General features: G+C 43.8%; 1 protein-coding gene across 2 annotated transcripts; it reads right to left on the reverse strand.

The window, feature by feature from the left end:
• Positions 1-25,040: 25,040 nt before the first annotated feature.
• Positions 25,041-80,618, reverse strand: DOK5 (docking protein 5). 2 transcript variants are annotated; one of them, XM_081011543.1, is made up of 8 exons: positions 80,227-80,618; positions 45,225-45,332; positions 37,670-37,784; positions 37,427-37,546; positions 34,948-35,098; positions 33,186-33,321; positions 27,606-27,726; positions 25,041-25,606 (listed from the first exon to the last, which is right to left on the reverse strand). In XM_081011543.1, the coding sequence occupies exons 1-8, from the start codon at positions 80,290-80,292 to the stop codon at positions 25,548-25,550; spliced, it is 876 nt and encodes a 291-aa protein (XP_080867669.1). In that variant the 5' UTR covers positions 80,293-80,618; the 3' UTR covers positions 25,041-25,547. The 2 variants fall into 2 exon arrangements, with proteins under 2 accessions (XP_080867669.1, XP_080867668.1); XM_081011542.1 differs by having other exon boundaries at positions 34,948-35,137; positions 80,227-80,617.
• Positions 80,619-144,179: the final 63,561 nt, after the last annotated feature.

The following is a 144,179-nucleotide window of genomic DNA, read 5'->3' on the forward strand; positions in this document are numbered from 1 at the left end:
AATTCAGGGCGTTACTATTGGTATATGAAGCCACTAGCAGCTTGGAACCAGTTTATTTGAAAAACATATATGTGTCCTTGCAGCCAGTGCAGATCTCCAAGCAGAGGTGCGATAAGCTGACAGTCTCACTCATTTCAGCAATCCTGACTATTTGATTGATTGATTTCTATACCACTTAATATATTTAAAGTATCTCTAAGCAGTGCACAAAAAACCGAAACAACAGTTAAATTAAAATATTACAAAAAAACACAGTTACATATAAAAATGTTGCATTAATGCAAAATTACTAATATAGTTCAATCAATATCCATTCGTTTTCTCCCTCTATCTCCAGGTTGTCACCCAGGGTCCAAACAAACTCTCACATCACCCACAAAAGTCTCACAACGGAAAGAGTTACTGGAAACAGCTAACGTCAGCATAGCCTAGACCCGGGTGGAATCTACACACGCATAAAAAATGCTGTGAAAATGTTTTATTTTAAAACGTTTTGAAAAATACATTAAATTTTGCATAGCTCACTGTCACCATCTAGTGTCGCATTTGTATACTGCACTGTACAACACATTTAAAACGTTTTATTTGCAGCTGTGTAGCTGAGTCCTTTCTGTGGTATGTCCCACAGAGAAACTTACGGTCTTCAAATAAAAACATCTTGAAGGTCCCAGGCCACAGAGAGGTTAGGCTGGCCTCAACTAGAGCCAGGGCTTTTTCCGCTGTGGCTCCGATCTGGTGGAACACTCTGTCACAAGAGACTAGGGCCCTGCGGGACTTGACATCTTTCCGCAGGGCCTGCAAGACAGAGCTGTTCCACCAGGCCTTTGGCCAGGGCACAGCCTGACTCCCTCCTTCGGCAATCTTCGCGGAGCTCTGAATTAATTTTATAATGAATGATTTTAGAGTGTTGTGTTGTGTTGTGTTGTACTGTTGTACTGTTTTTATTGTTGTTAGCCGCCCTGAGCCTGGCTTCGGCTGGGGAGGGCGGGATATAAATAAATTGTATTATTATTATTATTATTCTTATTATTATTATTATTTTATGGGTAGGCTCAAGGTGGATGGTGCTTCTTCAGGCTGCCCACAGCTATGTCCCATTCAGCTGCACTTTGCACATCCAGTTCCAGATACAGCAGGTTTGTTGAGTTTCCCCAGGGGCTTCAAAGAATGAGAAAAGGGTCCCTCTCCACTCACAGCTCTTTCTTCACCCTCTATCCTCTCCTCTCCTCCTCCTCCTACAATATTCTGCACGTAATAGTTTCCACACTGAGTATGAAGGAAGCATCACAAAGGCTTGCAGTAATCTGGTTTGAAGAACCAATGCCTAGACTACTACAGTCAGTGCCAGATTTATGTATAAGCTAAACAAGCTATAGCTTAGGGCCCCACTCTCTTGGAGGCCCCCAAAAAAGTTAAAGGAAAAAAAGCTGGATGTAGATTTCCAAAATACAGGATAAAAAACAAATAAAATAAAACCTACTTACAGCAACAGTGTTTTGTGTTGTGTAGGCTCCTATGATGTAAGTAATGGGCCCCGCCTGCTAGCCTGCTCCCTAAAATATCACTGGTTTGCTCATTTCTGTATATAGGGCGCCTACATTCTGCATGGACTGGTTGCAGGGCAACATGTGCAGATGGCTTTAGATACCTATTAGGTCCATAAATTACCATATAGCATATATTCAACACAAAAAACAGCAACAATTTGTTGTTGACAAAGGACAGCTGGGCATATAAAGGGCCCCATTGCCTTCAGTAGCTTAGGGCCTCGTCAAACCTAAATCCGGCCCTGACTGCAGTCAAGGAATCTTGGTCCAGGAAGCATCCCCAGACTCCTTCAAGGGGGCTGCAACTATTAAAGTACTCTCAGTTAGCAAAGCATCAACACCAGTAATGTTTTGCTGACTGCGGCACAGTATGCCTTCTGTTTGAAGCTCAGAACTCAATGCTGTGGTGGTGTGGTGTGTTTTTTTAATCTAGTGACTGCCTGTCTTACTTAATCGTTGCCATTCCGTAGGCTTTCATCAGGCAGAGGCGGTGAGAGTGGCTTTCTGTTTCCCCACATGTCTTGCTTTATTCCACATTTGGTGGCAAACCACCAGATAGGTCGTGTACATATTACAGTGGGAGAGACAAGTCAAATTTTAATTAACACATAGGAGGCTTTGCGTTCACGATGCCTGAGATCTCCTTCGAGCTATGCTGAAATATGTCTAATTAATTTCTTCTGCTGCCCTGACTTTAAAGCAGGTGATTTTCATATTATCATTTAGATAATCTGAAATCAGACTTATAGATGCATTTATCAAAGAATTGCAGAGCTGGAAGGATTCTCTAGTCCAACTCCCTGCAATGCAGGAATCTTTCATCCAACATGGGGCTTGAACCCTTGACCCTAAGATTAAGAGTCTCATGCTTTACTAACTGAGTGATCCCAGGTCTTATATGAGAGAGAGGGAGAGAGAGAGATGATCAAACATGCAGCTTTGATATCAGTAAAGGGAAGGACAACTCTGTGCTTGCTCCCAGTAATGTATGTATGTATGTATGTGATTTCTCTTCTTCTTCTTTGGCGATCACTCGTAGCCGAGTAAGATTGTCTTCCATAAACACGGTTTTAAAAGTGAGTCCGTAAGTGACTGTGGAGACCAGTTTTGGATCCACACATCCTTCCACAGTGGGGACATAGGTTTCCAGGCGGGAGTAGATCATGGTGAAGGTTTCCCAAGCGTGTCTTCCTCTTCGTGCGTTTCTCCCTTTTGTGGGGATGTTTAGGGAGGCAGGAGAGGATATATTGTTTAATAATATCCTTCCTAACTTGTGTGAGCAAGTTCTCACATCCCACACCTTTCATCCTGAGTTCAAGCGTCTTCAAAAATCCATGACACCTTTGGTAAAGGCTGTTCTCTAACTGGAGCACTCGCAGGCCAGTGTTTCCCAATTGTCAGTGTTTGTACTGTGTGTGTGTGTGTGTGTGTGTTTAGAGTTACCTTGAGAGTGTCTGGATCTCTTTTGTTTACCACCAGCGTTATGCTTACCATTTTTAAGTTCAGAATAGAGTAGTTGCTTTGGAAGATGATAATCAGGTATCCGCACAACATGACCAGTCCAACGAAGTTGATGTTGAAGATCTCAGAGTGGTCCACAGCATAAATAAGCAGACAGTTGTCTTCACAGAGGGTCACTGGGTATGCATGTGGTGCACATTTTGGTCACAGCAGCAACCCTTCCATGTGCCCCACCACACCTAACTTTCATACATTGCTCAGAATATCTTCAGAGCAGCCTCCATGCACTAGCCTTTATGCCAATATGCATAAATTGCATGGTTCAGACACCAGGGAAATGTGAGTGAAGGGTCAAGAAGGTGCTCTATGTGATGTCAAGCAAGGTTTGATATCCTTTTTCACCCCAATGGTGTGCACCCTCCCTGCAAGGGAAGATGGGGTGAGTGAAGATCGACATCAGGAACAAAGTGGCGAGAAAGATTGACATTGGGATCTAGTGATCACCATGTCAAGCTTTCCTCAGCCATTAATCTGGGTGTTGTATTTTGGACCAGTTTCCAAGTTGTGTGCAAGGGCAGCCCCGCATAGAACACATTCTAAAAATCCATTCTGGAATTAACCAGAGCATGGAGTACCAAGGTCAAGTCATCATCACCCGGGAAAGCTTCTTCTTTGCAATATGGTGCCTTGACTAGTTATTCATGATGGGATGGGAAAGCCCCAGCTGAGTCAGAGTCACTGAGCAAATCAGCTGAGCTGATGCTAAGTGCAAAACGATTGCCTTGCATTGGCTGTCCACATGATGCCTCCATGCATGAAGGAGGGGGATAAAGCTGTCAGCCTTTCAGAAGATGATATCCTGAGTCATTAAAGAAATCCAAAGATACATGCATTGCTGCAGGCTTGAGAGAGGAGCCTGAAAGACGACGAAGAAAAAAACTAGGTTGGAAATCTTTGAGCGCTGTGTAGAAATTGTCACAAGACGACTTTGAGTATTGCTCACTCAGTCTTCTATAGAATAATCTTTCCTTCACATGTGGCAGCCCGATCCAATGGATCAGCTTTAGCAGCTTGCTCTTCAGAAGCTAAATCGGCATAGAATTGCTTTGCCTTATCCTGATGATGTCTGTAGCATGCCGTAATTCTGCACGAGAGCAGTAAAATAAATACAGAATGCTGCAGGGTCAGCATCGGGACCCGAGAATATCCGTGATAGGGCTGGGTGGGGCAGGAGTTGGTTCAGTTTGCCTCTTCAACCATATTCACAGTTCTTGAAACAATGTGTGAACCGAAACGTGCTTTGAAATTTACACTTCTCCGAAGTTTGCCATGCAGTTCTCTAACCAATAATGTGCACGTTCGGGGAAAGAATGCCCAAAATGTGTATATCATTTAAAATAGCCTAAATATGCATTATATTAGGGAAAATGGCTTGCAAAAAATACATGTGCAGGTTAAGGAAAATTCACACCAAAATGCTTACAAATTTGAGTGATGGCTTTCTAACAACAATAATAGTTCCCAGTGTAAACATGTGGCAAACTGAATTTATGTTTGGAATAATGGGGGTGGGGGGACAGAGAGAAATGGTGGGTGCTTGCTGGCACCCAGAGGAACAAGGCAGGAAGCTCTGGCTACTTCTTCCAGTACTTTTACCTCTGGCAAGTCAGAGTAAGAGAGTAAGTAAAGGTAAAGGGACCCCTGACCATTAGGTCCAGTCATGGCCGACTCTGGGGTTGCGGCACTCATCTCGCTTTATTGGCCGAGGGAGCCGGCGTACAGTTTCCGGGTCATGTGGCCAGCATGACTAAGCCGCTTCTGGTGAACCAGAGCAGTGCACAGAAACGCCATTTAGCTTCTCGCCGGAGCGGTACCTATTTATCTACTTGCACTTTGATGTGCTTTCGAACTGCTAGGTTGGCAGGAGCAGGGACCGAGCAACGGGCGCTCACCCCGTTGTGGGGATTCGAACCGCCAACCTTCTGATCAGCAAGTCCTAGGATCTGTGGTTTAACCCACAGCACCACCCGCGTAAGAGAGTAGGTGCAAGCAAAAAGGAAGAGGAAGGGGCAATTGTATCTATATGTATAGAGTTTTAGGGGAGGAGTAGTACCTCTGTATTGAAAAACAAGCAGCTGTAAGGGGCAACAGACATTATGAAGGTTAAAATCTTATCCTAGAATGAAAACTTTTGAAACCAGAGAGGTGGAAATGCAAGGAGCAGCAAATCTGAAGTGATTTGTAGAGCATCAGCTGCTTTTGCCAAAGATTCTGTAAGTAAGCAACTCTGGGACCTTCTACACAGCAGAGGGAAGAATATCTCCAAAGATGGAGCAGGGAAATCAGCAAATTGCATCTCTCTTCACTCCCTTCACCAGAGTGGAACTGAAGTGAAGGACAGATCCATCAACCTTCTGACAGTTGTCTACACCTGCAGGATGAAGCCCTGCAGAGAAGCTACACGGCCTGTGTTTGCTTTGGTAGTGCAATGAAGCAGGAGGATACGAAATAGAAATGAAGACTTTGTGGCTAGACTTTTAAAAGTTTGGCGATTTCCTGTAGAGAAACACAGAACGCCACACTGTTGTGGAAACAACAAGACGGTTTGGAGCTGAGCACTCTCGCCTCCTATGTGAAGCATCTCATCAAAGGAACGGAATGGAGAGAACCTACTCACAGTGGAGGAGCATATGCCCGCGCTGCCCAGGGGGTGAGGCATGCTCCCGAGGGGAGCGTGGCGCGGAGAGTGCCCTCCCAGGTGCAGGATAGCTGCTCGGGTGCCCAGAGCAAAACAACAAACAAACCTATGGTCATGTAAAGCATACTCAATAAACACACAAGACTGTGTTCTTAGATAAACAAGGTATACTATTCATAGTATCAAATTATAAATTTCAATGGAAGTAACTCATGAAGTTCAACAAACAAACAAAGCAGAAGACCCAGTGGATCAGATCATTCTTTAGTCAGTTCATGCGTAAGGTCCATCCGTGTAATGGTGTCTATTAAATCTGTCTGTTCGTAAAGTCCAAAAAAGCCACATGAAAGGTGGTTACAGTTCCACAAAATCCTTACACAGAGTCTAGACAAGGATTCCCGGAATATTGGCCTTGTTTCACCGTCCTGCAGCCGGGGGCAGAATAAGCTGCCCCCGGGGGGGGGGGCGCGGAGTGAGCCACCCATGGTGGACATTCGGCGTGCCGCCCACCCACAACTCCCAAGCCTCCCCCAAGCTGTCAAAATGAAGGGGGAAAGGGAGGAAGCTGCCGGGAAAGCGGTGCAGCTCCCCCCCCCATTACACTGACAACTCGGGGTAGGCTTGGGAGTCGTGGGTGGGTGGCACACCAAATGTCACCCCCCTCAGTGAGGGCACCCGGGGCGGACGGCCCCCACCGCTCCCCTTCCTATGCCCCTGCTTACTCAGCCCTATCAAACAATGTTGCTTGCTACTCACTGCAAATAATAATAATAATAATAATAATAATTTATTATTTGTACCCTGCCCATCTTGCTGGGTTTCCCCAGCCACTCTGGGCGGTTTCCAACAATGATTAAAAATACATTAAAATGTCACACATTAAAAACTTCACTGAACAGGGCTGCCTTCAGATGTCTTCTAAATGTCAGGCAGTTGTTTATCTCTTTGATATCTGGTGGGAGGGCGTTCCACAGGGCGGGCGCCACTACCGAGAAGGCCCTCTGCCTGGTTCCCTGTAGCTTTGCTTCTCGCAGTGAGGGAACTGCCAGAAGGCCCTCAGAGCTGGACCTCAGTGTCCGGGCAGAATGATGGAAGAACCTAAGAACCTAAGAAGAGCCTGCTGAATCAGGCCAATGGCCCATCTAGTCCAGCATCCTCTTTTCACAGTGGCCAACCAGATGCCTGTGGGAAATCAAGAAGCAGGGTCTGAACAGGGAGCAGAGAGTCCCTCTCCTCCTGTGTTTTCCTCCTGTGTTTTCCTGGTATGCAGAAGCCTCCAGCTGTGGAGGCAAAAAATAGCCATCATTGCTAGTACCCATCAATAGCCTTCTTCTCCATGATAATCCTCTTCTAATGCCATCCAAGTTGGGGGCTATCACTGCCTCCCGTAGGATTGAGTTGTATAGTTTATGCAGTACATAGAGGTGGGGCTTGTGCAGTTTGGCCCAAGACATTTTGCTGCCTGAAGTGGAGAATCAAATGCAGAAATCCCAACTCAGTTTGCATTGAAAGGCAAATGAACCTAAGTCCTACTTTCCAAAGCAGTGCATGAGCCAAAACATGGCATCCATAAACATCCGCACATTTCTGATTTTACAATGCACGTCTCCAACCAAGAAATGTGAAACATGCAAGAATACATTATATCAGAGAAAACTGTTTTGAAAAAGCAATGTGTGGATTCAGCAAAATCACACCGAAACACATGCATATTAGGAGAAATTCACACTAAAGTGCTGATGCATTTCCATGAGGACTTTTTCTCAAAATGAAAAGAAAAGAAAATCACAAACTGATATGGAGCTGTGGAAAACAGAGCTTAAGATTTTAAGAACTGAAGAACTGAAACTGACATACCCATCCCTAGTAGAACCCAAAGCTGGTTAGGTTTGAGTATGTGGAATAGAGTGATCTACTCTCGTGGAGATCAGGGGAGCTGTTTGGAGCCCCAAACATCATCCAATCTCTCTCCCCTACTCTTGGGATTGGGGGTTTGGTTTGCAGCCTACACAACAATTTGCTGTCCTTTCAGGACACTGAAACCAGATACCAGAGGTGTTCATTTCACTCTGTCTAATGGAAGCGTTAATCAACCTTGGGCTATCCACCTATTTTTTTAATGCACAAAGAAAAATCTTTCTGGGTGTTTTAATTACCCTTTGTATGCTTTTTAAACACTGGTAGTTGCTATTTAGAAGTGTGTTAGTGCTTTTTGTATTTGCGCTTGTCATTTATCGTTTCTCATTTGTATTGTGAGCTAGCCTGGGACATATATGAAGAAGCGCTATATACCAATGTCATTCATAAATGAATAAATATTGGCAAGGCAGTTGTGTGTTTGTGTCATCATCATGTGCGCTCCCTAGCGGGCTTTCCTTTGCTACAACTATCAGAAGATGCAAGTGCATTATGCTCTTAGCTTACCCAATGGCATTATGACCACATTAGCAGGTGGCAGGATCCCTCAGGATCCTCCCCTTGGAGGAGCTGGCTTCAGGCAACAAGCCCATTGGCAAACCATCTCCGTGTTACAAAGACAGATGGTTGCCAACAACAACTCAGTGCTAAATTTGAGCTGCATGATAGCTAGGTGCAGCCTTCAAGGCTTAACCAATGAAGCAAGTGAAGCAATCTAAAAGAGAGTGTTTCTGAGCATGCATAAGGAACTTTTCCTTTCAGCCCTGCTTAAGCCCAACTACTAGCCCACACACAAACCATGCATCTATTTAGAAGCCCAGCTTCCAGATCAGATTGAATGATCTGGTCATGATCACACACGCCTTATATCTAATCCAATTATTGTAATATGCAGCCATCCTATTTCAGTTCCATAGGTGCCAATTCCCTGGAACTCTGGGTGCCCAAGCACCCACAAAATCTCCCATGAAGGGACCAGGCACCCATAAATTTCAGTACCAGGGCCAAGCACGCCGCATGGCACCTATGATTCAGGGTACCCACGTTTGTGGGGCCATGCTAGCACTCAGGTTCTATTCTGTGTTATTTCCATTGATTGTGGGTCCCTTGGCTCTATTGGGATGTGGCATAGTTAGGTAGCCCCAGACAGACCAGGAGAAGGGGGAACACTAAGAAGGAGCAGATGGGGGAGGGGATGACTGGTATCCAGGGATGGAGAAGAGGGGTCCTCTCCTTGTGACTCTAGGTGCCAGAGAAGGAGAAGGAAAGCTGTCAGATCCTCCCCACATCCCCCAGCAGAGCATGGGGGCTCATTAGGGTGGGGAGAGGACTTCAGCACACACTTTTGTATGCATTTCTGCCCCCCCTCCTGAAGGAAAACTGAATCACAAAGCTTGGAGGTGTGCACAAGTCAATTGTTAGCTGTGTTTCAATCTATGTATAAATCCAAGAGCTGCTAACTGGGCTGGTTACTAGCAGCCCAATCCATGGGGAGGAGAGAAGGGGAGAAGAAAGCAGATGACCCCCACCCATATGGGATTTGACCCCACCCACTTCTGCCAAACAGCCCCAAATAGACTAGCTCCAAGGAAATGCAGCCCTTGATAGAAGGAAGGATTCACACCCCTGTTTTATCTGGTTCCATTACTTATTTCAGCACATCAAAATCCTTGAAGGAAAAAATAGAAATAGGCTTTACTTAAGACATTACCATTCATAACCTTCTTCTTCAAACTAAAGCAATGAAATGCTGCTTTTAGCTTAGAATCTGGGCAGGACTGAGCCAAGGTGTGTGGAGCTGAAGCTAATATCAGACTAAATAGCTACCACTGAGGGTGAGAATAATGAATTAATCAGTACATTTCTACATGTAACGTGGTGAGAAAATGCTAAGGTTTGTATCCCTCCCCTGATGATAAGTGGGAGACTGTTACTAGAACCTCAATTTGTAGATTCCCAAATCACTTTTATTTCATTTTTCCAGCAGTGCACATTTGATTTCTGTGAGCCAAGCAGGGGAGGAAATCAGAAGATCGGGCCAGGGTTTTCTCTCTTGCTGATTGCGCTCCTAAAGAAGTGTCTTATGTTCAACCTACAAAGGGATGTTACGGTGAACCTAGAGATGGGCCAAACTCATTGGAGCAATTCCACAGAACAATGCGCCCAGATTTTGGCACATTACTGATTTGCCATTCCTGGGGTACAAATCCACTCATAGATACATAGATAAACTTTATTCGCATTAGCCAACAGCCATAGCAACATAAAACAAGCAATATATACAATTAAAAAGACAACAATGGGTAAAAAGGACAATCAAATGACCAAGATTCTCATTCAGATAGTGGCCCTTAATCTCATTGAATCCCACTCATAGTGGCCCCACACGTGCTGGCATTCTGCATGAAGGTCAAAAGTGTATCTGGATCACATGGGGCAGGGCTCCTGTGAATGCCCAGACCATAGCTGTCAACTTTTCCCTTTTCTTGAGAGGAATCCTATTTGGAATAAGGGAATTTCCCTTTAAAAAAGGGAAACGTTGACAGCTATGGCCCAGACCCCTTTCCCACTCCAAGCCACAAGTGTTTGCCCCTAACACCTGAGTATTAGTGACTGTCGGGAGCCAGTGATGCAGTTGGCCACTCATTGCTCCATGGCTGGAAGGTGAGTCAGATAGGCTGGAAGTCAGGAGCACGGCAATGATATGGAAGACACCTCAGGAAGTGCACAGACAGAAGAGAAAGCAGTGGCTGTCCCTGAACAGGGTAGGGAGGAAGCAGCAGTCAAAAGTATCAGAAAGGCCAGGCAAGAAGGCAAGAGGCAGAGGCTTGGAAACAGAGGAAGAGAAGAGAGAATCAATATGGTGGGAAGGAACAGTTGGTGGGTTGCCTTATCTCAGCCACAAGGGCAATAGGAGAAAGCAGAAATTACAGAATGTAGGGGTATCAGTAGGGATCATACACTACAAGGAACAGGTGAAAGGGCCCAGGAACTTACGCTGAGCAGAGCGCCCAAATTCAGAGAGTGAGGGGCTCACCAGGCAGTCTCTGAATACAGAAGACCCTCTGGAGTTCTGAAGATCCTTGGGATCTTCGGGGGGGGTCTCCCTGAGAGTCATAAACAGCTGCGTCCAAAGTAACACTGATTAACACATTCTGCTAGCAGAATTGTTGTTGTTTAGTCGTTTAGTCGTGTCTGACTCTTTGTGACCCCATGGACCAGAGCACTCCAGGCACTCCTGTCTTCCACTGCCTCCCACAGTTTGGTCAAACTCATGCTGGTAGCTTCAAGAACACTGCCCAACCATCTCGTCCTCTGTCGGCCCCTTCTCCTTCTGCCCTCCATCTTTCCCAACATCAGGGTCTTTTCCAGGGAGTCTTCTCTTCTCATGAGGTGGCCAAAGTATTGGAGCCTCAGCTTCAGGATCTGTCCTTCCAGTGAGCACTCAGGGCTGATTTTCTTAAGAATGGAGGGGTTTGATCTTCTTGCACTCCATGGGACTCTCAAGAGTCTCCTCCAGCACGATAATTCAAAAGCATCAATTCTTCGGCGATCAGGCTTCAGCTAGCAGAATAACTTCCCCTTTCTCCCCATGCACACACTGAATCTGTGCAAGGAATGCCCCCAACCCTCTGGAACAGAATTGGGGAAGGTGCTGGATGTTCAGGGGAGAGGGGGGAGGGAATCCCATTGCACAAGACACTGATATGGTGTGTTACTTGTCTGCCACCCACTGAGTCAATAACTCATGAGCCTTACCTGGTATAATTGGGCATAAATCAGGTCTATGCCGTTTGCATATGAACACGTGGGGCTTGCAAAACTTAATGTCCATTGTCTGGATCCATTCCGTATAATGTTCTGATTGTATCTGAACCCAGCTATATTCTGCAGGACTTCTGTTTATTTACCTTTAAAGCTTGCAGTGATGCTACAAACAGCCCCATCCTTTCCCACCCCGCTTTCTCTGACTGCCTCATCCATCATAGTTACACACGCAGCAGCCTGCATAACCCAAATTCAACTGATATGAAACTGCACAGTCCCAACAAGTGACAATTATTTTGCTGTAAGTGAGTATATATTTTTTGAGCAGACGGAGCTGAATAAATAAAATAAAGGACAGCCAAAGGGACCTCGAACAAACAGAGAGCTTAACACACGAGTATGGAGATGAAACTCTAATTAAATGCCTTGTTCTTGCTCAGAGCAAGCGGATCGCACCATTTTAAGCAATTCGCTGTGAGGACTCTGCCATCACATGCTGAAAAGCAAAAGCAACTTTGGATTGATTTGGTTTCAAGCTGTAAACAAGTAAATTGAATAATCTATTGGCAGAATAAATGTTATAAAAACACACGGAGAGACACAGGCCCTGAAAGAGACCTCGGCAAAATGTATTTTCTCTATTTCTGCTCAAGGTAAGCTCCATTTTCTATCGATCCTTATCGTCATCCTGCAAAAGGTCATCAAAGGTCCACCGCAAGACTTCTTTGTTCCCACAAATATTTGTTGCTTTCTCTTATCTGGAATGAAGCTGTATGATTGTATGAGGCATTGAGGTTCCCCCCCCCCTTCCCTCTGTCCGTTATATTCCTTTTTTAATGTTTTGAGGAAAGATAAAGCTGCCACTAGTCAAATTAAACTTTCTATTCTTTTTTTCTTTTTTCTTTTGCAAAGGTTTGAAAGTCCTTTTCTGAGTAAACTTGGGGTGGGGGTGGGGGTGGAATCAGACTAAGACCACATTCACATCGTAAAGCTCTGCAATGCCACTTTAAACAGTCATGGCTTCCCTCAAATAATTGTGGGGAGCTGAAATTTGTTTAGGGTGCCGAGAGTTGCTAGGAGACCCCTCATCCTCTCTCAGCACAACAATTCCCAGAGTAATTCAACAAACAATCATTCTTCACAGGAAACTTTGGGAATTATAGCTCTGTGAGGGGAATAGGGAGTATCCTGTCACCTCTCAGCACCCTCCAATGAAAATAGGGACACCCTATTCCATCATCATCATAATCTTCATCATCATTTTGCTCTTTATACCCCACCCATCTGACTGGTTGCCCCAGTCACTCTGGGTGGCTTCCAACATATATAAAAACATAATAAAACATTAAACATAAAAAACTTCCCTATACAGGACTGCCTTCAAATGACTTGGGGGGGGGGGTCAGATAACTCCATATCTCCCAACATTTCTCTGATGGACATAAAGACGTCCTAAGGAAAAGCAGGATCAAATCAGAAACCAGGGCAGCTTCTGTAAACATGGGACTGTCCCTGGAAAATAGGGACACTTGTGGGGTATGGCCACAGAGGTGCTATGAAGCATGGGTGGGGGTATAAGTTCTGAAGCCCCATTGGTCCCATGCTAGCCTCAGTCAGGCCAATAGGCAACAACAGGTACTGTCAGCAGCCTGCAATTCTGAACAGTGAGGATCAGAATTGGTAGAACTGTATTCCCAGTCTGCAAAGCAAGAACTGCATAGACAAACCCTAACGGGAGGCATTCGTGATATAAAAATAGAAACATATGGCTGTAAATATAACATCTGTTTCTCAGGGCTTAAAGCACTACAGAATATTATTGTCATTTAAGTATATTTTTAAAAGCATGCTAAATGTAGGTGCCCTTCTCTCCCTTGACTAAATTATGCTAAAAATAGAGATCATCCATCATTTAACACCGTGCACGTTTCATCTGGGTCATTACGTGTTTGTGAAGGAATCAGTGTTGATGCAAATATTAACTCCAGTTTCAGAGGCAAGATGTTTTGCAAAGGATGCTTTGCCTTTATTGCAGAAAGGGAGCAGTTAATCACTGCGGCCTGCGTACCTTTAATATCTTTATATAAAATGAAACATCAGCAGACATCCATTGAACATGGAGGGGAAGGGGCATAGGAGCCAACTCCTAGGGCCTGTGGGAACTTCAGCCCTGGGCAGTCCCATTCAAAAGGTGTGTGTGCAGTGCATCATGTGATTGATTATGGAGGGCGGGGCTTACCTGGGCCCCTACAATATTTTGCGGGGTTGCGGGGAGCCATTCCTGGCTAGCTTCCTGGCAGGTCAGCTACTATTTTTTACCAGGAGGGGGAAAAAACAAGGTGGTGGGAAATTTGCCATAGGGCAAATGTTGTAGCACCGGATGGACTACACCAAGGCATTTGCACCGTGCTGACCTCTCTGCCACCTCACCCCTCTCCCTCCTAGATTGGGGTTCCACCCACTATCCACCCAGTGATATTTTTCTAGAAAAAAGAGATGCCAGAACTCAACTCCCTTGTTCTCTTATAATGCCAATGGTGTCCACCTGAGAGGTGCCGGAACTGAGTTCCAGAAAGTTCCAGCTGAAAAAAAGCCCTGGTTCCACCCCACCAGCAAGCCTCTTCTGTTTTAGTGTGGTGTATTTTTTCCCCTTTTATGATTGTTGTATATCAAGCTTGTTGTATGTGCTTTTTTCTGGGGGTACCCAGGGGTATGCAGTACCACCCCCCCAAGTGTTAAAAGTTTGGCACTTACTGTAACATCTTCAGTGTGAATACCGGCACCCTTTTTCTATTTTTTTTAAAAATGCACTGTATAATCACCCTGAGCTCCTATGGAAGAAAGGTGATTCATAAATAACTAAAAGAAATGCTATCATAGATATAATTACGTCAGTGCTTTATTTTAGGCCATTACAGTGGACGGTCGGGTTGCGAACGTGATCCGTGCGGGAGGCACGTTCACAACCTGCAGTGTTCGCAACCGGCAGCGCCGCATCTGCACATGCAGGGATCGTGATTTGGCGCTTCTGCACATGTGCAAAGCACGAATTAGTGCTTCTGCGCATGCACGAGCACCGAAACCTGGAAGTAACCCATTCCGGTACTTCCGGGTTCAGTGCGGTGCGCAACCCGAAAACGCACAGCCTGAAGTATCTGTAACCTGAGGTATGACTGTACTTTGTTAATGTGAGGTTACATTGTAGGTTTCTGGGAATGGAGGGGTCAAAATGAACAGAAGGTATGAAAAGCTTCATGAAAATTTCAGAAATTTCAGAAATTATCCTACGTAGTTTGGTGTACCAGGATTCAGGAGGGGTGAGATGCAGAGCAGAACAAATCCAGAGACTTCACATGATCCCATTCACATGTTGAATGAAAATGGGGGGGGGGGCTGAGGGGCCTTGTCATATCCTTGCCACGCAGTGACAATATTCACATTTCAGTGGACATCTGAGGAGTTCTACACACTTCTGAGGAGTTCCACACACACACACGCAGGAGGATAGAGAACCTCCATGAGAGGAAAGGCCTCTATTGGGGATGAACAATCCTCATGCGGAGGAGCTCGACCTGAATATATCTGTCTGAGCACAGAACTTTTATTGACTCATGCACGTAAAGAATGGCACAGGTGACCATGAGTAAAGGGTAAGAAAGAACAAGAATGCAGCTTCCTCCATGCACTCCATGCAAGGAGGGGGTTTGTTTCCAAGCACAATTCAAAGTGTTGGTGCTGACCTTTAAAGCCCTAAATGGCCTCGGTCCTGTATACCTGAAGGAGCGTCTCCACCCCCATCGTTCAGCCCGGACACTGAGATCCAGCACCAAGGGCCTTCTGGCGGTTCCCTCATTGCAAGAAGTGAGGTTACAGGGGACCAGACAGAGGGCCTTCTCGGTAGTGGCGCCCACCCTGTGGAATGCCCTCCCATCAGATGTCAAGGAAATAAGCAGCTATCCTATTTTTAAAAGACATCTGAAGGCAGCCCTGTTTAGGGAAGTTTTAATATTTAATGCTATATTGTTTTTAACAGTCGATTCGGAGCCACTCAGAGTGGCTGGGGAAACTCAGCCAGACGGGTGGGGTATAAATAAATTGTTGTTGTTGTTATATTATTTGTGGACACCCAGAAGCAGCTCATCTGTTGAGGCACAGCAGCAGCAGCAGCAGCAGCAAAGCACCGCTACCACTGTTTGCCAGGAGAAATAGCAGGAAGGACCAGGCAGTGCCAGTGGTGGATTAGGGGTTGTGCCAGATTGGCTCCCTCAGTGCCCTCAGGCAGCCCTGACCTTCTTGCTGGTAAGCACCAGAGTTGCAGCAGGCAGGAGGCTATTGCTGTGGCTCTGTCCCACCGGGCAAGCTCCCCCTATGCGAACCATCTCATCAAAGGAACAGAATGAAGGGGACCTGCTCAGCCCCATCAAACCGTGCTGCTTCCGAGTCGCTCGCTTTTAAGACCCTAAGAAAAGCCTGCTGCATCAGGCCGATGGCCCACCTGGTCCAGCATCTTGCTCTCACAGCGGCCAACCAGATGCTTGTGGGAAACCAGCAAGCAGGATCTGGACCCAAGAGTCCTGTGGCTTCTAGCAGCTGGTATTCAGAAGCATTGCTGTGAAGAAAGAGCACTGCCATTGAAAGCTCTCTCCTCCATGAATTTGCCTAATCCTCCTTTAAAGCCATCTAGAAGACTGGAGGCCATCACTGCCTCCCGAGGGGCCGTGTTTCATAGCTGAACTATACACTGTCTGAAGAAATACTTTCTCTCCCATATTCTCAGACTTCCGAGGTCTTTCAAAGATAAATGTTGGGGACTCTCTCTGCAAGACAGAGGCGTTCCCTCAAGCAATGTGGGCTGCTGTTTAATCCTCAGAGCAAACCCACATCTCCCTGGACCAAAGAAGAGGCGGAACCTTGAAAGAGAGGATTCTCTACTTAAACCCCGCAAGTCCCTATTCATTCCGCATGTGGAGCAGCAGCTCAGGAAAGGTTTGCCAGAGCCCATATATTTGCCGAGGAGACGATTACAGCTCATCCCCCTTTCCCATTTACACTTTTATTGTTTTGTCTATAAGGTTTCGCCGGCAAGATCCCATTTAGAATAGCCCAGGTGCCTCACGCTGGCTCTATTGCTCCACGAGCAACAGGGGAGATAAAGGATGGAGGCTTGATACAGCAGAAACTGGGGACGGTTCCACAAGTGAGATAAAAGAAGAAAAAGTGTAAGATGTTTTGACTTTATTAGCTATAAACCCCAGTTTAGCCAGGGATCAAAGCACAGAGTAGGCACTGATAAGTAAATAAAGCAGTTGGCGGTTTCCTCTCTTGTCCTCTGAGATGGAAAAAGAGTGACGCCTAGTGGTCAGAGGAGCAATAACGTTCCCAAAATGAAAGTTAAGAAGTAGGTCTAAGACCAACAACAACAACAAACAAACAAAAACCCTCCTAAATTCTACAATGTAAAACTCATTTTTCATGTTTTGTAATCATTGTCCCATTGGGCTGGGTGTGCTTATCTTCCTTTGCAAATAGATATTTATTTCATCAGCTGAATTCGTGGTGCAATTTTTCAGTGATATCTTGATGTCATCTGTTGTGATAAAATTCATTCTTTTTGATGAAGTCTCAGGGCCTAACTAGGTAATGGGCTGTATTCAGCTAAGGCTTACAGTCAAACCTCGGTTGTCGAACAGCTCCGTTTTTGAACGTTTCGGTTCCTGAACCAGAAGTAAATGCTCTAGTTTTTGAACATTTTTCAGAACCTGAATGTCCAACGCAGCTTCTACTTGAGTGCAAGAAGCTCTTGCAACCAACTGGAAGCCGCTCCTCAGTTGTCAAACATTTCGGAAGTCGAACGGTCTTCCAGAATGGATTACATTCGACAACCGAGGTTTGACTGTACTCAGAGTACACACATTAAAATGAATGGACTTAACTTAGTCATGTTCACTAATTTCAGTGTGTCTGCTGTTTAGTAAAGCTTAGCTGCATGTTACATTTTGTCACATTTACATACTTTTAAAAATGAGATATGAGAGGGGGCAATCTGGATTCAGGAACGTGGCGTGGGGAAGGATATACCCCCTCTGTGATATTTCCCCAACAATATCTCTTCCCCTATGCAGCTGCTATTTGTCCCGAGAAGGAAATGGATATGGGTGCAAAAGGGAAAATAATTCCTGAAAAATGGGGTGGAAGAAATAGAAAGAAACTTTGGGAGTTATAACTGTGGGGTGGCAGCACTGATCCTCTCCCCTTGTGTACTAGCTACCTTGTATTTTCATTGGGACCTCACCATACAGTTATGCCATTGAGTTCAATAAGACTTATTCCCAAATGGGTTTGCACAAAAATGCATCTTAAATCTTAGGTCTGACATGATTTTAAAAGTGGCAAACACTATTCATACAGTTGTGTATGAGCCATATTGAGTGCCTTTCCACATTTGCAATGTATAGTGCTAGGGGTGTTCTGGTTTTTTGGCATGTTGCCACACAACATCAGCAGTATTCAGCTAGTATTTTGGAATAACATACTCAAAAACCTGTTTTTTTCCCCTCCTGCAAAAAACAAAATAAAAAACCTGACTCTTGTGAAAGACATCCCTACTCAAATGTAAGGCAAGCATGCCAAAAGCACCCCACCTGTGAGAATTTCAGTGAAACGGTCTCTTCCCTTTGATTATTTCTTTTCTCATTAACCGATCGGTGAAAAATAGGAGACATTTTCAGCACAGCACCAACATCAATGGCTTACTCACGCATAGGAGGGGAACCATGAATGAACAAGGTGTCTGCTTCATAACGACCACATCTGAGCCATGTCTGTCTTCAGAATCCATTTAAAAATAGTAGACTGAAGACCTTGAAATATTTATTAAAACGTAGACATACCATTCAGGCAAATATATCTTCTCCTTTGAAAGCACACATTTTGACAGCGGGGGGCACGGGGAGAAACCAGTTAGAGAGAATTTTCTCGTTTTAAAGGAGTGCTCATCAGGTCTATTTTTCCTAAGCAATCCAACAGATCTACCTCCTCATCCAAGTTCCTTTCTTGAAATGGTTCCCAGTCACCAAACCTGCCAACACTTCTCTGGTGAAAATAGGAACATCCTAAATTATCATCATCATCATCATCATCATTTTATTATTTGTACCCTGCCCATCTAACTGGGTTGTTGCAGCCACTCTGGGTGCCTTCCTACATATATAAAAACATAATAAAGCATTTAACATTTTTTTTAAAAACCCACCTTCCCTATACAGGGCTGCCCTCAGATGCCTTCCAAAGGTTATATAGTTACTTATCTCCATACCCTCCAACATTTCTCGGGTGAAAATAGGGATGTCCTAAGGAAAAGTGGGACATTCTGGGATCAAATCAGAAACTGGGATGGCTTCTGAAAATCCATGGCTGTCCCTGGAAAATAGGGGCACTCAGAGAGTCTGGATCACTTGTTCCCTATTATGCTGACAGGCTACTGGTTGTTAGCAAGAACTGACAGCAAACTCAGCTAGGTCATCTTTGGTCTACTGAAGAGCATAGGAAGAGCCTGATGGTGAGGCCAGTGGTCCATCTATGCCAGCATCCTGTTGTCATAGTGGCCAACCAGATGCCTGTGAGAAACCCACAAGCAGGACCCGAGCACAAGAGCTCTCTCCCTCCTGTGGTTTCCAGCAACTGATATTCAGAAGCAGAGGACCAGTACTATTTATTTTAGGATTTGTTGCATTTCTATCCCACCTTTTTCTTGAAGGAGCTCAAGGCTGTGCACATGATTCCTCCCCTCCTCAATTAATCCCCACAACAGCCCTGTGAGGTAGATTAGGCTGAGTGACAGTGACCCATTGAGTTCCATAGCTGAGCGGAGATTTGAACCCTGGTTTCCCAGGCTCCAGTCTGACACTCTAACCCAGGCTTCCTCAACCTCGGCCTGCCAGATGTTTTTGGCCTACAACTCCCATGATCCCTAGCTAGCAGTACCAGTGGTCAGGGATGATGGGAGTTGTAGTCTCAACCGCTCTAACCGCTACAGCACACCGGTCACAATATCATTGTCCCAGGTGCAGCAAGACTGAATATTGCTAAATTAAGAATGATAAATAATTATGCTATAATAAAAATTATCTGCATGTTTCACTAATGAATGGGGATAATCTCCTGCTTATGCATGTCTTATGCATGTCTCCTCGGATGTAAGCCCCATTGAGTTCAAACAGGGCTAGGGTTGCAAGCTTTGACTCCCATCTAGAGCAGGAGACGTCTAGAAGTGGCTGAAACAAATAATTATAATAAATTTATTTTTTGTACCCTGCCCATCTGATTGGGTTGTTCCAGCCAGTCTGGACAGCTTTCAACATATATAAAAACATAATAATGCATAAAACATTAAAAACTTTCCTTTATAGGGGCGCATGTCATTCTTGCTTGGAACCAAGGTAGTTCACTCTGTCCTTGTTAAAATGAACAGCAATGCAAAGACAGAAAGTATGTCAGATTCACTATGCGGAGCCACAGGGTAGCAATGCTCAACCCTTATTTCCTCTGCATGCTGTTTATGTGCAAGGTCATTTAATTAATAGTAAGCTGAAATCGCAGTCCTGGGGTGTTTAAAGGCCTTGTTGGTTGCATTCCAGCACAGCTTTCTAAGCTCTTAAGTCTCATTGATTTCAGGGGGATTTTGGTGCACAGGAAGCCATGTGCTTGATCATGCACACTCTTGCTTTTATACCTCTATATATGTCCACAGCACTTATGAAAATGAAATGTTGAATATTAATGGATGGTTAACTTGAATAAACAGTTAAGCCATGCAAAGATTTATTACAATCACATACATATATATTCCATTGCAAACCGCTTCTATTGAGCAACTGGTATTTACATTTTAAAATAAAACAAATAAAACCAAACTTAAAAACGTTAAATCAACGTTTCCCAAATCTTATGGGGAGGGGGTTGTTATTATTTTTCTTTAGTACTATGTTATTTTATTTTTTGTGTTTTGTGTTTTTATATTGTAAACCACCCTGTGATCCTCAGAAGATTTGATTGATTGATTGATTGATTGATTGATTGATTAAATTTAATATTTCAGAATCTTTTGGTATTCCAGTGAACAAGGCATGCAGTGTCAAAATTCAGTCACTCGTGCACCATCTCATCATTACATACAAGCCCTAAAGTATAAAGGAACCTATTAGAATTCATCTCCAAGCAGCTTTTTGGAAACCTTTTACCCAAAGCCAGAGGCGATCTGATCTCGCAATCCCTCTCCTTCTGCTTAGCTAATGACCTCTCTAGCTAATTCAGCTCACAATGGTGGAGCAACAACCCATCTGACAAATTGATTCTGATCATCAGTATCCACAGGTACACATTTGTCTAACAGTTTGCGACAGCTTTTGACACGAAATGTCATAAATGATATTCCAAATCATAAGAGGAATGCAAAACATTCGAAAGTAGCATGACCTCTCTGGGTCCCACTCCCTCTCTGCCACAACTCCGGTGGAATGTAGGCAGATATCAGATGCAGCTGACTAACAGGCTTATCGTTTCAAGGCCAGGTTTATGGAATTTCCCATCTTCCTTATAACTGGACTTCTCCATTGTATATATAGTTGCACTGTATCAATTACTAGTGGAAGACAGGGGTGCCTGGCGTCCATGGGGTCACGAAGAGTCGGACACGACTAAACGACTAAACAACAGCAATCAATTACTGGGTGGATTTAGTCTTGATGGAGGCTTCTACAGAACTGCCACCTCCATGATAAACAGAAACACAAATGGATGCTGTCGTCAGCCCAAGGGAAAGTGCGAGCAGGACAAAATTTCCAAGATAGCAACCAATTCAGTCCCAAATTGCCATTTAAACCACTTATTTATGTGAGAAGCCCAGCCCAGAAATAAATAACGTTTTAATCTGTGTTCCTTATAAATTAAGCTCTCCGGAATTAAGCAGAGCTGTGCAGAAGGTCTTAAACAACAGTGTTGTATTGATTTCCTCGCTAAGCAACACAATGCCATCTAACAGTCCTTTATTTCACATGGATCCTTTGGCCACAGCAAAGCAGGTGAGCTGCACCTTTCTTTGTCTGCACCTACTTTGTCTCCTTATTTACTAGGACACCTCACTTTTCTACAGCCTTTCAATTTGGAAGGACTCCTAAGGATGATAAAGCTGATAAAATTGCAAATCCAAAGACTATTCTTACCCACTGCCCAGTCATCAGACTAGCAGAATTATAGCGCATCAGGTGGCTTATGGGACATTTGTTCCCACAATTTTTTGTGCTGGCATTTCAGAGCTACATTTAATGAAGGATTAGTTAGAATCCTTAGCTGCTTTCAGGTTTTCAGGAATCTCTTCTGCATAGCTGGGTACCATTTCATTCATTTCCATGCTCACTACAGAAAAATGCATTGGTGCTCTCTTTGGTCTCCCATTTCATTTATGATTGCTTTCTGATGCTCTGAACTGTTTAACTTTGCACAACTCAACAGCTGTGGATGACCTAGTCTCCTGTTGCATGCAACCTCTCCACATCCTTCTCTGCAAATGCTGTTAAGTGACATTTATCTTTCTATCGCTTTCTTCGTTGCACAAGCTTCCTGGCTGTTGAGTTACTGTTGCTTACCAGGTGGGACAAGAAAGCTGGCATGGTGCGAACACACTGGAAGAAGCACTGGATTGGCTCTGCCAGGGCATTTGTACTGTGCTGACCTCCCTGCCACCTCGCCTTCCTAGTAAGCAACGGCAATCTACCTGCTGGGGAGTACCACCCTACCCAGCAAGTCACTTCTGGCACATTTCCTTGTGGTGGCACCCCTTGGGTCTGACAATATGCCACTTTGAGTGGTCGCCTGGCCTTTGCTGGAATGCCAGGTGTTGCAGTGAGAAGTGAGTGGCAAGTAGCCTCCATTCTCATATGGAAAACCAGGTACAGACTTGGGCATCCTTCCTGATCAGAATGGTTTGTCCTCAAGTCATATGTAGGCAAATAGCGTGGCGATACAACGCGTAGCAATGAGGCCATGCAAATAACTCTGAACACACTCTGAATTACATACTAAAACATTGCATCCAGGAACCGACCTGTGTGCCTGACTCAGCTGTCAGGGGAAAGTGCTATGCATAGTACAACCAGTCTCATCAATTGTGGGAAACTGTGTACATGCAGCTACCCACACAGAGTCAATTAAGGTTTGGCAGACAGCCAGAAGGCAATCTGAAGGAGTAAGTCTGCCTGGTGATAACAGAGGCATGGAGAAAGCTCCCTGATTGGTCAAGCTCTCTCAAAGGAGTGATAATTAATGGCCTACTAACTGGAATGTGTTAAATGTGTATCTGAAGAAGTGTGCTTGCACACGAAAGCTCATACCAAGAACTATCTTAGTTGGTCTTAAAGGTGCTACTGGAAGGATTTTTTTATTTTGATTATGGCAGACCAACACGGCTACCTATCTGCAACTGGAATGTGTTAGTTCAGTAGTTCAGTGTTCAGAGGTTCAGAGTTCTGTGTGTCAGTGTAGGAGTTGTGAGTCGTGTATGAGAGAGCTAGCTAAAGATCCGTGTTCTGTTCTGTAAATAGTCCACTGTATATAATAAACACCTAACTACAAGTTCCTGGTTCCTGCTTCATCTATCCTGTCTGCAGCCAAGTCGCCAATAGCTTCCGTGGATTCTGCGTGTACTCTGCTAGGTCTGGCTAAGGTCCTGCAACTAGTCAGAAAGTTGCAAAACACCAAATAGTCCCTGCCATGACTGAAAGGGGTCCAAGTTATAAATATACATTGTTAACTGAGATCATACCTTGTAAACATGATGACAAGCAATGAATTGCCATTGCTGAATTCTAGAATTTTAGTTTGTTGCATTGCTTCCACTCTTCATTTCTCCTACTCCCTGTGCAGTTTCTCCCAAAATCTCAAAGCTGCACTGTTTTCTATCCCATACATCCTTCCATAATTCATTTGAATTTTGAGAGGCTCACCAAGATATTTCTGTCAATCTCCATTTCTCTGACCAGGCAGTTCTCTGCACCACTCAGCCAGTCTCAGTCCAAAAGTACTGCTATGGTCAAGAGGTTCCACCCATCTGCCTACAGGCCAAAAAAACCAATATGATAGTAAATATGTGTGCTAAAGGAGTTACTGGTTCTTAGTCTCAGTTGTGCAGTTCCCTCCTCCCTCCTGTTGTCATGATGGCAATCCAGTCATATTAGCAGCTCGACTTTTCTGATAGATCCAGGAGCCTATACATCTGTTCTGAGCATGCTCAGAGCTGTTTCCTGGAAGGCCAAACCTATACAGTAGCAAAGCTAAGGCCCAGACTCCCTGACCAGCTTTGTTATTTGATACTTTATTACTTCTTTCAATATTTGTGTGAATTAACTCCACTGTACACACTCCTGTTTGTAAAATAAATGGGTTGGCTTTTGTTTTGTTTCTTCTATTTATACCATATTTTAAACGAATGGGGATGACTTAGATTATTACAGTGGTACCTTGGGTTAAGTACTTAATTCGTTCTGGAGGTCCCTTCTTAAGAGGAAACTGTTCTTAATCTGAAGCACCACTTTAGCTAATGGAGCCTCCCGCTGCCGCCGCTCCGCCGGAGCACGATTTCTGTTCTCATCCTGAAGCAAAGTTCTTAACCCGAGGTACTATTTCTGGGTTAGTGGAGTCTGTAACCTGAAGCGTCTGTAACCCGAGGTACCACTGTATTTGTAAAGGAGTTTCCCGCATATCCTGTAGCAGTTCACCCTCATTTAACACTGGGCCAAGGATCCTAGGTATGCTAACATAGAGATACTGCCCTACATAGGTTAGAACCCTACTTGAGTCAAGCCATGACTATCAGGACAAGCTCAATGGTGGAACAGCTGCTTTGAATGCAGATGGTCCCTGGTTCAATCCCTGGCATCTCCAGGCAAAAATGTGACTGTCCTTGACTGGAATTCTGGAGCACCTCTGCCACTCACTGTAGACAATACTGAGCTAGATGTACAAATGGTCTGATTCTGAATAAGGCACTTTTCTATGTTTTGTAAATTCATGTTCTGTTGCATCCAACAGTTGTCTCAGTCTGGGCTAACAGGATATTCAGCATCCATATTTCTCTTCACTAGTTTCCCCCCCCCCCCCTTAATATCTTCCACTTCACTTTCACCACCTTCATATTAAGGCTTGAGCATACTATTTCACTTCATGTTTTGGTTCTCACTTTATTGTTTAGCTGCATGTGTACAAGCTACTATTATATAAGTTCAGCTTTATTAAAAATGCCTATTGCAATATTGTTTATTTTTCTCAGCTCCATAACTTGAACGTTTACAAGAAATGAAATCCCTCGATTTGAGTTCAGCAAAGGATGTACGTATGTGCTTACCTCTTCAGATGCCATTGGGATGCAATGCACTTCCCAATAAGACGTTGAGAATGTCAAGTCAGACTCTTATTACTTGTTGGCAGCACCTTAGATATGGTGCTTCTGTTGATGTTCTCAACCTGTGTCTCTCAGAAAACCTGCATGCAATATTTCAAGCGATGTGGCAAAGAGCATTTTACTTCTAAACTTCTAAAAGGCATTTTAAAACACAGGAGGAGTATGAAATGAAACATAAAAAGACAAGAGAAATGTCTGCTGATAACTTAGATTAGTCTTAATCAGACTTTAATAGACAGGGACAACAGATTCCAGTTCCAAAAAACTGGTCACCATTCTGAAAATTGCTATGCTCAGTGATGAATCAGGACACTGAAGTTAAAGAAAAATATACAAATATTTCATGTAGTTTATACATGTAAACTACATTATCTAAGATACCATCAAAATGAATCTTGACCAACTGATAGCATAGGACAAATCATCAACAGATATCAATTATATTCCAAAGATAATAATAATCACACACCAAAGGAGAGCTTCTTTTCTTCTGGATGTAACTATGAAATATAGCAACTTTCCAATATTATCTCTAAGATGTATATCTTTTGGTTGAAGGTTAAAAAATAACATTGCAGTCTTAATCCAGTCTTTGTTTCTTCTGTCAGCATCATTATTGTTGGCCAATTGTCAATGAAAGCCTCTTTGCTGGAGCAGTCTATCTCAAGGAGCACACATTTCAAATGTCCTCGGCTTTCTTTTATCAATGCTCTGACCGATAGGTGGGGAAAGTCTCTGTCCGATGGATCTTCAGTGGACTATCTTCTCCAAATCAGATCAGGGGGTGGAGGGGAAAAAATCATATCAGTCCAACTATCATACATGTAATGTCTAATACATGGGTGGGGAATATGTGGCGTTCCAGTTGTTGTTGGACTCCAACTCCCATCAGCCCCAGACAGCAAGGCCAGTGATGAGGGATGATGGGAGCTGGAGGCCCACAGATAGCAGGACAGTTTTATAAGCAGTAAAAATAACCAACAGAAGGTAAACCCCAGCCTAACTTTTTCTCAGTCAATTGGGACTCAGGAAGAGCCCTGTGGTGTAGTGGTTAAGAACGGTGGACTCGTAATCTGGTGAACTGGGTTCGCTTCCCCGCTCCTCCATAGGCAGCTGCTGGGTGACCTTGGGCTAGTCACACTTCTCTGAAGTCTCTCAGCCCCACTCACCTCACAGAGTGTTTGTTGTGGGGGAGGAAGGGAAAGGAGAATGTTAGCCGCTTTGAGACTCCTTAGAGTAGTGATAAAGCGGGATATCAAATCCAAACTCTTCCTCTTCTTCTTCCCTGTCCTTTTTGCACAATGGATTTTTGATGCTTTTCAGCATCAATTAATCCTAGTGTGTCCTTATTCCTGTTGACCAGGCCAGCTTCTCCTTCCTGCACCTGCTGCCATCTTACATAATTCCATTTCACACCTTGCCTTCCACTTCAGATAAGGCTTGGCTTTGCCCAGTTTTTAACCCTAGAAATCTACCTAGCCCTGTTCATGCTTAGCTGAATGTGGCTCAAATAACTTCTGGTCTGAATACTCTCAAACTAGGTTTGGGATTCCTATTAGATTAAGTCCAATTTCCATTGATCTGTTAATTTTCTCCCACATTTTTGTATGTTCTTTTGCTGTTCCAAATACGTTGCCAAGAACGGCCCCCACAGCTGATCCTCACACAGATCAAAACTTTATTATTTTGCCCACTGCACATTCCAGATAAAAGACTCTTCTTCAAACATAAAAGGAGGAGGAGAAATCCCTATAGTTTAATTATCACATATTGGGAATATTTTGATTCATTTTATGTGCTTAAACACTGGGATCAACCTTCAGGTATACATGGCTGAGCAAAGATGGGCATTTTCAAGACTCCTTCCTCCCTAGATTCTCAGGATTTGAATTTAGAAACATGAAGCAGCCACAGGAACTTCAGCTGAAGGTATGAGCAGCCACCTTTCCAGATCCAGGCAATGAAATGTTATATTGAACATTAGTGAATGTACTTATCCTGGCCACTAGATGTCCCTCAGAGATCATAAGAAAACACATTTAACATGCTGTCCAATGATTAGATGCATATATATGCCCCCTCCACACACACATATCTGCCATGTTTAGCAGGGGAGGATAATTAAAAACTTTATTATAAAATTTCCTGTGATCATATGTGAGGAGATATGAGGTATAGTTCGCAGCACTTTTGCAAAATGTCCAGAATAACTATAGAAGAGGAGGGAAGTGGCTGTTCTTCTAACAACGATCCTGGCAAATATTTGGCCAATAGCCCAGAAAATATTGATGTGAAGGCTAGACAGTATGAGGGAAATATCACCCAAGGACTGATGGCATCCATCTGTCTTTTCAGTGGGGAAATGTCTTCTGATAAACTGATCACTGTTGGCTCACACATGGCCATGACACTACACTAGCAAACCTTGGGCTCATCTGCTCCCTCTTTTTCTTCATTTCTTCCTTTTGCCCTTTCCACTTGTCTCCTGAACCTCCTGGTTGACAGCGAACGAGAGTTTGTTACTACAACCAAATTGGCAAACTGTAGTTTGTGCTTGTCCTTCAACCCCAAGCTGGAAACCCTGGTTTGGAGAGTGAGCACAAACCATAGTTTGAGAGACAGGAAGAGAATCAGAGCATGTGAGGGAAGGAGGAAGCATGCAAGCCCATTCCTGGCAAACCAAACCATCGTTTGGTGATACACGTGATATAGTACTTATTAATGAAAGAAGGCCTCAACTGTTATTCCATCAGCTTCCTACCTTGTAAGCCAAAAAGCTGCCCAGTGCTGTGTTGCCGTGTGATGTGCTGCCAATAGGCACTGCGGGGCAAGGGGACCATGGTGCTGAGGGAAACAGCCCGGTCACTCATTTTCATCTGTAGCTGAAAGAAAAGGCAACGGACCTTGAGATAAACATATGGCGATATAAAGTAAAGTATTGCACTTGGGCAAAAAAAATGAGAGGCACAAATACAAGATGGGTGACACCTGGCTTGAGAGCAGTACATGTGAAAAGGATCTAGGAGTCTTGGTTGACCACAAACTTGACATGAGCCAACAGTGTGACGCGGCAGCTAAAAAAGCCAACGCAATTCTGGGCTGATCAATAGGAGTATAGCATCTAGATCAAGGGAAGTAATAGTGCCACTGTATTCTGCTCTGGTCAGACCTCACCTGGAGTACTGTGTCCAGTTCTGGGCACCACAGTTCAAGAAGGACACTGACAAACTGGAACGTGTCCAGAGGAGGGCAACCAAAATGATCAAAGGCCTGGAAACGATGCCTTATGAGGAACGGCTAAGGGAGCTGGGCATGTTTAGCCTGGAGAAGAGGAGGTTAAGGAGTGATATGATAGCCATGTTCAAATATATAAAAGGATGTCACATAGAGGAGGGGGAAAGGTTGTTTTCTGCTGCTCCAGAGAAGCGGACACGGAGCAATGGATCCAAACTACAAGAAAGAAGATTCCACCTAAACATTAGGAAGAACTTCCTGACAGTAAGAGCTGTTCGACAGTGGAATTTGCTGCCAAGGAGTGTGGTGGAGTCTCCTTCTTTGGAGGTCTTTAAGCAGATGCTTGACAATCATATGTCAGGAGTGCTCTGATGGTGTTTCCTGCTTGGCAGGGGGTTGGACTCGATGGCCCTTGTGGTCTCTTCCAACTCTGTGATTCTATGATTCTATGAATTCAATCATGAAAATGTTGCGTTAAAACCTAGCTTGAGCTTATAGAAACTTTAGCTCGGGAATGTGTTACTGCAAAAGGAGCATTTTGCAAAATATGACTTGCCACTATTTTGTGACACTTCCGTTATTCCCAAGTAAAGACGCTGCCCAAATATGGATTTCAAGACTCATTTTTTTTATCTCTCTTATGCACAAACACGGCTACCATTGCTTTTTATGTGACTTAGTTATATAAAAAGCTTGGATAGCTCAGCTGATAGACCATGAGACTCCTAACCTAACGGTCATGGGTTCAAGCTCCATGCTGGGCAAAAGATTCCTGCATTGCAGGGGGTAGGACTAAATGAGTCCCTGGTGTCTTCCAACTCTACAATTCTTCTTCTATGATAGAGATAGAGAAAGTAACAAATATGTCTGATTACAGTCATACCTTGGAAGTCAAGCGGAATCCATTCCAGAAGTCCATTCGACTTCCAAAACATCTGGAAACAAAAAGCTGATTGGCTGCAGGAAGTTCCTGCAGCCAATCGGAAGCCATGGAAGCCCTGTCGGGTGTTTGGCTTCCAAAAATAGTTCACAAACCGGAACACTCGCTTCTGGGTTTGCAATATTCGGAAGCCAAAAGGTTCAAGAACTAAGCTGTCCGAAAACCAATGTATGACTGTATTGTGATTCTGATGATTAAGACTGTAACCCCTATTCTGGGGGAAATGGGCCTTGGATGAATATGATCACAAGGGAAATAGCACGCTAGATTTCTTTCATTCAGAAAGGAGACCAACAGAAGCTGGTGTTGCATGGTGAGAAATACTAGGCAGAATAGAGAGAAACAACAGAAGGAGTTGAAGATCAACACACAGTGAAGAAGGAATCTGACACCCAGGAAAACACACACAAAAGGCAGTCTGTAACCCGCTAAAAAAAGAAACGTATTGTATTTATTAGAGTTGTGCTCCTGAGGAACATAAAATGCAATGCGTTGTCCAATAAATGCATGCATTTATATATGGGGGGGGATGCTGGTATCTCCTCCTTTTGCCTTCTTGACCTTTCTTAAGGGTCAAGTCTAGACTAAAATTTCAGAATAGTTTAGAAACCCTGTGATTGTCACTAAGGACCCCAGGGAACTGCAGTTCTATGAAAAAAAGGCTATCTAGCAAAGAGGTATTGCAAAGCTAACATTTTTAGGGCTTTTGGGGCCGGAGAGAGAGAGAGAGAGAGAGAGAGAGAGAGAGAGAGAGAGAGAGAGGATACTGAAGATTGTTTAGTTATGTGTATCCCATTTCTCTTCCATAATGGAACCCAAGTGTTCCAAGATGGCCTCCCATCCAATGAATGAAAAATATATTGAAGTTACTTAGGTGTTCTGTATTGACACCGTATTTAACATATGGCATATCACAAGGGGTAGGGTGGTGGGCTTCAGCCAAAGGGAAACAAAAGAAGGCAATTATAAAATACCTGCCCTAAGCGCTTAATGCAGGCTTCCTCAACCTCAGCCCTCGAGATGTTTTTGGCCTACAACTCCCATGATCCCTAGCTAGCAGGACCAGTCGTCAGGGATGATGGGAATTGTAGTCTCAAAAACATCTGGAGGGCCAAGGTTGAGTAAGCCTGGCTTAATGCGTTCCATACCATGCATTTAAAGTGCATTCAATGTGCATTTAAACCACATATCTTCCCCCAAAGAATCTGGGGATCTGTAGCTTCCCCATCACAACTCTGCAATTCCTAGCACCCTTAACAAACTACAGTTCACAGGATTCTTTTGGGGAGGGGCAACTAGTTTAAATGTGCACTGAATGTGCTTTAAATGTATAGTGTAGATCTGCCCTTAGATAAAAGTGTATCTGGAGAAAAGCATTTTCTTTACAAGTACGGTGGTACCTCGGGTTACAAACGCTTCAGGTTACAGACAGTTCAGGTTACAGACTCCGCTAACCCAGAAATAGTGCTTCAAGTTAAGAACTTTGCTTCAGGATGAAAACAGAAATTGTGCTCCAGCGGCGCAGTGGCAGCAGGAGGCCCCATTAGCTAAAGTAGTGCTTCAGGATAAGAACAGTTTCAGGTTAAGAACGAACCTCCGGAACGAATTAAGTACTTAACCCAAGATACCACTGCACAGTTCATGTTCCCGTTAAAAAGATGGGATCCACGCAGCACTTTGTCATTTTTAGTAATTTAGTACCACTGGGAGGGGAACGGAAGCTATAATAAAGGACAGTTTTGAATCTTTACATTTCCCTTTTGCGATTTAACTCTTGGTCAGTTATTATATCCAGATATATTGATTTAAGTCTCATATTTAACTTCTAATTCCTTCAAAGTTCAGACAAAGACTAAAAGTGTGGGGTGGAATTAATATGAAATCAGCTAGTTATCTTTAAACACCCACACCAATCTAACGAACACTGAACATACAATAGAGGCTTCCGCCCACAGCGTGTTAAATAAATATGGTCCCTCAAGTAATGCTTCAACAGAACTTGCAATGTTATCCTACATTCCAGTGCCATGGAAACAACTCGGAATCTATTTTTGGAATTGCAGAACTCTGTCAAACATTGCACACAAAACACACACACACACACACACACACACACACACACAACCCACCCCATTTCTCAAAGCAGAACCCTCATGATTTTGATTTCACTGTTAACTCCTATTCAGTGAAAATGGGAATGATCATTTTTATTTGCAGAGAACGTAAAACTTGCTAGAAGAGAACAGCTAGACAAAAACAATTAGAAGGGGGGAGCTCAAAAGAAAAGATTTTCATATATGCAACGTAATTTGTATACTGCTTATTTTATGTAAACCTCCAAGTGGTTTATATAAAATATGCATTAAAATAATCAATGAAGTCAGAAATTAAAAATACGTAGGTCTAAACCATTTCAAAATATAAATAGAATTGGCAGTTGCAAATATACATGATATGTTAAAAATACATATTAAAATGCATGCTGACTTGATGTATCTGGGTAGGTTTGCCAAAGCAAAAATGCTTTTAGCAGGAATGTCAAGGGGCAGAGAGTTCCTAGGTGAGACTCTCCTTCCTTGGAGCTTTTCAAGCGTGGGTTGGAAGGCCATGTCTCACAGATGCTTGAGCCAAGATTCCTGCATTGCAGGGGGCTGGACTAGATAGATCATGGGGTCCCTTCCAACTCCATAATTCTATAAAAGGTCTCCCAGTTTTATTTATTTATTTATGTATTTATTTATTTATTTATTTATTTATTTAAATATTTATATACCACTGTCATTTAAAAAAAAATCAAAGTGGTTTACAGCAATAAAACATAAAACCATGCAATTAAAAAAAATGAAAAATGTTAAAAGCGGACATCAGTTAACCATTATAGAAGTAAATATTCTTAACTGCCTGCACAGACCTGGTAGAATAGAAAGGTTTTCAGCAGGTGTTTAAAAGTTAGTACAGATGACACCTGCTGAACAGATTATTCCACAAGACTGCACTGGTGACACTAAAGTCTCAGTGTCTTGTTTTCAAATGCTTTGCAGGGGGTCAGACTAGATGACCCTGGGGGTGTCCCTTCCAACATGAGTCTTGCTGACATGGGAAGGACCAAAGATGCTCCTGCAGGTGATCTCAATGATCAAGCTGAGATATAAGGGTTCAGACTATCCCTTAGAAACAAGTTGTTTAGGGCTTTGCGAATCAAAATTGGGTAGCAGCTTTCTCTAGAAATATAATTTTAATATTAACATTTGTGAGTGACAGGCACCATCTTAGAAAAGGCTTTCCTTTTCCTCTGTCATGCATGAGGGAATGCTTGATCTATTGTGACATTTGCCTGATGCTTGCGTGCATCAACTTTCTTCAGAAGAATAGGCTTGTTCCTATGCAAATTATGCCAGTTTAAGCAATATTGCTGAAATAAAACTCATACGATTTATCATAAGATTTATTTAAGATGGTCAGAGCCCTGAAGCTGATAGGTAATAGAAATAAGAACATAAACGTACTGAGTCATACCAAAGTACTATTTAGTCTAGCATCTGATACTAAATATGGATGATGATGCTGTTGTTGTTGTTGCCCCAGCCACTCTAGGCAGCTAAAGTATTGAAAAGGGTCAGAGATTCATATAGATCACATGGAACATGGGCTGCACATGTGAAGATACAGAAGATGTCATTCTCATATACCCTTTTTAACTTGCATTTCAAGAATGCATCAGGGACTTAGAAGTAGTAGCAAGAAGTATGAGGAGCAGGTACTTTATATTTCATGCAAAAGCTGAAGCCCACCACCCTACCCCATTTTGATACATTACTCGTGCTAGTCTACAAGACTTAGATCAGTTGTAGCAACTTAGACAACATGCTCACTTCTTAGAAAGAAACAAAATCCATAAACCAATCTGCAAATCTGGTGCAGAGCCATTTCTTATCAGGCTAGTTAATTGAAAAGCAGCCATAGTTACAGACTTGTCCGATAACCCCATGCATGAAGAAATGAAGAAATTGAATGAGTTAACAAGGAGGAGAGGAAGACAACCCCACACTCAAATCTGTTTGCAATCTGAAAATCACAATCTGAACTCATGCTTAGGAAGGTGGCCTATGGATTTTATGTCATTACCGCTGACTGCTAGAGGATGACAGGCAGGGCCAGTAAGCATACCATTGAGTTTTTCACACTCTGTAATAAGTGGTCGTGTTGTTCTGCTATGGTCAGAGCTGCCGAGTGAACCTTCTGATAGATTGCCTCCCCATCTCTCGTCTGAAAGATGAATAGCCCTTCCCCTGTGTCACACATCCTGCCAGAAAGAGAACAGAGTAGGGTCACATGTGAGCGGACTGACTTATTAGCATGCATCTGTAGTACTGCCTGCACAGAAATGTAACAGCATGAGGAGATAACAGCAGCTGATTGACATGGAGGGCCAGGCATTACTGTTTGGCAGAAGGAGGAGGTTGCCTTAGGTGTCAGATGCGGGGCATGGCAGCAAGCCAACAGAACTAGGGATGCTACGTGGCCTGCCCTGAATCCAGAACAGCCTTACTGGATGGAGTGGAGCTGCTACATTAGTTTGCTGGCTGGTGGATCGCTGTTACTTACTGGGAAGCAGAGTGTTAGAGGCAAGATGGTGGTGCAAACACACTGGCAGGGGTGCCAGATTGACTGTGCCAGTGCGTTTACCTCACACCAACCTCCCCACCACCTTCCTCTCTCCCTCCCAGTAAGAAACAACAACCAGGAAGCTAGTTCAACCCCACCCAGTAAGCCACTTCTTCCTGCACTCCTAAGCTAGCCTGCTACCCTCAAGCGTGGTGCAGGATACTGCTCTGTCATGAGGGCTGAAGGAAGAGTCAAGTGTCAGCCCATTTGGTTTCTGAACATCCAGTTGAAGTGGGGCATCTTGTCCTTTGCCTCAGGCAACAAAATGTCTTGGGGTGGCCCTGTTAATATGTGTTAAGTCAGAAAGTAAATATACGCATCATAAGTATGTGTGCATATTCATAAGCATGCAACTAATATAGAAGTTTAGATACCAAACCACAGCAGCTTCAATGGCTTGGCAGGCAGAATTTATTTTCTTTCTTTCTTTCTTTCTTAGATTTATATAAGAATAAAAGCTTTACAAAAACATTCAGTGGAAAGGAGGACACAAAAGCAGAACAGCTCCCTTTCTTTCACTTTTAATTTTTATTTGGAAGATGATCATCACACGTTCTGAAATTTCATCTATACTTGTGGCAGAAGTTATCAAATGCAATTGGTTCCACATTGAGCCAAAGTATCAGTCTTCTCGTTGTGGATAAAACAACAATCTACTCATTCAAGTTAAAATATATACGAAGGATCTAAGGCATGCGAGTTGCATACAAGGGAATGATGTTGCTGCTCAGTTTTCCGTGTGGAGGTTTTCTGTTGTTACCCCCATGCCCCAATTAAACCATTGTTTAGTATGCTGCTGGCATTCAGCTCTAGTCAATATATGTATCTATGGTGGTTGCTCTAGATCAGTGTTTCCCAACCTTGGGCCTCCAGCTGTTTTCGAACTACAATTCCCATCATCCCTGACCACTGGTCTTGCTAGCTGAGGATTATGGGAGTTGTAGTCCAAAAACAGCTGGAGGCCCAAGGTTGGGAAATGCTGCTCTAGATATGCCCAAGGCCTGAACCCCAAGTCAAATTTGGGTGTATTCAGAGGCATGCGGATCTTGGTTGAGTGGGTTTCAAACAACCCCAGATTGCTAAAGGTCAAGTTGAGCTCTGGGGCCATTTAAATAAGGATGGGGTAGTTCCCATAATTCTTTGGGGAAAGTCATGGCTGTTTAAAGTGCCAGCATAGTGCTTTAAATAAATGTATGGTGTGGAGGTGCCCAGAATTCCCGAGTCTGGAGAACTTGTGAAGCCTTGTTACAAATCATTCACTCACCTCCCAGCTTCGAATGTAAACCATGTTGAGTCCCGCCCGTATCGTCGGAGGGCACTTAAAGGCCAAGAGACGAGCTTTACTCTGGGATTCTGGATGTCCCAAAGACAGATATTTTCAAACGTTATCTGCAAGGTACATTCCCCATGCACATCTAAATTAGGGGATGGCATCAAATACACATTGAATCTCTCTGGGAGAAAAACAAAAGATTTAGACTAAAATCCTTGCAGAATCAAAAACAACAGACATTGTACAATCATATCATAACAGCATTTCTCAATGTCCAAAGAAATCTGCAGTTCTTCTTCTCATAACAGTCCTACAAAACAAGAGAGCAATTGGGAAATTCCACAAATGGGGGGAGGGGGAGTTCAGAAATAAATCCACCGCCTTTGCCATCAGAATTGAAGGATGATAGTCTGAATCAGTACACATGTAAGCTCATCACACAATGTAGGACCCTAGAAAATTGGGATTCAACAGTGTTCAAGGAGGATACACTAAAAGAAGGTCATGGGAGGCATAGCAAAGGTCCTTGTCCATGAGAGCTTCTCCCCCTATGTGGAATTTCCCCAATTCTTATAATGCTGGAATAAAACTACATTCTGCACATCAGAACGTTCAGTGTAGCCTTCTACCCAGGGTGGAAGACCACTCACAAAAAGTGACACCCACAGCTATCTTAGTAAAGTCTAGAATTCTACCAACTCATACCGCCAGTACTTCATTCTGCATGATGTGTAGAAAATATCTCATCTATAGCATTTGCCTGCCTCAATGTTGAGACAATGCGTAACAAGGAACAGTATTCAGTCTTTAAAAATTTCAATTTTCAGGGACCTAGGAACTAGACAGCCACTGACTTCAGCCTTGGTTTCACATCCTTATGAAAGGACTATGGGAAGATGAATTTGCTATGGGACTAAGAGCAAACTCAACTCTTTGAGAATCAGTTGTTATCTGTCCAAAATGGCACCACCATATTACCTGGGAGATTATTATTTTTGAGGGGGGGATGACTCCAATCAAAGCCCAGTGAGGCCTGAGCTCAGTGGGCACAGAATGGGGGATAAATATTAGATAATGAGAATATGGGGGGGGGGGGCAGGATGCAATGGAATGGCATTTCCAGGAACAGGGAATGTATTGTTCATTGGAAGCTTCAACGCAAGCATTCCGCACTATTATCCTTAGTTTGATCTTTGCTCTGTCACTTTGACAATCTACAGGAAAGGGAAGTGATTGACTGTGTGAAAGCCTGCTACCAGTTTTAAAGGAGTTGACTGTGAAGCTGTTTGAGATAGACAGGCACGTAGCAAAATCTGTGCGGTTTTAGGTTGCTGCCAAGCTTGACGACGGCAAAGGACATCACACGTGGGCATGCTGGAGGCAGATCTTGCTTGTGTGCCTCTCTCCTCCCCATCTATACTTTGAACACTGATATCTTTAAACCAACCAATAAATACAAGTGTGCCAAGGGTGAAAAAAGCTCAGGTCCAGGGACTGAATGCATCCTCTAGGCCTTTCGACATGGCCTTCAAGACTCTTCATATGCCATGGCTCTTCCTCAGACTCCTTAGCCCAAGCCCTATTCCATGGGTAGGCAAACTAAGGCCCAGGGGCCAGATCCGCCCCAATCGCCTTCTAAATCCGGCCTGTGGACGGCCTGGGAATCTGCCTGTTTTTACATGAGTAGAATGTGTCCTTTTATTTAAAATGCATCTCTGGGTTATTTATGGGGCATATGAATTCGTTATTTTTTTCAAAATATAGTCTGGCCCCCCACAAGGTCTGAGGGACAGTGGACTGGCCCCCTGCTGAAAAAGGTTGCTGACCCCTGCTCTATTCTCTTCTCCAATATCTTGAACTGGGGTGGTGCTTCTTATATGTTGCCCTGCAAGGACCCTTGAATTTTCTCTGGCTGGCACCTAACCTACTATACAAAAGTAGGAGTCACAGCCTTTGCACCTCCCATTTTTCTTCCTCTGGCACCACTTCTGACTGGCATGCACCCACCTATCCCAACATTTTCCCACGCAGCCCTCAGCCTGAAAAGTTTCCCCTGCTTCTGAGGCAGGCTTTTGACCCTAGAAGGATTCGGTCAAACACAGAACAACATATGAAATGACATATGAAATTCAAGGCAGGCTTAGCACTGTGCAGCAAAACGTTTCGGTTTCCTCTTTGTATCACAGCTGAGGTTCAATTTTTAAAATTGTTTTTAAATCCCAACTGTGTTACTGAGTTGGCGGAAGCTGAAACGCTTTAACTTTGGTCATTGCAATATATCCGCATCTATAAATAGGGTAGCATTGGGAGCAGCAGCAACCGTGGAGCACAAAACACGATCGCATGGAAGAATGTCACACTCTGTTGCACTGGTCCACAGTATTTATGGATTTCATGAGCACATTGCAGAGGCAGCCTAAACCTTTCTATTTGTAGTTGTGTAAAAAAAAAAAAAAAAGTATTTACATACCACTTTGTTCCCTCTCTACACCGGAAGCCAATAGGTCAGGTTCTCCAAGGCTAATATCATTAATCTGAGTCCCCAGACACTCCACCTGCAAGACTTTACACCATTCATCCGCTTCAAGCTCTGCATATAAACGACCAAAAATCTGCATGTTGGTGTGGTATGTAACATTTATAACGTTTACAGCTAGCTGCGACAGTTGCAGCTACTACAGCTAATGACAACCGCCCATGCCACTAAACCCACCTGATTCACAAGCAAACGTCCTGGATGTGTCATCATTAAAATATATCCCTACAGCGTGCTTCCTTGTGCCCTTTGGCAAGCGCAATATATTCTTCACATGATTAAGTTCGGTAACCTGGAGTAAAAAGAAGAAGAAGAAGAATGGGGGGGGGGGGATAAAATAAGACAGCAACTTGCAGCTCTCATTAAGATCTCTGTACAAAGAGGTTTGTATGGAGGAGGCTTGTGTAACTTGTGACTCAGTGCACTGAACACAACTCACCAGGCATGTATGACAGGGACTTATAAGTTTCCGTATTTGTTTCCTGCTCAAGATGGCAAAAGCAAGATGGCTTGTTAAGGACCTGGGAGGCTACTTTATGTGGCCGGGTTGACTACATTTGGCTTCCTGGGTGAGGCGTTCTTCAGGTCGGGTGAAGGCAAGGAGAAATGGGAATACAATGTGTTAATCTGTGCATTCACAATGAATAAAAAGGATGCATCTGACCAGGGCCGTCTTACCCATAGGTGCTAGGGGTGCGGGGCACCCGGGCGCCAGGCTCTCAGGGGTGCTAGGCCAAAAGTCCAGGGCCTGAGAGTTGAGTCTGGGGAAGAGCCCGTCTGTCAGTTGGAGCACCACGGCGGGCTCTGCTGCTGCGGGCGGCTCTGCGCCGTGAGTTGGGGGTGAGCAAGCCAGCGAGGCTTTGAGGCGGCCGGCCGGCTCTGCCCTCCTGCACGCCTGGGACTGGGCAACCTGGGGGGGGCACCAGGCGGATCTTTGCACCCCGGCGCCGCATATGCTTAAGACAGCCCTGTATCTGACAAGATGGATTCAGTGCCAGCACAATAGGCAGGGATCTGCATTACCAAGGTATGGGATTGTGAGTGCTCAAAGCTCAAGAGCAGAGTGCTACAGCAGCAGTTTTGCTGGTGTGCGTGCACAGGAAAGAACATCATGTCCATCTGGCAATAGCTTGGCTCAGATGTGTGTCCTCCCAGATTTTTTCCACTTGGGCAGAGAACTGGATAATGATGATGATGATTCCACCCTAAGGTCCCAGGGCAGCTCACAACAATTTAAAGTACATTAAAAATAGTTTAACACAAAATAGCTGGGAATCTCATGATTCTACCACGTTGCATAAGAATTTAAGATGGGTCTGCTGGTTCAGGCCAAGGATTCATCTGGAACAGCATCTTGTTGCTGACCAGATGTCTGTGGGAAGCCTACAATTTAGGCATGAGTGCAACAGCATTCTGCCCACCTGCAGTTCCCAGCAACTCTTTTTCAGATACATACTGCCTTGGATAGAGGAGATAGAACATAGTCATTATGGCTAGTAGCTCCCGATAGCCTTGTTCTCAATGTTTTTTAAAACAATAACTTTTATTAGTTTTCAATTACAATAATCCAATGGTAGTCTCATGATAGCAATGCCAAATTACAATACAATACAATTACTGATCCCAATCATTTGGATGCCCAATTACGGTATATAATTTAGGTGGCCTCCCTCATGCTAGAATTGATGGTTTGATGATTTACTTTGTTTCTGCATTCCAAGCTCTTATTCATCTGCTACATTCCATTCAAAATAACCATCCCTTATACAACAACTGCAATATTAACGACATCCATTCGTCTTGACACATTAAATCATTTATAAACCCTATAGGTGAATCATTCAAACTATATCCTTATTCCTCCTGTATGTGACATTTATTCTATCTGTGGTCTTCCCAGCCATTGCTGCTCTCCATCATGCCTTGGGCAGAGTTAATATCCCATTGTTGTTCCAGAAGTTCTCCAGCGCTCCGCCACATGGTTCATTGGTTTACAACTTCAACAGCAGCTGCAAAAATCACACTGTTCCAGTATATATCCTGTTTTCTCCATTCCCCCCCCCCCCCTCAGCCTGGGAAGGAGAGTGATCTGAGGCACTTCAAATAGCTCAGTAATGAACCTTCCTTGGCAAGCACACAGATTTCTTTCATCCCCCCGTTCAGCCGAAGATAGGCAAATATATTATTCTCAATGTTGACATTCATCTGTCTCAAGAGACAATGGAAGAGTATGCCATTGAGTCAAACCGTTGGTGAGTTACAGCGCCGGCTCTGGCTGCTGAGACTGATACAGGAAAGACATGTTTTGTTGCAGCTGGGGCAGATGAAGGTTTTGCCAGTGCAGTATGGCATTTCTTCTCTCTGCGCTCCTGCCAGTGGTCATTTATCCTGTGGTCACTGCTGTGGATACATGACCTGTCTGTCTGTCTCCAGGCACTGCGGTCATCTGCAAGGGATTCCCACATGGTGGGTTGCCGGCCTTCATGTCATGTTTGCAGATATCTTTATGACACAGATTTGGTCTGCCAACAGGTCTGGTGCCTGAAGCCAGCTCCCCACAGAGCATGTCCTTGGGGATCTTGCCATCTTCCATTTTATGTCTAATCCTCTCAAAAAGCCATCAGGTACCCTGCCATTCCATCAGGCAGACATACCGATAATTATCTGCGCTTCACCTCTATTCCTATATATATTTCTCCTTCCTGCTTCTAGCCTTTCAGTTGATTCACACATTCAACTCCCAGTGGGGTCATGAGGCTCATGGGGCAGTCATGACATCTCATCTTAACCTATCTCTCATTACTACATACTGCAGACAAAATAACAGCAGACATTGTTGCCTTCATGCTTTGCTGGAAGGGTTCCAAGAAGCTTCTGGCTCAGCAGTGTTTGAAGGAGACTGGTGGACAAGATGCCCTGTGGTCCAATCCAGCAGAGTAGTTATTAGAGTGGAATGCAAAGATTAAGGCTGATCTGAGGCAGGGAAGGGAAGACCTCCCAGGGTGAGAGATCAGGTGGGTCCACCTCTTTCTGTGTGAAACAAGGATTCTGTATTTTCTTTCCTCTTTCTCTCTCTGTTTTCGCTTTAATTTACATTAGTTTTTTATCCTATTGTATTATGAGAAAGCTTTATTAATAAAAACAAAACAAATATTAAGTCTGATCTGAATGCCTAAATTTCTACCATATGTAATTAATACTACCTTAAAGGTAAAGGTACCCCCTGACCATTAGGTCCAGTCATGGCCAACTCTGGGGTTGCGGTGTTCATATCGCTCTATAGGCTGAGGGAGCCGGCGTTTGTCCGCAGACAGCTTCGGGGTCATGTGGCCAGCATGACTAAGCCACTTCTGGCAAACCAGAGCAGCGCACGGAAACGCCGTTTACCTTCCCGCTGGAGCGGTACCTATTTATCTACTTGCACTTTGATGTGCTTTCGAACTGCTAGGTTGGCAGGAGCAGGGACTGAGCAACAGGAGCTCACCCCATCACGGGGATTCAAACCTCTGACCTTCTGATCGGCAAGCCCTAGGCTCTGTGGTTTAACCCACACCGCCACCTTACCACCTGATAATTTCTCTCATTCTCTCACTCACACACATGCACACACATTAATGTTCTCTCTCACACACACACCATGCAAAGGGGAAGGAAAGACTTTGCCCAACCCAAACAAGGTGATTTTATTCTTGCCTTGTTGAAATCTAGCTTTCTTCCATATATTTTTCTCAATTAAATGAAAATATGCCATCATTTATTTGGTTACAAAGGCTTAATATTTTCAAGATAGCTTTAATCTGAATTATGGGCGATATCCAGCATTAATCACACTCAGAGTACTTAATCATGCTTAAGTAATTAAGTTCATTAATATGATTGGGTCTCCTCTGAGTAGAAGGAAATGAGATATCACACTCTATTTTGAAACGCTTTCTCATAGCAAGCTCTTTATGAAGGTAACTGTATATGGATGAGGCATGGACTATTGGCTGCCTGTGATGGCTTTATGCTGTTTAGGAGGGAAGGAAGTAATAAAAGTGAAGCATTACTCGATTTATTCACGTTATCAATTCATCCTTAAAGGTCAGACACCGAAAGAGCAACAGCTATGCAGAAATCCAAAAGGCAGAGCAATATATTTCAACGTACATCTTGCAAGCCTCAGTTCACATTTGAGGCTTCAAAGTTCATTCACCTGAAGAGTAAAATTTGTTTTCTTTTTGCTACTTGTCCTTCCCACTGTTTGCACTTCATTTTGGCATCAGTTCATAAAGCAGGCAAGGAAGATTGTTCATCTCCCATGATTGTTATCTTCATAGCGCCAAAGGTCCTGATTTGATATTGCAGAGACCAAGAAGCATTCATCTACGTGAACACAATAAATTCTGTTCTACTCAATAATAGCCAGACGATGCATACATTAGGGTGATATATAGCCAAAGCCACAACTGGGAATGAGAAGCTGCCTGAGATCTGCTTTGAAGAGTTTGGGCAGAATGGATTCATTCTACTCTGCCAAAACTGCAGCGTACATTATAATATCTGGAATGGATTCTACGAACTGCTGTGGACATTTCCGGAGAGGCCTAACACTCTCCATTGACATATCCAGTAGGGATTTTCCAAATTCTCCAAATATTGTTAGATGTTATATAGAAATTTTCCTTAATGTACACATTTTTGCAAAGCTATTTTCTGTAATACAATGCATTTATGTATGTTATTTTCACTCACATATGCATTTTTGTACATGTTACTTGGCTGGAGAGCTTAACTGCAAAAGACGGAGAGGTGCCAATTTACAAAGATGTTTCAGTTTGCATATTGTTCCAGAAAATTCAGTAAGTTCTCCCCGATCTTGAATCCTCATGCTGTTCTAGGCCTCCCTGCAGAGATGCTGTGCAACACTGTGCTGGCATGCCTCAGATAGAATAAGGGAGCTGAAAAAGATACCCTCATACCTTCTCCTTTCAAACATTTCTCCTATCACCTGGTTAGGCAAACCCTTCTGGATATAATTTCCCTTGACCACGACTTGGATCCAGAGTTCTTTACCATGAAAGAAAGGGCTGCCAATCCAGGCAACTTTCACTAACTCCTACAGCGCCTCCTCCAAATGGACTTCAAGGGGAACATTTAAAGCTACCTTCCACCAGCAGGCACTGGGAGCATCTCATGCATGTAACTATGCTCCCAGGATGCTGCCACTGGCAGAAGAAAACTCTGGATCTATGCCCATGTATCTATAAAGCCAGATCATCAGAGTTATATGTCAGCATCATACATCACCACGGCAAGGGAACATAAGTCAGATGAGCTAGTGCAATAAATCACTAGGAAAAAAACAGCTAGATTATATCAGTTCCAGGCACTGTGGAATTAAACTGATCCTAAATCATTGCCTGTGATGCTTATTAGAACACATTATTGACTCCAACGAGGCCAATAAAGGTTTAGTATGTTTTAGAATTTCTGGCTCTATACATAAAAAAGAGAGTGCTGTTGTTCATTGTGACATGACAAGAAGGCTTCTTCAGTGCTATTACTCCTTCCATGAGAAGTCTGGGCATCTTCTTCTGTATTTGTGTTCTGCTGACAACTGAACAAAAATCCTTTTTCACATAAGCTTTTTGATGCTGCTGTTGTTTGTTGATCAGTGGTACCATAGTGTGTGTGTGTCTTGACTTTTGCTGCGGTCTTTAGTTTGGTAATCTAGGGTTTGATTAGTTGGATTACTGTTTACTTTTGATTAATAAACCACAATAAACAAATAAACATGTCAAAGGGTTGGCTTTATTTGTAATTATGGTTGCAAATGTAGAAGTTCTAGGAAGTCTATAGATATCACCATACCCAGAATTACCCTGTTTTTACCAGTACATCCCAAATTACCAGCATTCCCAGCTTTCATCTGGATCTGGAAATGTCCCACTTCCCACCTCTAGAACTACTGTCGCTGAGCTAGGGGGAAAGGATGAAACAGCCAATTCTCTCCATGGCTGCCACCCCAGGAGATGCCACACGGACCAGTGCAGCCTGGTGGGTGAATGTCACATCGAGAGGAGGCCTTGCTGGTGTTGCTATGGTAACCCAGGGCACCTGGCACCCTTATCTCAGAACATCCAGACATGGGGATGTGTTCCTCAAGACATGAGACCAAGCACTGTGTAATTTAACCCACTGTTCACATTACACCAACATAAACAGGGTTTAACGGGTAGCTACATACCTTGAGTGGCAGAGAATCTAGTCTCTGGATTATGCAAGGGGAGGAAATAAAGACCCATTTTAAAGAAGCAAATGTTTAAGAGACCATGATCTTCCATTTTAGCCCTAATTCCCACATCATTCAGAGGTGGATGTACCACTTATACTTCACATTACCATGTGAAGAAGGGGAGAGAGTAAAAGAGACATAAGATTTGCATCAATAATTTGTCGGCTCAGTATCATTACAGATGACACACCTTCTGTGCTGAGCCGAAATTAAAGTGCTCTAAATATACATTCTGCACAATCCCAATAGGAGTTGAGATGAAGCAGAAGAAGGGATTTTGAGTCTCTTCTCGTGACTTTTGAAAATGGCCTCAGATAAATTTCCCCTGAACTTCTATTTCTAGACACACGTAGGGCCAATTGTCCCCCAGGCCAGTCCTGTATAAATTATGCATCCGAGAGATGTAGATCGGAGCAAATAGTTTAAGAAGATTCAAATGTGGTATTCTCATGAGATTTATTCCTTAAACACCTCTCAAGCCAAATAAGAATGGATCAGCCACCAAAAGCTTATCTTTTCGCTCCCAGGCGCCGAGACTGTTTGCACACCTAAATCCCAATTTTCTAATATATTAAGCTGTTGCTGTCAAAGATTAAAAATTAAAGGGTCTATTATTGTTATGGTGCTGAGGGGAATTACACATGTACCTTCTCAGGCAGAGCGATCCCCAACTGATTTTTTTTTTAACAAGGAGTCTCAGAAACTTTTCTATCTAGCAACAACGATTATGCAAATGATGAACGAATTATATTGTTTCCATTGATACATCTCCTGATAGGTATTCTCTGAAAGGGACGTATTAATTTTTAAAGTTACAATTTAAATATACTATTTATATCTTCTCTAAGGCTGATTATAAACTGATAGGAAGAATAGACCTTAAGAAGAGCCTTTGCTGGATCAGGCAAAAATCCCATCTAGTCCAGCATTCTGCGGTCAGCCAGATGTTCTTGGGTGGATGTGCAGAATGGGTCCAGAGAGGGAGGACTAGTGAAGTGTCAGTGGTGCATTGGGGACATCTGGGAGACATGTGGATGGGTGGGCAGCAAGGGCAGGTGGGTGGAACTGCCACCTGAGGCGACCACCTCACCCGGCCTCATGGGTGGGCTAGCCCTGGGAACGGGGCCTAAATCACAACGAATCATTAACAGGATTGCCGCTAAAGTCTAGATTAACCGTGGGAGTTACTTACATGGGAAACATTAGGAAGAACTTCCTGACAGTAAGAGCTGTTCGACAGTGGAATTTGCTGCCAAGGAGTGTGGTGGAGTCTCCTTCTATGGAGGTCTTTAAGCAGAGGCTTGACAACCATATGTCAGGAGTGCTCTGATGGTGTTTCCTGCTTGGCAGGGGGTTGGACTCGATGGCCCTTGTGGTCTCTTCCAACTCTATGATTCTATGATGGGAAAACCTTCTTGTGAAGGAGACACAGAGGAAGCATGCACGTTCTCTTACCTTATGATAGCATCTGAAATAAGCAGCACGCTCATCTGAAAACTTCTCTATTCTTTTGGGTCCTTTGCTTGATGCTTTCTTGAAGACTAGCCAGCATCTCTGATAAATCTAGAAACATTGAAACACATTATTATTATTATTATTATTATTATTATTATTATTTAAAAGCAAACCTTGTGACAAATAATTATTTTCAAATATTCCATTTGGAGGAATGAATAGTCCCATAAAAACGCAAGGGGTGGGTACTCAGCTCAGCAAAATCCCTTGAGTTGGTTTTGATTCCTCTTTCTCAGACTCTTCCTCCTCCTGCTTTTCCAGATGATGTCCATTTCCTGTACCAACTTACATTCTCACTCACAAGCATGCATTTGCTGTTGCTTTTGGCTGCCAAAACCCTTATTTACTTATGGACTTCAATGCTTACTTATTTACAGTGCGCTATTTTTGGTAACATATGAGGTGTCAGTACTCATATCGTGATAAAAGTGTCATGGGCGCCAGAACAAAATGGCCACCATGGGCAGCAAAGAAAAGTGGTATCCATGACTACAAAATCACACAAAAAGCACTGCTTACTTATCTTATTTATATTCTGCTTTATAATCCCAAAATATCTCCAAGTTGCTTATTTGCACAATGCAATCACCTTCAAGGAGATCTGCCTATACAGAGTGACACCCACCATTATCCAAGTGGACATCCTCTTCCTCCCCTCATAAGCTCTCCCGTCCTGGGTCAGCTGCTGGAAAGACACGGCCAATGACCTCCACAGCTGTTGTGCTGTCCGCAATGCAGTTCCCCAGATTCAGCCCCTAACCTCCTTTACACTCTTCCCCAGGAATGGACTCCAGTGGGCTTGGGTGTTGTAGAGATCTCCATCAACTAGGCCGGACATGTGTCTTACTTTACAGGCTTATGGCAGGCTTCTGTTTGAAGGCTGGTCAGGGGACAGTCCTCTGAAGGGAGAGCAGGAAGGGCTTTGAATTTGCCTGTCTACTCTTCACACCTGGGCGGAAGACTGAGAAGGCCCACAGATCACTTCGTCGCAGTCTTCTCTACTATCTTAAAATATATAGTGTTCCTATTTCTGTTAGGAACATAGGAAGCTGCCTTATGAGTCACACTATTTGTCTATCTAGCTCAACAATGTCCATACTGACTGGTAGCAACTCTCCAGGGTGTTCGCTTTCATCCTTTTTTCATTGGTGGTGGTGGTGCATAAGTAGCAATCCAATCCCCAATCCCACGATAGCATATTTGCTGGCAGTGAGCACAGAGGAATGGCAAGATAATTTTTAAAGAGTATCCCTGTATTACGCTGGTAATTGCATAATTCAAGAGAGATTCAAATTGCCTTTGATGCAGAATAACAACTTCATATACACCCATTACAGTAGTGGTGGTAAATGGCTGAAAGATGTAAAATCCATTGGTAGTTGTTAGAAGAGGAAGAGGAAGAAGGAAAGGACTTCATCTAAAAACTGGTACAGGGAGCTAGGAGGTACTGTTTCAAATCTCCTCTCACCATGAACATACTAGGTGGAGGGGCAACCAATGCAGTGGTCTGCAGATGTTGTGGAATACAACTCGCATCACTCAACCAGCACTGCCAATGATCATGAATGATGGGACTTGTAGTCCAAAACAGCTGGCAGGGGCACCATGCTGTCCACCCCTGTGCTAGGTGGTGTGTCAGGCAAGGTGGTGTCTCTCAGCCTCAGTCTCATACTGACCCACCTTACAGGGTCGTTGTAATGACTGCATCTAGAACACGTGGTTGGTGGATGGATTTTTTCCCTGATATTTTATATGTGTCTATCAGTGAATGGTTCTATTGTCTCCTGGTGTTTCTGTAGTACATTTTTAGTAGAGTGGGCAGAGAGATTGGTGATAGTGGTTGGCGACACTAGTGATAGTGACTGAAGATACTGGAGCGATTGGGTGGGTGGTGTGCTTATGGATGTTTCTAAGGTGTGGGGGTAAAATGGGATGGCTAGTGCTCATTGTACAACTTGTGTCCACATAAGGATCTGGTTGTGGTGTGCATCTCTCTGTGAGTGAAGTGAACGTTGCATGCTGTGAGTAAGAGGAGGGATCCCTGACTCTTAAGCTGCTTTCAAAATGTGCTGTCAATTGCACTGTAGCTTGTCCGTTCATTTGCTGTATGGAATACATGTTACATAACAGATTGGTTATTTTTGAAAACCTTATGGTAGTCATATTTAGTAGCAAATATTAAATAAATAAATAAATTCAATTAGGGGATGTCAGCCAGTCAGGATCTTCCTCTTATGTCTCCACACTAGGTGTAGTACACAGGCACAGCCCTTTCCCATGCTGGCTGAACACACATCAGAGGGGAGTAATTTCTGCTATGGGTGTCTATGGTTGGGGCAGGACAGGAGCATTGTGCCCTCTCACAGTAGGGGGGCACTATTGATGTTGGGGATACCCTCCACAGCATCCCCCACATGCTCTTTCGACCTGCAGGGGAAAGGTTATGTGAACCTCCCTAGTAGGCAGTGGTGGAGCTTCATGCTCCAGCACCGGGGGCATAGCTGGTGTGTGTCCCAGGGGTGTGGCACACTGCCCGCAGGGGCATGGCGCACGTCCCGGGGGCATGGCGCCCAGTCCGGGGGGCAGCCGCAATGGCAGCCCACCGGGAATGTGGTCTGGGGGCGGTATGCTCCCCCTGCCCCCTTCCTCCGCCAGTGCTAGTAGGCGATTGCCATGGAAGGCTTAGAGGACACACCAGTCAGGAAGCTAGGCAAGAACTTTATTGTCTCCCTTATTTTATTTTATTTATAAGATATTTATTAAAATTTTCAATGTTTTACAAAACACACAAAGAAAAAGGAAAAAAAAGAATAAAAAAGAAAATACATAGTAAAAATATAAAAACAATTCTTTCCTTCCATTGCTTAACCTTCATTTACTTATTTCCAGGACCTCCTCACACCTTCCTTTTTTGTATTCCAGTTCAATTATTTTGTTCAGCAAATCCCTCCCCTCTTTTAATATCCTAATCATTAATCATAAAAATGTTGTAATTTTAGATTTTTACATATTACATAATAAACCCTTTTTTCATCTTCCCTTGTAACCTTTCAGCTAGAGACCACTTAATTTCTATCCAGCATCATTCTAACATTCATTTTTATTGTCTCCCTTAAACAAGAGCAGAATAGACCCGGGAAATTTCTGACTCCTCCCAGATACAATTAAGTCTCGTGCCACCTAGTCCCTAGGCTGTATAATGACAATATCCACACCAACTCACAGATGCAAACAGGGAAAATTCTTTGATGCCTGTAATATATTCTGCTAAGCAATCCTGGGGGCCCTTTCCTTGCTGTCTTTGTTTCTTCTGCAACAGCTTGTTCTGCACCCGCTTCAGAAGCCAACATGTTGGGAAACCGATCATAACAATTCTCTTTGTTAAAAACCTGAGGATGGTTTGTACAATGTTTAGACACACGGCTGATTTGCTGTACTTATTATAAGATAGCTGCAACTTAAACAGCACCACTTACTATATGGGCAGATGGTTATGTGGGGGATAAAAGGGAAGAGAGGCACTGTGTTTCGGCAACCGAGAAGGAACAAAACTTAGCTGCGTAATTGAAAACCAAAACAGGAGGTTGTGCCAGAATGAAATAACAAAGCATAGTTGTCCAGCAGTATATGTTACCATACTTAACACTTCGAAATGAACCTCACCAGCTACCACAAGTGAAATGGAGTGGCAGGTTGTACACCAGAGGGTGCTTTAGTGTCCATGCACCTACATGTGCAAGGAAGTCAAGTCAAATAAGCATGTTGCTGAAAGAGGGAAACTATATTTTGCTGAAACGAAGCAGATTTGAGATCAAGTGTAGAATTCTCTATATTTTCCAAAGGGGGCAATATACTAAGTAAACAACGTAATAGCCTAATATGAAAATGATTACTGAATAGCTCTGTGAGCATTAGCTTTTCTAGAGCCAACTGGGAAAACACAAGTGGTAGATATGCTAATACAAAGCAATGTAGGGTCCCAGGAGAACAGGACCGCCTAAGGAGTTGGCTTTGTTGGTATTGAGATGCTATACAAACCTAATGATTGTATAATTAAAGCTGGCAGTACATCTTCCTTTCTCATTACGTATCCTTGAGAAGGAACTGGGGGCTTTGTCTGCAGGACAGTTTACAGTATATTATATACTTGGGGAAAGACTGGGGGGTGGGAATACCAGGCAAAAGGATACAATGGGGTGATGCACTGGAATTAAACGGCTTTGACAGCGAATTCAGAGAGCTCAGGATGGTTTGGGAGTAATTTCAGAATGCAATGGTTTCAGAAGCCAGTTAAAGGTTTTTTTTCTGATAGTTTCATTTGATAGGACTGGAGGCACCAGTAAAATGGGGAAAAGACAGAATATGCAAAGTGGACATATGAAATATACAGTGGTAGGTACCTCAGGTTAAGAACTTAATTCGTTCCGGAGGTCCGTTCTTAACCTGAAACTGTTCTTAACCTGAGGTACAACTTTAGCTAATGGGACCCTCCCGCTGCTGCCAGGCATGCAATTTCTGTTCTCATCCTGAGGTAAAGTTCTTAACCTGAGGTACTATTTCTGGGTTAGCTGAGTCTGTAACCTGAAGTGTTTGTAACCCAAGGTGTTTGTAACCCGAGGTACCACTGTATGGGACATTTTTCTACCAAGACACACAGAGTTACCTTATACTAACTATCTAAATTAGCATTGTCCACAGTGACTGATAGCAGCTCTGCAAGATTTCAGGCAGGCGTCTATTGCCTCCTTATAGTTTTGCAGTTTCTATACTTAGAATGTGGAGAGGGCGCCATCTTGTCCTTTGCCTCAGGCTGCAAAACGATTGGGCTGGCCTCGAGGGCTAGCTTACCATATTTCAAAGTGGGTGAGCATATTACCATCTAAAATGGAGGGCTGGATTTTGTAAGGAAAAAAAAAACAGTTATTCGAGTCATGGAAGTCCTCTGTGTGTCACATCCACTTTGATCCTTACAGACCTACATAATAGATTATTTTAAAAAATCCATTGGGGGTGGGGACATCATGGCAGCAGACCTTCCACATGTGCATTCAAAAGAACAGGATGGAGACCCTCCAGATGTTGTTGGGTGACAAATACCATCATCCTCGACTGCTGAATGCATTGGTTGGGGCTGACAGAAATTGGAGTCTAACATCTGTGGGCTGGCAGCTTCCCAAACCCTTTATTAGAGCTTCTATAAAGAAAACAATACAACTCACAACACACTTCGTTCTACCACACATGAACCCCATTGTGTCGACCATCCGCTACTACAGCTTGGAAAGTATTTACTATTCGTATTTACTAAGTATTTACTAGCGCTCTACGTGGGACTACCTTTGAAGGTGACCCGGAAACTGCAATTCATCCAGAATGCAGCAGCTAGACTGGTGACTGGGAGTGGCCACTGGGACCACATAACACTGGTCCTGAGAGATCTGCATTGGCTCCCAGTACGTTTCCGAGCACAATTCAAAGTGTTGGTGCTGACCTTTAAAGCCCTAAACGGCCTCGGTCCTGTATACCTGAAGGAGTGTCTCCACCCCCATCATTCAGCCCAGACACTGAGATCCAGCGCCGGTGGCCTTCTGGCAGTTCCCTCATTGTGAGAAGTGAGGTTACAGGGAACCAGACAGAGGGCCTTCTCGGTAGTGGCACCCACCCTGTGGAACACCCTCCGTTCAGATGTGAAGGAAATAAGCAGCTATCCTATCTTTAAAAGACATCTGAAGGCAGCCCTGTTCAGGGAAGTTTTTAATATTTAAAGCTGTACTGTTTTTAACACTTGATTGGGAGCTGCCCAGAGTGGCTGGGGAAATTCAGCCAGATGGGTGGGGTATAAGTAAATTATTATTATTATTATTATTATTATTATTATTATTATTATTATCACATCCACATTTGTACTACAATATTTTCTCTGTGTTTCTCAAAGCACACATTATACGAACCGCAGTCAGGATTGCAAGAGCGACTTGATGAGGCTTTTTTAAACATATTTTGTTATCCCTTTGAACAACATGCCATATCCCAAAATGCTTCTGAATCCCTCCTGCATTTCAAATGCAGGTTTGCCAGGTGACAAGGGATCTGCTTTCAGAGAAATGCAACCCAAACCCCTTTGGGGGGCATGCACAGCTAATTGCATGGCTCTTTGGATCCGAGCCAGTTTTGGAGAGCTCTGAAAAGGATTGCCTGAGACACAAAAAGGGCATTCATTTTTGTGAACAAAACCATCCAAACTGATGCGATATTTTATCCCCACTTGCTTGAGTTCCACATTCAGGATGACAGATCTAGGTACCAAAGATATACATCATCACAAGAGAAGAATGGCAACGTTTGATGGTAAAATAACTACACAGGATTAGGAAACCAAACTCCGTTTCCAGCGAGTGCAGAGGTACTCCAGCAACTGCTGCAGCATCCAGGTGGCATTGCGTTCAACAGCTTGGCAAATAAAAGCACAGCTAAAGATTTAGGGAATCCAGCTGGTGGGTGAACAGTTTGTGCCTTATTAAAATAACCCTAGGATTATTTGCAAAGGTTAAGCAGGATTGTTTGAATCTGTAATGCTAGCAGCCAGAAGGTAAACATGCTTATTTGTCGAGTGTAATAACGATACTGCTGAGAAGGGATTTGCTTCTAGTCAAAGTGAATTTCTGTAAATTTCTCCCTTCTGTAAATCTACAAGTCATGACTCTAGGGCCGGTTTCTCAGCATCTGAAACCTTTGGCGGTATACTACTGCTTATGCTAACAATGGCGTCAATTTGTGTGGCATTTATCGAAAGGTTAGAAGACACCACACACTTATTCTTTGAGAGGTTTTGATTCAGTTCCCGTACAGCAAGGGCTCTCAAACTGTCCACCCCCAGAGCCCACTTGAGGTAGCTGAAAATTGCTGAGGCCCACCAGACACAAAATGGAGGTGCAGGGGGCACAGCCTGCCACAAAATGGTGGCAGACAGAGGCAGAGTTTGGCATAATGAGTCAGCAGCTACAGACATCATTTTCTACTAATATCTCACCCATCTTTGGGTGAATTTTCTAAATTCTTTGCCATACACCTTTTCTTGAGGCAAGGAGTTCTCTAGCTCATCTTCTCTCGGGCTAAGCACAGACGTTGGCCTGGGAGGAATTCTAGCTCAGCTTCCCAATTTTAGGCAGAATTTGATAATTCAGAGGCTCTAAGTGGAGGAGGCTTTATGGAACGCCCCGGCTCCCACAGAGTTTGCTGAGAACCAGGGTGTTCCTGCGCACCACATGGCTTCCACATCACACCACCAAATGGAGAAGCCAAGCAGCAATGCTTTGCAGAAAGCTGCAGCTGTTGCCAGCGGTGGAAGTCGGGGTGGAAGTGGGAGGCAGGAGGTGACAATTCCAGTTTCCCCTCAGGTGGAGAAACAGGATGGGCCTTCTTTGCCTCAAGTGCAGCCCTGTGAAGGACAGCATAAGCATCTACTTATGACTAACGGCACTTTCTTGGGCTCCATGATCACTACAGATGGTGACTGCAGTCAGAAAATTAAAAGACTCCTGCTTCTTGGGAGAAAAGCAATGACAAACCTAGACAGCATCTTAAAAAGCAGAGACATCACCTTGCCAACAAAGGCCCGTATAGTTAAAGCTATGGTTTTCCCAGTAGTGATGTATGGAAGTGAGAGCTGGACCATAAAGAAGGCTGATCGCTGAAGAATTGATGCTTTTGAATTATGGTGCTGGAGGAGACTCTTGAGAGTCCCATGGACTGCAAGAAGATCAAACCTCTCCATTCTGAAGGAAATCAGCCCTGAGTGCTCACTGGAAGGACAGATCGTGAAGCTGAGGCTCCAATACTTTGGCCACCTCATGAGAAGAGAAGACTCCCTGGAAAAGACCCTGATGTTGGGAAAGATGAAGGGCACAAGGAGAAGGGGACGACAGAGGACAAGATGGTTGGACAGTGTTTGCAAAGCTACTAACGTGAATTTGACCAAACTGTGGGAGGCAGCGGAAGACAGGAGTGCCTGGTGTGCTCTGGTCCATGGGGTCACGAACAGTCGGACACGACTAAACGACTAAACAACAACAACAATGGCACTTTGTCATTACGTCTGACAAGGATAAGCTTTAAACTGGGAGTGAGGAACATCAGATCTGAAGAAGAAATGCAATCCTTGAGGCCTCTCTAGACCACAACTCTCACCAGCCCTGCTCCACGGTCTCTGCATGGCTGGAATGTATCCTGGAAGTCTCCATCCTGCTTGCCCAGATGAAGAAACACATGGATGGTGTGTAGAAACAAACCTTTTGTGTTATCGTGTACCCCAGTGATACATAAGGGGAAGAGTCATGTTAAGAGTCACAGCCCCCCAGAAAACTGCTCACAGGGGAATGTGGCTCTCAAGCTGGAAATTGTTCCCCAGCCTTGGTGATGGTTTGCTGAAAAAGCAGAGATTAAACCATGGTTTCTGATCCTGGCATATATAGGCTGGATCTAGACACATCAAAGAAGCGTTTCAGTTAAACATCTTGCACATTTAAACAGGGGAAACAGGTAGAGAAAAACTGGACTCCACAGCGCCACCTGGTGGCATGATGTTACAGTGCATATACAACACAGATCACTTTTTCTTTACTAATCTAGCTAAGTCCATAGTTTCCAGTTTCCAGTTCTTCGGTTACTGAGTGGGTGGTACTTCGTAAGTCCTGCAGAAACTGTGACTCACCAAGCCAAACTGAGACAAGAAGTATGTATTTTCTCCTCCTAGATGCTGATACGATTCTCCCTGCTTTTGCTTTTCCAGGCCAACAGCAAAATTGGGACATCTGTAGAGCCCCTGCTACACCACCATACATTGTGAGCTATGTTCAGGCTGGTGGGTCATAAGTGATTCAGGTCCTGTTCAAACATAACTATAGACAACGTACAGTGGCTATGTATTTTAGATCACTATAGATAACATGGAGTGGCTAGGGTAATAATAATAATAATAATAATAAAATAATAATTTTCTCATTAAAAATTCCAGCATTAAGCAAGTGAAATCAGGTTCACAAATGTCTAATGACAACATCCTTTGAGAGCATTTTGCTCTCTGAATAATAGACTTGCCTAGTACGTGCGCATTAATTCATTGTTTCTCTGGCTGTTGTCAAATCCATTCATAACAATTATTCAGATTGTCATCCAATATATAAAACACACTGTGCATTTCTGCTCAGCGGAGCGTGGGGGAAATGAAGTGGCTTGAAAAACCACATCTGCATAAAGCTTCTCCTTGACAGTTCATGTTGAAACACTATCCCTGAACCAAAATATCAACTTAAAACCTCATTCCAGAGCCTTAACATTTCCAGTTTTTGCTAACTTAAGCCCCGTCTGCATTTTACGCCTAAAGCAGTATCATCCCACTTTAAACAGCCATGCCTTTCCCTAAGTAAACCTGGGAACTGTGGTTTGTGAAGAGTGCTGAGAACTGTTCCTCTCACATAGCTACAATTCCGTCCATCCCCTGGGAAGAGGGATTGGTTGTTAAACCATTCTGGGAACTATAGTTTTGTGAGGGGAATTGGGGGGGTGTCTCCTAGCAATTCTCCAACCACCCCTCACAATTTCCCATGCATAATCTTGGCCATGCTCGGAACTGCTACATGCTGAGGTAGCCAGCCCAAATTATGTTTTTGCATCAGAGGGTACACAAATGGATGTGTATGGGGTTTCATGTTCATCCATCAATTCTTAGACTGGCTCTTATACTGGTCCCAAACACCATGAGTATGTGGCCCCCATAAAGTTTTCCACCAGGGAATGTGGTCCTCAGCCTGAAAAAGGTTCCCCACCTCCGAGGCAGGAAGTCCCATTGAACTTACAAGGGCTTACCTCTGATCTGACTGCTGCATGTCACAATCAACATCTTCCGGATCAAGCCCACACTAACTGCAGCGCACAACAAACTTTAATTCAGGAAGCAAACTCACAGCAATAGCAATACCCAGAGAGATCAATAAAACACATTGTCAGGATTTCATTTTCTTTTGCATAAGGATTACGGGGAAATGAACACAGACAAAGACAAAGAGGTTTAATGTATCCCTAAGTGCTGATTCTTCAAAATGATTCATTTGCCTCCCTCTCTCTCTGGTTAAAGAGGAGGAAAAGCACTGGCTTCACACTTTTGTATTGATCCCGACACATGGCAGCTATTACAGCTGGATACTTTTCACAGCCAAAGAGTTGAACAGAAGCAATTTGTTCTTAAATGAGGAGGATCAAATATCTGAAGGAACACCAGGAGGAGATGGGGTTGGGTTGCCTGCCTGCCTTTCTGCCTCTCTCTGTCTGTCATTCAGGCACTTGGAATTTCTTCAGCTCAACATCTGCTTAGACAAACTGCCAACAACCACGAAAGCTAAAACAATGATAGAGATCAGCGGTCTGGGAGAGGGACAAAATAAGCAAATACAAAGAGTTTGTTAACATGTAATTGCAGAATCTGGCAGCAGGCCTTGCACGGGGTTGCGGTCATGGTCTGCACAGGGTTCAAACTTCTGCTCTTAGTCTTTAAAACATTTTGCCTCATTGTTTTTGGAAATGGCCAGTGCCGTCATGCAATCGATCCATCAGTCAGTCAAATGCTGTTAAGTTGCTCTGTGACAACCACTTTCTTAGAGTTGCTGTTCAAGCAGCAAACCAGGGCAATGGGTATGATTCTTACCTTTTTTATAGTCGGTTATACATTCCAGCTAGACAGAAGTCACAGGCCTATGCAGAACAGCGCACAAGAGGGATTTTCACAGTTCAGGACACTTAAAAAAATGCATAGGGGAAGGCTGCTGCAAGGGGTAAAAGGTAAAGGTAAAGGACCCCTGGATGGTTAAGTCCAGTCAAAGGCGACTATGGGGTGCGGCGCTCATTTTGCTTTTCAGGCCCTGGGAGCCAGCGTTTGTCCGCAGACAGCTTTCCAGGTCATGTGGCCAGCATGACTAAACCGCTTCTGGTGCACGGAACACCATGATGGAAGCCAGAGCACATGGAAACACCATTTATCTTCCTGCCACAGTGGTACCTATTTATCTACTTGCACTAGTGTGCTTTTGAACTGTTATGTTGGCAGAGGCTGGGACAGAGCAACAGGAGCTCACTCCACCATGCGGATTCAAACCACCGACCTTCCGATCGACAAGCCCAAGAGGCTCAGGGGTTTAGACCGCAGTGCCACCTGCTCCCCTGCAAGGGTAGCCTAGGAAGAGGAAGAGGGAGTGGGGCTGTGGAACATGCCAAAAGATACCCCTACACTAAAGCATACATAGAAGTATCAAAAGGTTTAGGAGGGCTGTTTTGCAGGGTGGGGGGTGATGCTGATGAAATACAACATCCACCTTGGCTCACCACTAACAGGACCACCTGGGCAGATAAAACTCCACTGTTGATGAACTCTGGTATACAGGCCATCAGTTGACCATTCCTTGGCCCAGGTCCCTATTCCACCTCTCTCAATATTGTCTACAGTGACCGAAACAGCTCTCCAACATTTCAGGAAGCAGTCTTTCCTTACACCACCTAGAGATATTTGCAAACCAATGTGTCCTACCAATGAGCTCTCTCAATTTGAAGGTGCCTGGCGTAGCACCATCTCTGAAGCCTCTGTCAGCCCTGACCTTGACCAGCATCTGTGCCAGTGACTGCTTGGGGGGCACATCTAAGTCATTCAGGGTTCCTTGGAGGAAGGGTTGGGCATTGGTATAACCAATAGCTGAGTGTGCTGCCATATACAAAACAGGTGCATTGGTTTCAAATGAAATGTATGGTTAAGAATTTGAGGTGTTGTTTCCATATTGCTTTTTGGAATACAAAGAGCAGTTCTTATCTCAGTTATCCCCAGAATGGCATTGGTGTGAAAAGACTCACAGAGGTCCAGGGCTAAGGAACAGTTGTTCACCTTGCAGCTACTGCACTGCAATGGTATTGATAAGCTAATTTGGGTGTTGTTGTTTTTTTAAAAAAACTTCTTTATTATATTGCAAAGTAAACACATCAAAACAAAACTATACATAAAGAATAATATCCAATAAAACAGAAAGAAAGAAAAAGTAAAGAAGAAAAAGAAAAAATGTGACGAAAAGTAGACAGTAAAGGAATAAAGAAAAGTATAATATTTCAATACAATAAACACTATTTTACAAAATAATAATAATAATAGTCATCTAATGTTATTATTGTCGCTACAGTCGTGTATAGGACAAATCAGCTTGCTCATGTCCACAGAATGGAAGATGGGGAGCTGGCTTCCAGCACCAGGCTAGTTGGCAGACCAACTCTCTATTACAAAGACATCTGCAAAGCCTGGCAACATCAACCCAGCTGTGTGGGAATCCCTTGCAGATGACCGCAGTGCCTGGAGCCAGACAGGTCATGTACCCATAGCAGTGACCAGAGGAGGAGGAGCGCAGAGAGAAGAAACGCCGGGGTGCATCTGCAGCAGCTCAGCCAGATGCCTTCACCTGCCCCAGCTGCAACAAAACATGTCTCTCCAGTATCAGTTTCTACAGCTACAGCAGGCACTGAGGCCTTCCAACAGTTTGACTTCACTCCCAAAAGTTTACTCCTCCATTGTCTCCAGAGACAGACAGATTCTGACAACAACAATTACTGTCACTACTGTCCTGCATAGGACAAATCAGGCCAAGCTCTGCTTCATCGAGGCATATGGAAGACTTTCTGGAAAACAGACATTTCACTTTATTTATTCTGCTGTTTCCACAACAAAAGCTGAATGTGCCTGCCGTGGTTGTACAAGCTGCCAGGAAACACCTATGAGAACTGACAGATCAGGTATTCTGAAAAATTTGGTTTTTTTTATTCTATCTTTTTTTTCTTTCTTTAAGTGAATGCAATACCCTGCAGTGCAAGATCATATTCTACACACCTGGCTCTGTGCCCAAAATTTGACTTTTCTATACTTGAGATAAACCTGTAAAAATAGACGACCTAGAGATAGGGTGGCAGCTCATTAACGGAGACATTTCTCACCATGCCTTCTGCTTCACTAACGTTGTACTTACCTTAAAGGAGGGGGATCACAACAAAATTTCTCCATGCAGGGAATTTTGTTTCACAAAAGTTCTGAAACATAGTAAGATGTCAAGAGCTTTCCAGCTGGAATTTTATGCTAAACTCGACCTGCATGCTTGGAAAAGGTCAGAGCTGATATCAGGTTTCTGACGGAATAAGCTGGAACCTATAGTATAGTTAAAGTCATATAGTATAGTTAAAGCCATGGTTTTCCCAGTAGTGATGTATGGAAGTGAGAGCTGGACCATGAAGAAGGCTGATCGCCAAAGAATTGATGCTTTTGAATTATGGTGCTGGAGGAGACTCTTGAGAGTCCCATGGACTGCAAGAAGATCAAACCTATCAATTCTGAAGGAAATCAGCCCTGAGTGCTCGCTGGAAGGACAGATCCTGAAGCTGAGGCTCCAATATTTTGGCCACCTCATGAGAAGAGAAGACTCCCTGGAAAAGACCCTGATGTTGGGAAAGATGGAGGGCACAAGGAGAAGGGGATGACAGAGGACGAGATGGTTGGATAGTGATCTCGAAGCTACCAGCATGAGTTTGACCAAACTGCGGGTGAAAGTGGAAGACAGAAGTGCCTGGTGTGCTCTGGTCCATGGGGTCACGATGAGTCAGACACGACTAAACGACTAAACAACAACAACAATGAAAAGCCAGTCATTTCAAATTTTGAACCCTCCAAATGTTTTGGACTACAATGGCTAGAACTGATGGGAATTGGTCCCCAAAGTATCTGGAGGGCAGCAGGCTGATGAAAGCTTCCATGGTAAGTTTTGAGGTTCAAGAACTGCTGTACGGTGGCACCATCAAGAAGCTACTCCAGTTGAAGATGCTGAACATTACCTAGCCCCTTCTAATACCTTTTGGGGGAAGGGGTGAGGTATGACTGCTACAGTGCCAGGCAACCTCCCATCAACTCCCAACAAAGATTATGGGAGTAGTGGTCCAGCCAAATCTGGAGAGCTGCAAGTTCCCCATTTTTGTTTTAAAGAGAACATTCTCTTAGTGGTCCTCCAAGGTTCACTGAAGGGGCTTCCTTAGTTTAAAGCTGCCACACTCCCCAGCCAGATTATTGGTATAAATAACTGATTCCTTGCATCTGCAGTCTGGCAAGTCCTGACCCTTTCCAGCAATGTTCCCACTCCAGTTGATATCTGGGCTTCCAGTCTCTAGGCCAATGGTGGTGGAATTTGACAGCATCCCTAATTATTGGCAAGGCATCCCTAAATATTGTCTATATCATTGAACATTACGAACCTCCAGGAGAGTAATTGCAGTAAGGTAATTTTAGCATATGAAGGTGAAAAGAGATTCTATTATGAAGATTCTGTGTTATTCCCCTCTCTTTTTATTTCTCAATATTGGGTGGGTTCCAGCCTTTGGAAGCAGGGTGAGCTATCCCAGATGAGCTGTCCAAGTTGAGCTGTCCAGAGCTGGTGGCTTCCAGTGTAGCTTTGTATGCATTCTATCGTTGTGGTTAATATTATTTATCAATCGCCTTCAACATACATCCCAAGTCAGTGTACAAAATATAATAAAAACAGCACCAACAACACACACACCAGAATATGAATTTTAAGAACAAGACAAAGTAGACACACATGGCAGTAGACCTATGCAGCCAACTGGGGAAGCTTCTCAGAATAAAATGCCTTCAGTTGTTTCTGGAAAGTTCAGATAGTGAGTGCCTGCCATTCCTTGGCAGTCTAACGGGTCCATTTCCATGACTACTCAAAAGTGCTGATTTCATCTCTTAAATCCGAATGACCAGGATACCTAAAAGAATGGCTACCCGAACTTTGAGGTCCCACTCCAGTTGGTACAACGGAAAGGGCCTCCTCAGTGGTGGTACCTCAGTTGTGGCATACCCTTCCCACCTTTCTTGTGGCCTATTCGATGCCAAGTGAAGACTTGTTTATTTTTCTTAGCCTTTCGAAAACCCTGTGGTTTTTAACATGTATGAAATTGCCATAGTTTTAGCCACCACTTTTGAGCTGTGGTTTGTTTTTATTTCTTCCAGGGAGAAGCTTTTCTGCTCTGAAAACTGTGATTTTATGATACTGTATTTTAATTTTGCATTTTATTGTTTTATATGTGCCATCCAGAGAACAAAGCTATTGGATGGCCATGTGTAAATATAAGAAAATCCAGAGAGGACAAGTTCCCAAACTATGCCTAACATGTTTCAGACTTAAGAAATTCCTTCAGTGGGGCGACACTTCTTATCAGAAGTGCTACAGAATTTTATGTGTCCTGGCTGATCTTGAGAAATGTTGCTGCTATCGAAAGAATTTCTTGATTCTGAAATGATGTGGAGATAATAAAACATTTTGGCACTCTGAGAACTTGGTTTTTTCCTCTATCTAGGCCCTTCTCTCTCCTTTTTGGCCTTATGTAGGGCGATAGTCAATTTTAGTCATACTCAAAAGTAGACCTATTGATTTAGAAAGTAGACCAGTTGATTTCAGTAGTCTGTCTACTTGGAGTATCACCCATACCAAACAAATAAACCATAAATACTTTTTTTAAAAAAGTGAACTATTTATCTATGTTTTTAAAGGATGACACAATCTTTACTTGTGGCATGCTTGATAAAATGGAAGCTCCCCACTGCCACAAGATGCAAGGCATAAGAATGTAAGAGACCTGCTGGATCATGTCGGTGGCTTGCCTTGTCCAGCATCCCATTTTCAAAGGGAGCAAACAGATGGCTGTGGCAAGCAGACTCGTTCCACCTCTGCAGCACAGTTTACATGCAAACTGTCTTTTTAATTAAAATGGTTAAACCAATGAGTAGTATGAAGAAGTAAGGCTTCTATGTCTGCATCCTAAAATATGCCTCAAATTTATTAAGCATGAAACTGTTATTTGTCCATGACACTGTTATCACCCTCCTGCTGCTACAAACGCATGGTTCTTATTTAAAAAGGGACATTCACCAGTTGCAGAACTAACCACACATTTCATTTTACTACAGGGAGATAATGAGATACAGAGAGACAGAGAAAGGGAGAGAGTCTCCTTGCAGGAAAATATAGATGTGTCATAATGTGTGAAGTGCAAAATGAGGTGAGGGGTTTTTTCACCTCCTGCAGGCTCATGTCAGGGTTGGAGTCAGATGCAGGTCAGCAATAAAGGAAGAAGATCTGTTGTCAGGGAACTTAACACTTTATTCAAGGAAGCAAACATACAACTCGGTCTAATTGATTCAGCAACACTTCCCAATAAGTCCTGGCCCCGTGGAGCAGTTGCCAGGACTGAAGATCTCTGCCTTCCACCCTCTCTAAGGCTCTTCCCCTCCCAGATGTTCCCCAAGCAGTCTCAAACTGACTGCACACCTCTGACCTCAGTTCTGCTCTTCTCATTACTCTCTGAGTTCTTGAAAACCAGGGGGAAAGGGAGTTTGTCACAGCCAGAGAGAAAGACTCCCTGGATTCTTGACCCCTCCTCCTCTGCTTCAGCCTTATAGTCTGTACTGTTCCCTTTCACAGGGTCCTCTTGCTCACTAAATCCTGCTGCCCCTTCAGCATCCAGCACTTCCTCCTAATCTTCTCCCTCTGACCTCTCCTTGGTGTCCCACCACCAATGCACTGGCATGTGTCTCCCACCACTCCTCTTCGTCCAGACAGTGCCTGACTGCTCATGGATTTGGAACATACAGCAAATACGGTGTTAAGCAGCCATGAATCTTACCACACCATGCATAAGCGTGGGAGCTCTGATGCCACCCATAAAGCAGAGGTGACAAACTGCTGCCCCCAGGACAGTTCTGGCCCATTAAATCTCCCCATCCAGCTGTCATATGAATCCCTCGGAACCCTGTGATTCAGCAGAGGAGCAGGAGGCACCTAAGGATGAGGACTCAAAAATGGACAGGGATGAGACGAGGTCACAGAGCCTGCTTGATGAAACCTCCCTGCCCCCAGATGCACCTGGGCCTGACAAGGCAGGGGACCCAGTGACTATGCTTTCAGAACCTATGGAGGATGAAGGAGCCTCAAGGTCCCTTCCAACTCTAGAATTCTATGATTCTAAATAGAATAGTTGTTGTTGTTGTTTAGTTGTGTCCGACTCCAGGTGGATCACGAACCGGCAAGCCACTCCAGTATCCCTGCCAAGAAAACTCCATGGACAAAGACAACAGGTACATAAATAGAATAGTAGCATACTCAATATTTGGTTTGGTTCTGAGACTCATCCTTCCAAGGAGGCCACTCCATCTCCTACCTGGGGTAGTGCAGACATTCCCACCCCAGCTCTCACCAGGAAGAGCCTTATGACCACCATTGTTGTGGGCTCTCACCCCACAAGGTGACCAACAGCTTTCCTTCCACACTCTCTCACCAAGCATTCAACCATGCTGGGGGCCATAAATAAGATCTCAGAGTGGCAACTCCCCAAGTGGCAACCCCAAAATGGATTTTCGGTGGAGAAACACAAGAAACTTCTGAGTCGGATCACTGGTCCATCTAGCCCAGGACTGGCATCAGTTTCTCCAGACTTTTGGTCAGGGGATATTTCCAGCATTACCTGGAGATGTCTGGACTTGAACCTGGGGCCTTCTGTAGACAAAGCAGATACTCTACCACTGAATTACAGATATTCCCACCAAACCAACCACTGCCTCTTCTGTCTAACTGGGGCTGATCCTCCAGAACACTCAAATTTATTCCGTGAGGAAGAACTATATCCAAAATCGTAATCTGGTATTCCTCCTACACTTGTCCCTAGTGCTGAAAGTCCACCTTGAGTGCCCACACTAATATCCATTCTGCTTCAATGTGAAGCTGGTTCCGGATATAAATTATATGAGTAATGTTCACAGTACAGTAACAGTCTATAATGACAAAGACACAGAAAATACTATCGATTCAGCTCAGTCCCTGCTACCTGACTGGAGCACAGATCAGATATTGCTTAAAAATAAATAAATGAGTCAGTTCATTAATAACTTGGGCTGCCTGCCCACATCCAGTGACTAACTCGTGGCCATACAGACTTTGGAACTTGGGGGACTATGAGGACTTAGCAATTAGGAAGAAGGCTGTGGCATTTTAAGGTTCTCTCTATCCTACTTACTGCATTTAATTAGGAAGACGCAGAGGAGGGGGAAGAGCTGTCGTCTGTTGCTAATGTTGACGTAGCTTGTACAATGCACTCATTAACACTTTGCTCACCTCCATCTTCTGTGGTATGCTGCCTTCTTTCCTCCACTTTTAATAACGATGGTGATGGTGATGAAATGAGCCATAAGAGAATGACGTACAAAACAGATGGAACATGCCTTCTGCTTATTGCCACAGGGTGATACCTTCATGGTACTTTTTGCTTAGGGACTGGTCCAGTTGTGCACACACATCTCTCGATTTCTGACCTCTTGGTAATCAATCAAGACTTGCAGTAGCAGGCTCAGGAATACTAGGAGTGTTTTGAAGGTTGTTTGGTTGTGGGGAGAAGAGTCGAGGTGGTCAGGAGGATGTGATGAATCTTGCCTTTTTATCAGAAATGTATTTTTTTTAAAAAATGTCCAGAAGCACCTTAGAGACCAACTAAGTTTGTTCTTGGTATGAGCTTTCATGTGCATGCACACTTCTTCAGATACATTTTATCAGATGCCTTTTTATCAGAGTTGTTTGCTTTAAAAAAGCCTTGCTCATTTAATGGGCCAGTCGTGCTATTTAATGTTTTTTTAGAAAACAACAACAACAACCTCTGCTGGTTTAAGTTCAGAGCTAGAGCTGTCTGATGCTCACTCAAGCTCCACAAAACCAGAAAATCAGAAGCTAAGACCAAGGCCTTAACAGATGTGCCCCATGATCAGAACTCCCTTGCTGCTGTAATAAGCTACGCCATTCAATATTATTGAATTGAGTTTATCGTATACATACATATACTTGAACAAAAGAAGAAATTGGAAAGCATACTCTTAACCAGGGATAGGGAACCAAAGTCTTGGGGACCAAATGCAATTGTCCAGGAATCTGTCTGATGCTCAGGACTCTCTTTAGGCTATTCCCCTCCCCCACACTGGGCCACACCCACTTTCTCCAGGCCACACCCCTCACTGGCCCTGCTCTATGACCTCATCAAGTGCTATTCTTTGAGCAAAAAATGCCCCTTGCTTGCCTTGATGGAGGAGAAAGGTGTGTGCATGTGTCTGTGTGTCTGACTTTTGCACAGCTGGATTGTAGCCTACTGTATCAAGGTTAAGAGTCTCATCTTCCCACTTTTGCTTCTGGACTTTTCCCCTGCTGGCATGCATCCCCCGGAAGGAATGGAGCTCTCAGATGGAAAAGGGTTCCTTCCCTCGCCACGCTCCAAACTAAATCAGTAAGTTCACTGGAACCAACATTTTCTTCGTTGACATCAAACAAATGAGGAGTCCAATTATTTAATCCTCTGCAGTTTAGGCACCAGGAAGTAAATGGTGTAAACATCCTAATGGATCAATAATTTCAATTAAAACCAGTGACATTAATTTCACTGAAGCAAAAGTCTGAGTCACTCTTGCAGCGTGGGACTCCAATCATATTTGCAGACAGTGCAATGAAAGATCTGTCAGCTCCAAAAAAAACTATATGAATCAAATCCACAGTTATGTCACCCCAATTATTGCTGGTTATCTTGCAGATGGGTAAAGAAGACTTGAAAGTCTTACACTTTTGGTCTGTTTCTAAAAAGGCAAGTGCCAGTGTTCAAAAGTGTGTGGAAAGAGCACGTTCTGACCTAGGTGCCCAGAGGGGGAAGATGATAGCAGCTTCGTCATGAGCAAAGTGTAATCCATATATTCTCAGAAACACCCTTCATGAATTTCTTTACGTTTCTATGTAGCCTGTTACCTAAAGAGATGAGTGGTACAGCGGTAAACAAAGCCCTGAGTCATTTTAGAAGCGTGGGCCCTGGCCATACTTGCTGATGACTCAAGAAAATGAAAGTGGAAAGAAAAGTCCATCAACTCCACAAAAATTAATCTAATCCCCAGTTAGTCACTCCAATTATTCTTGGTTATCCTATGTACTGTACATATATGAGAAGAGGCCCCAAAAGTTCTACACTGTGGTCTGTCTCTGAAAAAGGCAAATGCCATGTTTCTGCCTGGAGGGGGAAGATGGTTGCAGCTACTTAGTAATGAGCTATATGTAACCTGTACATGCTCAGAAGCACTCTTCACAAATTCCTTTGCACTCTGTGGTATAGTAGTAAATTTTCATAATGGCTCCAGCTGCAGCCACAGTCCTAATAAATGTCTATAGGCATGTCCCTCAGGGAAAGTCCCAAAATGCAGGCTGCTGAATGGATAGGGGTAGATAGAGAACAACGAGCACCAATATATAGCATAATATCCAATTTATCAGGACCATCAGGACTGCAATTCTATGCATAGTTTCTTTGGAGCAAACTCCACTGAACTCAGTAGAGCTTACTTCTTGCTGCAAAGGTTGAACCTGTAAAACACACAGAACTTAAAAAAAAGAAGATCTTCAGCCAGCTGACAGGCAATATTTAAGGCAGTGGTTTCCAATTAGCTAAGTACAACAGTAGGATTGCCATATTTCTAGAAGTAAAATTCAAAAGTTCTTGAGATTTTGGGGAAAATGAAACTCAAAATTGCCGATTTTTGAAATTTTTCTGGAAGCTATGGCAACCGTAACAGCAGCCCCCCTGTTTTTCAAAAGCCAAGCCATTAACCCACTATTTTTGAAAATTTTGATATCTCTACAATAGTTTTTGTTATGTGAATGGTGCAACAGACACCCTGGGTGGGTTATGTAGGACAACTGGGGTTCACAGACCACCAATTGGGAACCACTGATTTGAGGCATTCAATCAGAAACGAAAACAACTTACGAAGAAGTGTAACCATTTAAACTGCATTAAAGAAAAGGGAATAAATACTGTAACCAGCTTCACCAGGATGATTCCCTCATCCTATGGCCTTCCTCTATGCTAATCTGTTGAAAACAAACTTGAAAGCCTCGCCGTCAACTCATTCATTTTCCAAAGCAAGAAGGCTCCATCAAATAACCTGCTGCTCTCATTGTTGACATCATCACTCCTGCTATGGAAAAAGTCCCACGCTGAACTCCCTAGCATTCTCCTTCTCCCTTACTACTGCCTGAGACCCAGTTCAAATCAAGGCCTTTCCTTTTGAAACTAAATGTAAAACGTAGATGGGACCACAGCCATTTCCTAAGGTGCCACATTGTAAACGTGAACCATTCCTGGCAGATGTCTGCTCCTTCTTTTCTTGGGAAGGAAATTCCATAAGGCTCTCAGTTGTTTGTTCCAGTGAGCAGCTCAGTTTAAATTGTCATCTTATAGCACAGACAGCATTGCTATTGCTGCTTCTCTCAGTAGATCAAGAGAACAATTGCTCCCTTTTAGAACATTATATTTTGTGTTTGAGTATTATAATCATCTTGCAGCCTGATCTAAACACGTTGACTTTCCAACGAGTTCTCGGTGTGAGTGCTCAGAACTGCAGCCTTAACTGGCTTTTCTAAAATACCTTGCTATTTCCATTTGCCCACATATGATTTATCTCCCTGACCTTTTCCACTCTCATAACTTTCTCGAAAACCTCCCCAGTTTGTTGACTGTTGGTTTTACTGGCGCAGAAAGTTCATGCTTTAATGTTTTTCTTTGAGACACTGCCTTTGCTGATATCTGATGCATTATGCATTAAGTTTCTGACACAGTCCGCCCTGGGAAGGTTCTGCCCTGGAAGTTGTCATCTAAATGTTCTATATAAAGTAACTGGATTACTTTCAATCAGCTCCTGTGCTGATTTGGATCAATGCAAGTCCATTTAATTAAGCTCCGCCAATGAAGAATAGAAAGGAAATAGCCAATGGCATGCATTACTTTAAGCAACTTCCCTTAATTGTCACTAGTAACCGGCAAATCATTTTCCACAAAATTTAGTGGGGAATAACTACTCTAAAGGCTTAAGCACTGAGTCACTGAGAAGCAGTAAATTGGAGTTATCACCTCACAACCTAGACTTTTAAAATACAGGCAGCTGTGTTTCCTCTTGTGAGGCACTAAAGGGGCTACAGGCAGTGCTTTTTTTCTTTAAAGGGGTACAGTGGTACCTCCGGTTGCGAACGGGATCCGTTCCAGAGGCCCGTTCACAACATGAAGCACCGTATCTGCGCATGTACGCAGCGTGATTTGGTGCTTGTGTGCATGCGCAAAGCGCGATTTAGCACTACTGCGCATGCGCAAGCAGCAAAACCCAGAAGTAACCCTTTCCGGTACTTCCAGGTCACTGCGGGATGCAACCTGAAAAAACGTAACATGAAGCAAACGTAACATGAGGTATGAATGTACTCTCATTCTCCTACTCATATTTGAAATACTGCCCCTCAATGAGTTCAAACTTAGATTCACAAAATATTTAGGGGTATGTGTACTCCCAGAAAAAAGCACTGGCTTCAGGAACCCTTGGCTCTCTGCACAACTGGCCTTGTAGGATGATGAGCCATCAGGCCTACAGGTTGGAGCATACTCCTAGAGAATGAAGGATGGTTAGTGTCTCTTCCATTCAAGACTGGGCACTATCTCTCCTCAACAGGAAGGGATGTAAATGCTTCCTTTTGCACCTAGGACTTTGCCTTGATGATGCAAAATCATCTCTAGGTCTTGGCCTGGTTTCTGGTCCTGACTTCACATGAGAACAGTGATTGACAGGAATGCTGTAGCTCTCTGTATGGTAGAAAATCCGCTTTTCATGCAGGAAGTCTGAGGTTAATCTTCAGTACAGTGGTACCTCGGGTTAAGAACTTAATTCATTCTGGGGGTCTGTTCTTAACCTGAAACTGTTCTTAACCTGAGGTACCACTTTAGCTAATGGGGCCTCCTGCTGCCGCCCTGTCGCCACCGCGCGATTTCTGTTCTCATCCTGAAGCAAAGTTCTTAACCCGATGTACAATTTCTGGGTTAGTGGAATCTGTAACCTGAAATACTGGCCAACCACTGCCAGTCAGTGTAGAAAATACTGAGTTAGATGGACCAATGACACCAGCATGAGTGGGATGGATCCAAGCCAGTTACAGCCTAAGGCAGGAATATGAAACAGGGAGAATGTCTTGCTGAACACAAAGCTGCTACTTTGAGGAAGCACCCCTTAGCTTTGAGCTATACCACCAGGCGCTGGCTGAAAGTTACAAGCTGTCCTGGATAAATGCAAAACATACTATTGTTTGAGAAGTGTTCTGTTACAATAACTACAATGGAAAGGGCCTCCTCAGTGGTGGCACCCCAGCTGTGGAATACTCTTCTCAAAGAGGCTCACTTGTCACCTTTCTTGTGGCCTATTCGATACCAAATATTTATTAAAAGTGCCCGAGGCCGCACACATGAAAGTCATGACAACACATTAAAAGATAAAATACACAGAATAAAAATAACAGACTAAAACCAGATTGGTTATCACAACTTGCCAAATGTTCTCCAATGAAAACCTATCTGACTAGGTAAATATATAATACACAGGCACTTATATTTGGTTGTAAGTTGCTTTGGACTGCCTTGGGCACCTTAAAGCAAGTAAAAATTTAATCAATATAATAATAATAATAATTTCTTTTTTTCCAAAGGAATGAATAAGTATTTATTTCTGTTACGCACACTGTGGAAATCCTTCCAAAGGGAAATCATTCAACAGAATGCCAAAGATGACCAAAGCAACGCTTAACAATTCAGACACTTGCAGAAATATGTCTGCTATCTCTGTTCTACAATCCTAAAACAGGCTTGGCAAACATGATCAGCTACAATAATAACTTTAATAACTTTTAACTTCTTTCAAGAATAAGAATCATTTTTTTTTAGCTCATCTGACACATGAACCATCATCTCTGAGGCATGAAAGCACTTTGCAACTTTTCCCAAGATGCTGCTTCAAGATTAACTTTTAAAAAATATTCTTTTGTAAATCTTCAATGACAGCTAGCGGTTTGTCTTGGCAAATTTTCCGTTATGATGTGGCTAAAACATAAATCCATGGAATCTTGGGGGAAAACATGGCCTGGAATTACAAATTACACACCACTAAGAGTCAGCACAAGCAGGTCGTGCAGAAAAGCATCCAACACGAGCACGGTGAATTTAAAAATCACAGTGTGCTCTCTCTCACGCACTCTCTCAGTTTCCCCCTTGGTTCTCTAATAATTGCAAAACAGGGAAATCAAACAAATGGCCTGTCAAAAAAATTGGCAATAGAAGAAAGTCCTAATTTACATTCTAAAGATGGCGTGTGTTGAAATACCAAGAGATAAATAAAACCCCTGTACATTTGGGGATTGGAAATTAAAGCAAGTCTGAATGACTTGTGTCCCAGCAAGCCAAACACAGCATACTAGCCACATATTATCTTCTGTAGGTGCCTCACACACACACACACACACACACACACACACATCCTGTATTTACAGTCCCGGATAAACTGCAAAATCAGATCAGTTATTTACACAGCCAAGCTGCAGTTGGCTTGAAAGATTTCAAGTTGTGCTGCTTAATGATTGTCATGGACTGGTTGGGCACAGGAGAATGGTGAGAGAAACTGTTAAGTTGTGGGTGAACATATCAGACGACACAGCGATTCTTCAAACAGCTCTTGCTTATTCACAGACCCAGAACAGAACTGAACTGAAGGGTTCAGCCAGCCTGCTTATATAGAGCTCCACTACAACGCAACTGTAACAACTTTCTGTAACTATCCAATCACTGAACGTCACTTTCAATTCCTTATTGGCATATGTGGACCTGAGTGAAAACTATCTACAGTATCCCCCTGCTGGCCCAGGGTGAGATACATAACAGAAACCAGGTGAGGAAGCCCCAAGGGAAGAAGGCTCCAAGACATGGGGGAGGGGGGACGATGCTGAGTGGTCAGAGGGAGAAGACTGGGAGGAGGTGTCAGAAGCTGAAGAGGTAAACTGGGTTTGCTGGGAGAGTCTGTGGCAAAGAGAAGTCCAGAATCAGAAGCAGGAGAGTGGGGAGGCCAAGAGGCAGAGAGGAGTCCAGCTGGTGAAGAGGCACAGGTGTCTCCTGCTGCTGCTGCAACAAGCTCCCCTCTCTCCTGGTCTCCCAGAACCAGGAGAGGCATGAAGAGGGCAGAGTAGTTAGCTTCACACAGGCATAGTCTCAGATTACTTGGGGGGAACCCGGGGGAGGACAGGATTTAGGCAGCTGTGGAGGGGCAGGGACCTTCAGTCTTTACAACAAGACCTGCTAGAGATGAGTTGCTGTGCTCAATAGACATGACACTCCTGTGCAGATCCCATTTTTGCTAATCAAGAATTAACTCCAACTTACTCAGTGTAATTTACTGCTGGCTCGCTCCTGTCAATGATACTGGCAAAGAAGATGAAACCAGGTAACTGGTATAATGTGTAACACACTAAGAGGGGCACTATTCTGAGGGAGATATGCCTTTCTCTCCTGCCAGTCAAGAGATTAGCAGATTACATGAGAAGAACCCTGATGGATCAGGCTTAAAGTCTAGTTTTCACAGGGGCCAACCAGATGCCTATAGGAAGCCCCAAACCCCTCTCACAGTTTCCAGCAACTGGTATTCAGAGGCAAACTGCACTGACACGGCCCTGAATGCTCCCTAACAATGGACCATTACTGATCCATGCTGGATTTGTCAGCGACTGGACATTTACTGCCTTATTATCTCAATGCAATTTGGGTAAGTGGGGGCATAGAAGGAGCTACTGGGTGGTTGTTCTTATGTCCCCTGGTGTATTGTTTCAGAAAGGTTTCAGATACAGGCCACCTGCAGGCATGTGCAGCAAGGATCACTGCACATTTAACTGTGGAATAGGTGTTGGGGGTCAGGGAACAGAAGACACTATGTTTTAGAAGTACGACACATTTGAAAAAACACAGGAATCTAGCAAAATGCTATCAACAAAAAGAAATTTCTGATCAAAGAGCAAGCGAGAGAATGAATATAACAGAATAAGATAGAAACACAAAATAAACAGGTGGGTATAGTGGGTGATAAAGAAGTTAGACCTGGCCATTAATAAGTATTAGAGTGGAAGAATTTGACAGTAATATCAAATAAAACAACCCAACTTTGCAGGGAGTGCCCAAAGGGAAAGAAAACAAACTAATGCTCTGCTTAACAGAAATATGTACAGTGGTACCTCGGGTTAAGTACTTAATTCATTCTGGAGGTACATTCTTAACCTGAAACTGTTCTTAACCTGAAGCACCACTTTAGCTAATGGGGCCTCCTGCTGCTGCTGCTGCTGCTGCTGCTGCTGCTGCTGCGCCGCCAGAGCACAATTTCTGTTCTCATCCTGAAGCAAAGTTCTTAACCCGAGGTACTATTTCTGGGTTAGTGGAGTCTGTAACCTGAAGCGTCTGTAACCTGAAGCGTATGTAACCCGAGATACCAGTGTATAGGATTGAAAGACAAGAAACAACTTTAATGTTCAGATAAATTCCTGCATGATCACAAAATCCATGTGGTTATTTTAGAGATGCAACCGTTTTGCACACACCTGGGAATGGGGCTGACTAGCTCATGGAAGGTACATGAGCTCAATTAATCTTGGTGCACTGCAAGGTCTGGTGAGCATCAGCTGGGTGCCTGGTGCCCATAGCTCTGTTACTGCCCCTTTGGAAGTCTGTAACTCCTTAACTGTCATTTTATTGGTCGATAAAATTGTAATCATTGCAGAAGCAGCAGGACAGGGAAGTGGGGAGCAAGGTAGAATTCAGAGTCCTCTGCCAGAAACAGCAGTGGGTGGCTCTAAACTGGTCTGTGAACACATTTGGCAGCTTGCATCCAAGATCAAGCCCTGCCAGTTCCAAGTCTTGTCCTCAGGTTGCCCCATTAAAGAGGATATCAAAGATGCAGGAAGGAAGTCACTATGGAATGCTCAGGTCTTAGCAGTTCACACTCTATATATAACAGAAGCCTCTCCGCCTGGGATTCTTCTTCATGTTACAATTGGTGGGAAAAGACGGTGTTATTTCTGAACACAAGGACACCCCCCCCCCAAGTATGTGGCAGTGGATTTTGACAAGCCATACAAGGTTCTCAGGACACCTGCAAGGATGATACAAGATCTAGCAGGAAAACCGTAGGAGAGGCAGCCAATGGAATCACCCGTAATTAGACTGAAGCACTGGAAGAGAGAAATGGTGATCATTTTACAAATAGTAGAATGAGTATGGAAGGATGTAATATAGTAGCTCATCCCTTCCACTGACAATAGAACAGGAAGCAGTGAGTTACAGGAAGGCAGATCTAGGTAGAGAGCAGAAAGTGCCCTTTGGATTCAGTTTTCATAGTCCAGATAAATAACTTTATAATATATTGCATAGGCAACATAATATTGTGATTACAGATCATTCAGTCTCACAAGCATATGTAGCATGTGTATTGCAGACCCTCCAAGTGTCCCTGTTTTCCAGGGACACCCCTGATTTAGAGAAGACATCCCAGTTTCTTATTTGATCCCAGAATGTCCTGCTTTTCCTTAGGATGTCCCTACTTTCATGGGAGAAATGTTGGAGAGTATGGAGTTATCCAGCCTCCAAGCCATCTGAAGGCAATCCTGTACAGTGGTACCTTGGGTTAAGAACTTAATTCGTTCTGAAAGTCCGTTCTTAACCTGAAACTGTTCTTAACCTGAAGCACCACTTTAGCTAATGGGGCCTCCTGCTGCCGCCGCGCTGCCACTGTGCAATTTCTGTTCTCATCCTGAAGCAAAGTTCTTAACCCGAGGTACTATTTCTGGGTTAGTGGAGTCTGTAACCCGAAGCATCTGTAACCCAAGGTACCACTGTATAAGGAAGGTTTTTTTAACGTTTAATGTTTTGTGTTTTTATATACAGTGGTACCTCGGGTTAAGTACTTAATTCGTTCCGGAGGTCTGTTCTTAACCTGAAACTGTTCTTAACCTGAAGCACCACTTTAGCTAATGGGGCTTCCTGCTGCCGCCGCGCCGCCAGAGCACGATTATTAACCTGAAGCACTATTTCTGGGTTAGCGGCATCTGTAACCTGAAGTGTATGTAACCTGGAGCATATGTAACCCGAGGTACCACTGTATGTTGGAAGCTGCCCAGAGTGGCTGGGGCAACCCAATAAGATATGTGGGGTATAAATAGTGAAATTATCGTTATGGAATGAGACATCTGAGAATTTCATCTGAGAAATGTTGGAGGGTATGGTATTGTCTAAACCAGGACAACATTAGGACAATGTTCCCAGCTGTTTTTAACTTATAATCAGCAATGGAGAACAAGCATTGGAACAGGAAGTGTTTAATCCTCACCCCCAGTGTTATTTCCCAGCTGAAATATTCTCCTTCAATCACAGAATCATAGAATAGAGAGTTGCAAGGAACACCAAGGATCACCTAGTTCAACCCTCTGCGATCTTTTTCTCTCCAGAAGGGCTAATAACAGCTTGCAGCAGGGGGTGGGATAATTTTAGTGGGTGAGGTGTTCAGCATTCGCCTTCCCTAGCTGATTTTAAGAGTTTTTTAAAACTACCTTGGCCCTTAGATTACATGCTGAAATTGAAGTAGAGGACCCAAGCCACTTCATGGCACATTCCATTTACTAAGGAAGAGCATTCTGTAGATGTTCAGAGGTATTTCACTTACGAGGGGGAGAAACTGAGTCATTGTTTGGGGATCCTAACCAGAAGGTGCACATATAGTTTAAATCATATAATTGATGTACTGTGTTTGTTTTTTATCTCATTTTTTTATTGTTTTGTTGCGGTTTTTTTAATCTGGATGCCACATTGGGGGGCCTTTTGGAAGTCAAAAGGCAGATAAAAAAATTTGCAGAATGATAATGAAAATGATGACAACAGCCGCCTTGAGATTCCTGGATTTTCTATAAGAATTTGGTATTTTAGAGAGGCAATGCGATAATTTTACTTTTCTTTGGAAGGAGGATGTGATACTATTGCTTCCATGGCAACTATTTTTTTAATTAAATGAATATGCTAATTGCCCGTTTCAAATGGAATGTAAAATTGCACTTTTACTAACAGTAAATAACCCAAATCAGATTTTTAAATTAGCCACCAGCTATCATTTCTGTAATTCCCTTTCCTGCTACATGTATATTCACTTACTGTGGCCTTCAAGCAAAAACTTGTTTATATATATATTTCAGCTGGCTCAAATGTTTAGCAGGACTTTGTATCCTGTCTTATCACAGATAACAAGAGTGAGGCTCATACCATTGGCTTGGATGGGACCAAATGCAATTAGTCACCTCTCCTCTCCCCAAACTAAGTTCATCAGTGGCTATTTTATAATTTCATTCTATATCATTATATAAGAGCAGGTACCTTGATTTCCTTATTTTCTTCTTCCTCATCCTTTGGCATTATGACTATTAGACTATGTGCCATTTTTAAAAAAAAAATCAATTAGAGTGTAATATATTTATATAATATATTTATAATGTCAAAGGAGAATGGATGAGGAAGGACAAAGGAAGAAGAAAATAAGGAAATTAAGGTACCTTATATAATATAATAGTGAATAACTAATCCTGGTTTATTTTCCTCAATTGTTAACCCACATTGAGCCATAATTCCCTGTGTCACATGCCAATGCTCTAAACAACTTGGGCCCCAAATATTTGAAGAAGTGTGTCATCCTACATCAATCTGCCCAGATGTTAAGATCAGCAGCAGAGGCCTGGTTGGCTGAGATGCCACCCTCCATGGTTCAAGAGGTGGTAGCATGTGACAGGGTCTTCTCCGTGGTGTCCCCCATGTTGTGAAATGACCTCCCCTATGAGGTCTGTCTTGTTCCATCAGTTATGCTTTTTGATGATTGGTCAAGTTGTACCTCTTTGGTCAAGGCCTTGGACTGAGGGGACATCTTCCTTCCTCCTCTTCCTCCTCCTCCAGTGTGGTCCTACAGTTCTGTGCTGTCATTTTGTTATACCAATATTGGTTATTTTTTCTGGTTTTTATACTATGATTTTAATTGTACATTGCTACTTATTTTAATTCTTACTTTTTTTGACCCACCATCATGACCAAAGAAGACTATAACATAAAATAGTAAACAAATAAATAAAGAGGACTGTGGCTTAATATGAGACAAGATCACACTGAAACCATTAGGAATAAGTCTTTGGCCTCAACACTCACCGTTCACACCCACTATTCCTATCTCTGATTCCATGTGCTTGTGATATTGTATTCAAGATCTAATTCCAGGGAGGCTAGAATGATGTTGTAGCAAAGCAAGTCATGAATGTTACAGATGTTTTAGTTGAGATTCGCTCTGGTTCAGTTGCTGCTACAGCACCGGAGAGTGCTACACGGCAGTGGCATCACAACATGACATGATGACATCATGCCATGTCACAACTTCACTAGGGCATGGCGCAGTGCATGCCAACGTTGGGCACCCACAGTGGGGGCCCAAGTTGGTGCCTCAGCCCTTCTGCTGCTACCTTGCTTCGTACTAAGCCATGGTTTCAATTAGGTTTCAATCCCAACCCAGCCTTGTAGTTTGTCTCTTCCAGGCAAAGCACAAACTGTAAGCCAAGAACAAAGTTTGGTTACAGCTTATGGTTTGTCTAAAGCAAGAGAAACTACAAGCCTGGGATTGGACAACATGCTAAGCCAACCATGGCTTAATTCACAGCAATGGGAACAGAGGCAGAAAGCAACCACAAACTCATCTCCAGGAGCCAAAGTGACATCCTCTTTCTCCCAAATAATGTCTCCTGGACTCCATTAATTCTAACTATTCTATTTAACTTTAAAGGAAATGCATAGCGGTACTGAATTTGTAGGTTTTCCCTTTTCCTTTCGCATCTCCGTAGGCATCCATGTTTTATTATAAGAAATAACAGCTTATAAATACATAGGTGAACAAATCAAATAGACAATACAGTTTGGGGGAGGGGAAATTTTTCCAATAGGTATCAACTATACAATAATAATAATAATTTATTATTTATACCCCGCCCATCTGGCTGAGTTTCCCCAACCACTCTGGGTGGCTTCCAACCGAATATTAAAAACAATACAGCATCAGACATTAAAAACTTCCCTGAACAGGGCCGCCTTCATTGTCTTTTAAAAGTAAAATAGTTGTTTATTGCCTTGACATCTGCTGGGAGGGCGTTCCACAGGGCAGGCGCCACTACTGAGAAGGCCCTCTGCCTGGTTCCCTGCAACTTCACTTCTCATATTGAGGGAACCGCCAGAAGGCCCTCGGTGCTGGACCTCAGTATCCAGGCTGGATGATGGGGGTGGAGACGCTCCTTCAGGTATTCTGGGCCGAGGCCACTGAAGGCTTTAAAGGTCAGCACCAACACTTTGAATTGTGCTCGGATACGTACTGGGAGCCAATGTAGGTCTTTCAGGACCCGTGTTATATGGTCTCAGCAGCCACTCCCAGTCACCAGTCTAGCTGCCGCATTCTGGATTAATTGCAGTTTCCGAGTCACCTTCAAAGGTAGCCCCACATAGAACGCATTGCAGTAGTCCAAGCAGAAGATAACTATAGAGCATGCACCACTCTGGCAAGACGGTCTGTTCCACACCATGAATTCAATATAAGGTGTCCTGGACAAAAATATAAGCACCTCTTTCCACCTGTATAATCCCTAAGCTCCCATCTAAACAAGCACCTGGTGGTGGTTTTTTTCTCATTACACCTGGTGCAAAACATAATTAATTAGCAATATAATGATAGCAGCAGCACTGACCATTTTGCTGTGTTTGTTTCAAACACTTTTTTAAAAAATGACAGCAAAGCTAACAAGGGTAACACCATAGATGAGCACAATAATCACAGAAAGCTTACCACACCTGAGGTGACAATTTAATGTGAACTGTACCTGAGGGCCCTAGCACACGGTACAATTTGGCATATTTCATTATGATCTTCACAAGGCATCATCTGTTTGAAACTTTTAATAACTAGCAAGCTTTATCTCCTTCTCCCAACAGGCCACCTTTCCACATTTACTGTACCATTGGAAGTGACTATTCTGTGGCTCCTTAACTTTCTTTTATATAGTACATCTTGTAGAGTAAATTGAGATTTCAATCATATATACACACACACCTATATATATATATATATGTCTTTTCTTACATAGTTATAAACCTTAAGCTTCAGCTGTGTTTATCCTACTTTTTATGCGGCTGTTAACAAAGATTATTAACAAAAGTTATTAACAAAAAATATCACAAAAACTTTGGACTTCCTGTCAATTCCCATGTATGCTTTTATTCTAATATTGAATACCTACCATTATTAATCTATTCTTTATATATTTTCTAATACATTCTTACAACAATTTGTACCGTTAATCTTATTTCTCCTATATTTCTTTTTCCAAGGTCATTCAAATGCTGCCATAGATGAAAAACCATTGGTATATTTTTGTACACATCTCTTGTATTTATCCCATTCCTAGTGAGAACTCTAGGAGTCAACTTGCAATTCAGATCTGAAATTCAGGCATCACCTATTTTTCTCTCTGCTCCTTGCCACATGAGACACCTTAGTTATAGGTTCTTTATGAGCAATCTCCAAGATCGGTCATAGTTCTCATTTCGCAGATGGAAGAACCAAGGCAGAACTATAGTGAGCTGCCAACGTCTATCAAGTAAATTCATCAATGGGTGAGAATAGAAACATAAGAAGCTGCCATTGGTCCATCTTGCTCAGGAACGTCTACACTGACTGACAACAGCTCTCCAGATTTTCACATAAGAGTCTCACATAGCACTACATGGAGATGCCTGGGACTGAACTCAGAATCTTATGCAAGCAATGCATGTGCTCTACCATTGAACTATGTGCCTCCCTCAAATTTGAACCCAAGACTTCCAGAACCCAGTCCTAATATGGATCACTGTAGTTCAACATTCTGTGGCAGAGAGCATGATGGCGGAGTTAAGACTATCATAGGTTTGCTACATAAACCTCCACGAACCTAGAGTACAAAATGGAACAGAAGTGTAAATAAATGAAATAATTGCTTAAACGTAAAATGTATAGCCAAACCAGGAAATTAAGGCATCATTTTCTGTTGCAATCAATAAGGCACCGGTCTAGAGATATATCTTTAAACACACACATGTTCCTGCAAGGTATTTCTTCTACATACACACAAACACACACACACAAACACACACACACACACCTTCCATACCATGAAACTTTGTGAACATTTATAGCCAGCACTTCTGTACAATATCAACCCCACTGGAATAGTATAGGTTTCTGTTTCCTCAAACTCTCCAACCAAGTACAGAGTTGCATGCTCACTTAGCACACTAAAGACTGTGGCTTTTTTTAGGTACCAAATGTTGCATGGAGGGGGCATCCTTGGTAACATTTTGACACCGAAACTTAGACCTAAAGATGCATTGCAGAGGCTTCCGACAAGTGCCATGTATGTAAGAAATGACATCCTCACATTTGCACCTGTATCCATGCTGAGCAATACACATTTGAAAGGAACATCTAATATTTAGTCAGGTAGCAAGACATGTGTCCCTTCAAACAGGTGATTTGTTAATATGAGACTATGATATTCAAGAACTGTCATTCCAATTACCTACACACTGCACTTGTCACACTGCAGCCAATGTGAATTTTACATATTTGTCACATTGCGGCCAATGTGAATTTTACATTCCTGTTGTAGCTTGATGTCTGCGCCAGCTAATGCAGCCTGAGATCCTATACACACTTAATGGGGTGTAGTATGGAGTCAATGGGATTTCAGTCAATGGGACTTAATTCTGATTGGACATAGATAGGACTGTCCATGTCCACAGTAGCACCCTTGCATGTTGGCTCAGAAACAAATGCATTACTGCTGCCTGTCATCAAGGCATATTACGTTGTTGATCATTATTCAAAAAAATTATATCTCTGCTTTCTTTATCAATGTTCAAGGCAGCATAGGAATGTAAGGAGCTGCCTTATACTGACTCATACCATTGGTCCATATGGTTTACTGTTGACTCTCCAGGGTTCCAGACAGAGATCTTTCCTAGCCTTACCTGGAGATGCCAGGGGTTTCACCAGAGACCTTTTGCATGCAAAAATACCACTGAATTTACTGCCGCGGCATATTTATTGGGGTGTAAATGTCACTGGATCCTGCAGGGCTTATTTCTGAGCGAGCTTGTCCAGCATGAGGCTGCTTATCTCTAAGGTGCTACAACACTCTTAATCTGCCAGGAAGTTCGTTTGGGCGAGCCCCATTGAAATGAATGGGAACTGCGCATGGGCACTGAACCACTGAGTCCTAAAGTCTGCTTGCTGCCTTCTCTTCTGAAAGTGAAAAGTTAAGAGGGGATACTGGCTGACTAGGAGATCTCTTAGACAATTCTAACATGATTGGAGAAGAAATTTATCTAAGCACGCTCATAAATCTTCAGAAATGAGCCTCACTTCCACAAACCCCATAACAGAAGAGTTCTGTGACATTCCAAAGCTTGCTAGTTTCTCCAGACACAAACACAGCTAAGGCACTGGAAAGATAGCATTAGAGGCAGTGTGGATTTTGCAGGCTTTCCTTCCCTCCACCCCGCTTGTATCCGTTATCGAGAAATGTCCTTTGCACGGCACTGCAAGCTGCTTCTATATTTATAATGCACATATGGCAGTGGAGAGAGACCTGGAAAAGGACTGGCCCTTTGCACAGTCAAAAATAAAATAAAAATAAAGCATGCAACCTTGTTTTCCCTTTCAGATCCTCGGACAACCGCACACAACGCACGTGGCCAACGCTGTGATTAAACAACACCAACCCATTGATAAATCAAACACGGTACAATAACGCCAGTGGAGGGTTTTGGTTTGTTTGTTTTTCAAAAAAATAAAAATACTTACTCCTAAACGTCTGCTCCTTATCTTGACATACCCTTGCTTCACTATGTCGTTAAAATTGGAAGCCATCCTGGACGGAGGGAACAGAAGGAGCGGAGTTGTAGCAAAGTTGCAATGCAATCCAGTTTGGGTTTGTGGGCTTGGGTGCTGCTGCTGTGTGTGTTGGTGTTGTTTTGCTTTAAATCCCCCCACCGACCAGCCTTCGGAATATATCCTCCTCCTGACCCAGAAACTCCCCGGCAAGAGTTTTGTTGCTGCTGCTATCTTTGAAAAAAAAAAAAAAGGAAGGAAGGAATCCACTTGGGAAGTGAGAGGAGAAGAGTCAATGAGAGACGGAAAGCTCTCCTGCTGGATCAGCTGACGAGAGAGGCAGACAGCTCGCAGCTGACTGGCTTGTGCGATGAGATCAGAGAATCAGCCCAGAGAGAGCTTCCCCCTCCCCAAGCCTCGTTCCTTCCTCCCCTCCCCGGTTGTGGGCGGCGAGATCCGCCCTCACTCGCTGCCTGGGTGAAAGAAATGTTACACTTATATATAACGACGTTTGTTTGCCCCCTTCTCTCTTTGGAAGCGGGTGGGGCTGCGCCGGGAAAGAAGGGCTCGCCTGATTGTGGTCCAGGGATGAGGATACCTGTGGACCTCAGTCCAGATGTTTGCTGGACTGCATCTCCCATCATCCCTGACAGCTGTCTGTCCTTGGCATTAAAAAAAGGGGGCGGCAAGAAAATCGAGTTTTAAGCTGGAGCTCATGGAGACTTTGTGTTGGCACCTAATTGGTAGTAGCATCAAGAGTGAACTCCTGGAATATGGGTGCCCCTGAACAGATGCAGAGGGCATTTCCGCCAACCTAAAGAGGGTCCCCTGGACGCGGGTGGCACTGTGGGTTAAACCACAGAGCCTAAGACTTGCTGATCAGAAGGTCGGCGGTTCGAATCCCCGTGACGGGGTGAGCTCCCGTTGCTCAGTCCCTGCTCCTGCCAACCTAGCAGTTTGAAAGCATGTCAATTTGCAAGTAGATAAATAGGTACCGCTCCGGCGGGAAGGTAAACGGTGTTTCCGTGTGCTGCTCTGGTTCGCCAGAAGCGGCTTAGTCATGCTGGCCACATGACCCGGAAGCTGTACGCTGGCTCCCTCGGCCAATAAAGCGAGATAAGTGCCGCAACCCCCGAGTCGGCCACGACTGGACCTAATGGTCAGGGGTCCCTTTACCTTTACTAAAGAGGGTCCCCAGCTATCAACAGTGTCCTCTATTCATTTGTTCGTTCAAATACAAAAGTGTATAGTTTCTTATAGGTGCTGTTATTATTTTGTAGTGTATTTTGTTGCTCTTTCACCTGGCGGACAGCGAGAAGAATTTCTGTTAGCGAGTGGCTATGTAAACGCAGGACATAAAATACGGAACAAGTACCTAAAACATACTAGGCTCTGAGTCAGAACAAGAATAAATGAACAGGTCCCATAGTACTCACAATGTTGGCCTGGGTCACTGGGGGGTTGGGGGCTTCCAGGATGAACCCCATAAGTAAGCAGAAGAGGGGGGTTAACCCCCCTAACATTGGCCCATTTTCTCTATGGCACAGAGCAAGTATTTGGTTATTCTAAGTGTGGTGCTTAACTGGCTAGCCAATGTCACTACCTCAATGGAAGGAAAAGGTTTGGCAAGCTTGTTCTTATACATTTTACCCCAACAGATAAAGGAGCCCAATAACTGGAAGGGATCCAGGGCATCATCTAGACTGACCCCCCAACTCTATACAGTATGGTCCTCTTGTAGTCCACCAGAGTTTCACAAACTGTAAACCAGAAAGGACCAGCAGGTCTTAGTCCACTTTCAGGGACACGTTCAGGCAGCGTGCCAAGGGCCTTCTTGCTTGCCTCCCTCATTTCTGACAACAGCAGCTCCCAAACAGGAAGAGATGGTTTGTAAGCAAGGCTAAAGCATGGGAATTTGACAGGGGGCAGGAAAAAGAAAGAAAAAGAAGGAAAGAGGAGAAATGGATGACAGGGGAACAGACTGGGGACTAATCTATACTGGTAAAATTTGAAATGTTATCAATGTGTTATAAGCATGCAACACCAGAGGGCACTGCAGAGCAATGTAAAATTGACAATGTAAAATTCCATTGAGAGCTATAGAACATTTCTTTTTTAAGTGTTTTTACAATCAGCATAGATCCAGACTGAGCGTGTTCAAGCATGGGGAATATTGCATTAGTTTTACCGATTATAATACTAAAGCTTCTGTCCCGTTTTCTAATATTCTGTTCAGACACTGCACTACTTGTTGCATTGTGGAATTGTTGCTTTTTGACCAATATACCAGCATGGATATAAAAGGGATGCGGGTGGCGCTGTGGGTAAAACCACAGTGCCTAGGACTTGCCGATCGTATGGTCGGCGGTTCAAATCCCCGCGGCGGGGTGAGCTCCCGTCTTTCGGTCCCAGCTCCTGCCCACCTAGCAGTTCGAAAGCACCCTTAAAGTGCAAGTAGATAAATAGGTACCGCTTTATAGCGGGAAGGTAAACGGCATTCCGTGTGTTGCTCTGGTGCAGGCTCGCCAGAGCAGTGATGTCACACTGGCCACGTGACCCGGAAGTGTCTGCGGACGGCGCCGGCTCCCGGCCTCTAGAGTGAGATGAGCGCACAATCCTAGAGTCTGACAAGACTGGCCCGTACGGGCAGGGGTACCTTTACCTTTACCAGCATGGAGCTGTTCGACAGTAAGAGCTGTTTGATAGTGGAACAGACTCCCTTGGGAGCTTGTTGGCTTTCCTTCATTGGAGGTTTTTAAGCAGAGATTGGGTGGCCATCTGTCGTGGATGCTTTAGCTGAGATTCCTGCATTGCAGGGGGTTGGACTAGATGACCCTTGGTGTCCCTTCCAACTCTACAATTCTATGGTGTTCCAAACTTCATTCACATTGGTGGATGCTGTGTGACAGAGTGACGGACATCACTGGAAAATATCTTTACTCTTCACCCACTTTTTCTACATGCCTGCTTCTCTTTTCCCAATGATTCACCCATAAAAGCAGCAGGAAAGAACTTGGGGACAGTATACTGCCTCAAATTTCATCACTTTCGTACTCCTGGAATCAAATAACATGGAAATGAGCGCCAAACACATGCAGTATTCCATTAGGTTTCTGGAGGTGGCTTTTACGTACATCTTTTTGAAAGCTAAAATGTAATGCATTAACTGATTGTTAGGGATACGTGGAGGAAAGTGAATAAACTTCCATTTGAATGCAGCCAGTGTCTTCCTGAGTGTGAAGAAAGGGGAAGGGGGGAGAATGGGAATGAAAGGTGGTGAAAGGGATGGTTAGACTCAAGGAGAAGACAAGAAGAAGCACCCAGGGGTGCTGCTGCACCCTATGGCACTCCCCTTCACACATACACACACACTCATCACTCCCGACATCCCACTTGTCCCTCTGAGCCAGGGTGACTCCAAGGTGACTGATCAGCATCTCCCTTCTCCCTCCACCTGGCAGGAAAGTCTCAGTGGCCCAGAAGGTACCAGCACCCCAGAGCAGATGGAGATGGTGCTCTTCATTACAGGGAAGTTCTTTCAGGTGGTCCAGCTCTGCTCGGCTGGTGGAAGCAGCCATAAGCAGTGAGGGTGGTGGTGAGCTTTCCTGCCAGCAGTTTCTAGGAACACTATAAATACCCTGATCTGAAGTCTCTGCATACACACAAGTGCTTCATAAGACATCTCCTCCCCACATAGAGGGAGGACTTTTGCCAGCAAAGTACAGTGGTACCTCGGGTTACAAACACCTTGGGTTACAAACACCTCGGGTTACAAACTCCACTAACCTGGAAGTAGTACCTCGGGTTACAAACTTTGCCCCGGGTGAGAACGGAAATCGCGCACCGGCGGCATGGTGGCAGCAGGAGGCCCCATTAGTGAAAGCACACCTCAGGTTAAGAACGGTTTTGGGTTAAGAACGAACCTCCGGAATGAATTAAGTTAGTAACCCGAGGTACCACTGTATCGGCATCAGGCTTCCTATTAAATTCATTCTGTGCAAGCTGCAATCTTGAATGGAAATGAATGTGTGTGTGTGTGTGTGTTTCAGCATTTTCCACAATAGCATTATTATGTTGTCTCAAACCAGTGCTAGCATTTCTAATTGCAAGAGAACAAAAGGTCACATTTATGGGCTAGCCCTGTTGTTAATAATTTAAATGGATGATAATTATAAAATTACATTATGGTAAGCATGGGAAAAAAGCATTTCGATATGTGGCTGAGATTTCTTTCTGAGAGGTTGTGAGAAAGGAATGTCCAATATTTAGACTGAAGCCGTCTGCTTGTTTCAGAAACCATCCACTGAGGGGTCTCCACGCCCAGCTGTGCTTCTCAGGGTCTCCCTCAAGGTGGATTGGTGAATGCATCTGATCAAAGTATCTTTCAGCTGTAAGAGAAACAACTCATAATTTCTTTAGAATGTTGAAAAGATTAAATCAGGTGTGTAGAACCTGCAGCCCTCCAGATGTTTCCAGACTACAACTCTATCATCGCCGACCATTAACCACTGGTCGCTGAGGCTGATGGGAACGGGAGTCCAACCACATCGGGAGGGCCACAGGTTCCTCACCCACGTGTTAAATATTCACCCTGCTCATCTTTCGTGAGCACAGGGAACCAGCGATTACATGAAATGTCCGCCCTAAAAGAGCTTCCACATTTGTTTCAAAAGTCAGGTCAGCTTTGCATGGGCTTATGGCCCTCCCGGCTCCTTAGAAATGATTGGGGAAACCCAGAAATGTAGGATCTACATTAGCACACAAGCAGGGATCTGTAAAGTAAAGGGACCCCTGACCATTAGGTCCAGTCATGGCCAACTCTGGGGTTGTGGCGCTCATCTTGCTTTCTTGGCCGAGGGAGCTGGCGTATAGCTTCTGGGTCATGTGGCCAGCATGACTAAGCCGCTTCTGGCGAACCAGCGCAGCGCATGGAAACGCCGTTTACCTTCCCACCGGAGTGGTACCTATTTATCTACTTGCACTTTGACATGCTTTTGAACTGCTAGGTTGGCAAGAGCAGGGACTGAGCAATGGGAGCTCACCCCGTCACGGGGATTCAAACCGCCAACCTTCTGATCGGCAAGTCCTAGGCTCTGTGGTTTAACCCACAGTGCCACCCACAAATAAATCATCCCTCTCTCGTAACACTACAGCTCATGGGCACCCAAGGAAGCTGAATGTTGGAAGCTTCAGGACAGAGAAAATAAAGTCCTTCTTGGTGTAGCGCATAGTTAGATTATGGGACTCGCTTCCCTAGCAGGCAGTGATGGCCACCAACTTGGATGGCTTTAAAAGAGGATTGGTCAGATTCATGGAGGATAAGGCTACCAATGACCACTGGAGATGATGACTATGCGCGGCCACCACCACTGGAGGCAGTTCTTCTGAATTCCAGTTACAGTGGTACCTCGGGTTAAGTACTTAATTCGTTCCAGAGGTCCATTCTTAACCTGAAACTGTTCTTAACCTGAAGCACCACTTTAGCTAATGGGGCCTCCTGCTGCCGCCGCGCTGCTGGAGCACGATTTCTGTTCTTATCCTGAAGCAAAGTTCTTAACCTGAAACACTATTTCTGGCTTAGTGGAGTGTGTAACCTGAAGCATATGTAACCTGAAGCGTATGTAACCCAAGGTACCACTGTACTGAAAAGCACAGGAACAGGAAATGTTATTATGCTTGGGTCTTGCTTGATAGCTTAACACAGGGATCTGGTTGGCAGCTGTGAGAACAGGATGCTGGACTAGATCTAACAGGCTCTTCTTGGTTTCTTAAATGCTACTTGTTTTTAATCTACAGCAACCTGATCCACACACACACTCCAAACCAGCCCTCGTCACAGGAAAGAAATCTGAACAGCTCTTCCATGCCTGTCTGAACAGCTACTGAGTCAGAACCAAATACTTCTTTTCTCTCTTCTTTATCCCTACTCCCCTCCCCCCTGAACTATTTCAAGTTGTCTTATTTCCGGCAGAACAATTCCATCTGTACAGACCTTCAAGGTCTTCTTTCGTCATTTAATGCCTACCTAATCAATTTGAATGGGTAGTCAGAGAACCAGGAAGAAAGTGGATACCCCAAGGATATTTCTCCCAAACTCCTATGACATTTCATGCTTTATTGTCTGCATCAGATAATTGGTTTTATCTGGATTCACAGAAGAACTTTCGGTTTCCATGAAAAGCACAACAAACAAATGAGAACTCTCTTTCATTGCACATTAGGATTCATTTTTTTAAAGTATTTCCTGGTCCTCGCCCATTCCTGAATGCAAATAAACATTTTCTGGTGCTTACTGAAGCTTAGCCTAACCACAGCAATTACGGCAAAGTCTTAATGAACCAGTTCACTAATGAGTGTGTCAGGCTTTGGCAACAGAGAAATGACTGAAGCAGAGCCCGAACTAAATGGAAACAGTGATGGTCAGCAGATCTGGTGAACAGCAGGTGGTGAAGGGAAAATAGGTTCATGCCTAATTGATGTAGTTCAATTAGGAACTGGACCCATCTCAGTTCCTGGCCTACCTGATTGCAGATTAACCAAGAACTACTTTATGTGAACGCGGGTGGCGCTGTGGGTTAAACCACAGAGCCTAGGACTTGCCGATCAGAAGGTCGGCGGTTTGAATCCCTGCGACGGGGTGAGCTCCCGTTGCTCGGTCCCTGCTTCTGCCAACCTAGCAGTTCGAAAGCATGTCAAAGTGCAAGTAGATAAATAGGTACCGCTCCAGCGGGAAGGTAAACGGTGTTTCCGTGCACTGCTCTGGTTCGCCAGAAGTGGCTTAGTTATGCTGGCCACATGACCTGGAAGCTGTATACCGGCTGCCTCGGCCAATAAAGCGAGATGAGCGCCGCAACCCCAGAGTCGGCCACGACTGGACTTAATGGTCAGGGGTCCCTTTACCCTTTACCTTACTTTATGCAGACAGGGAGGGGTGTGTCACTTCTTACTTTCAGCCAATATAATCCAAGATGGCGGGAGGAAGGGTGTGTGGGTTTATGGGTGTGTGCTACTATCTCATAAAATATCTGTGCAATACATAGCAATATTAAAACATAAGGTGGTTCTGATCTGCCTACAGGATCAGTACCATACAACCAACTTTAGCAAAAACCACTACAAGAAAACCAACGTTAAGCAAGCAAAGGCACCAGCAGTTAAAGTGCAAATCAACCATCTAATCCGCAAATGGGGAATAGGGAATAATTCCAGTGTGGAGTGTCTTTCCAGAACTGTAACAGAAAGTATTGCAGTTTATGGGTGAAAGGGTCATTATCGACAGGAGAGATTAATGTCTGCCATATAATGCTCAGTCAGGTGACAGGGCTAGTTCTTCCACCTAGCAGACACTCTTGAGATGTAAGGTAGAAACACAGCACTAGTGGAGCAAGAGAAAAAATGCAATTGGATGTTAGAGACTTCTGACAAAAACAGAAAGAGGAGTGGAAATTGCCAGTGATTGCATATTCCTCCCATGTCCAGAACACAAATAAATCCAGTGAATATAATCAGAATTCACTGCTATACTTACTTTCAGGGTTTAAATGATTTGAAATTGATTTCTTTTCCTCCCCTTTGCATTGTGTTTCATTTACATTGAAATGAATGTAATGGAATAACGTAACGATAATTTAAGTTGCATAATTTACATAAAAAGGACGTAGCATAGATATGTTTCGTAATTTCTTGCATTCCTAGTGCAAGAGCTCAGCTGTTGAGTCCTAGTTTGAGAAACATACACAAAGAGCAGCTTACAGACCCCTCATGTATTACCCAGCTAGCTTTTCTCTTTTTTATGTACCATCACATGCTCTTTTCCTTCTAGATCAGTTCCCTATCAGTCTCACGCACCTCAGTGGGCCCTGTTCAGCCATAGAATGATTGTGTGTTTGCACATTGCTCAAAACTGATCTAAAGCCATCTCTGGTTGATTGAAAGCTTAATGCCTTGCTACCCTCCTTCCCTCCCTCCCTTCTTCTTCTTCTTCTTCTTCTTCTTCTTCTTTGTCTTCTTCTCTCTCTCTCTCTCTCCCTGCCATTTTTATTCAACATTTTTGGTGCTGAAAATATGCAGTGACATTGTGAGGATGGATGATCTGCAGTGGGAGATTTAACACTGAAAGCTAAATTTACCATAGAGGTATAAAAATGGTGCTATTAGGAAAGACTGTCATGAAATGATTAATACTGGAAGGTTATGATCATTCCTTTCAGCCTTCAAACTAGTGAAGCCCATTAATCTGAAATCTGTACAGTCATGCCAAATGTCGCTTGTTCCAGTGCTTATCCAGAGACGCCACGATGTCTTCTTCATAAGGAAATAAATATTGAATGTGACCTGGCCTTTGTTTCACACTAATAAAAAGGGAAAATAAAAAGGCTGCGTGCAAATGCATTTCCATGTGTTTGTGGATCTAACGAATTTGTAGAAGTGGCGTTATACGCATCATTGAATGAATACTGAAATGCCACAAAAACTGTCCTTTAACACTACTAGAAAAATTAACTAATAAACTGAAACTGACACGGGGACAAACAGAAGAAGATGCCTTCACCCCGGTATGGCTCCCCTTTATCACATACACAGCCCAACAGGACAATGACAATAATCCACCAACAGCATACAAATCAATATGGCTAACCTGATCCAAAACACCCACCCACCTCACTCACACACGAAAACAAAGATCACCGTGAAGGGAGAGTAGAGAAGAGGGGGAAGGTAAAAGCTCCATCGTGCTTGCAGCTTCAGTATGCAACATAGCTCTGCGGGCAGGCAGTGGGTTTCCTGTCTGCCGTCCTACTTAGCTGAAGCAAAAGAAACTCAGCTCGGCAGGCCGGTAGTGGTTTTCCTATCTGCTTCAGTTGTGGTGAGCTAGCTTCTCACCTCAGCTGTGCAAAATGCAAACATTTATAATGCAAAGCAAACAATATGCAAAGGTGGGGGAGGAGGGCTTAGCTAGCCCAAAAAAGGTAATAAAGTGTATCTCTGCCTGTTGATTGGGGAGCAACTGAGGGCAAGCTTGCAGCTTCAGTATAAGAATGCTTGGAAGACAATAGGGGGCGGCCAGTCTTTGGAAGCTATTCCACTGGCTAACTCTGCGCAGATTTTGCAATAAACCTTTTTCTCTGTGGAACCCACCCTGGTGTATGGTTGACTCCTTCATGCTAACAGCAAGGGCACGAGGTGACAGGATCCGGACCCCTTAGGATCAGATATCCTAACAACCACAGCCAATCACAAGCAAACAATCACACCCTAGGCCAACCCTAACCTCTCTCACCACCAAAGGAACACAAGTGAACAACACAAGCAACGCTGACACCAAACTCTACATACATTAAACATAATAGAAACACCGCCACCCGACCCCACCCCCATCCATCTGCCCTCTCTCCACCCCCCCTTTCTTTTTTCTTTTTCTTTTTTTCCTTCTCCCCCAAATGCCTCAACAAATGAAATGGATTTGTAAAAATGTTACATGGAAAGAAAAAAATACGAGGCACTACACTTCTGTAAAACAAGAAAATCCTTAATAAAATATTTTTAAAAAAACAAAAAACTGTCCTTTAAAATGCTTTTCAGATATATACCTACAAAGAGCCTCTCTATACTGGGCTGTGAATCAGCTGCTTAAGAGCAGCAGCTATTCCACGATGGAAATGTAAGGCTTCAACCTTCCTTCAAATTCATCCTCAAAGCCTACCCTTTTCGTGTGATCTTTAGTTTATCCTTTTAATCTTCGTTCTCAGCTGTAACTAAGCTTTAGGTACATGTGATGGTGTCTGCCCACATTCTTTTCTTCCTACAAGATGACATCACACTGATCACATGATCTGTAGGTATAAATAGATGAATGTACAAAAATAATGGATAATGGTGGTAAGAAATGTCAGTCTTTATAATGTGCCACAAGCACAGAGTATTCTATTCTATCCTATTAATTTACAACAGGGATTGTCTTATGTTTTTAGGTCTGTAAGCACATTTGCAAAAAAGAGAAACTCTTGTGAGAACCACAAGCATCATACAATACACACCACAACCTTGTCTAATGGTGACAATAGAATGCTGTTTTCCATACCTCACAACTTAAGCAGGGCATCCCTGATCACAGAAGCCAATCCTAGCTTCTGTTTTGATCACAGAATGTTCCATTTAAGACTAGCACCCTGGCACAAGTCAGCAGTGTCAGCACACTTTCTGGGATTCCTTTGGCGATCATCAAAAGGTTGCTGCCACCACTGCCACAGTTACAACAATGGCTGTGGCATGCCCCTTGGAGGCTGGATCTGAAACCTCCTTGGCATCCCATGCCCATGTTGCCTCTACAACAACCTCTCAGTGAATGGCTCCCTTAGGGAGGAAATGGCGAGGGCTGCCCTCTGAGCTCTGCACCCACCTGACATTATTCAGAATGGGCATTCCTCCCATAACAAGTATTGATTCAGGTAATGTTGATTGGATTCTCTCCTTGTTCCTGATGTGGATCTTCAGTTACCCCTTCTTAGTTCCCAAAATGTCTTGGGCTGGCCCAGCAGCTACAGCTTAAACCAATTATTCCATGTAGATCAGTCTATGCCCCTACAGATGTTCCTGAACTACCACTCCTATCAGCCCCAATGGTCAGGAATGATGGGAGTTGAAGGCCAACAACATCTGGAAGACTACAAATTCCCCATCCCTGTTATAGAAAGGATGTGGTATAAATGTACAATGTATAGGGACCTTACGGAAACTAAGCAGCTCTTTGGTCTGGTTGAGATGGAAGACCATCTGGGAACTCTGCATGCCATTGTAAGGTACAGAATATAAAACAATAGATAAAATCAACAGCATATACCTGCATATAAGCAAAATTCTCTGCACACTTTGCTTTAAAAACAAACAGAACTCTCACAATAACATCACAGTCAACCAAAATAAAATCCACAACAGCAATCCAAAAATACATACTGTAGGACAAAAATGAAAACTGTGATTCTCCGGTTTAAAATCAGCTTCAGTTTAAAACTTTCTGAATTTATTTATTTTTACACGTGACTCTCAAAGGCCCAAATGGAAGGTGCTAAGGATCTCTCCTAGGCAGGGTAGCCTCTGTGGCACCCCAAAGTGATGAGATTCCCTCACCACAGAAGTCCATATGTAGTTTCCATTACATGCTGAAGACCAACTCTCAGCTTAGCCTCCCTCACAGGGCCATTGTGAATATAAAGGGGGGAAGACAATGGAACACAGACTAGAGCTTTTAGGATGAAAACCAAGTTACAAACACACAATAAGCAAAGCATATGTGCAGTTTCAGAACTCTCACACAAAACTCTTTGCCAACCTTGATAAACAACAAAATTCTTTGTGTTAAAGTACAGTCTCTGGGAATTTTAACTTGCTGCAGTTGTAAGATGCTTCATTATTTTATGGTTGTATTTGCTTATTCATTTTGCATTTTATATTTTTGTTTTATGGTTACTGCCGATTGATAAATAACAGCCCAGTGATGACAAGCAGACCAGTAGTAGTCGGGGGGAAAGGTTGGGCTTAGAAAATCTGAGGAGGGCAATGCAATATCACATTTTTTCTCAATCAGAAGGAAGCCTCGTTTATATCAAGAGAGCTATTTCCAAGTGATTGTGTTTTGTTCTGCAAAGGCAGCAAACTTGGGGAGTGAATGAAATCATATGGACACAAGAAAAATGCTTAAATAAACATACTCCAGTATCCTCCCTCCAGCTTCTCTTATTTTGCTGCCGCTCTGAGTCCCAGCTGGGGATAGTCAACATTTCTTCTTATGATTGCTTAGCAATGGAGATTAAGCATCCTTAACAGTAGTGCTGCCTGCCACGTTCCAAAGCCTTGGCATTGTCCTTGCATTTTGTTTTATAACTTTCTTTCGAAATGTTTGATTGACTTGCTTTTCTTAAAAAAATGTAAACATCTGGGGCCCCTACTGGCCCTGGTTGGTGGCCCTGATCCAGACCATCTTTTCACACGACTGAAGCTTTGTGAACTCTCTGGCATTTTTCTTTGATCAAGAACAAGGAATGAAAACTTCAGTTTTGATGAGCACTCTGAAATAAAATAGAATCTTTCCCACTCCACTTTTCCCTTTCTCTGCCAATCATTACCATGATGAAAAAGAGAGCCCAATAATCTCTGAGCCTTTTAATTGCAGAAGTAACAATGCTGCCTTTTCTCTCCATTTTCAGCACTCCTTCTACTTAGCTCTTTTCTTTTCTTTACAGCCTCCCCACATATGCTGCTTCTTTCTTTCTTAATTTAGAAGGATTGATTTAGACTTACTTTTTTTGCTTTGCAAAGAAAGAGACAGGGAGAAATAAACTTTTCTTTCAAAACAAGCTGTACATATCCATTAAGGAGGGACCATAGCTCAGCAGTCGAGCACATGCTTTTTCTGGCACCAGGCCTTAGTTTCAGTCTTTGGCATCCCCAGTTAAAAGCATTAGGCAGCGGGAGATGGGGGCGGGGAATGTCTGACTGAAATTCTGGGGAGCCACTGTGTTGGAGCAGAAAATACTGGGTGAGGTGGACTGTGACGGAAAGGCACACAGTTGGGGTGTGCCATTGTTCCGGGTGAATCCAAAATGGAAACCGAAGCTTTGGATAGGTCCAGGGGATCTTTAAGCTAAGGCAACATCTCTCTAAAGTGCCCCAGATTGAAACAGGGTCCTCCAAAGTATTTTGGGGTGCTTTGGAAATTTAGATATCAATAAAGCATTGCAGACAGCACGTCTGCCAAACTGGAAATATTTGCCCACAAAGAAGCCAGGGTTTGTAGAGTAGAATGGGAGACCTCTTTTGTGACTGACAGGTCAGAGGGATCAGTTTCACCAGGGCCCTCCAATCACAGTGCTTTGAGGGAGGGGTGCTGAAGTAATATATCACCTTGTTCTTGTCTGTTTTGTGTTCTCTGTTCGTTCTGTAGGGTGCTCGCTTGGAAAATGTTGGACTTCCATAGCCTTCTGGCTCAGTCACATGCCCACACAGCCACTTCTGTCAAATCAGCTTTGCACTTAGTTTCTGAGACTTTGAGTGCCAATTGAGCAGAACTCGAGACTGAAGCTTTTATCATTTCCCCGTTTATTTCAACCCCCTTTGTTGTTGTTTTTTTTAAATAATTTTTTATTAAGGTTTTAAACAAAAAAGAAAAACAACACACACAAAAAACAATACAAAACTTAACAATATAAACACAAAACAATTATTAACAAACTCTCTTTTCCATTTCCAATTTTAAGTTACTTATTTTCTGGACTTCCTCATACCTCCCTCTTTTGTATTCCAATCCAAATTATTTATCCAGCAGTTTCTTTTCCACTTTTTTAATCTCAATCTTTAATTTAATAAAATGTTAAAATATATAACTTCAACTTTTTTAAACCTAATCCTTGATCTTAATATCCTGTAACTTTAAAGTTTTCCCTTTTAAAATCAAATTTCCATTTCTTTAAACTTCTTTAATCTTAATCTTTAATCTTAATCTATCCTTAACTTTAACCTGTGCAGCTGGAAACCACTTATTTTCAGTCCAACATCACTCTAACATTCCTTAATTTTGCAGTGTTTCTGAAGATAGTCTTTGAATTTCTTCCAGTCTTCCTCCATCGACTCTTCTCCCTGGTCACGGATTCTACCAGTCATTTCTGCCAATTCCATATAGTCCATAAGTTTCATCTGCCATTCCTCCAGCGTGGGAAGTTCTTGTGTCTTCCAATACTTTGCGATGAGTATTCTTGCTGCTGTTGTTGCATACATAAAGAAAGTTCTATCCTTTTTTAACACCATTTGGCCCACTATGCCCAGGAGAAAGGCCTCTGGTTTCTTAGGGAAGGTATACTTAAATACCTTTTTTAATTCATTATATATCATTTCCCAGAAAGCCTTAATCTTTGGGCACGTCCACCAAAGGTGAAAAAATGTACCTTCAATTTCTTTACATTTCCAACATTTGTTATCGGGCAAGTGATAGATTTTCGCAAGCTTGACTGGGGTTATGTACCACCTGTATATCATTTTCATAATATTCTCTCTTAAGGCATTACATGCCGTAAATTTCATACCTGTGGTCCATAACTGTTCCCAGTCAGCAAACATAATGTTATGACCAACGTCCTGTGCCCATTTAATCATAGCTGATTTTACCGTTTCATCTTGAGTATTCCATTTCAGCAGCAAGTTATACATTCTTGACAAATTCTTAGTATTGGGTTCTAACAATTCTGTTTCTAATTTGGATCTTTCCACCTGGAAGCCAATTTTCCTGTCCAATTTAAATACCTCCATTATTTGATAATAATGAAGCCAGTCTCGCACTTTGTTTTTTAGTTTTTCAAAACTCTGCAATTTCAGTCTATCTCCGTCTTGTTCCAAAATTTCCCAATATTTCGGCCATTTGACCTCCATATTGACCTTTTTCAAGGCTTTCGCTTCCATTGGTGACAGCCACCTTGGGGAACCCCCTTTGTTATGTACTGAGTTGAATAGGATCCAAAGTGCAGCACTCTGATTGATCCTAGAACAACGAGATCCAAAATGCAGCAGTCTGATTGGTCCTAGAACAATAGGATTCAGAATGCAGCAGTCTGATTGGTCCTAGAACAATGCAGCAGTATGATTGGTCCGCAGGAGCCACCCAATCCAGCTCCAGGTAGAAATGAATCCACAACCTGATTGGCCTACAGGAGAATCCAGGAATTAGCCAATCACGTGCAGCCCATTGTGTAAATAATGTATATAGAGCAGATATTTTGGGGGAACATTCATTCCTCCTCACCACTATGAGCTGAATAAAGAGCATGAAATCCACTCTCAACTCCCAGTATATTTCACCTTTCATCTATTCTCCTGAAAATTTACTGGCTACTTTCCTAGCAGCAGTTCTACAATGCGCGGGTGGTGCTGTAGTCTAAACCACTGAGCCTTTTGCGCTTGCTGATCGGAAGGTCGGTGTTTCAAATCCCCACACTTTGGTGAGCTCCCATTGCTTGGTCCCTGCTCCTGCCAACCTTGCAGTTCAAAAACACACCAGTGCAAGTAGATAAATAGGTACCGCTGTGGCGGGAAGGTAAACGGCATTTCCGTGTGCTCTGGCACTCGTCACGGTCCTCAGTGCACCAGTAGCGATTTAGTCATGCTGGCCACATGACCCAGAAAACTGTCTGTGGACAAACGCCAGCTCCCTCGGCCTGAAAGCGAGATGAGCGCCACAACCCCATAGTCGCCTTTGACTGGACTTAACCGTCCAGGGGTCCTCTACCTTTACCTTTACCTCTACAATGCATGACATTTTGCTACTGAAATCTTTCCCCACAAAACTACAGGGAGTGAAAACATCTTCTTCCTCAAAAAAAAAAGAGGAAAACATAGATTTCAATGGCACCTAGTAGAATGCGCACACACCACATTAAACCTTCAGATTTATTATTTTTAGCATAAATAGTAGAAAAGGTATGAAGCCCCAAAACCACCGTACCTATTTGTTCTTAATTTGGCAAGTTTATCCACTCAAGGGATGCTACTATGCCTGAGTATGTCACCCAATTCTGTAAAATAGGGAGAGGGGGGAGTTGCAGACTTTTTAATGGGGAAAAATTAGGCACCCTCTGGAGTGCTTTTGATGCAATCGGAGTCCAAACAAAAACTTGTGTTTGGTGCATACCCTAATGATTTCTTTCTTAGCAATAAAGGCTAGAGTCACCCTGCCTATTTTTCTGCACTTGACCACCACCACCACCTGCAGTTTATTGTGCTGAATCTGAACATGTGAAAAATTCAGGTTTACGGTGCTTAAAGAAGAAGAAGCAACCTCAAGTCAGTTCTGCTCCTGTGATTGATTAGTGTAAAGTAGAGGAGTCATCTGCAGGTGAGATTGTCCCAGTAAAGCTCATTAATCAATTCCTCAATTCGAATTCAAAATGTTTCTTAGATGGTTAAAGGTAAAAAAATAAAAAATAAAGGATAAGAGATAGCAGATTGCATTTAAAAAGAAAACAACAGTACTGTACTTTTTTTAATAAAAAAAAAACTAATCCTGGACTGGTATAATCTTTGAGATAGTTTCAACAACCTGTTGTTGTTTATTAAATTTGTATACCACACTTCATCCATAGATCTCAGGGTAGTTCACAGCATTAAAAGACAAGCGAAAACACAAATATACAAGTAAAGCATATTCAATAGATTTTTCAGAAAGCACAAGATTCCTCAAAGCAAAACACCTGTCCCAATTAGAAAACAGTTAATCCTAGTCTAATATATTCTGCATCATTGTGAGAGCCAACTCACATTTGTCTCCATAACTTAAACAATGCCTTGCAATATCTAATTTCCTACATAATGTCCCCACTTGGTATATAATTATCTGCCACCCAGTTATTTTGGGAAAATATACAACAGCACATATTTTTAAGATGCATATTTTATGCCACCCACAGCTATGTACTCACAACCACTAATACAGTTTGGAAATTCTGCCATGAAACAGGCATTGAATGAGCACCCTTCCATAGGAAAATACCGGTATATTTTTCCACACAATGCATAAATAACTATTGAAATTCATTGTCACATGATGTGCAGATGGTAAGCACCTTAGAGAGTTCCTGTCCGCCGTGGTCATCCAGGGAAGATGAAGAATGAACGAATCAGAACAGGCAAGAACATGTTACACTTTACACAGCTTTACACAAGAAATAGTAATAAGCCTAGGACTTGCTGATCAGAAGGTTGGCGGTTCGAATCCCTGCATCGGGGTGAGCTCCCGTTGCTCAGTCCCTGCTCCTGCAGCAGTTCGAAAGCATGTCAAAATGCAAGTAGATAAATAGGGACCGTTCCAGCGGGAAGGTAAAAGGTGTTTCCGTGCGCTGCTCTGGTTCACCAGAAGTGGCTTAGTCATGCTGGCCACATGACCCGGAAGCTGTACGCCAGCTGCCTTGGCCAATAAAGCAAGATGAGCACCGCAACCCCAGAGTCGGTTATGACTGGACCTAATGGTCAGGGGTCCCTTTACCTTTTACCAACGTAGATGGCTTTAAACGAGGAATTAGACAAATTCATGGAGGATTAGTTTATCAATGGACGTTAGACCTGATGACTATATGGAAACCAGTAGTGCAGTGGTAAAGTTCAGGGTCCGTTCATTATAGTCACAGCCACACCTCTTCTAAGATTGTACAATAATATTATGATGATAAAATAATAATAATTCAGGGTGCATTGCAATATCAATGCAGATCTCCATGTGTTGCCTTTTGGCTTAGACCTACTATTTTCTCTGCATGGGCAAATCATCTGGAGTACTCCCATAGCTTCTTTCTGAGTGTTGGCCAGCAGGCAATGGCTTTTTCCACCTGCCTAAGGGAGCTGTTTCCAGAGGAAGAAATGTGAGGGGAGACAGACTCTGTTTGCCATCGTGGGGTGGTTGGTATCACCTGTGCGGTTCCACCTCCAGCCCAAGAAACCTTCAGAAGGGAGTCGCTGTGCCAGGAATTTGTGTATTTTAATGAGCAGAACAGAATAAAATATTATGAGCCGTTGGGGTGTGGAAAGTGCGTGCATGAACTTAACAGTTTATTTTTGGCTGCTATTTGCTAATGTGGTTTATATTGTTTTATAGATTATAAATGCTGCATTGATTTGTTAATTGATATGACTTTTGCTTTAGCTTATTTTTAGTCCTTGCCTTGTTAACAGTGTTTTATAGATTGTTATTGTTTCACTGAGGATTTGTTAATTATTCTGTACGATTTATGCTGTATTTGTAATGTTCTATTATGTCGTTTTTATTCATTGTTTGTAAGCCGCTTTGAGATTCACATAAATGAAAAGAGGCGCAGGAATATAACAAACCAAATCAAAATGAAATGAAGTAAGTTGCTCCATTCTCTTGAACTTGCACACCATTCTCTTGAAACTGAAACACTTTGGGTTTCCAGTGCTCCTAAATCAAAGAACTGCAGAATTGCAGAATTGGAAGGGATGATACGGGTCGTATAGCCTAACCCGATGTAAGGCAGGAATATTTTTGCTCAATGTGGGGCTCAAACCCACGACCCTTAAATTAATAGTCTCGTGCTCTACCAATTGAGCTATGCATAGCTTTGGAGCATACAGTGACTAAAATGTGCCCCCTTTGTGCTAACTGGGTGGCCCTAGAACACTGGAGACAGAGACTTTGCTATAGTAACAAGTCCTTGCATATATATACCCTGTAACTCTGGGTCCCTACACCACTGATGGAAACTACACTTTGAGGCAGTATGCCCTTGCAAACTAATAGCTGCCAGGTGAGGTCAAAAGCAGGGCAAAGTTGTTATCCATGCCCTGTTTATTGAATTCCCGGAGGCAGCTGACTGACAACTCTTCCCAGTAAGAGTTTGGGAGGGTTGGACCTTAAGCCCAATTCAGCAGGGCTCATTTTATAGATGGACTACTGGTCGGTGTCCGTGTTTTCCCATTCAAAAGGAAATTAGCACTTGGGGAAGGGTGGAAGTGCAAAACACGAGATAAGGCCAATAAATAAAAGTCGAAAGAAGCCTGGTTTATCAGGGTTTCCAGTGTCTGGTTTTCAGTGACGATAAGGGTATTTTCAGGTGTGCTGCCTATACGAATTCTTCATCAGAAAGATACATCATTTACAAAAATCTGCAGGCACTAAAGAAAAATCTGTTGTTGTGAAAGCAGAAACAAGGATGATCCATTGACAAGGATTTCTACTGGCTGGTATAATTTTATTCTGTGCTTTATGCCAATGAATAATTTACAGGCACTGCATTTGAGATGAATAAGTCATTTCGTTCATGTAAAATTATAACTTTTAAATGAGGTTGTCCTTTGGGGGTGGAAGGATGCCTTGTATTCTATGTTAGCAATTATAAATGCCATAAATTTATATTGACATGAGCCAACAGTGTGACGCGGCAGCTAAAAAAGCCAATGCAATTCTGGGCTGCATCAATAGGAGTATAGCATCTAGATCAAGGGAAGTAATAGTGCCACTGTATTCTGCTCTGGTCAGACCTCACCTGGAGTACTGTGTCCAGTTCTGGGCACCACAGTTCAAGAAGGACAGTGACAAACTGGAACGTGTCCAGAGGAGGGCAACCAAAATGGTCAAAGGCCTGGAAACGATGCCTTATGAGGAACGGCTAAGGGAGCTGGGTATGTTTAGCCTGGAGAAGAGGAGGTTAAGGGGTGATATGATAGCCATGTTCAAATATATAAAAGGATGTCACATAGAGGAGGGAGAAAGGTTGTTTTCTGCTGCTCCAGAGAAGCGGACACGGAGCAATGGATCCAAACTACAAGAAAGAAGATTCCACCTAAACATTAGGAAGAACTTCCTGACAGTAAGAGCTGTTCGACAGTGGAATTTGCTGCCAAGGAGTGTGGTGGAGTCTCCTTCTTTAGAGGTCTTTAAGCAGAGGCTTGACAACCATATGTCAGGAGTGCTCTGATGGTGTTTCCTGCTTGGCAGGGGGTTGGACTCGATGGCCCTTGTGGTCTCTTCCAACTCTATGATTCTATGATTCTATGATATTTATATGCCTGGTTTGGGTTATTTTAAATTTGAAAAATCCTACATACATACCTGAGTCATTCTTCACTACTTCATGCAACTTTCAGTTGAATGTTTTGATCTACTTTCCAGTGGGGGGGGGGGGGCACGAGTCGCTAACCTGGAAATAGTACCTCGGGTTAAGAACTTTGCTTCAGGATGAGAACAGAAATTGCGCGGTGGCAGCGGGAGGCCCCATTAGCTAAAGTGGTACCTCAGATTAAGAACAGTTTCAGGTTAAGAACAGACCTCCAGAACAAATTAAGTTCTTAACCCAAGGTATTTAATTCATGCTTTCAGCTACACATTATTGTTAAGAAAAATCCTATGATAGACATGTGAGGCTGAAGCTCTCCACTACCCAACAAGACTGAGAATGCTGCAACTATGCAACAAACAATTTAAGCTGGGCTAAGTCAGTTCATATACTAACACATGGCTGTTTAAAATGGTTGTGGCATTCTCCCTCTCTCTTCCTCTCTCCCCCCACCCCAAAACCCTGCATTTCAACTTTCAGAATAAACTTTCCACATTTTCAGTCCTGCCCTTATTTAAAGGCAGAGCTTGCTCATTACAGACCCTTACATTTGTTGCTGGGTATTGCAGAATCTTAGCGAGTTCTGAATGTAGCAAGGGCAGAAAGGACAACTGTAATGCACATCTGCAAATCTCACACCGGCCAAGGTAGTAGGATAATATGTATATTTTTCTGCTAGGGCATAAGACTTGAAGTTATTTTGAGAAGTTGTTTTGGGTCTGGGTTTGTTTTTCCACAGGAGAACCAGCTTCTGAACAAATGCACTTTTAAAAATTCAATTTCCTTCTAGCTGCTAGAGGAAATTCACATCAAGTATTGCCTTTGCAGATGGCAGAAGTCCAAGCATAGGGGAGATCTATATGTCAGTATGATGTTCTGTCTCTAGTTACCGAGGTCTGTAATGGGTAATAGCTTAGACAATAGGACGAAAGGCTGAACAAAAGTCTCTCTCTCTCTCCCTCCCTCCCTCCCTCTCTCTCTCTCTCTCTCTCACACACACACATTTATGCACCAACAATCCAAAGTAAAGCATTTTTAAATCCATCTGCTTAAGCAACCTGCTAATAATCACCCATTGTACTCAATGGGTTTCATTATGGCTGGATTATGCCCTGCATTTAAAATACTAAGAAACTGATGTTTCAACACCAAATTATGCTCAAATTAGTCCTAAATAAAACATGGTAATTTGTGTTGACACAGCGTTCAATGTAAAAAGGTATGAAATCATAATATAACTCACTTTTTGATTTAGGAAACAAGAATGGGGGGGCGGAGTGTTTTAGTTTTGGTAGGTTATGCATGCAAACAGTTTCATATAGTGCAGATATGGATTACAGTTGGCTAAGTGTCTTGTTATTAACCAATGGAGGACAACTTCACCTAAACAAATGTGACTGGGTTTACTGCTACATGCTTTCAATGTATGTATTGGGCCTTTATGTTAGAAAAGGACACAGGAGAGGCACTATGGTGTAATGGTTAGAATGTTGGACTAAGGCGTAGGAGTCCCAGGTCCAAATCCCTGCTCAGCCATTAAGCTTTTTGAGTGACCTGGGGCCCGTCACCTTCTCTTAGTCCATGGGTAGGCAAACTAAGGTCCGGGGGCCAGATCTGACCCAATCGCCTTCTAAATGCAGCCCGCGGACAGTCCAGGAATCTGCATGTTTTTACATGAGTAGAATGTGTCCTTTTATTTAAAATGCATCTTTGGGTTATTTGTGGGGCATAGGAATTCGTTCATTTCTCTTGTTTTCCAAAATATAGTCTGCCCCCACAAGGTCTGAGGGACAACGGACCGGCCCCCTGCTGAAAAAGTTTGCTGACTCATGACTTAGTCTAACCTACCTCACAGGGTTGTTGAGAGGATAGAAGGAGAAAGGGGAGAATGATGCATGCTACTTTGAGCTCTTTGCTAGAAAGTTCAATATGTTTCTGCTGATATGTAAAGCCCTTCGTGTCATGGGACTACTTTTCTTGCAGGAACACCTGACCCCCTAACTTTGATCTGCGGAACTGGTACTGTTGTAGTTGCCACATAATACTTGTTATAAGATATCAATCTTTTAGTGTGGCAGCACGTACATTCTGGATCTCCCTTTTTAATTGATTTTTTCATGGATGTTTTTAATATTTCTGGTAAACCACTCACAGGTAAATAAAACTTTATGTGTAGGAACTATTTGCACAACTAGTTCCTTATTCAGTTAGGGATTTACATGAGGAATTATTCACTTATTATAGCACTGCTCAAGCTTGAATTAAAATAATATATTAAAATATACATGAAATGCTTCTAACACTCAGAATGTACTGATGCTGAGGATGTAACACAAAGTGTTGCAGCACCAAATGCTTCTGTTCTGGGTCCCAGTTAACCAGCCATTCAGCTGCATCCTCTTCCAAAATACTCCATTATTTCTTTACTCCCTACCCACATTTACACAAGAGACAAACAGCTGTGGCAGTTAGCATCGTCAGACATCATGGGCTGTTCAGATTTTGTTTCATTTCCTCTCTTTCTTTCTTTTTGGTCCTCTTAGTGATTATTTTTTCTAAATATTTTTAGCCTTCTGAAAACCTTGGGATTCCCCAAGCATACCGACTCCTTCCTTTGACGCCTGAGTGCTGTTTTTTTCCTACACAATGATCAGCAGTCACTTCTGAACACAGCTGTTAGAGGGAGTTGTTGGTACCATTACTGCTGCTGCTGTTGCTGCTACTGCTAGTATTACTATGCGGCATCTTCACTATATTTATGCAACAATTCAGCCTATACTGAATACTTTATTTTTTGGTAGGAGGCAATTTTGATTAACAGTTTAACATCACATTGCATTTTAAGATTTGACCCTCATCCATTATTTTTACTGATAAGCTGCTTTCAGCCCCAACTCAAATAATAAAATTAGTTTATTTGTAATCAACCAAAATATTACTTTATTTGGAAGCAACTAATTCAGCTTTGTGATCAGCCACAGGAATAGCAGACCACCAGCCTCTCTCTCTCTCTCTCTCTCTCTCTCTCTCTCTCTCACACACACACACACACACATTTTAGACCATTACACAGTCCAGACCATCAAGTACATACATTGAAACTGAAGCTCAATTCAGATAAGACTGAGGACTCAGCTACATTGGTAAAGAAAAAGCGTTTTATATGCGTTGTGTATGCATTATAGCACCGTGACACCAGATGATGCTGTGGAGTTCTGTTTTTGCCCACACAATTTCTCGTACAAAGATTGTAACGCGTTTTCCTGAAATGCTTCTTTGGTGTGTTGAAATCCAGTCTGAGGCACTGTTTGTGGGCAGTTTTCTAGATTGGATGGATGAGAGGTTACCTGCCCTTGATGGGCTTACACTTGATCTGAAAGAGCAGCTACATAGCTTGGGTTGCTTCCAGTTCCAATGCTGTCTCTTGGACTCAATGGCGTGGCATTCCTTCCATCAGCTTTGGCTGGTAGCCCAGCTGCACCCCTGTCTGGACAGGGATAGCCAAACCTCTCTTGTCTAGGCTCTGGTCACCTTTAGGTTAGATTACTGCAATGCATTATATGTGGGGCTGCCTCTGAAGACAGTTCAGAAACCAGCTGGTACAGAATTCAGCAGCCAGGTTGCTCACTGGTGAGAGACGGTTTCAGCATATAATACCAATCCTGGTCCAACTGCACAGGATGCCATTTAGTTTCCAGGCCCAATTCAGGGTGCTGGTGTTGACCTATAAACGGCTCAGGATTGCAGTACCTCTCCTCTGCCAGTGTGTTTGCACCTCACTGACCTTGCTTCTTCCACATCTTCGGCTCTACTCTGCAGCAATGCAACCAAACGGAGATCAGGTGAATGGCAGCAGCCTCCCCTCCACACACATTGTCTGCTACTGGTTCCACTGATTTCAGTGGCCCTGGTACTTACTAAGTGGGCACAGGATCAAGGCTGGTCAAGGATGTTTTGCTACTGGAGGTAAAGCAGAAAATCGAGGCAGCCAAGGGAAGCCCCAGAATGCTGAAGGTGCAGGGGTTGGAGCCTGGAGAGAGGCAGTGGGGAGAAGGAGGGCAACATGCACAGGAGGCAGTAAGCAGCATGCTTCCAGCTAGTCCAACCTGCTGCCTGAGGCAACTACCTAACCAAGTCTCAGGGGCAAGTAGCCCTGCATAGGACTGCATTATCTTGATTTATTTGTTTTCTCTCTCAAACATCCAACATGAGCCATGCCATATGCTGGAAATTTTATTTGGACACTTTAAGACAAAAGCAAAAAAACTAAGGGTTCTTCTCTCTCTCTCTCTCTCTCTCTCTCTCTCTCTCTCAGCACCTACCATTTCAATAATATGGCCCAGGAAAAATAATTTCCCACTGGGGGGGGGGGGAATCACAAGCAGCTGAAAGCTGATGGCAGATATTTTTTGGGAGAAGGGGAAATAAATTCTCACCCCATTATTATTTTTGCCAGATGACAAGAGAGAAAGATTTCCATTAAAAAGACTCTGACAGGCTAGGGCCTCCTTTGGAGACATACAAACAAACAGCAGATCGCAGCACGGCATCTTTAATACATTCCACCCATGACAGCAAATCATTTCAGACTTTGCTAGAGAATAAATATGAAGAGTGAAATTAGGTGCTGCTTTCATTTTTAAAAAAGTTGTCAAAGATCAAATGGAACTTTTATCGTAATTCAAGTGATTCCACACACCTCCTCCCTTAGTTAGGTGGCAAACCTCTGGAGATCCCCAAATGTTAATTGAAACTTTGACACATTACTTTTTCATCTCTGGGCCGAAAGCTACACATGTTTACGTGTCAAATCCTGTTAAACTGGGAGGTGGAAAAAATTTTAATTAAACTGCCATACTAGCAGTTTCACACCCAACACACCATCATTACCTGCAATTAAATGTATTTGAGGGAGATGCAGCAAGGAATTTATCCTTACGGTTTAGGGGCAAACGAAGGAACATGGGAAGCTGCCTTGTTGTTGTTGTTTAGTCGTTTAGTCGTGTCCGACTCTTCGTGACCCCATGGACCAGAGCATGCCAGGCACTCCTGTCTTCCCCTGCCTCCCGCAGTTTGGTCAATCTCATGCTGGTAGCTTCAAGAACACTATCCAACCATCTCGTCCTCTGTCGTCCCCTTCTCCTTGTGCATCTTTCCCAACATCAAAGTCTTTTCCAGGGAGTCTTCTCTTCTCATGAGGTGGCCAAAGTATTGGAGTCTCAGCTTCAGGATCTGTCCTTCCAGTGAGCACTCAGGGCTGATTTCCTTAAGAATTGAGAGGTTTGTTCTTCTTGCAGTCCATGGGACTCTCAAGAGTCTCCTCCAGCACCATAATTCAAAAGCATCAATTCTTCAGCGATCAGCCTTCTTTATGGTCTTTATGGAAGCTGCCTTATACTGAGTCAAACCAATGGTCCATCTAGCTCCATACTGTCATTGTAATTTTCAAGCAGAGGTCTGGAGTTTTCAAGCAGATATCTCTCCAAATTCTGCATGGAGTTGCCAGGGATTAAACTTCATGCAAAGCAGAAGATCTGAGACTGTGTGATGGCTCTTCCCCAAATAATATTTTGCAGACCTACAATAAATATTTATACTATTTATAAATGAGGAAAAATGTTTCACAGGCTTGCAATAAATGAGCTACTCATGATTAATCTGAGACATGTGTTTGCAGGGTTTCCCTCCCCCACCCCCAGTAGATTTTATCCCATATCCTTTGGGCAAAAGACTTCCTAGGCCGCAAAATCTGGGAAGGGTGTGCAGCCAGCTGCTGCAGTAACCAATCATAATGCACTGTAGTGGAAGTCAATATTTAAATAGCTAGTAAGCAGCACAATGTGTGTATCCTACGCCATTACAGCTCCTTCTGTTTGGTTATTCAGAAAAGTTCGTTCACATCAGCAACTACACAATGGGATGGCTAATCCCTGGCCTGATTTAGCACACAAATGCAGCAGCAATTTTTCTCTGGCCCACCAAGATGCCACACGTTTGTGTGTTTGCAGATGGGCTTCTCTGCCTGCCTTGTGTCGAGGTGTGTGCCCAACAACTTTGGGGTCCCCCCCCTAAAAAAGGTCAAGAACTCTGGGCAACCGTTTCCTAAAATAATAAAGCATGAAATTTAAAAAAAAGTGTTCCTGGGTTCCTTGAAAAAAATCTGGTAACCATACTGTAGCAAGCAACTGGAACACACTGTAGTAACCACTATCTTGGCATCAGGGTGACACAATAAAAAATTTAAAAAAAATTATTTATACCCCGCCCTTCCTGGTTCAAAAAACCGGGCTCAGGGCAGCTAACAACAAATTTAAAACACTTAATGAATGAATTTATTAATACGGTCACAGACCAGCGCCAGAACACTTAATTGATGCAACAAAAAACAGCATAAGATACAGTATAAAATGTGAATAACAGTAAATTCGGAATTCAAAAGTCAATTTAGGGGGCAGAATCCATCCAATAAACATTAGATGATCACCAGGGCTAGCTGGCTAAATTAGTCCTATTTGGGCCAGCGAGAAGACCAAGGGAGAATTAGCTGTGGTATCCCAGAGCTGGTAATCTTCATAAAAAGGGGAGGGGGGAAGGAAGGGGAATAAAAGTTCAAATTGAAAGCCAAGCAGTGATATGGGTGGAGTGAATGGGTGGGGGCACCTGCCCCTCCTGAAAAATGACTTATCCCTTTCCCTTCTGCCATGCTCAGCATGCACACAAGAGCATGGGGTGCTCTGCGGTGCATGGTTGGAATTCCTGCTTTCGAACAAGTTGATGGGCTTTCTGTATCCCTTCCCCTCTGCATAAAACAGCGTTCCCTCCCAGTTCTGTTTTGCCGCCAATTTGCGTTGCCTCCTCGCAACTCACTCCCCTTAAACACTTTTCATAGTCCCACCACTGAACTATATTTCTAAGCATGCCCCACCCTCCCAGCCTTGTCTGATTCCCAGCACCTTCAAGAAATTCATCAACAGGCATCAGTATGCCCAGCGTGCTGCGTTGTTATTTCTTAGACTTTTTTCCTTAAAAAAAATAAAAGTGGATCTGAGATGATCTTGAAAAATGGGAGAACAGGCGAGAAATGCTGCCACAGGCCAATACAGTAGCAGCTGTTAATTTTATTTAAAAAGCCATTTGTTTGAAATGTTTCAGCTTGGATTCAGTTTCTGGGGGCAGACAGGCAGAAGGACACATTCGCCGAGCAAGCATCTGCCAGCACAACCAGTGCCGTCTCATGCATTCTGAGCAGGCAGGAGAGGGATGAGCTCACATGGAATTGAAATTAACTTATTAGACATCCCTCGCTTTCCCAGTGTGATTCCCCAGCATATGATTGTGAAGGCAGGAAGACTCTTCCCAGGGCCAGCTCTTCCAAGAAGCAAAACAGGCCAGCATCTTCAACTGGGAGGGGGGGAGAGGAAATTGTTGAACTATTTAATTAATCGGAGTGCATTGTTAAACTATGGAATTCTCTCGCACGGGAAGCAGTGAGGGCCACCAACTTGAATGGCTTTAAGAGAGAATCAGACAAATATTTAGAGGATAAAGGCTTTCACCCTGATGACTATACATTTAAAGCAGTATCATACCACTAAAAAATTGTGGGAATTCTAGCTTGCTCTGAAAGTTGTTAGGTAGGAAACTCTCATATTCCCCTCACAGGAGTACAGTTCCCAGAGTTCCCTAGGGGAAAGGATTAACTATTAAACCATTCTGAGAATTATAGCTCTGTGAGGGGAATAGGGGTCTCCTAACTCTCAGCACCCATAACAAACTGCAGTTCCCATGTTTCTTTGCAGCAAGCTATGAATGTTTAAAGTGGTACAGGTAAAGGGACCCCTGACCATTAGGTCCAGTCGTGACCGACTCTGGGGTTGACAGACTCTGGGGTTGCGGCGCTCATCTTGCTTTATTGACTGAGGGAGCCGGCGTACAGCTTCCGGGTCTTGTGGCCAGCATGACTAAGCCGCTTCTGGCGAACCAGAGCAGCGCACGGAAATACCATTTACCTTCCCACCGGAGCGGTCCCTATTTATCTACTTACACTTTGAGGTGCTTTGGAACTGCTAGGTTGGCAGGAGCAGGGACCGAGCAACGGGAGCTCACCCCGTCGCAGGGATTCGAACTGCCGACCTTCTGATCAGCAAGTCCTAGGCTCTGTGGTTTAACCCACAGCGCCACCCGCCTCCATTGTTACCTCTGAATACCAGTTGCTGGAAACAACAGGAGGGGCAAGTGATGTCCTATGTCCCTATACAGTGGTACCTCAGGATAAGAACTTAATTCGGAGGTCCGTTCTTAACCTGAAACTGTTCTTTACCTGAAGCACCACTTTAGCTAATGGGGCCTCCCGCCGCCGCCCCGCAATTTCTGTTCTCATCCTGAAGCAAAGTTCTTAACCTGAGGTACCATTTCTGGGTTAGCAGAGTCTGTAACTTGAAGCGTCTGTAACCCGAGGTGCCACTGTATCACAATCGTCCAACAAGCAATGGGGAGTGCAGTCAGCGGCACTGCAACTATCATGCACGTTTTCAAAACAAGAGGCGAAAGGGTTGAGTGAACCCCCACTTAGGCAACAATAGAAAAGAGTTGGTATCTGAGTATTTTAAACTGCAAACTGCCTTGTGCACTTCGGCAGGATGTAAATGTAACTAAGCAAGAAAGCAAATAAAAGTTGCACAATCCCCCAGTTCTCTCTTGCTTATGCACTCTGTGCTAAACAGCCTGAGGAGTTGAAAAGGGGTGACTAGAGAAGCAAAGCATCACTCTCTGCACAAGTCATTTCCTGCCTTAGTTTTATTGATTCACCAGTATCCTCCCTCCAGCAGTGTCTCCATTTATTTGTATCTGGGAAATATAAAGGCTGGTGGGAGAGAAGCTCGTCCCCCAATCATCATTGTAATGTTAAAAAAACTCCACCCACCATTGGCTCCAGCTCCAACCGCCATGTGACCACAGCACCCAATAGACTTTTCCCACTGGGGATGCACTCAAAGGGACAAATGTAGCTTATGTGGCTTCACACATAAGATTTAAAGGAGCTCTTGCTTTAACTGGCTTCATAATGTGGATGTGAGACCAATGCTGGCCTGAATATTCACTTGCATGACAAATACTTCTCATCCAGTGCTCAGCATGAACTAGTTCAGTTGAACAAAGTTCACTAAGCCAATGAAAAAAAATCTCTGAGCCACACCCGAAAGTCATTTTGATAATTGCTGTGTGAATTAAGTTCATTGGCGGGGGTAGAACTTTAAACGATTTCTAGTTCACATTTATTTATTTTTCCCCTGCCCTGCCTGCCCCCCAGCAGGAGGCCTGGGCCCTTAGAATAACTTTTTCAAAAATATTGGAAGCTATCAGACATATAAAGAAAGTTAGAAAGCAAACTGTGGAGGCACCATTTTAGGGCTTATTGGGCAGATAGAGAGGTGCCATTGGTCCTAAATACATTTGAGTCAATCACTGTTGCTAAGCAATAAGAAGGAAGGAATGTGAGGCCTTTTCTGTATCTTTTCTACTGAGGAGATTTGTTTTCTTCCAATGGAAGCAGTCTGTAGTAAGAAGTACAAAGTGAGAGATGCCTTGTCCTTTTAACAATGGTGCAGCTGGGACAAATTAAACAGGGTAAGTCTTTTCTAGTATGGAAATACAATGATGGGGAAACCTTCACTTGTTGACATTCTGTTTGTCTGTCAGAAATCTTATTACTTCTGTGTGGCCCTGGATTTACTTTTCAGCCCTGTACTTCACCACAGTAGCTTATAATTTGATGAACTCAAACTGAACTAATTCATTTTGTAAAGGGGCAAAACTGAACAGGAACTAGTTCCTTTTAAAAATGAACTTTCCAAGCTCTTCTCTCCTTTGCTTTCTCTCTCTTTCTTTTAAAGGTTTGTTTATTGTTTCGAAAAGGATATAATCAAAAAGAAAAACTTCGCCCCACTCCTCTTTGCTTTCATATGAATAGCAATCTGACATTTAACATAAATAGCAAGAGATGTTCAAATGTGATCTTTTTAGAATCTAACCTGTGAAAGTGGCTGGTGCTGAGAGCAGCATGTTTTCTGGGAGATTTTCTAGCAATGTTGATGAAAGTAATGTGGATTACGGACATCAGAGCAGTCCGTAGGTTTGGGACACTGTTCTGTTTTGATGGAGTTGCCAATTTCACTCCAAATCCTGCTTTTCTTGATTTTTTATAACCTCGTTTCATAAAATGTACAGTAACCACCATCAGAAAAAGAGGATAACACTAGTCATGTTAAATGACATTGCTGAACAATCCTGGTAATCCAGCATCCCTGATTTCATAGAAATCACACTTGGCAGCATTTTGCAACGTGGTGGGATTTTTTTAGTTATTTTGTGGGCTGTGTTTTGAGTTTGGTTTCTTTGTTTAAGGGGTCTATTAGTAATTCAGCAATCTTGTCATCAGTTCTGTTGGCTGAGCTCCCTAGAAGCTCTGCTCATATATGGCAACTAGTCGGAACAGGCAATCTTTATGCATACTTCCTTTACTTGTACTGTAAATAAATCACACTGGGCTCTCTGGACCAACTTCCTGCCAAATAACCATGCACAGAAGTGATCAACACAGCCGTACCCGTAACACAGAGTTGTACATGCTTAATCCCATTGAAATCTATGGATCTAATACTTTGCTGGACCGTAGGGTAACACGGCAATCATATTCTCAGGTGTATTGTAAAAGATTCCATTGAACTCAATGAGACTTGGTTTGAAAAAAGCCCCATAGTTAGGATCAAACTGTGTATTTGGATAAAGCTGCCCCCCCCCCCCAAAAAAAAAGAAAAAAAAAGCCATGCTTTCACAGATGGGGATAAAATTGCCTAAGGAAAAATAGGAAATTTGAAAGGAAAGTAAGAGAGGATAAGCATGATTATAATAACGCAGCAATTCAACACATGCTGAATGTCAGGCAAGGTCAAACGCCTGACTGTTCAGAGGAGGAACATAAGTGCGAACAGTGGGACATCATTGTTTCTGCAGTCCGCATATTGCTGCTCTGTTTAGAGTAAGTGTTTGAAATAAGTGCATAGCTCATTTCTGAACTGCACTTTCTTTTAGCAGAAATTGGAGGAGCATAACTACTTTTTTTCCTTCTTTGATTATCTTAAGTCATCCTGCTTCCCATCATTTAGAGACTGCCATCAATGAACACAATGCTTTCAAGAATAACGTCAGCAAATAGGACAAGTCCCTGCCCTGAGGCGCTTACAACTATGCCCATTACAATAAAGGGACAGGAGGGAAAGGGTGAAAAAGGAGGAGCAAGAGGAATAAGGGGGTCAAAAATTAGTTTGGTTTCAGCAGACGATAAGGATTGGGGAGAAATCTGTTAACATTTAAATGTGAACCTTTGCTAATATTCATTTCCCAACCAATAAGTCACCTGAAGCAGTTATCCTTTCAGTTTTGCACTGCTCCAAATTTTGTGGTGCACTGTGTGTGTGTGTGTGTGTGTGTGTGTGTGTAAAGTGCATGCACACGGACACAAATGTGTGCCTTAGTGAAAGTAACATGTCTGGGGAAATTGCTTGCAAAAACAAGCAAACATTGCGTGTATACTGGAGGAAACTGCCTAGACGTATGTGTATATTAGAAGAAATGTGCAAACAAATGCATATGAATTTTCTCTTTTTTAAAAAATGCTACCTGACACAGAAAGGTGTGGACTGAATTTTAGATTGGAAAAATGAAAAGAAGAAAAACCGAAATTGACATAGTCCTCCATCCCTAGTTGAGGTTGATGATTAATGGTTGCATCCATGCTAGTTCTACTCAAAGTAGACCCATTGAAATTAATGGACACAACTAACAAAATAAATTAAAAAATTGTCCAGTAGCACCTTAGAGACCAACTAAGTTTGTTCTGGGTATAAGCTTTCGTGTGCATGCACACTTCTTCAGATACGAAAACTTATACCCAGAACAAACTTAGTTGGTCTCTAAGGTGGTACTGGACAATTTAAAAAAAATGTTTTTACTACGTCAGACCAACACGGCTACCTACCCAAATCTACAACTAACCAAAGTTCGTTAATTTCAGTGGGTCTATTTTTAGTACAATTCAGCCTTCATCCGCACTATACATTTAAAGCAGTATCATATCAGTTTAAAGAGCCATCACTTCCCCTAAGAGAATAATAGGAGCTGTAGTTTGTCAAGGGTGCTGAGTGTGGTTAAAGGTAAAGGGACCCCTGACCATTAGGTCCAGTTGTGACCGACTCTGGGGTTGTGGTGCTCATCTCGCTTTATTGGCCAAGGGAGCCGGCGTACAGCTTCCGGGTCATGTGGCCAGCATGACTAAGCCGCTTCTGGTGAACCAGAGCAGTGCACAGAAACGCCGTTTACCTTCTCGCCGGAGCAGTAACTATTTACCTACTTGCACTTTGATGTGCTTTCGAACTGCTAGGTTGGCAGGAGCAGGGACCGAGCAATGGGAGCTCGCAGGGATTCGAACCGCCGACCTTCTGATTGGCAAGTCCTAGGCTCTGTGGTTTAACCCACAGCACCACCCACGTCCCTGAGTGTGGTTAGGTGATGCCTATTTCCCTCACAGAGCTACAGTTCCTAGAGTTCCTTAGGAAGAGGGACTGGTGGTTAAATCAACCTAGGAATGGTACCTGTCTGAGGGAATGGGGGTCTCCTCACAACTCTGAGTGCTCACAAGAAGGTGGAAGATGCCAAAAAGAGATGGAGCCTGCCTGATAAGAGATGGGATGGAGTTCCAAAAGGTACGTATTGCATAGAATTGCTCTTCTCCTTGCTTTCCAATAATACCACTCCTGCCTACACCAACAAAGCAATTCTGGAACATGGGGCTGGAGAGGGGGAGAGAGAGGATGCATTTCATCATTACAGAAGCTTCTGAGACACTAAACCCTAGCACCAGTTTTCAGGTGTCAGCCTTGTAAAAACCCTTATGGGTACCCATCTAAATTGTCTGTTTGCTGACACAACGGATTCTGTGATTGGACCGCAAAAGCAAAATAAGATGAGATGCAAGATTTTGAGCATATATATACTCCATACCCACAGGAAAAGGTTTGGGAAGGAAGATTCACTTGACAACACAGGTGATGGCTCAGGAGGCAAGCACCATCCAGATTGCTCTTCCCTGCTTGACGTTTGCATCTCAGCTAGTTGTCAGCTCTGGCAATTAAAGGGAAAACATTGCCTGACTTCTAAATTGATGCCGTTTGACCTACACGCTGCAGAGAAGGAATAAATGTGTAACTCGGCAAACACATCCGCTTGGCCGTGTTCCAAGCGATAACCCTCCTTTCTTTGCATCCATTTCAACATGTGACGTTGGGAAGAGATGTCATCATGGCATTTATTCTGCATTTCGTCTGTAAGAATTGAAGGGCAGTGCACCATGGAATCTAGAGGGGCGGCAGGTCTCTACCGGGCTGAAGGTCTTCAAGCCAGGGCTAGACAGCCATTTGTTAGTGATGCTCTAGGCCTGGGTGCCTGTGTCAAGCAGTGAGTTGAACTTACCCCCCTCCAACTCTATGATTCTGATCCAGAAAATTCCCCACCGACTTTCAAAATCAGCTTTTCAGGGGACACAGTGATTGTATTAAGGGGAAAGGACAAGAAAGACCTGCCCCTTGTGTGACCATCATAATCCTTGCCTAAGTTAGGACCCAAACCCATACATTAACTGGTCTTCAACTGGTCATTTGGGACCCACCAAACATGGGTCACAACCAGGGTAGCTTGGTCAGGAGCATCACACGCCCTGAGATTTCAGAGCCTAAACCTGAGACCTAGGGATGTCCCTGGTGTTGTCATGGGTCTATGCAATAATTTGCAAGGACAGGTTATCAGGTAGAGGGAGGAGAGGGGGGCATACCCTGCAGAGACTCTATGCAATAACTTGCAGCCAGCTCCCACTGGGCTGAAGCTTGCAAGCAGCACAGTCTTCTTAATTTTTCAAAAAATGAAATAAGGTGTTCTCACTCACCTGGCCATTCAAGCGCTTACCTTGCCACCTGACAGCAGGGAGCAAGCAAGCCTGAAGACATCAGGTGAGCTCTGGCAGTATGGCAACCCTAGTTAAGTCAGGAGCACAACCGCCCTATAAATATGTTGGGGGGAGGGGTAAGAAATAGGTTTCCAAATGGATCTCTGGGTTAAAAAGGAGGGACCCGAATCTCGAAACCTTGATGAAGGTGACTGGTCTACAAAGACCAGAAGAAGCTCTCCAGGGTTTCAGATGTGCTGAAACCAGCTGCTCAATGGAAATGAGCCTGTAGTAAGAAAAATTGCAGTTTTGTAATGGTTCCTATCTACATCCTCCCCCACACTCTTCTTATGATGGTAATGATTATTCAAAGCCAGGGCGTGTTGCTGCTATGTCTCCACAACTCATGGCTTTGTCATACTAAGTGTTCAGGAGAACCTGGGGAGCTGCAATCAATAATTGTCCTGAAAGCCAGAGTGATATTGATTTGTGCTTTTTAATGAGCTCAACTCCCATAATAGATCTGTTTGACAACTACATAATCTTGGTTTTATTATCTCTTTAAACATCCCACAGCTATTCGGTTAAGTAATAAAATAAAGAGCTTGCACACGGGGCAGGCTAAACTTGCCTCTTGAGTAAATGGCAGAGCGTAATTAAAGTTTAGGCAGGGGATTTGTGTGCCCTGCTCTGGAATTGACTGATGATCAATTGCTTCTTCAGTTCTGTTAAACTGGTTTATTACCCAGAGTAGCAGATTTTGACAAGAGGAGCAAGGAGGGGTGTATTCAGATTAGCCAAAGTATATTTGCTGATGCAGAGTTAACATTTCTCTCTGCTGCACTGTGTTGTCAATGACTTTGCTTTGTTATCTTATAAAACTTAAAACTGCTGGTTCAAAACACAAGCAAAAAAAGTGGGGAGAGCATTAATAGAATAATATACAGTGGTACCTCGGGTTACATACGCTTCAGGTTACATACGCTTCAGGTTACACACTCCACTAAGCCAGAAATAGTGCTTCAGGTTAAGAACTTTGCTTCAGGATAAGAACAGAAATTGGGCTCCGGCGGCACGGCGGCAGCAGGAGGCCCCATTAGCTAAAGTGGTGCTTCAGGTTAAGAACAGTTTCAGGTTAAGTACAGACCTCCGGAACGAATTAAGTACTTAACCCGAGGTACCACTTTAATCAATTGGGTGGCATGGGCCCTGTGTTGTTTGAAAGCCTAGAGTTTATAGATTTGGGGAGAAGTGGTGATTCTAACAGCCCCCAAACTAGAATACAGTACATACTCCATAAACATAGCTGTCAATGTTTTCCCCTTTTTAAGGGAAATTCCCTTATTCCAAATAGGATTCCTCGCAAGAAAAGGGAAAAGTTGGTAGCTATGTCCATAAATCACAAACCTCCTTAATCTGCAGCTCCTGAAACAGAAAGGAAACACAGCTATCCTTTGAAATTCACACTTCTCCCAATGTTGCAATGCAGTTCTCCAGCCAAAAGATAATAATGAATATATCAGGAGAAAAGCAGACTTCCTTAAAAAAAAAAAAAAAAAAGCAATGTGATGTGAAGTGTGATTGGAATAATAAGGAAAAACTCAGAGAACCGAAACTGAGTGATTTGTCCATTGAGAAATGCAAGAGGGAAGCTACAAGAGTTTTGATAAGACTTATGCAATTTTCTTGAAGGGGCTTAGTACCTCCCTACAAGGAGGAGGTGTGGGATGGGCATTGTCAGTTGGTAGAAGAGAAGAGAAGAGAAGAGAAGAGAAGAGAAGAGAAGAGAAGAGAAGAGTTGAGTTTGAGGAAGGCAAAGCAAGTTGAAACCAGAAAGCAGGAAGTGGCGGGGGGGTGTGAATTTTGCATATCAGTTCACAGTAATTGGCCAGGTCCTTCACTGTGGGTAGCAGGTAACACAGTGTATCTATGAAATTACACAGCCAATTTTTTTTTTATTGTAGTAGCAGCAGTTCATCCTCCCAGTTTAATCAACCCAGTTATACAAAATCAGCTCTGCTCACATGAGTTGACCATATGGTGCTGAACCCAGCTCAGCTTCTAACCTCCAAGAAACCTTGACAGCCACTGTGACCGAGCATTCAAATGCAGAGTGTTAAGTCATTGCTCGTTAGGATCTTTGCCATCATTGCTGAAGTATCCATGATACGAGGTTCTGCTCTTTGTCTAGAGCCAAAAGCTTTAATTGCATCTGCCAAAGCCAAAGTGCTTCACAGATGATCGCTCATTCTTCTGGCTTTATCTCTGTGCATCCAAAGGCATGAGAGAATGGAAAGATAATAGCGATTGTTAAGAATTGCTACATATCACTAAGAACACACACACAAGTATAAGCATTCCAGAAAAATGCTGAAGCTATTGGAATATCTGCTGTGCATTCCAGAAACCCAGAATTTACCACAAATCTTTTGCAAATAGGGTCTGTGCATGAAAAAGTCAACTTTCAGACACTACAAATTGTGGACAAGATGGACTGTTTCAAGAAGTGGCAGAGAGATATTTCTAGATTTGTCTGGGAGGGCAAGAAGCCCAGAATAAAATTTAAGATATTAACTGATGCTAAGGAAAGAGGTGGATTTGCCCTGCCAGACTTTAAACTTTATTATGAATCAGCAGCTTTTTGCTGGTTGAAAGAATGGCTACTTCTTGAAAACACAGACATTTTGGATTTAGAAGGTTTTAACAATGTATTTGGATGGCATGCATACTTATGGTATGATAAGGTCAAAGCACACAAAGCATTCAAAAACCACATTGTCAGAAAAGCATTGTTTAATGTTTGGATAAGATATAAAGATTTATTGGAAAATAAAACCTCAAGGTGGCTGTCACCAATGGAAGCAAAAGCTCTGAAAAGGCTCAATATGGAGGCCAAATGGCCGACATATTGGGAAATTTTGGAACAAGACGGAGATAGACTGAAATTGCAGAGTTTTGAGAAATTAAAAAAACAAAGTGCGAGATTGGCTTCACTATTATCAGATAATGTAGGCATATAATTTGGATAAGAAAATAGGTTTCCAGGTGGAAAAGTCAAAATTAGAAACAGAACTGCTAGAACCCAAAACTAAGAATTTGTCAAGAATGTATAACTTGCTGTTGAAATAGAATACTCAGGATGAAACGGTGAAATCTGCTATGATTAAATGGGCACAAGGTGTTGGACATAATATTATGTTTGCTGACTGGGAACAGTTATGGACCACAGGTATGAAGTTTACGGCATGTAATGCCTTAAGAGAGAATATTATGAAAATGATATACAGGTGGTACATAACCCCAGTCAAGCTTGCAAAAATCTACCATTTGCCCGATAATAAATGTTGGAAATGTAAAGAAACTGAAGGTACATTCTTTCACCTTTGGTGGACGTGCCCAAAGATCAAGGCTTTCTGGGAAATGATATATAATGAATTGGAAAAGGTATTTAAATATACCTTTCCGAAGAAACCAGAGGCCTTTCTTCTGGGCATTGTCGGCCAATTGGTGCCAAAGAAGGATAGAACTTTTTTTATGTATGCAACAACAGCAGCAAGAATACTCATCGCAAAGTATTGGAAGACACAAGATCTACCCACTCGGGAAGAATGGCAGATGAAGGTGATTGACTACATGGAACTGGCGGAAATGACTGGCAGAATCCGAGACCAGAGAGAAGAGACAGTGAAAGAAGACTGGAAGAAATTTAAAGACTATTTACAGAAATATTGTAAAATTAAGGAATCTTAGAAGGATGTTGGATAGAAACTAAGGGTTTTTTAGCTGTAATGTTTTAAGAGATATGAAAAAAGGTTTGCAACTGGGTAATTTCAATGGTAAGGATTTGCTGAATCAACAAATTGAACTGGAATACAAAAAAGGGAGGTATGAGGAGGTCCGGGGAAATACGTATAAGGAAGATAGGTTATGGAAATTTAATGTCCTTTTAATTGTTTTATTTGGTATTGTCAGGGAACTGCCATCGGAAGGAAGGGAAGTGAAAGGGCTCACACAGGTTGGGAGAGACTCAGCAGCTGAAGAGGGAACCAGTAGGGGGAGAGGAGCTGGGCTGAGGGAAAGGGAGCTGGAGGGATGGCTCAGAGACACTTCCAGCGAAAACAGTGGGGAGGTTTCAGGACCTCCTGTAGGGACACCCACTCCTCGCCGGAAACTGTCACGCAGAGAGTCCAGAAGACGTGTTTCCGTTAAGGAGCTTTTATGTTGGAAGCGATTCCGAAAGCAACCACTGTCGGAATCTGCCAGCGACTGACGGAGCCATGTTTAAGGGGCTCCGTTACAGACAGAGGTTTGCAAACTTGACCAAACTCTGAGGGACTAGGATTTTACACACAAGCAGCTCATCGTCCCATCACAGCATTCCGACAGTCTTCGTGAGCAGCTTGTGCAGGAGAAGGCATCATGAGCAACCCAGCCGGAACCGGAGAAGCAGGAGCTGGAGCGGGTCCAAGCCTGGAAGAAAGGTACCGGGTGTTGGAGGTCCAGCTAGCGCTGCAGACGGCGAGGCTTGAGGAGAGGAGGGCTCAGGATGCAGACAAAAAGGGGAAAGACACCCAGCTCGTCAGAAAGGTACCAGGATTGGTGCAGAAGTTTGGGGGGGAGCCCAAAGACTATCATGGCTTTCGGACAGAGATGCAATATGCCCTCAATCTGCAGTTTGATGAATTCCCTGACGAGGAATCACGAGTGGCTTTCGTGATTGGGCATCTTGAAAAGGGGGCGAGAGACTGGGTTAGACCCCTGATGGCAGCGAATAGTGACGTCCTAAAGGACACGATGAAGTTCTTTCGCGCCATGGATCTGATGTTTTCCAGCGATATTGAACAGGGAGTGGTCCGCAGACAGTTAATGGCTTGCAAACAGGGGAGCCGATCTGTCCGTGAGTACTGGACTGAGTTCACCATGTTGATCCATAAATTGGGGTGGGATCTATCGGCGGAACCCATTCAAATGCTCTTTGAAGAAGGGCTTTCTTCGGCTGTGAAAGACGAACTTTCCCGGGCGCCCAGGGCGGAGTCTATGGACCAGCTGACCAAATCAGCGCTGACCATAGGAGCGCGCCAGGAGGCGAGAGCATTGGAGAGGCGGGAAGGGAAGGGGGAACGTTGGAAGGAGTTCCGCATTCCAGACATTCCAGAGCCAACTTTCCCGCCGGCAGAGCCGATGGAAATCGGAACAGCGCGCGCGCGCGCAGTTTCAAAGCCCAGTGAGGGGGGAAAGAAGGAGGGAAAAGGCGCCCGGAAATGCTATCTCTGCCAACAGCCAGGTCACTTTGCCAGAGTCTGCCCCCAGAGGAAGGAATGGCAAGGGATGGTAGGAGCTGTGGAGGGAAGAGAGGAAGAAATACCGAAGCAAGTAAAAGCCAACGCCTGGCTGCCACCGTCGGGGCACAGCAGCCAGGCCAAAGAGCAGTGAAAGTGCCCACGCCAGAACCTCCTAAACCCGCCCTAGTGATAGAAGTGGCGCTAGAGCTGCCAAACGGACACCCTCTAAAGATAAAGGCGCTGTTGGACTCAGGCAGCTCCTGCAATTTCATGAGCAAAGAGTTTGCAGCTGAACACCAGATACAGACGATCCCTTTAAGCAACCCCCTGCAGGTGACCACGATCGATGGCAGGGAGCTGTTGGGAGGAGAAGTCAGCTTGCAGACCGTCCCAATGATAATGAAGGTGGCAAGGCACACCGAACTGATAGCGTTTAATGTGGCCACCTTGGGAGGAGCTCCCATTATATTGGGGATGAGCTGGCTAGCGTTACATGATCCGCTGGTGGGCTGGCATCAGAGAGTGGTTTCTTTTGGTTCAGCACATTGCTTAGAACACTGCAAAGAGGGAAAGGGTTTGGCAGGGGCCCAAGCCACCCTAGCAGGGACTGAAGTAACGGAGAACGTGAAGGTACCACGACAATACGCAGATCTCCGCGACGTCTTCAGCGAAAGGGAAGCTGACCAATTACCCCCGCATAGACCCTTTGACTGTCAAATCAATTTACTCCCTGGGGCACAGCTCCCTGTAGGCAAGCTGTACGCCATGTCAGACAGAGAGATGCAGGAGCTAAGAGAGTTCATTGACAAGAACCTGAAGAGAGGGTTCATCAGAGAGTCCAGGGCGGTGGGGGGCAGCCCAGTGTTTTTTGTGGATAAAAAAAACACGAACAAGCCGAGGCTTGTGTGTGACTTCAGGGCCTTAAATGCAGTGTCAGAACCAGTGGCTTTCCCTATGCCCAGGATTGACGACATTTTGACAAGGGTCAGGAAGGGAAAGATTTTTACTAAACTGGACCTAAGGGGGGCGTACAACCTGATACGAATAAGGAAGGGGGATGAATGGAAAACCACCATGTTCACCCCTTTGGGGGCATTTGAATATTTAGTTATGCCCTTCGGCCTACAAGGAGGCTCCGCGTGCTTTCAATCGTTTATGAACCACGTCCTGGGGCCTTTGCTTTACAAGAATTGTGTGGCCTTCTTAGACGACGTGTTGGTGTATTCTGAGAATGAGGAGCAGCATGTGAGAGACGTCAGAGAAGTGTTGAGCAGGCTGCAAGCCAACCAGCTGTGGGTGAAACTGGAGAAGTGTCAGTTTCATACCAAGGAGGTGGAATTCCTGGGGTATCGCCTGTCAGACAAGGGATTGGCCATGGATCCCGGCAAGGTCCAGGCGGTGCTGGAATGGAAAACACCCAAAACAAGGAAGGATGTGCAGAGGTTCCTAGGATTTGGGAACTTCTATCGTAAGTTCATCCGAAACTTTGCCCACCTGACGGCGCCCATTACGGACTGTCTCAGCAGTAAGAAGAAGTTCGTTTGGACTGAGGAGGCGGAGCGAGCATTTGAGGAACTAAAAAGGGCCTTCGCCTCGGAACAACAACTCCTGCATGTGGATTTACAAAAACCGATGAGAGTGGAAACTGACGCATCAGACAGAGCTATTGGGGCGGTGCTTCTGCAGCCAGGGAAGGAGGAGTCAGAGTGGAGACCGTGTGCCTTTTTTTCGCGAAAGCTGAACAAATCCGAGAGGAACTACACGGTGTATGACCGAGAACTACTAGCCATTCATGAGGCGTTCCGGAGATGGAGGCACCTGCTAATTGGCGCACAACATAAGGTGCAAGTGTGCACTGACCACAAGAACCTAGAGTATTGGAGGACGGCACGAGTGCTCAACCAACGGCAAGTGAGATGGGCCCAGGAGTTCTCCAAATTTAACTTTGAGATTTGTTACGTGCCAGGCCCAGAGAACATTAGGGCGGACGCTCTCTCACGCAAACCTGAATATTTGGAGGGGGAGGGAGCACCCGAAGAGAGACATGTCATTCCAGAGGACCGCTGGGTGTGTGGGGCGGCATTGGTGGGACAAAGAGAACTGGTAGAGGAAACAGAGAATGATGAATACGCCCAGAATAAGCTCAGAGGTCTTAGGGGTGAGGGAGAGGAACCAGGGGGTTTCGAGGAAAGAAATGGAGCTTTGTATTACAAAGGGGCACTGTATATCCCTGAAGGAGACTTAAGGGGGAGGGTACTCAAGCAGTTGCACGACAGCCCCACGGCGGGGCATTTTGGACAACACAAAACCATGTGGTTGGTCACCAGGGAATTTTGGTGGCCTAAGGTGAGGGAAGATGTACGGGAGTATGTAAGAGGGTGTGAGCAATGCCAGCGAGCCAAAGGGGAGAGGCGGGCACCGGCGGGGCTATTAGAACCCTTACCAACCCCAGAACGACCTTGGGAGGCAGTGTCGATAGATTTTATGACTGATCTGCCGAAGTCCAAGGGGAAAACAGCCATCATGGTGGTGGTAGACCTACTAACAAAGATGTGCCACTTTGTAGCCTGCTCGCATGCAGTCACGGCGGAAGAGACAGCGAAGTTATTTGTAGAACACATTTTTAGGTTGCACGGGGTGCCATTGAGGGTGGTCTCAGACCGAGGAAAACAATTTACTTCCAGGTTCTGGAGGAAGCTCATGAGCTTACTGCAGGTGGAGGTCAACTTTTCGACTGCCCGGCACCCTGAAACCAACGGGCAGGCGGAAAGAGCAAACGGGGTCCTCCAGCAATACCTGAGGTGTTATGTCAATGACAGAGAGAATGACTGGGTAGAAAAGTTGGCGCTGGCGGAATTTGCCTACAACAATGCCGAGAATGTGTCCACAGGGATGAGCCCCTTCTTGGCTAATTATGGGTGTCATCCCAGGGCTTTCCCAGGGGGAGAAGGGGAGAGATGGGGTGTCCCGGCAGCCGAGCATTTTGTAGAAGAAATGGAAGCAATCCATCGTCAGCTCCAACTCAACTTAGAAAGGGCGAAGGAAGAATACAAGAGGCAGGCAGACAAGAACCGAAGGGAAGGTGAAACCATAAGGGTGGGAGATAGGGTGTGGCTGTCAACCCAAGGGTTGCCGTTCAAAGGAGGTTGTAAGAAATTAAGACCCAGGAGATTGGGTCCCTTTGAGGTCATTCAACAGGTCAACCCAGTGGCTTTCAGGCTCCGGTTACCCAACCACATGAAACTGCACCCAGTATTTCACAGGTCGTTACTGTCACCGTATGAGGGGGGACGAGAAGGGATGGCCACTCGGGGACCGGTCATAGAAGAAAGGGAATGCAGCAGCCATGTGGCAGAAATCCTCGACGCCAGATGGAAGGGGGATCAGGTGGAGTATTTGGTAGCGTGGGAAGGAGAACCGGAGTCAGAAAACACTTGGGTAATGGCAGAAGATATCAATGACGAGGTATTGATAGAAACGTTCCATCAAAGGTTCCCAAGGAAACCTCAGCCTGTGGAGAGGTTCCGGAGGGAATACTTTGGGACCACCGATGAGGAGGAGGAGTTGGAAGGATTCTCGGAATCGGAAGGGGAAGGGGAGATGGACTCTGAGGAGGAGGAGTACTTCGAGACCAGGAACCGCAACAGGTGGAGAGAAGTGTTCGGGACATCGGAAGATGAAGGAAGTTCATTCCGGGGTTTTGCCTCCTCACCGCCCGTAGAGGAGGGGGCGAGAGGGGATGAAGGGGGCCCTGGAGGGGAGGTGGATGTCAGGGAACTGCCATCGGAAGGAAGGGAAGTGAAAGGGCTCACACAGGTTGGGAGAGACTCAGCAGCTGAAGAGGGAACCAGTAGGGGGAGAGGAGCTGGGCTGAGGGAAAGGGAGCTGGAGGGATGGCTCAGAGACACTTCCAGCGAAAACAGTGGGGAGGTTTCAGGACCTCCTGTAGGGACACCCACTCCTCGCCGGAAACTGTCACGCAGAGAGTCCAGAAGACGTGTTTCCGTTAAGGAGCTTTTATGTTGGAAGCGATTCCGAAAGCAACCACTGTCGGAATCTGCCAGCGACTGACGGAGCCATGTTTAAGGGGCTCCGTTACAGACAGAGGTTTGCAAACTTGACCAAACTCTGAGGGACTAGGATTTTACACACAAGCAGCTCATCGTCCCATCACAGGTATGTTTTCTTTTATTTTTTACTTCTTTGGTTATATTTTTTTTTTAAAAAAAACTTTATTCTTGTTCTTTCTGTATTCTGTATTTTTTGTGTATTTTTTTTTTGAAACTTTAATAAATATCATTTAAAAAAAATGAAAAAGTCAACTTATGAAAATTTCACCATTATTACAAAATTGCAATATGCATTTTGCTTTAATTAATTTTAGGCCTTTTTCTATTATTGCTCAGATGCCTCTCTCTCTTACTCTCTCTGAGGTTTACTAGATAAAATAGTGGCAGATGCATTTATCAGCAGCTATAAGCAATTGGAGTTGCAGTTTCCCATTGCTGGTCAAATTCTTCCAAGCCTAGCTCAGGTAAGAACATTGGGGGCTCCTAAATATTTACCTCAGATTGGAGGTGTGCTTTGAAAGCTCCCAAATTCATATCCATTCTCAACTCTTCTTCATCCCTCAAAGTCCCAGCTGGCGCGCGCGCACACACACACACACACACCGGAAAAACCCACACCCTTCCCCCTTACCTGGCAGGTGGCAGTGGGGTGTACCCTGGTGTGTACCCTCCATAGCTGGGTTTCTGTAGGCTCTGCTCCTACTTGTCCCTGTACCTTTTATACCTACACGTCCCAAGTGACTGGATGGTCAGAGAACCATGCCATGTCTGCATTCCCACCTGTGCGAGTGTCAAAACAGTCTCCCGACAGCTGTGATGCTGCACAATTTAAGTACAGCACAGATGAACAGCCAACAGAATCAAGATGGGGCAGGGGGAAAGAGCAGAACAATGGTGTGTCTGGGTTCCCTTCTCGATATAGTTGCAGAAGGAAGCCAAAACCCCAAAGAGAACTGCAGCTGATGAGGAAGCAGGTCACACCAGCTTGTAGGTTCCCCTCATGACATCACAGAAACCAGTACCTTGGCAGCAAGCAAGCAAAAAACTCAAGATTATTCTCCAGCCATATTTAAGAGCCCTACTAGATCAGGCTGAGGGTTTATCTATTCCAGCATGTTTGACTCCAAGGACCATCATTCCTGACCAAGCTAACTAGGGCTGAAGTTCAACAACATCTGGAGGGTCTCAGGCTGTCTATGTGCCTCAGAGAAGGCCCAACAAGGAAGTGTTTAATTGTTAAAGCATGATGCTTTTCGGCACAATTACCTTTATCAAGGGCTTATCTCTAAAACAGGCATGGCCACATTTATCTATTTACCTGGCAGCATTCCCTATTGTATACAACAAAACTCTTCTGAGTAAAGATGCATAGGATGGCACTGGCAATGTTTACAAGGAGATATAGTAATATTATCTTTGATTTTTCGCCTCTGAATTTCCAAATGCTATTTATTAGCAGCTGGTTGGGAGAATTAAACCATCTGCCCTTGCGAAAACTGGGTATCATTGTAAATAAATAGTTTGGTCTTGGCAGTAAATTCATCCTGACTGCAGCTTGTCTCATTCATACGTTTCCTACTAATAAGATTACAGCTAGAATATTACATCTGTCAGGAACTATAATAATTGTTTTCCAATGTGAGATATGGATTGAAATGTTTCTATACTGAGCAATTTTGGAGCCCGAGTTCTGAATTTTAAATGCAGACTTCTTTCATGCTCTCTAAAACTAGAAGCAGCTTGAATCATAACACTGACAAAATTTCAAAATTCAAGTTATCTGTATCTTTACCATTCTTCTCTTGCACATTTGTACGTTCAGTGATTCTGTGTTTTCTGGGGGGGCCTGTTGGATTATTAAATAACTGCCACATGGAGCTCTCACTAAATTGTTCCATATATCATGCTGTTTGGGTGCAGACAGTGTGCCACCTTGAAGATTGGGCCAGCCGAAAATTTGGCCATGCCAAAGCAGACATCCCCAAAGAAAGGCTGCAGTGGCGTGGCAAAATATCACCATTCTGCATGCTGGCCATCATAGAATCATAAAATTGTAGAGCTGGAAGGGCCCCCAATGGTCATCTTGTCCAAGACACTGCAATGCAGGAATCTCAGCTAAAGCATCTACAACAGATGGTCATCCTTCCTCTTCTTAAAAACCTTCAAGGTGTCAGGAGGTCCTACACACGAGTAGGAATCCAGCAGAGACACATGCCCAACTGGCATGTTCTCTACCTCCTAGTCGTTCGTTCAGGAGATTCAAAAGCTTTCTCCAGCCCGAACATCACAGCGACTGATACCAAGAGGCACCAGCACACTTCAGGATCAGCAGAGGAAAGGCAGTCAGCGTTCAGACTCAGTAGCGCAGGTTTTTTTTGCTAAACTACATTTATTTACATATACACTCTCGGAGCATCTCAACTCAGCTCCCTCCTCTTCAGCATCAGACAGCAAAGAGAACCTCCTTTCCAGACTAAGAATACCCAGCTCCTTCAAGCATTCCTCATAAGGCTTAGTTTCCAGACCCTTAATCATCTTGGTTGCGCTCCTCTGCACACATTCTAGCTTGTCAATATCCTTCTTAAATTGTGGTGCTCAGAATTGGACACAGTATTCCAGGTATGGCCTGACCAACGCAGAATAGACTGGTACTATTAATTCCCTTGATCTGGACTCTATACATCACACAGACAGAGCTAATCATGTGGTAATAATAGTTGCTGCATGAAGCTATTTCACAGATAGTAATAATAATTCCCTCTAAAAGCAACAGGAACGGGACCGAAATTGGGCCAGCGAGAAACATGGAGAAGTATCATCATACTCAGATCCCCACACAAAGAAATTCACTACAGTGAGGACTGAGCATGCTCGGTGGCCACCAACTGCCACAGATCACTGACTGTCAGATGGGAGAAAATGGAAATATGGGACGTGGGATTGGATTGCCCTACCCAAGACCCCTACAGCAGATAGCATCCCTGAAAAGAGCATGGTTGGTTGGTTGAGTGGCTGGCACACAGAAGAAGAGCAGCTGCAGCTGTGACTCATTTTGACTTCCCAGCTGGCTCATGGAAGCCCACCATGCAGCCAAATGCTCTTCAGCAGACTGGGGCCTGTACTCCTTTTTACCTGAGCAGTGTGTGTAGTTTTGGGAATAGGAGAAAGCAGTCTGCCAAGCCTTGTTGTGAGCTGACGCTTGTGCAAGATCAAACTACTATTTGCCCGTCTAGATTCCGGCTCAATATTATCTGCTATGACAGAATCTCAGACTCTGTGGTCTTTCACATCCCATGCTACCTGAGCCTTTTAACTCAGGTATGGGGAACCTTGGTATGGTCCCTCCAGATGTTGCTGAACTACAATTCCCAACAGTCCCAGCAAGCATGGCCAATGGCTAGGGATAATGGGAGCTGCAGTTCTGCAACATCTGGAAGGCCAAAGATTCCCCACACCAGTTTTAACTAGAGGTTTTGGGAGTCGAACCCAAGGACCTTGTTACACAAGGCATGGACTCTGCAGTTCCTCTTGTGGCTGGTCTCTCTGCAATTCTTTTCTTTATTGAGAGCTGTAGATCTGGGTGCATCGGTTGACTGCCATCCCTCAGGCTACAGGTAGGTAGCCGTGTTGGTCTGTCGTAGTCGAAACAAAATAGGTAGAATCATAGAATCATAGAATCATAGAATCATAGAGTTGGAAGAGACCACAAGGGCCATCGAGTCCAACCCCCTGCCAAGCAGGAAACACCATCAGAGCACTCCTCACATATGGTTGTCAAGCCTCTGCTTAAAGACCTCCAAAGAAGGAGACTCCACCACACTCCTTGGCAGCAAATTCCACTGTCGAACAGCTCTTACTGTCAGGAAGTTCTTCCTAATGTTTAGGTGGAATCTTCTTTCTTGTAGTTTGGATCCATTGTTCCGTGTCCGCTTCTCTGGAGCAGCAGAAAACAACCTTTTTCCCTCCTCTATGTGACATCCTTTTATATATTTGAACATGGCTATCATATCACCCCTTAACCTCCTCTTCTCCAGGCTAAACATGCCCAGCTCCCTTAGCCGTTCCTCATAAGGCATTGTTTCCAGGCCTTTGACCATTTTGGTTGCCCTCCTCTGGACATGTTCCAGTTTGTCAGTGTCCTTCTTGAACTGTGGTGCCCAGAACTGGACACAGTACTCCAGGTGAGGTCTGACCAGAGCAGAATACAGTGGCACTATTACTTCCCTTGAAGTAAAAGCTCATACCTTGAGGTATGAGCTTTCGTGTGCATGCACACTGTATCTGAAGAAGTGGGGACCAGAGCTGTACACAGTATTCCAGATGTAGTCAAACCATAGATTTGTACAATGATATAGTTTTACTTTCAATTCCTTTCCTAACAATCCCTAGAATGGAATTTGCCTTTTTCACGGTTTCAACACTGGGTATTTATATTTATTCATCTAAATTTCAACACCATAATTCCTATTCCAGTAATCAGTAAGGGAACACCACTCTGTTACAAATATAGAGTTCCACTGTCTGCCATCCTTCAATCTTACTATCTCACTAATTTCTTAACTGCTGTGCTAACTGCCAAAACCTATTTATCCAGCCTATAACTGCCAATGCCTTTGTGTTTCTCAGATATTCATGACGATCCAGTTTTGCATCTGTTAATGAATTGGAAACCATTGGCCAGTGTGATTTTAATGCACATGAATGAAAAAGCTCAAACAATATCATTTGGGGGGGGGGCAAAGGTTAATTCACATCCCATTGTTCTCTTAATGCATCTTTTTACTTAGTTCCAGAACACTTGAATCAAGCCGTCTATATCAAGCTGCTTTAAATGCCTGCAATGATCAGCTAGTATTGAGTAGCTTTTAAGTAGCTAATGAAAGGATGGAAAAGTATTGGCCCAGGTTTAGCCTCTGTTTAGGCAGGTATTATCCAGATCCTCATGCTCCCTCCCTTTAACTCCAGAATACATCTGCATAACGAGGAATTTTGTACCCCCTAGACCTGTAGTTCCACCTTCTTCCTCTGAGGGGTGCTAGCTTTCACTTCGATCAAATTAGAGGACAAACTGCTGAAGAAGAGGCAATTGGAAGTTCATGATTCACTCGGCAGATGCCATTTTGGACCAGGGCTATAAAACAAAATAAACATACCCTGTCCCTCTCAGGGAGCAAACAATGATGGATTACATTAAAATAAAGCAAAGCAACAACCCCCCCAAAAAATCAATCTCCCGAATTAAAAATTATGCTAATATTTTAATTGACATATTGCATGTCAGCAGGAGTTAAAATGAAACCATCTATCTTCCTAGATATTCAATCATTTCTATGTTGCCAGAAAATTGTTCTTGCTTTTTAAATGTGAGGGGGTGCTGTTGTTTGTGCCCCCACGCTGTATATAGAATCTGCCAATCCCATAATGAATAATGTAACTCTATTATAAACACACCGTTGAAAAGGGAATTTATATTCATGAGACAGAAAGGGTTTCATGATTCACAGCTCAGCTGAATTATTAGGCCCCTTGAACAATTTGGCAGACAAGACCCCCAAATTTTCACTGGCTTGAGTAATCTGGACCAGTAATCTTCAATGGGTTCTGAGCCATCTTTAACACACACAGCTTTGCTCTTGACATCTCCTCTTCCTGCTACCATTCCTCTTCTGGACGTCTTCCAAGCAGACAGTCTCTGGCGGGGAGGAGCATCTCCCAGCTTGGGCTTTTCTAGTTTTCTGTTCAGCTACGTGTAAAACTCTGTGTGGCCTTGGAGTAAAAGGGGAAGGGGAGCTCAAGGCAGAGGGACCGGGCAGCTGCTGTGAAGCTGTTGCAATGCCCTGTCCTCTCCTTCAGATCCTGAGCTCCATGTGTGTCCTTCTGCATCCAGCCCTCCTTGCCTTTGGTGCTTCTTGTTCACTCAAGCCTCCTGTGACTTCCACCTCCCAGCTTCCTCCCTCCTCTGATCTGTCTTCTGCATCCCACTACCCAGGGGCAGAGGAAGGGGGGGGCGATGGGTGCAGGCCACCCCTGGGGGGGGCGGGAAACAAAATGCCAGGCAGCACTCACCACGGGGCCTGCAGCACACCTGAGCCACGCGTCTCTCCTGGGAGAGACATGGTGGCTTGGGCGCACACAGGCTCCGCGCTGCCCAAACAGTCCGCCCGCTGCCTCCCCCCCCCCAGCTGTAGGGCGGCTGAGTGGGAGGAGGCAGGCAGACTCCGCAGGCCCACAAGGTGTGCCTCGCCCCTATGGGTGGCTCGCCCCACCCCTGGGAGCATGGCCCCAAGCACCCGAGCAGGCTGAGACCCTACCTGCCTACAGACTGTTTCACCAGAATGGTGCATGCTCTAGTTATCTCCCGCTTGGACTACTGCAATGCGCTCTACGTGGGGCTACCTTTGAAGGTGACCCGGAAACTACAACTATTCCAGAACGTGGCAGCTAGACTGGTGACTGGGGGCAGCCACCGAGACCACATAACACTGGAGTTGAAAGACCTACATTGGCTCCCAGTACGTTTCTGAGCACAATTCAAAGTGTTGGTGTTGGTGTTGACCTTTAAAACCCTAAAAGAAGTGTCTCCACCCCCATCATTCTGCCTGGACACTGAGGTCCAGCGCCGAGGGCCTTCTGGTGATTCCCTCATTGCAAGAAGCAAAGCTACAGGGAACCAGGCAGAGGGCCTTCTCGGTAGTGGTGCCCACCCTGTGGAACGCCCTCCCATCAGATGTCAAAGAGATAAACAACTACCTGACATTTAGAAGACATCTGAAGGCAACCCTGTTCAGGGAAGTTTTTAATATGTGACTTTTTAATGTATTTTTAATCTTTGTTGGAAGCCGCCCAGAGTGGCTGGGGAAACTCAGCCAGAAGGGCGGGATACAAATAATAAATTATTATTATTATTATTATTATTATTATTATTATTAGTCCTCTGCCACTGCCACCACCGTTCTCCTGGGTCTGAGTCTTCTTACTCCATGGCTTCCCTAGGGAGTTCCTCGGCTGGGGCCTCCCACCATTCCTCGTCCTCCAGCCATTCCCTGACATGGAATTACTTGCCAGCACAAAAGCTGGGGAAGGGCTGTAGCTCAATGGTAGAGCATCTGCTTTGCAGGCAGAAGGTCACAGGTTCAATCCTTGGCCCCTCCAAGTATGACTGGGAATACCCCCTGGCAGGGGGGCCCTGCCTGAAAATGTTGAAGAGCCACTACCAGTCTGTGTAGACATGCCTGAGCTAGAGGGACTACTAAATTTGGCTCTGTGTAAGACAGCTTCCTGTGTGTTCCTGCCATGTTGTGTTTTCATACGTTACTGCAAAAGATGAGATTTGACACCACACTGCTTTTTAAATGAGAGGCTTCCCCCACTGCACCCCTTTGGAAATTATTTGATAGTCATAAATAGCCTATCTTAACGGCATCAATAAAATCCTAAATATGGTGCTTGGGAGCAGATAACGTTGCACTTTACTTCTTTAGGGATAAATGCAAGGCTGTCATTGGGATGGTAAGCAGATGTTCCTCCTCCCTGAAGGGATATAAAAGATCTCCTGACGCTACGTTTTGTGACACTTGACTTTATCCTTGGTGTCCTTGCCAAAGTTCTATTAAGCCAGGAGTGATCCCAATTTCCAGGGGTTGAACTACTCGGTGTAATACAGAAATAACTCCAGAAACAAACGCCTCGCTTTTCATAGCTTGCCTATGGCAGCTCATATTTATTCTTAGGATATGGCTAATGAACTCTGACTTCTCGTTTTTCACCAGTCACTGATCATAAGAGTCACAATAATGAATCTTAATGTAGACATAGACTGAGACATAGATATAGATATCAGCAGCAAGCGTGTTTTACTGGTTGGTTGGTTGGTTGGTTGGTTGGTTGGTATAAAAATGAACAGAAGCCAAGTAAAGTAAAGTAAAGGTAAAGGGACCCCTGACCATTAGGTCCAGTCGTGACCGACTCTGGAGTTGCGGCACTCATCTCGCTTTATTGGCCGAGGGAGCCGGCGTACAGCTTCCGGGTCATGTGGCCAGCATGACTAAGCCACTTCTGGCAAACCAGAGCAGCGCACGGAAATGCCGTTTACCTTCCCTACCTATTTATCTACTTGCACTTTGATGTGCTTTCGAACTGCTAAGTTGGCAGGAGCAGGGACCGAGCAATGGGAGCTCACCCTGTTGCGGGGATTCAAACTGCCGACCTTCTGATCGACAAGTCCTAGGCTCTGTGGTTTAACCCACAGCGCCACCCACGTCCCATAACAGAAGCCAAAGCAGCTTACAAATCTGTTCTGCTTTGGGGGAACTCAAATCAGTGAATTCAATGGCTCTCTAATCGCAAGGTTTTGGGGACCACTGGCAAATTGCTGAGGGTCTTGTCAGACTTCTTAATAATTCCCACCACCCCCTTTATTGACAAAATGATCAACAAGCACTATATTATGAAATCATAGGCCCTAGGTCAGGCTTCTGAGAAAAGCACCTTTAACTCAGGGGTGGGGAAACTTTTTTTGGCTCCATGGGCTAGATCCTTATTACATACCCCTCAGCTGTCCTGATTTTCCTGGGACATCCCAGAATTACAGAAGCCATCCTGGCTTCTGCTTGGGTCCCAGAATGTCCTGTTTTCCCCCTCCAGCCCCGCCACCGAGCTCAGGGAGGAGAATGAGTCGGTGAAAAAGCCCAGCACCAAAAGCTGTGTGTCCCAATTTTCGTCGGTGGAATGTTGAAGGGCATGTCATTAGGATCAGCTGCACAGGCCAAAGTTGGCAGGAGGCTGGAGGTACCTACCTGTCCATCACATGGCATCGTTATGACATCATTCAATTTTGGCTGGATGCAAAGAAACAGAATCAGCCAGCTGCAGTGACAAGTGGGAAATCAAGGAGACCAGTGGTAGGTGGAAAGAGAACTAATAACAAATGAGGCCAACTAATTCTGGTGTTCTCTCCATCATGTGGACCTCAAAGGAGATTGCATTCCACAGTTGTGGAAAAGAGAAGTTTCTTCCTTGCACCAACACATAGTGCATGGTTCCAAAAATCTTGGACACTAAGAAGGCTCTGCCCACAAGATCTTAATGCCAAGGCTGATCTGACAAGCCATTTATGGCCTCACAGTTCATCCCCAATGGCGTATTTCCATTACGTTCCTTATTTTCTACAAAACTGGGTATTTTATAATTGTGAAGCTACTGTATATGTTTGACTTCTTGATTAAAAGCAGGGCAGTCTCAGGAAAGAGATATGTGAGATACATACCAATCACCAAAACCGAAGGAGACATCTGCTCCAGCAAACACACCTTCTCCTCTTCCATATGTCTTATCACATTGGGAGCTCACATACTGAAACTGATTTATGCTTCCAAGACAAGGCGTCGTCTCCTCTTGGCCATAAAATGGAATCCAAATCAAAGGAGGTGTCTGAGCGAAAGAGAATCGCACAATAAGAAAATGAATAAATATAATACAAAAGAGTAGCATAAAGAGAAGGGGATTTAGAAATTTAGAAACATTACACTTCAACGTTATGACCAGGAATATTTGTTTTCTGTGTCTGTGCAAATGAATTTTATAAAGATTCCAGTATCTAGTGCCTGATTGGATAGGTGAATTGCTTTAAAAAAAATTGCCTTTATAAAAATAATAAAAAGAGCCAGTTTCTGGTACTCATGGTTGTAGAAATGTTTTAAAATGTGGAGACAGAGCATGCTCAATGTTTTGTTGTTCAGGAAGCAGAGCTTACGTAGACTCAGGCAGCATATAAACCAGAAAGCACGTCTAAAGCTCATTCCCCCCCCCCAAAAAAAAATCTTGGGAACTGTAGTCTATTTTTCACAGAGCTACAATTCCCAGCTTGCAACAATATGTATGCAAAAAAATGTGTGTGTGTGCCAGAGGAAATGCATTCTAAAATTCAGTTGAATTTTCATGAGGACTTCTAAAAACCTTGCAAACTGATGCAGAAATGCTGTGAAGTGAAGACAGAAAGAAATGAGAAATGGAGAGAAAGTGAAATTGAAATATTAATCCATCCCTAGCTTTCCCTGGTACTGAAGCGACATTCAATTGTCAGTCTATTCTGTAAGCAGAATAACGGTGGGCAGAAGAGTGGCAGAGCATCTTCTTTGCACACAGACGTTCCCAGGTTCAATAATACCCAACATCGCCAGGTAGGGCTGGGAAAGATTCCCTGCCTCAGATCCTGGACAGCTGCTGCCAGTGTAAACAATACTGAACTAGATGGATCCATGGTGTGACTCCTTATAAGGCAGTTTTCTGTGTTCCTATGAGGGCAGCATCTTGTCCACCTGAGACGGCAAATTTTCTTGGACTGGGCCCATTAGGACTCTTTGGATTAGACTCAAAAGGGTTCAAAATACCCTTCGGTCTCTGAGAACAGACTATTGCAAATCACAGAAAGATGAGAATAGCACCTTACCAAATTCATGTATTTCATTTCAGCTTTGCCTCCTCTTTAGGCGGTTTGGCCGATCGCTACAAAATCAGATTTTCAACTGCCTTCTTTTTATGTTACGATGTTCTGAGTCACTGAACCCCATGATAAATTACTGTTCTGTGACTCTTGCGACTTTGTCTTTTTTGTTGTTGTCAGTAAACAGTTCGCTGATTTATGTCTAATATAAATAAATGCATTGCGCTGAGATGCAGCCGTGTCACAGGGAATGGGAGAACCTTTGGGAACCTTCAGGGGCTCTGGCTGAACACTTCCACCCAAGCGTGTTAAGATATAAGAAAACAAACAAACTGCAATAATAGAGCAAGTTACAGTTTGTCCTTTAGAGCAGTTGGCAAAGCGATCATGGGAACGACTGCCCCAAGCCTTGCTCGCTGACAGGTGAACTGAGAAACATATGCCTCTGCTGTGGTTAGACGTCCAGTGCTAGAACAAATCACAAAGGGACTTCACGGCACTGTTTTCTTTCCCCAGCTATGCAAGAGAGCCTAAAGTAATGGCTTTCCCCACTGCAATAGCCTCCCAGCTGCAGCCCCTTGTTGCTTACCAGGAGGGGCAAAATGGTGGGGTTTCCTATGCGCTTGATCCAGAAGCTGCAGTCAGTGCAGAATGCTGCAGCCTAATTGCTGTCAGGAGGCCTTGTAACAGCTGTGCTCAGAGATCAGCAGTGATTGCCGATTTGCTACTGGGCCAAGTTAAAGGCGTTCCTATTACAGTGGTACCTCAGGTTACATATGCTTCAGGTTACAGACTCCGCTAACCCAGAAATAGTGCTTCAGGTTAAGAACTTTGCTTCGGGATGAGAACAGAAATTGGGCTCCGGCGGCGCAGCAGCAGCCGGAGGCCCCATTAGCTAAAGTGGTGCTTCAGATTAAGAACAGTTTCAGGTTAAGTACAGACCTCCGGAACGAATTGAGTACTTAACCCGAGGTACCACTGTATATTACTTCAGCACCCCTCCCTCAAAGCACTGTGAAGTACTTAACCTGAGGTACCACTGTATTATTATTATTATATTTTATTTATACCCCGCCCTCCCCAGCCAAGACCACACTCAGGGCAGCTAACACCATTATAAAAACAAATGATTGAAATACAACTTAAAAACAAGATTAAAATACAACATTAAAATGCAGCCTCATTTCAGTAGAAACTCAAATCAAAAACTTTTTTGAGGATGAAAACGTCAAGTCTTCACCAAGGCCAACTATCCAGACTGGTCCTACATGGGCCAGAAAAAAGCCAGGGAAGTCCCCAAATAGTAGTTCCATCACAGAAGGAGAAAGGAAAAAGGAAGAGGGGGAGGGGATCAGTTAGGATATACAGCACTCAACAACTTGGGACCAGTCCACCTGTGATATTGTCTTACCTAGTGGCATGTGTGCGCCAACCCAGCCCTTGATGCTGGCACCACTGGAGTGACCCCAACCCCACCAAAGCAAAGCAGGGCCACGCTGAGCCACCTGCCCACACATGCAGGGGGTGCCTGGCTGGCCGATGTGGTCCTTGGCAGGAGGAGAGGAGCTGTCCTGGGGGTGCCTGTGTGGGGGCCACAGGTTCGCGCCCCCTCAAAAATTGTGCACCCAAGGCTAAAGGATCCCGGCCACAAGAGTCCTAATAGCACAAGGATGGATGACTGAAGAAATTCCAACTAAAGAATCATGGCAAGAAAAACTGATGGATTATGCAGAACTGGCAAAATTGACATATAAGTTACGGGACAAGGATAACTGTGACTTTAAAGATGAATGGGAACCCTTTACAAAGTATTTGAAGAGGCAACAAAGTGAACTGGACTCCTTGGCAGGTTTTGAACAAACATTCACAAACTTTTTATTGACAATAATCAGTTCAATAATTTAAGGATTTATACAACTTTGTAACATGCAGAGAACAGCATTCACAGAGAAACTAAAGACTGGAACTGAGTGAAGTCGGGGGGGGGTTGGGGGGGTTGTGTGGGAAGGTGGGGGGAGGGAGGGAAATGGGGGGGGGAATTAAGGATGATATGTTTTTGGATAATATGTTTTGTTTAAATCTTTAATAAAAATTATATATATATATATATATATATATATATATATATATATATATATATAGGTAAAGGATCCCTGGACGGTTAAGTCCAGTCAAAGGTGACTATGGGGTTACGGCGTTCATCTCGTTTTCATGTCAAGGGAGCCGGTGTTTGTCCACAGACAGCTTTCTGGGTCATGTGGCCAGCATGACTAAACCACTTCTGGCACAATGAAACACCGTGACAGAAGCCTGAGCGCACGGAAACTCTGTTTACCTTACCACCGCAGCGGTACCTATTTATCGACTTGCACTGGTGTGCTTTCGAACTACTAGACTGGCAGGAGCTGGGACAGAGCAACGGGAGCTCACCCTGTCGTGGGGATTCGAACTGCCAACCTCCCGATCGGCAAGCCCAAGAGGCTCTGTGGTTTAGACCACCGAGCCGCCCTCTTCCCCGTTTATACCCATGCTTCATTTGGCAGAGATGGCATTGTTACAGGTGCCACATAATGCCCATTCCACTATCATTCTTAGAGTGGTTTAACAGTCAAGTCCTCTTCACAGAAAACTCTGGGAATTGTATCTCTGTGAGGGGAATAAGGGTCTCCTAACAACTCCCTGCATCCTTAACAAACTACAAGTCCCAGGATTCTTTGGGGGAAGCCATACTGCTTTAGATGTGCAGTGCAGATGGGGCCTAAGAGTACATATCCTCCAACATTTCTCCGATGAAAACAGGGATGATGATAATAATAATAATAATAATAATAATAATAATAATAATAATAATACCATGCCCATCTGACTGGGATTCCCCAGCCACTCTGGACAGCTTCCAACATATATAAAAACATAATAAAACATTAAACATTTAAAAAACCTCCCTATACAGGGCTGCCTTCAGTTATCTTCTAAACGTTGTATAATTATGGTACTTCTCTCCTTGGCTTGGGAGTCACTTAACTCCATACCCTCCAACATTTCTCCAATTAAAATATGGGGCATCCTAAGGAAAAGTGGGACATTCCAGGATCTGGGACAGCTTCTGTAAATCCAGGACTGTCCCTGGAAAATAGAGACACTTGGAAGGTCTGAGAGTATCTGCTTTGATGGAGTCAGATTTTAATGGGGTCTCTCTTGTTAATTTAGGCCTTGGCTTCAGCATTAGCCATATGGATTTTAAAATTCTTCCCTAAGCTTTATATTTTTTTTATTGCATTGGATTTCCCATCATAACAGTTTGTTCTTCTAGGTGTATCCTCAGCTGATGCTCAAGACAAACAGAGTCAGAAGAGGGAAGCGTGGAGAGATGAAATACGATGACTTCCATAAAGGTTGGCACCCCACTCAGGTCTCTTTTAATTGGTCGTAAAGGAAGATTAAATGATGTGTAGCAAAATCGTTCCCAGTTAACCACGTTAGACACAAAAGACAGACCTCAATTTGACTACCAACTTTGACAATCTCATAAAAATGTTCAATTATAATAAAGGGAGAATAAAAAAGTGCTATTTATTCGTTGCAGATCTTTTTTAGTGTTTCATAAAAGAAATAAGGGCATGTATAGTCTCAGCAGAGAGCATATGGTTGAAAAGACATGTTTTGAAAAAGTGTGAGGTGTCTGGAGTTCTCAAACAGCAGATGCAATTGGAGCTGCTTGGGAAGTGAGAGGACTGAGGAAACGTGTTTATTTAAAACATTTTTACACCAGTTCTCGTACTTTAGAATGTGCTTTAAACAACCTGATTCACTGACCTAACCGATCATTAAAACAGCAATTTAAAACCACATAACATAAAAAATCCACCTGTGCAGCAGAGATAAAGCAGAAAACTTAATTTCCTTAGTAGGCTGGAACAGGGGAAATTCTCCCTTTATTGAGCCCATGGTGCAGAGGGGATTGCAACTACCTGCCCCCTCCCTCAATCTGAAGTGCTAATCCTGCCTCCAACATCATTGGTCATGCATGCAGGAACATCCCATTCTGTGATGTCAAGGGTGGGGAGCCTTAGCTTCAGGAGCCAAATGCAGCACTTTGGGCCTCTCCATCTGGCCGCCCCTAGCCCATGACCCCTCTGCAGGCCACACCAATCTCCAGTCCTGCTTCACACGCACACCCAAGTGCTGTGGAAGTTGGAAACATGGAAAATAATCCCAAAACAGTGCCTACTCATGCAGGTGGCCTGCTCCTGATTCCCCCCCCCCCCCCCAATTCTCACCTCCCACTACAGTGGTACCTCGGGTTAAGTACTTAATTCGTTCCAGAGGTCCATTCTTAACCTGAAACTGTTCTTAACCTGAAGCACCACTTTAGCTAATGGGGTCCTTCTGCCGCTACGCCGCCGGAGCACGATTTCTGTTCTCATCCTGAAGCAAAGTTCTTAACCCGAGGTACTATTTCTGTAACTTGAAGCGTAACCTGAAGCGTCTGTAACCTGAAGTGTATGTAACCCGAGGTACCACTGTACAGCCCAAGACCAACATCCCAGATCTTTCCTGAGCATCCCTCAACATGAGCAAGGCTTTGAGGGGGGCAAGGATCTTAAGTAGGAGAGGAGATGTGGGGTATTCCCCTCTCCAGATACACACAAGTACTGATTGGGATACAACCCAATATTCACAAATTCAAAGAATTGCTATTATCACACATGTACAGTGCAGGCTGATCCCTACAGCAGATGGGGCCCCACTGAGCTCAATCTGCTGTCAGGCAACCCCCAACCACCTGCCTTCTTTCTTATAACTAGTCAAGGTGGTGGCTCTGGAGATCACTTGCCTCTTCCTCTATTTTGCCCTTGCAAAACTCTGCAGGAAACAGGATAGGGACAAACGATAATTTCTTGGCTCTGCCTGTCAGTGCCATAGCGTGGGTTGCCAGTACCTGAGGCCATACAGAAGGGAGGATGGGAGAGAGGGAAACGGATGGAATATGCATGCACTCTCAACTGCCTTACAGAGTCTGCATCACCTGGAAGATCACAGCCGCAGAGATAAGGAAAGAAGAGTTGTTTCGTTGTCTGGAGAGGTCACTTCCTGGTTCGTATGGAGAAGCCATTTTCAATGGAGCCCCACAATGCAAGCGCAAAGGTGTATTGAGGCAGCATGAGGTGTTGAAATTTTGCTCCCCCTAACAATTTTATGCCCCCTGTGCCACGCCACTGCTGCCTGTCATTGCATGTCTAAGATAGGGCTCGACTAATCACTTTATTCTCGATCTGTGTCAATTGTGTATTTTTATCTCTGATTTTTCAAAAAGTTACAAAAAAGAAACTTCATTAGAACATATCTACCGACATAATGAACCACAAAATATTATCAAAAAACATACTTCATATAGCCATATCTGAATATCTTATTGTAAGGTTCACATTGATTGATTGATTGCATTTTTGAGCCAAGCACAGGGGAATAAAATTGGAAGAAGGGCAAAATCCAAAAGAGAATTACATTCTGAACTGTGCATTACTTGAGGAGTAGAAAATCTGTTCAGTCTGCTTAAAACTGCAGGCCAGATTAAATGTTCCTCCATCCATACCATAAGATGACAAAGTCTGGTGTGTTTACATAACCATATGCAACCACCGATTTTCAATTATTCAGGTTGTCTAATGGGGCTGTGCACGTGCCGTTTTGCTCTAGCCAAAGCAAATTCATTAGCTTTATGAGAGGTTAGTTATCACTTCATCCACAGGTAGTTATGCAGCTAATGACCTGAAGAGGGGAGTGTAATTAAAGCCTTCGCTCATGGGCTTTACTTCTGCTAATAGTGCCTCACTCCCCTCTTTATTTAATGTACTATTTATTTCATCCACAAAGGCCACTAACTCATTAATAACTGAAGAACGCATATGCAAATATGCAGAGGCAATTTTGATATATCTCCCAGGTTGTGAATTATGCTCCACCATTGGGGAGAGGAGCTGTTATTACAGTTTGTCAATGAGATAGGTGCAGCAGGAGTTTCATAAAGAGTTTTGTTTTATCAAAGGAGGTAAGAAATCAATATGCTAGGTTTTTCTAAACAACACTAACTCTGACAGTCTGCAAGCACATTAGCAATAAAGAAAAGACAACAGGTCTCTGGCTCCCCCTGCTCTCACCTCTTTGCTTCAAAAAATAAAAATAGAAGTTTTCTCTCTGAAACCAGTTTACACATCCTAGATATACCAACAACAAACCCATTCTCTGAATGCAGGTCCCAATGCAGCTGAAACAGGACCATACACATGCAAGAGGAGGTATTAACAGGCTCATGAGAATACTAATGTTTTCAGAAATGCAAAAATGACCGGGCAGGGGCCATACATGTGGAGGTGTTAGATAATCTCAAGCAGCCCAGTGAGGACTGTGCATGCTCAGTGGGCACAGGACTTGCTAATTGTTAGAGGGAGAAATGAGGTTTGTTCACTTCTTCTTTTTGGCAATCACTCGTAGCCAAGTAAGATTGTCTTCCATAAACACGGTCTTAACAGTGAGTCCGTAAGTGACTGTGGAGGCCAATTCTGGATCCACACGTCCTTCCACAGTGCGGACATAGGTTTCTGGACAGGAGTTGATCACAGTCAGGGATTGCCAAGGGTGCCTTGCTCGTAGCACGTTTCTCCCTTGCGTCCTGAGTTCGAGTGTCTTCAAAGCCCATGACACCCTTGGTAAAGGCTGTTCTCCAATTGGAGCGCTCACAGGCCAGTGTTTCCCAGTAGTCCATGTTTATACTACATTTTTAAAGATTTGCCTTGAGGGAGTCTTTAAACCTCTTTTGTTGACCACCAGCATTACGCTTTCCATTTTTAAGTTTGGAATAGAGTAGTTGCTTTGGAAGACGGTAATCAGGCATCCGCACAACATGACCAGTCGAACGAAGTTGATGTTGAAGAATCATTGTTTCCACACTGGTGATCTTTGCTTCTTCCAGTGGCATTAATTCGCCTGTCTTCCCAAGTGATATGTAAAAAATTTTGGAGACACCTTTGATGGAATCTTTGGAGGAGTTGGAGATGGCATTTATAAGTTTATAAGTTCACACGTTACGCTTAACACACTGTACATGCCTTCTCTACACATGCACAGGTTGAGGGCAAAGTTCAGTAACTCAGTGGTTGGCCGTCTGCTTTGCATGCAAAAGGTCCCGAGTCCAATCTCTGCCATCCCCAGGTAGGGCTGGGAGGGAACCCTGCCACACACCTAGAGTGCTGCTGCCAGCCAGTGTGGGTGATACAGCGCTAGACGGGTCCAAGTATCTGATTTGGTAGAAGATCGCCTCCTATGTCCTTCCGTAAGTGTCTGTGAGAAAGAGTGCATACTTGTTGACTTGTCCACCTCAACTGTTGTGTACGCAAGCCCACAGACTATACACTGGTTAAATGTTGCACTTGAATAGCTGTACAGCTCAACTACTTCTGTACACAGATAGACAGATTGGAGACTCAGGGAATGTAATGTGTGAATACCCATTGAGGGAGGAGAAATGTGATGGAATAACCTGGAAGAGATGTGGCTTCTGTAACACATCCCTCAAGCAGAGTTCAGGACTAGATGGGCCATTGACCTGATCCGACAGGTCTTTTCTTGCATTCTTGTCTTACCCCATCAGGAGTGCCAGCTTAGCCCCACGACCGTGGGTGCTTGGGGGCCGTGGGGGCCACACAGTGTGTATGGCCCTGGCACCCAAATTTGTGAGTGCCTGGCCCCTTCATGGGGAATTTTATGGGTGCTCAGGCACCCAGGGCCCCAGGTAGTTGATGCCTATGCACCCCACTGCTTCTTGAAATGAGAGTAGGAACTAAAGTGATTTAGAAATGGTTGTATGGGGGTGAATCAATTCTGGGTGAGACCAGCAGGGAAAGGAAACTAAGGGGTATATAACTAGTTTCAGTTTCGCATGTAGTTTTTGAGCAGAACGTTGCGAAATAAAGGTTGTTCCTTCTAATCCAGAATTTGAGGGTCATATATAACCTTGCAAAGACTACACTTGTCTTTTCATCTTTCCCTTTCCCATGCATGCTGTATGGGACACAACAAGCAGAGGAAGGGGCTAGTCCAAAGGACAGGGAGGAGGGAGGCTGCTCTTGCCTTCTTTCCCCAGGTGAGCAGTGAATTTAAAGGTGTTGAGGAGCAACTCAGCAACCTTAAAGCAAAACGTACACTCAATAATCATATTCAGAGCATTTTTACTCAAGCAAATGATAATGGGGTTGCCATCATTCTTAATCGGTGAGGCGCATGTCTATTTAATGGCTGCATGTGAGAAAGTTGTAGCATTTCTCAGAATTATAGTGCAGTGATGGGGGAAAGCACAGCTGTAACCATCTGCCTGATATGCAACAGCCAATGGTCACCTCCAGACTGTCAGTATTTTGTGGAAGAGATTCAATCACATAGGAGAAATTTAGTTTTGCACAACTGAAATGGATTGAAGCACTCTCTTGCTTTAGCACAACAGATTCACACAAAACATGGACTTTTTACAGTTAGGAAAGTGACAGAGAAATAAACTAAAAGATGTGGGATAAACAACAGATTAACCAGAAGACATACAACATTTGCATAGGCTGCATTCAAATAACAATTTATTCCATCTTCCTTTCACTATGTTTGTGATCTTTCACACAACATAAAAGACACCTCTGGAAATCTCAGCACTTACTTCTGCGATATCCAGGGTGGGGGATCCCTTTGCAATCCTAGAAACTCAGAATATTGCGAGAGTTTTGTGTTGCAAGTTTCCTAGAGTTTTCATGGATCTGCAGCATAAAATGATTGTTGGAAATCAGGACAGAAGCCCTGGCATCACAAACCAGTAAAGCTACCACAATAAACCCACATCTGAATGCAGCCATAGACAAATCAGGCTGGATTCAGAATGAATGCTCCTTGTTATATAAGCTCCCTGCAAATGAATCAGAACAAATGCTCAATAAAGACATCATCTGTGTAAGTTCTGTACAAGCAAACCAGGATGAGTGCTCAATAACCAGGTCATCTGAAGTAGTCAAGAGCACAGTTAGGAGACTATGCTTAATCTCAGGGGGTTGGACCCATTGCACTTAGGTCACAGTGAAATCAATGTGAGAGATTGTTGTTGTTGTTGTTGTTGTTGTTTAGTCGTTTAGTTGTGTCCGACTCTTCGTGACCCCATGGACCAGAGCACGCCAGGCACTTCTGTCTTCCACTGCCTCCCGCAGTTTGGTCAAACTCATGCTGGTAGCTTCGCGAACACTATCCAACCATCTTGTCCTCTGTCATCCCCTTCTCCTTGTGCCCTCCATCTTTCCCAACATCAGGGTCTTTTCCAGCGAGTCTTCTCTTCTCATGAGGTGGCCAAAGTATTGGAGCCTCAGCTTCACAATCTGTCCTTCCAGTGAGCACACAGGGCTGATTTTCTTAAGAATGGATAGGTTTGAGCTTCTTGCAGTCCATGGGACTCTCAAGAGTCTCCTCCAGCACCATAATTCAAAAGCATCAATTCTTCGGTGATCAGCCTTCTTTATGGTCCAGCTTTCACTTCCATACATCACTACTGGGAAAACCATAGCTTTTACTATACGGACCTTTGTTTGCATGTGAGGGGTTAGTCATGAATAAATAGTTCATGTCCCATTGGTTTCAATGTGACTAACTTAGATTAGATCTAAGTGTGACTAACAAAAGTTGGCTCTAACCCAGTATTCTTCTTTTCCTTTCTCATCTACCAGTGTTTGTGTATATGTGTATTTTAATGGTGGCTGCATCCCATGTTCAGAATTCTGGAGCCTGCAAGAGGCAGAATAGTTGTATTATTCTGTAGGCAGTATAAATGATTTAAAACGTATGATGGCACATTTACAATTATCATTGCAAAAAAAAAAAAGGTTAATTAACAGGGTACTTAATCATGCGTTCAGCCCACTTAAACCTCAGGTTTAAATGCAATTTTCATGAATGGGCTTCAATATTTATTTTTGTCAGGGCTCTGTAAGTTGTGAGGAGATCCTTAATGGACTTGAGGAAAAGAGATAATTTTCTGGCCAAGCAGAGTCTGTATGATAAAATGCCAGATCCTAGGTAACAAATGAATGTAACAACCTTTAAATCTTTTTCCACAGATAAACGGATGCATTTTTCATCATCCTATTACTGCGACTCTAGACAGGCGAGTGCCTCCCCTGACTTCCCCTGCGCGTGTCTGATTTACAATCCTGTATGGAAAAAGCGGAAGACAAATGTTGACAAGATGATAAACAGGCTGAAATAATATAATTTGTTCCACGTCATTTGCACGATGTGTCAGCATACAGATCATTCCCGAAATTACCCTGGGCAAATCTTTTAAACGATTGCTGCTGGATCATTGATGGAGTTGCGACATGTTATCAGGTTTAATTTCCGCTCCCGATACGCACAAGAAATCTTTAAGGAACCCGGTGAGATATAGAAGCGGCGGGTTTCTTAAACTAGTGCAATGTCCATATATATTCAAATTAGGACTGCCAC

The sequence above is a fragment of the Podarcis pityusensis genome, assembly GCF_964106645.2.
Source record: "Podarcis pityusensis genome assembly, chromosome: 6".
NCBI classification, from domain to species: domain Eukaryota; kingdom Metazoa; phylum Chordata; class Lepidosauria; order Squamata; family Lacertidae; genus Podarcis; species Podarcis pityusensis.

What these genes read in the sequence shown, in the direction of transcription:
- DOK5 (XM_081011542.1), bottom strand. Translation starts at nt 80,292, where the DNA reads ATGGCTTCCAATTTTAACGACATAGTGAAGCAAGGGTATGTCAAGATA. An exon ending in TGTAGAGAGGGAACAAAGTG is followed by an intron (nt 35,138 to 37,426) that starts GTATGTAAATAC and finishes TTTTTCTCCCAG; the next exon opens with AGAGATTCAATGTGTATTTG. An exon ending in AGAGTGTGAAAAACTCAATG is followed by an intron (nt 27,727 to 33,185) that starts GTATGCTTACTG and finishes CTTTTCTTTCAG; the next exon opens with CTACAGATGAAAATGAGTGA.